Here is a 144,179-nt window from a genome sequence, read left to right as displayed (position 1 = left end):
GAGGCAGGCTTTGAACCTGTGCGATCCTCCTGCCTCTGCTGCCCAAGCATGGGGATTACAAGCGTGCACCACCACGCCTGGCACTTTTTAAATTTTTTTATTAGTGCATTGTAGTCATACATCTTAAGAAGATAGTCGAGGCATACATGCACACAATATTCATTTAGCCCTTCCCCAATTCACAGCCTATTCTCACCTTCTCTCCCTCCTTCTCATGTTTGGCTTAGTGATTGATTTTGATATGTTTGTGATTATACATCATGTGCATTAAGGAATTTCCCTCTTCATTCTTTCTATCAACCTCAGTTAGGTCATCTTAGTTGCTCAATTATGGTTTCTCCTTCTTCATCCAGATTTCCTCCTAAGATCCTTTTTCTCCCTAGCTTCCACCTATCAGAGAGAGCCTCTGATTTTTTACCTTTTACAACTGACTAGTCTCACTTAGGGAAATGTTCTTGAGTTCCATCTATTTCCCTGTAAATGACATAATTTTGTTCTCTATTAAGGCTGAGTAAAATTCCACTGTGTAGATGTACAAGGCATTTGGTAATCCATCCATCTGTTGATGGGCATCTTGACTAGTTCCATAGTTTGGCAATTGTGAATTGTGCAGCTATAAACATAGATATGCAAACATTACTTTGGTAATTTGGTTTCCATTTTGGGGGGTAAATACTCAGAAGTGGCACTGCTGGATCATATGGTATGCTCCTTCCCATTCTTCTGAGGATTCTCTATACTGTTTTCTTATGTGAGTACACTAATCTTCAATCCCACAAAGTACTAGAGTTTTCATTTCTCCACATTCTTGCCAGTATTGTTGTTGTTGTTGTTTTAATTATTGCCATTCTAATTGAAGTTACCTGAAATCTCAGAGTGGTTTTGATTTGCATCTCTGTGATTGCTAATGATGTTGATTTTTTTTTTTTTTTTTTTTGGTGGTACTGGGGATGGAACCCTTCTACCTCCGGGCTACACTTCCAGACCTATTTTATATTTTATTTGGAAACAGGGTCTCTTAAGCCAGCAAGGCTGGCTTCGAACCACCTTTTAGTTTTTGTGCCTTTGGAGTCTTATTGGGAAAATTTTTACCTGTGCCTATGTGTTGAAGTGTTAGAACTATACCCTCTTCAAGAAGCTGCAAAGTGTCTGGTCCTTTTTCAGCTGAGGCCACTATAGCCTTGTCCCAAGATTAGCACAGAGATAAATAATCCTTAAAATTTTATTTTAAATTTTATTGAAGAATTGAATAGGCTTTAGTTTGCTCCCTTAGTAGGCCATCTAATGCTTCTTCAAAAATTAAAAATAGAATGGTGATATGACCCAGTAATTCTCCTTCTGAGTATTTATCCTAAAAAATTGAAATCACAATCTCAAGGAGATATTATCTCTCTAATATCCATTACAGCACATTTCACACTGCCAAGATGCAGAATACCCCATGTTATCTCATGAGTTAATAAAAATGAGATATTTATATTTTGCTTATAAAATGTTATGTAGTAACATTTATATTTCAAAGAAAAACATCATTTTTTATTTAAAGTAGTATCTTATGGACTGAGAAGAATTATTTTTAGATATTTTGAGCCATTTTTATCACTGAGAAAATGATGCTCAAGGAAATAAGGGCTAATTTATATATTAAAGTGATTTGTATTTAGTATGCTTGGCAATCCAAGCCTAGACACAAAAATATTCACTATTATTCTGACAATATAAAATGAGTCTAGCTAAGTGTTCCACCAGGCAGAAGAGGAAAATGTTGAAAAATTTCTGGTTTAGTGGTGAAATTTATAAAAATTTTATAGGCTTTTTGGTTGTCTGTGCAAGTTACTTATGTCATGGAATTTGGAGAAGCAAAATCAGAGGACAGAAATTTTGGCTCCAACATAGAGATGGTGATTTGAGTGTGTGGCATTTTAGGGTCACAATGTGAAACATGTAACCATTAGGTTAAAGACAATATTTTTCTGGGTACTCTGACAGCTCTATGTTTTTCAATATTGTCCATCTTGCCAATGGCACATACCAGGTTTTACTTTGTTTGCCAGCCATAAGGTTGAGTGGGATACTTAATCAGTGTCAGATTTTTGCCAAGGGCCATGACAAAATCTTACCAGAAAACATAATTGCTAAGCCTCAATTCAAGAATGTGAACCAAGTTTTATGTGCACACATCAATCAGAATGATGACATGCCAAAGGCATGTCTACATACAATAGATTACAGCTGGAACCACTCATCTGATATAGATGATCAATTTTTTCTACCCAAATAAATGACAGAGTTCACATTCATGTATTCACTGTGCAAAAAAGATAAAAACACAGGTACAAAAATTATTCTCTTTCAGAATTCATGATTGTTCACTTCTTAAAGAATTCCAATATTTCTGAGAGTCAGTGGGCCTACAATTATATAAGTATCAAATTACCTAGAAAAAAAATTAAAAATTAGTGAAATTAAAAATAATCAAAATAGCCAGGCACAGTGGTGAACACCTGTAATCCCAGTACTTGGATAGTAGAGATAGGAGATTTGCATGTTCCAGGACAACATGTGGTGACATAGACTCTGCTTCAAAATAAAATGAATAAATAGAAGGGTTGTTGTCGTCGTAGCTCTGAGGTAGAACTTCCTTAAATTCAATCCCTAATAACTGTCTTAGTCAACATTCTCACTGCCATAATCCAAGACAATTTACCATACATCTTAGAAGAATAAAAAATTATTTGCTCATAGTGTTTTTGGGAACTCAGAGTTTCAGTCCATGTAGGCCATGCTATATCTGCAGAGATCAGGGCATAGTGATTGGGAAACAGAGTGTAGCAGAAAGCAAGGGCTCTCCTTTCACTCAAGGAAGTCAAAATCAAAAGAACTACCATCCAAAATAATTCAAAGACAAAAGCAGAGTATCCAAAAACCACGTTCCTAAATGTGAGAGTACTGAGATGTAGCCTCCTGCTTAAAGGGTTAATGAAGCAACTCTGGCTCCTGAGAAGCAGCTTGGAATGCCAGGCTGGGAGACAAGCATACTTCCTCTAATCAGTGAGCTACAAGTTTTGCCAATTTCCCTTGAAGGTAAGGAAGTGGCTCCAGGCCTCTTTGCATGTCCTTTCCAGTCTAGACATCTCAGAAAACTTATTGGTATGATATACAGCTTGAGATGTTATGAATGGTCAAAGGTGTTCCTTGCTTCTATTTGTAAAACAAAGAGTTTCTTTAAGTTTGAGATTATTCCTTTGGCTTTACTTACACACATCCATTGTTGCTTTAAGATAACCTTGTAATGTCTGAAATAGCCAATTCGTCAATGTAACCCATAGAAGCTTTCTCTATAAAATCTGAATGCTCTCTCAATAAAACATGCAGTTATATATGAAAATCTGCATCCCCTGTGTCCTGATTAAACGGCTTTACCCTCAGGTCTCCAGTGCACTAGACACTGACACTAAAAACCCACTTTATACAGCCACACCCTACCAACTTGGTTACCACTAAGTAAATTTATTACAATGGATTTGCCTGTTAATGAAATTACAACCCTCATGACTTAATTATATCAACCCTGAACATTAACATATAAGCTCTTCAGGGGACATTCTACAGATAACCATAACAATAATTAAAACTATAATCTTCCAGCCTGCACTGGTTTTTGAGGAAATAGTTTCAATAAGAAACATCGCTCAGCAGGGCATGGTGGCACAGGCTTGTAATCCCTGCGATTGGGAGGCTGAGACAGGACAATTGCACAGGTTTGAAGCCAGCCTCAGCTACTCAGCTACTTAGTAAGGCTCTCAGCAACTTACTGAGACCCTGTTTTCAAATAAAATATAAAATAGGTGTGGGAGTATATATAGCCTGGAGGTAGAAAGCCTCTGGGTTCCACCCCCAGTACCACGAAATCAAACAAACAAAAATGTCTCAAAGTCTCTTCTGAAACACAAACTCATAGGGATCTCTTGGTTGTGAGCTTCTGTAAAATAAAAGAAAAAGAAAAACTAGGTAAAAGCATCCAATACACTTTTGCATAGAGTAAATATTTGTCTTCCAAAGGGGAAGAATAGGACCATAGAAAAAAGAAACGGGACTAAAACAAGATTAACATTTGGGAGAGCAAACATTTATTCTTTCAGCTCTATTTCTGTCATCTGGGGCACATATTGGTGAGGTACAATCTCTAAAGGGCCTTAGTAGCCCACCACTGTAGCATGGCGGACTGCAGTTGGTTGCATACATGCTCTTCCAGATTGGCTGCACAGGTCTGCAGATTTCACTCTTTCCTCTTCATTGTTCCATGTTTCTCCCATTTCTAAATCATGAAGGGGTATTTTTTGCAGCGTTGGCTTCACTCTCACAACTCACAAACTGTCCTGTATTGATTTACTTACAGATATTCTAAACCTGTCATATACATCCTGGCTTCCTGGGCTTTCCTTTTAAATTTAAGGAAAAGACTCCATGACTTCTTTTTATGGCAAAGCCAATATAATGTGAGTTCCACAGTTGACCTCCAGGAGAAAATGTAGGCACACATTATAGCTCAGTCCTTTTCAATCACTGTTCCTTGGGCTGTTTCAATCTGGATTGCCAATGGGTTTGTCTCAACCTAGCCACCACTTGGCTTATTTTAGTCTTGGCAGGTTCCAGAGTCTTTTCAATCACACCTGAAGCAACTGTTGGACTCTTGTTTCCATGATTCTGCATTTAGACTTGAATATCCCTGAGCATATTCCTTTTGTTCCTATACAAAACAATCACCTGCCTTCAACCATTTTTCTTTCATAACACCATCTCCCTGGGCTCAAGATTTACACAGGCATTTTTGGACAAATTAAAACTATATAGTCTCTCTGCTTTGCTTTCCATTCCCAAAGCTTGCTGTAAAATTTCCTGAATACAGACACCAATATTTATGATTCAGTTTGGATGCTTTGCTGTTCTGAAATTTCCCTCACCAGTTTAATGAGTTCATCATCTTTAAACTCAGCCTCACATAAAATTTTAGGACACAGGCAACATATTAATAAATTATTTGCCAGAGTATAGCATGTGTGGCCTTTATTCTATTTTTCTATGGAATCCTTTTTGCCCTCTACAGTTTAGAGGGCATAGTCTTTATTACTCACCTTTGTAGCCACCTTATGGCCCTTCCAACTTTCATTCAGAAACCAATTTTCAAGACTCACAAAACATATGATCAGACATAGATAATAACAATGACCTCATTTTTGGTACCAATTTTTGTCTCAGTCAATATTATCACTGCTATAATCAAATACAACTGATTACACAACTTAGAGAAAGAAAAATTGTTTACTTAGAGCTTTCAAGATCTTGGAGTTCTAGTCCATGTCAGGCTAGGTTGTATTTGTGGAGCTCATGGCATGTTGGTGATAAACAGAGCTTGGTTGTAATGGCTGTTTTCACATCAAAAAGGCCAAAAACAAAGAGCTAGCAAGGAAGGGGATCAGAAAACAAAAAAACAGTCCATAAGGCCAAACCCCCAGGGGCTATCTTCCCCAGCCAGTCCACATACCTAGGTTACCACCTAGTAAATCCATTACCATGGATTTATTAATGGATATTACAACCCTCATGACTTAATTACATCAACATAAATGTTAACACCTGGGCCCTTCAAGAGATATTCTCTATCTAAACAATACACACACAGTCACATAAACACACACACACACACACACACACACACACACACACACACGTATATATATGTATTGGTTATATGGATATAACCAATAAACAGGACATTTAGAATGTGTCATTTCTAGTAAAATAATATGACCAAAAAAATATTTATCTAAAATATTAATCAATCATTAAGCAATGAAGAGAGCATATAAAGAAACAGCAATTTGTTCAATCATTAAAAAAAAAACTCACTTTACTCTAAATGTGATATTCATATTATTGTTGGAGTTTACATGACCATCACTTTTATACAACACAGACATGGAAAAAATATAATGTCTTAAATTTTCCAAAATTTAAAATTTTTTGAATGTGTGTATTTGTGTGAATTTCTGTGTTTTTGCCTGTGTGTATATGTATATTACATAAAACTTTATGTACATAAACACAAAATATAAAATTAGATATTCAATGTTAAGTAGAATATACATATGTATTTAGAATATATACGTATATGTATTCAATCAGATATATTTGGATTATGTAAGTGAGTTTTATTTGGCAATATAAAGTTAAAGATAGCATCAGCTTACTTTCTCTGAAGGTTCAGTCTTGGATGTACAGGAGTTCAGAATGAAAATGTAAAGTAAGAGGTACTTCATAATGTTTACAATAATTTTGTTGTAATTTTGTTACAAGTGCAAATGATTAGGACATTATTTTATTCAACAAATGATTAAATTTGAATTTGGCTTAAGAGTAGTTAATGTTAGATATTGGAGCACAAGAAAAAAACCATGAGAGACAAATGAGTTATGAAAATAAAAATCTAGACTACACTGTGGGAAAATATAAACAGCAAATATTAAACTTTAAAATGTATTTGAATCATCCTCTAATTTAATATTGAAAATATTTAACACCAGTAAATAGAATAAGTACCACATAGAGGTAATTTTAAAAAAATATCAAATTTATTAACATGCCTAGTAAGTAAAAGCCAGCAACAATATGGGTGTCATGTTTAGAAAAATGTGGGTTGCTCTGAAACAATAAATGAATAAAAAAATGACTTTCTTTATATGCTCTGTTGATTCATTAACGATTTATTAAAAGTTTCGGCTACATGTTGCCTTCAGTTCTTTCATTTCACTAGTAATCACATAATAGATGTTCAGATTTTTGGTTAGAACTTTATTATACAGTTATAACTTTATTATATTTGGTTAAAACTTTATTAAAGTTAAGGATGATTAATATACCTAGTATTTTTATAGTTAAAGGTATAAATTTGTCATTTGAGAGAGCATAGAATCAATGGTTTTCCAGTAGCAACAAGCATCCATGACATCAAGATCTTAGATTGAAAATGATTTACCACTAAAACAGATCCACAGGATTATGTGGAAGTAACTCATTCTATGATTGAGTTCAAGTTTAAAGATGAGATTGAATCATCTTTCAGTATCAGAAAGTAGATTGTGATGTGAGACTATAATGCACCAATGAAAGTCCTAAAAAAGGTAGAAAAGGAGGATATGTAAAAGAAATATAGAAATTAAGTTGATAGAACTCAAAATGGTTAAAGTTAGAATAATTTGAACTACATAACTAATAAAATAGTAGTATCAAATTACAATCCAAAATAAAATACCCTGCTGTCTTGCTGATGTAAATAAATATGCAAATGTATAAAAAATGGCAGAGAATAGATAGTCTTACTGCAAAATAATTTCAAAGAAATTATGTAGAACACAAATTAAATAAGGCAATTGTTTCATATGTAGTTTTTTTTATATAATAACCTTAAATTCCATGCTTCATCCTCCAATACTGTTAAGCACAATTTTAGACTCTTGTGGTCATTTAATACTCAAGAGAGGACCATTAGACATAATTCAAACTTGTCTTTATGTTATTGAAAATATTACCAAGTGGAACACAAATTTACAAATCATTTTGTTTTTTCTCAGATAGTGTTCTTTTTTTTCTATCACAGATAAACTGCAAATTAAGTGGTCCAAATGTGCTTTGTAATAGCTTTCTGCAGTTCAAATTTTCCATGATTAATAAGAATGTTTAAAATTAACTTGAAATTAGTAGAAAGGGGTCAATGAGTCATAGCAAATACATACATTTTTCACTTAAATGCTCTCTACATGGTCACTGAAACAATTCTCCAAACAGATTCATAATCATGACTAGAATTTAATTTCAATAAATGAAATTGGTTTGTTATTGTTGAGTAAATGTGCACCATAAGAGCAGAATTGAAAACACATTTAACTAATCACAATGTTTTCCAGTGTCAATGAGATAAATATATTACATTAGTATTCTCATGAATTGGAGAATTATCCTTAAAATAATATGCACCTCAAAATAAATGAGGAAAATAAAAATTATGTCCCTTGCCTAAGCAGAATGGATTCTTGATGAGACAATATAAAATTATTTTAATCACAATTTCAATTTTAATATAGTTCAATTGAGATCTCAATAAAATAATATAGTACAATTAAGGTCTCAATAAAAATACACTATTATTACTTTGAAGCAAGAAATAGATTACTATTCTGTTCTTCATATGAACCAATACCAGTTGTATGACTCTCTTGAAGTCATGTTAACACATATTCTTGATAAAATAAAGTATCAAGAAATATACTCTTTATTTAGGAATATTTGAATTTTATTTTATGAAATATCTTAAGAAATTTTTCTGCACTAAAACCTTATATTCAAAGACAAAGAATTTGCCTTTTCTCTAAAAGAAAACTCAAGAATTATACTGGTGTATGTGTATGTGTTTATGTATGTGTGTTTATGTATACTAATAAAAATTATCATGTATAAACATTAAATTATCTATATTAAATTAGGATCTGTAATCACTAGCTAAAACCAAGACATCAATCACATTATTTGTTTTTCTAAATGCTAGACAAAGCCACATGGATGATGTTTAACACATTATTCTTTTAGTGCATATATAGTAAAATAATTTACATGTTAATATGCAAGTGAATGAGGAACAGTCCACTTACCATCTGGATACCTGACTATTAAGTCATTTGAACAAATCTTAATATTTAGTTTAGTTGTATTTAGTTGTATATGCACTGCTGGTATGTCTATGTCAGTCAGCTTTCTATTACTGTGGCAATATAACTGAGACAAATATCTTAAAAGAAGAAAAGGTTAATTTTGATTCAGTTTCAGAACTTTCAGCTCATGGTTTGTTGGTTCTGTGGTTTTTAAGCCTGTGGTGAGAAAACACATCATGACAGAGAGATCATGGTAGAACAGACTAGCCACTTTATGATGACCTTGAAGAAAAATTAAAAAAAAGGAGACTGGGATCCAAATATCTCCCTTAAAGGCATGCCCTCTCTTTCTGTGCTTGACTAATTTCACTTAACATAATGTTCTCTAGTTCCTTCCATCTTCTTGCAAATGCTATTTTTGGTAATACCAGAGGGATTCCAGATGATGGAGGGGAAATCTCAGCAAAGCTTGAACGGAAGGATAGGAGAGGAAGAAAGTTGAGGTTGTTCAATGGAGGAGCTACATACGGATATGGGTAATAGTATAAATACAACATGATTAACCTGGACACTCTCTATTGGGGGGGGAGGGAAAAGGAGGGGGAAGGGCATGAAGCACAATGTAAATGTACACCACTCTCAAGTTCCACTTATAAAAAAAAAATTTAAATAAAAAAATAAAGGTATGCCCTCAAATGACCTAACTTTTTTCCAGCAAGCCTCGCCTTTTATAGGTCCCACCTCCTCCCAATAATGCCACTTGCTGGGAACCATACTTTAGTATATGTTCCAGTTAAGATTTATACCAAGCCAGGCATGGAGGTGCACATTTCTAATTTTGTACTTGGGATGCTGAGAGGGGAATTGTTGGCTCATGGATTGCTACAGTAACTTGTGAGTTCCTCCACAACTTAGTGAGACCATATTTCAAAATAAAGAATATAATAGAACTGGGGGTATAGGTGGTAGAATACTTTTGGTTCAATCCCCAGTACCACACACAATAAAGATTCATACCAAAGCAGTTTCCTTATTGATTTCAATTCTAAACTATAATTACCACCAATCTCTTTGACTTACATTTTGCATTATTATCATAGAGGTAATGCTCCTTAATATGTGTTTACCTAGATTAATAATTTTATCTGAGTTTGGTGAGATAAAATTATTTTCAATAGGGAAAACCTATATTAATATTCTATCTAAAAATATTTGAAATAATAAAATAAAAATTGAAAGTCATAGTTATTCAAATATAGGAATATAAGATGTTAAAGCAAGAGGAGCTCTTTGAAGTCAAGTAATTTAATCTATTTTCAGTGCTCATTTTTCAAATAATAAATAAAACAAAGAATGTTATCAATATGCAATTTTTACTTCTATTATTTCCCATTCTGCTGTAGAAATTAATTTTAGTGTCTCTTTCCATTGCTTTCTTTTAAAAATAATGGATTTGATACTCAGTGAAAAGCACACTTGATATGAATTTCATCTCAAATATATTTTAATTACTTAATATTATTTTTTCATAAAACCAAACAGAAGTTTATTACCTCTGGAGATTTTCCACTTTGATCTGACATTATTCATAATTAATTTGTTTTGATTACTCTTAGGGAAGAACTATGTTTTTCAGGTGGCTTATTAAAAAAGGAAATAAAAGATCACCTCAATTTTCACAAATTAATCATATTTACCTTGTGCTGACATCAGTGTATCATATTTCAAATAGATATATCAATTGCAGTATCTTCAGTTATTTTATTGGCTTTTCAAAAGACCCTGTTTCAAACAAAGAATGAAAAATAGGGCAGGGGGTATAGCTCAGAGGTGGAATACCCCTGGGTTCCATCCCCAGACATGAAAAAAAAAAAAAAACATGAGCAAGAGTGTACAAGAGTGTAAAACATCATCTTAAACCAAAAGCCTATGTCTGCGCATAGTTGTACTGAGATGAATAAGCTTCTGAGCTTTCTCTTCACAGGTTTCCTGAAAAGAATATGGAAGTAGTTGATCTCTCATAACTCTGTCTATCTCAACACCTCAGCAGGATTTTGTCAAACACCTGCTTTCTGCCTGGACTGTGACTGTCTTTGGCAGCTAAAATGGAAACATCTCCTGATCATCTCACTTATGATCCTTTTTTTAGTAATTTTCATTGAAAGCCATATGTCTTTCTCTGTGATACACACCTAAAATTTTAATATATTAAATGCAAGCTTGATAAAACTAATAAGATGTTAAATAAGAAAAAATAACATTATTCCTGACATGCTATGTCTTCAAAATAAGAAACTAAATGACAAGAGAAACTAAAAGAAAAATGATTTCTAATTTATGCCATTAAGAGTATTTTTTCCCTTGTTTGAACATAATTCGGTCTCCATAGGTTGAGCATAGTATTTATTTTCCAATGCATGCATTTATAAACATTTAAAGATATGTGAGACTCACAAACTCATTATGCATATTTTTAATTTCTAACATTATTACTTAATTCTGTCTAGAACCCTCCCTCTGTAACTTACAGTCCCAAGGTTCCATAACACTCTCCTTACTGGAAAGGCCAAATTCTCCCATTTGTTCCTGGTATTCTTTTCAGTTTTTCTATTCTAACAGCAGAGAAAACTTAGAAATCGAATACATTATTTTGTTGCTTAATTGTTCTATTAAACAACATATGTCTTCAAGTAGTGAGGCTCACACTTTCAGTGCTAGGACACTAGAATTCTTGCATCAACAAAGTTATATTTGGTAGTAAATTCTTTATATTGGTAAAACCCATATATCTCTTTTAGTAAATTTTCAATTTCTCATAAAACTATATAAAATAACATTTTTAATTCCAGAATTAATATAGTTATACCAGTAGCACTGTGTCAAAGAAAACAGAAAGATTTTTGGAGTGCTACGTCTTATTTTATTCACAATGTTATTAGGAAAGACCAGTAGTACAAATAGCATGCATTTATCTCTGAATCTGCTTGAGCTGCTCATTAATCCTTAGACCATTTCTTTGCAGCAGTATGTACGGAGTACCGTGTAATCTGACTGTGTTGTGTGATAAACATTTAGGATGAATTATAGATTTTAAACAGCAATTCATTCTATAATGGGTGAACCAAGTAATGTAAGAACGAATCCATAGTGACCATTTAAAATGGAATTCAAGAAAAAGAACACTTTATTTGCTTCATAAAAACCTGTGAGGCATTGCTATTGAATAACGTAAGCAGAATGCAGCCATATAAATCTTCTTAATTTACATCTAGGGCTTCATTATGCATATTTGATAGCACTCTGCAGAACTTTAATTTACAGACTTTTGGAACTTTACCAATCCCAAAAGAAGTGCTAAACATGCCTGTTGGAACATTTAACTGAAGTAAGTCACTGGAGACTTCCTTAATGAGTGCAGAATTATCAGTTATTTGCACTCCTTGTAGATTTAAAGCAATAGGGCCTATTAACAAGATAATGGAAAATTCATTTTGAATGCAAGTATTGCTGGAACCATTTACCAACATAAAGGACTTAGAGTATAAATTTCTAAGTATGCAGTGAATTTGAGTTACCATTTGTTTACCTCTGCTAGAAAGGTGATATGATACAAATACTAACAAACTGAAGAGGGTGTCAATAAACTTTAGAGAAACACTGAAAATTATCTGGAGACAAGACTTTCAGTGTAAACTGATCTTATTGCTTAAATTAATTGACTAGGCGATATAAGGTAAGGTGATCATCTTTATCAAATTATTTTCAGAAAACCATTTTATAATCTACAATGACAATTTATAAACATTTTTTTAAAATTTGAAGAAGCTTCTAGTTTAGGAAGTTTGGCATTAAATATGTATTCAACACTTTGATAAAAGATTAGTGTTAGCTCTTTCTTCTTTCACAACACTGACTAAATTATGATTCATAAAAGAGAGAACAGTAAGCTGATGATATAGAATTATAGAACTGACGTTCGTTGAAGAGAAACATTTATCTATGATTATACTGCGTTAGACTTGGCTTTCTTGTTAACAGCCTAAATAATCTGCCTACCCATGTGCATAGTGGGATGATTAGCTGAATCTTAGACCACACATAATTGGGTAATTGATTTCCATTATAAGCCATATCATACATTTGCAAGAGCAAAACAGTAGGAGCTAAGAACACCACTGAAATTAGGATGCATTTGATGCTTGTATGTTCTATAGAGAATTAGCCAGTTGTAGGCAATGCCAAAACAAGTTTAACTTCATCGTGTAGACATATTTTTCTTTTATTTAATAATTTGAATAACTTATGAATCTCTTAGATTTGAGGCACAGTCATGTCCTCTTTGTAGAATATTGTTCTCATGAAAAGAGTCGGACTATGATGCACAATGAAAGTATAAAAAAGTTTTAAAAATGGCAAAATAAAAACCTGTAAGCAAAGGAGAAAAAATAATTCATCCATGATTATTGAAGCACAGGTTAATTTTAATAGCATAGATATTGAGCCTCTTTTTTCAAATTTAAGGTTTATAAAAGAAGTATTTTATAAATGCTGTAAATATTGCTACATATTAAGCTCTAAGTATAAAAAGTGGTGTAATGATAGCAGTTATTTATATTTTCTCATGCTTCCATATTACTAGGTCAGAAGTAATTACTTGGGCATGACAATAACTCACACAAAAGGGTTCAATTTTCTGCATCTGTTGCAATGGATTTTTTTCAGATTTTAGAATTAGAAAATGAGTTTGAATTTTAGTTCAATAGTTTACTGATAATCACCAAGTTATGATTGTTTCTATTTAAATTTTTTAAATACCATGATACAAAAGTGAGACGTAATCAGTAGAATCAAAATTCACAATTTGCTTTCAAATTTGATTTTGAATTTGACTTTTAGCCCTAGGCTAGCAGTGTGTGCTACAATATTATCTGTGATACTAGTCAGCCATAGCTCCCAATCAGCCATTTGATCATGAGAGTAAAGAACCAATATTCTATAGTGTCCCATGCTTTTAATAGGATGCTTCATAGGTCAGACATATGATTTTTTTTACTTAAAACATTTTCATTTTATGATAGATTTATTTGAATGTAATCTTGTTGTAAGGTAAGTATTATCTATATTTCTTATCAACTTCATCTTTTGGTATTTTAAAAGACAAACCTTTTTATTCAACTATAGATATTAAAAAGAATTGTTATGATGATTAAGAAGCTACTTATAAATTTACCTAATTTTGAAATTGAGTTATTATCATCATTTTATTGAATTATTTTTACTATAACTTATAGCTTTAAAATTTTTGCTTAGTCTCTATTTCTAAATTCAAAAATTTCTACTTGGCTTCTCCAGGTGAGAAACCCTCAGTTCTTTAGTATAAATGTCTTTTAAATGGGTATAAATATAGGTGGTTGCCCTAGTAGCAAATAATGCCCTCTTCCAGTAAAGTTTTTGGAATGGGGAAAATAAAGTTGAGAGCTTAACACTACATTCTAAAATAACACATAATTAAAAAGAATAGTGATGGATAAGGACCCATTTGCACTATATATGACTACCTTGGTAGAGTGTAGAACATATAAATAGAACATAAATTTATGTAGGGAGCATAGAAGTATACACATGCATGAGCCACTATTAGTGATAATACTCAGCAAATAAAAAATAGAAGATTATCTGCAAACACTTTGCACTACTCATCTAACGACTTCCACTGAGAGAGTGATTTTCTCTCAGAATAAATGTGGAGATTGTGCAAGACAAATCCTTATTAGGGAAGGGGACTTGTTAGAATATGAGCTTAATCATTTTAAGCTCATTTATCACACAACAAAATAAATTTGCAACTATTTCCAGGCTTACAGTGAAAATATGCAATCATAATTTAGTTTCTTGAAAACTCTCTTTTGTGGGAGAGAATGATGGTGAAGCTGATCAGATTCTAAGAATTAAATATCTTATTATTAAAAATGACATTATAGCCTTTTGCATAATCTTTATTATTACAAACTAGAATTATATTAAGTAACTATGCCTTCAAAACAAAGTTAAAATTACAATTAGTTTGGTAGGCTGAGACAGAAAGATTGCAGGTTCAAAGCCTCAGCAAGTTAGAAGGATCTCAGTAACTTAGTATAACCCTATTTCAAAGTTAAAAGGTTACTGGGCTTGGTGGAATATGCTAGTAATCCCAGTACTTGGGAAGCTGAGACACAAGGATCAATTATTTGCAGCCAGCCTAAGCAATTTAGTGAGCTCCTTTGCAACTTAGTTTCAAAATAAAGAATTAAGCCAGGTGTGGTGGCACATGCTTGTAATCCCTGCGCTTGGGAGGCAGAGACAGGAGGATTGTGCAGGTTCAAAGCCAGCTGCACTGGTTTAAGAGAGCCTGTTTCCAAATAAAAATACATATAAGATAAATCTGGGAGTGTAGCCCGAAAAAGGGTTTCCAGGAACCCTAGTACCACCAAAAATAAATAAATAAATAAGTAAATAAATAATAATAAAGAATTAAAAAAATAATGCTGGGGGTATAGCTAAGAGGTAGAAAGCCCCTGGGTTCAATCCTCAGTACCACAAAAATGATAATAAATAGATAATCTAGGGTATAAGTGAGCAGTAGAATGTTCCTGATTTCAATCGCTAGAAAGAAAATAAAACTAAGAATTAAAATAAAATTACTATTTGAATTTTTAGTTTTTATAAATTTTCATTGTATATTGATTCATAGCAAAAGTCAACAAAAATCTATGCTGTTTTCACCTTCACTTCTTCCTCCCTGCAATTGATATAGTTAAGAACTCACCATCCTTCAACTGGCTTATCGCCACATTCTCTTTTTCCCTCTAACTCTGATCAATTTCTATCTTCTTTTTTAAATTTTTATTGGTGCTTTGTAGTTGTACATCTTAATGGAGTACAAGATGGTAGACATAGACATGCACACATCATTCACTTGGTCCTTTTCTAATTCCCACCCCATTTCTGCCCCTCTCCTTTCTTCTCATGTTTGGTTCAGTGATTGACTTTGGTATATTTGTGAATGTACATATTATATCAGGAAATTTTCATCTTCCCCCCCTCCCATCTCTTTTAGTTAGAAAATTCACGTCGATTAAAGCCTCCTAGTTAGGACCTCTTTCAGAAGTTTCCCAAGTTTCTCCCTGGTTTCGCCTTGGTAATGTGCCTATTATAAAAATGTTAGAGAATCATTCCATTTTGAGTTGCATTCTCTGAGAAATAACGACATGCCATTTTTTCTATAAATAACAGTTGCATGTGTTGCAATATGGGTAATAAACTCTTGTGATAGCACAGACTTATTTAGTTCAAATTTTACTCTAGTTGTTACCAGTTAGAATCTTAAAATTAATTGTTCTTTATTCCAAAATTTTAACTGTATGATGGATAATTATGGTACATTTCACATATAATTTTAAGAGAATTCATTGACTGAATATTTGTAAGACATGCATTCAAATTCTGAGGTCCACTAAAATCTTCTAAGTTTTGTTAATGTAATCATCTATCCTTAGATGATTTTTCTGCCATTATAATGCATTCTAAATCAGGTCCTGCTTCCTGCAATATATCCCCATTTCTTGGTTCAACTTTTCAAGTCACATGTAAGCAATTACTTTCCACAACTGTCAGCTGAAATAAAATATTTTTTCATCCTGAATATTTAATGATTCTACAGATATCTTTCCAAGATGTATATCTGATCATCCTCATATTTAACAGTCACTGAGTACTGCATGTACAGTGAATTCTAAACTCTGCAGTAAGGCATCCTGGGCCATCCACAATCTGTTTCTAATCTCACTCTTCAGCCTCATTTCACATTATGTCCTTCACCATCTCTCCAGTCTAATTATACTCTTCTGCTGTTTCCCAAATGAATAAACCAAGCTTTCAGGTGGGAATAATTGTTGCATTGTTGTTCAGAGACTCAATACTCAAGTCAAATTTCTTCATTTCAGTCCCCTGTGCAATCACTTATTTTATGGTGACCTTTGGTCAGTCATTTAATTTACTTATACTCTCTTTTTCTATGTTTTAACTTTTTGAGAAAATAAGACCCTCCTCATGGAATTAAATCAGAGAATGCATGGCTTTTACCTCTGTATTTTACAATTGCTTTGTGAGTGGTAAATTGTTCTTGTCTTTATTTTATGTTGCCTTTTTATCACATATTTACTATTTTTTGTAACACTTTTTCAATCACACAAGAGCTAGGTCAATTGCAAGTAATATGTTAAATATTTCTTGTATCTCCATATAAAGTATTTCTATTATATAATCTGTATATCAGGTTAATTTTAATAACATTCATAATGCAGAGCTATTTGTTGTTATTTTTATTGGCTAGATAGTGAATTTATTAAAATAATGAACCATTCTATTGTCTCCAAACAATTGTCATAAAAAAATACTGCCATGAAAGTTATGTCCTGTAAAGATTAGCGTCACTTACTTGAATCAGAGGGAGGTAGAAATACCAGTCAGTCTTCCTATATCATAATTTGGTGTACTTTCAATTTTCCATTCATCTCTGAGCTCTCTTTACATTGTTAGTAGCCCTGTAACTTAAGGAATTTATTTATGTAATCTAAGATTCTGTCTCTTCATCTATATTGTTCTCATGTAGATGTACCTATTTTGAAAGACCATCATGAAGATTAAATAACATGACTCACATGGTATAGCAATTGTTGGCTATAGTCATTACTCAGCCAAGCTTATAAATTAGTATCATTACTATTTTTAACTAAGCTATCATTTGTGATGAGAGGAAAATAAGGAAGACAACATAATTTCATATTACTATTTAGTAGAGAAATTAAAAAATGCCTATGGCTATATTACTACATTTTCAAATAAAAACAGAAAAAAAAAACTACCTGATAATTTGTCTGAGTTGGCAAAACTGTCAAATATATCAGATGCAAATGTGTTTTTCTCAAGACAAGTAAACTTAAAAAACACAACATTACTGATTATTTATATTTGGTCCTAAAATCTTTTAAAAACTAAATAAAATTTGTAACCTCAAAATCTCTGAAATAAAATAGCAGATCTAAGATATCAATACCTATATAAGATAGTACATTATTTCCTTTTCTTTCTATAGTATTGTACCTTGTGGCTTTTTATCATTTTTGAAAGAAATTCAGCTTTAGAATGATATCCTAATATTTTAGAGTTTTGATATTCTTTATAATAATTTATAATGTAGGTACTAGACAACTGATTTAAAGCCAAATGTAAGCTCTCCTTCACTAATGTTTTTGTGTCATTTGTGGAATGAATCCATTTTTCCCTATAATATAGGCCTTAATAACTCATGCCCATGTAACAGGAAAAACAATATTTTTTTAATTTTAATTTTTTTCTTAACTCATATTCTAATGTCGAATAGGGACTACTCAAGGGAGATCTAAGAGTCAAATGTGTGTTCAGTAAAAATGTACACATTTGGTTTCATACTAGACATTCTAGGCAACATTTTGGGGAGTGCATAGCTTAAAATGCAGACTTTATCAGGCTCCCTAGTTGCTTTTTATGCACATATAAAAGAACCGGTGAATTCAATTGAAGCAACTTGAAAAAATATACTTGTGGATATTTTCCAATTTTGAACAGATTGATATAAGAGAAAATAAACACTTTGTGGCAGCTATTTCCCCTATGTTTTGCTATGGTCATCACAGTTATCAGAATTTTAGTATTTTGTTGTTCCTGAGGCCCATTCTGTTATCAAGTTGGTGTTATTTCTTCTGTAAGGTATTGTTCTGTTTTATCCTGAATTCATAATGCTGCCTCAGTGGTTTGAACTACTCTACAAAGCAATTACAGATTTCCCTGTTTGCAGAGTGTCCTTTGAAAATGAAAGCATTTCACTACAATCAGAGGTTTCGGTTACAAGTGGCTTTGCAAATGCACTCAGTTCCCTTGAAGGTCTGGCCATTATCTGAAGTTGTTGGAAAGAGTCATAAGCATTGTTTCTTACTCATCTTTAACACCACAATAAATAGTCATTCATGTACTTTTCTGTTGGTTTATACTTTTTTAAGCTTTTCCTTTATTCATATTTGAGAGCTGGGATCTGACAATTTTAAGATATTCTTATAATTAACCTTAAACTATCCAAATGAGCTCTTTTTCTGATGCTCATTGGCCATTTTGTATATCTTATTTGGAGAATTATATATTTAAATCTTTACAAAATTTTTAAATTGGGCTGTTTATTTTTTGATCATTGATTTATAAGACTTTTAAATTTATTGGTGTATTGTAGTTGTACATCTTAATAGAGTGCAAGATGGCAGAGGCATACATGCACACATCCCTCATTTAGCCTTCCCCAATTCTCACCCATTGCCTCCCCTCCCTCCTTCTCATGTTTCGTTTAAAGGTTGACTTTGGTATGTTTGTGAGTGTACATCATGTATGATAGGGAATTTCCCTCTTCCCTCAACCCATCTCCCTCAGTAAGGTCATCTTACTTACTCATCTGTAGTTTCTCCTTCTTTGTCTAGAGTTTTTCCTATTATCTTTTTTCTCTCTAGCTTCAACATATTAAGGAGATTATCTCATTTCTTATTTTTTGTGATTGACTAAACTCACTTAGCATGATGTTTGTCAGTTCCATGCAGTTCTCTGTAAATGTCGTCCTTTTCTTCTTTTTATGGCTGAGAAAATTTTATTGGGTACATATCCCATACCTTTTTAATCCATTCTTCTGTTGATGGACATCTTGGCTGGTTCCATAGTGTGAATTGTGTGGCTATACAGGATTTTAAATCATTATCATATATATATAACATTCCATTTTACTTTTCCATTCTGTAAACTGTCTTATTACTTCCTTGACAATGTTCTTGGATACATACGAGTGTTTAATTTAATTTAACTTTATTTTTTGGTGTGGTACTGGGGGTGGAACCCAGAGGCTTTCTACCTCCAGGGTATACTCCCAGACCTTTTCCATATTTTATTTGGAAACAGGGTCTCACTACATTGCTGAGAGCCTCACTAAGTAGCTGAGGCTGGCTTCGAACCTGTGCGATCCTCCTGTCTCAGCCTCCCAAGTGCGGGGATTACAAGCGTGCGCCACCACGCCTAGCCGAGTGTTTAATTTTAAATAAGCCTAATGTATGTAATATTTCTTCTGTTACTCACGTTTTTGGTGCCATGCCTAAGAATCTATATGCTATTCAAAGATTAAGAAATTTATCCTATTTTTTCGGAAAGTTAAATTTTGTAGCTCTTATTATTGGGACATTGATCCATTAGGGGTTATTTTTATGTATAATGTGAGCTAAATATTCAGCTTCTTTTTTATATAAGAATCTAATTTAACCTAGAACAAAATATTTTAAAGACTATTCTTCCTCTATTGAATAGACTTGGCACTCATAAAAATTCAGTTGTCTATATATGAGTTTATTTCTGGACTTTGGTTCTAATCCATTGTTAGGTATGTCTATCCTTATATCACTTGTAGAGTTTAAAAATGGGAAAATGTGAGCTACACCCCAACAGTTATTTATTTATTCATTTATTTATTTATTTATTTATTCATTTATTTATTTATTTTTGGTGATACTGGGGTTCCTGGAAACCATTCTACCTCCAGGCTACACTCCCAGACCTACTTTATATTTTTATTTGGAAACAGGGTCTCTTAAGCCAGCGAGGCTGGCTTCAAACCTGAATGATTCTCCTGTCTCTGCCTCCCAAGCACAGGGATTACAAGCGTGCTCCACCATGCCCATTCCAACACTTATTTTTAATTCTCTATTTTGAAACGGGGTCTCAATGAGTTGCAAAGGGCCTCACTAAGTAGCTGAGTCTGTCTGCAGCCATCTTCCTGTCTCAGTTTCCGAAATGCTGGGATTACAAGCATGCGCTATCATGGCCAGCTATGAAATTCTTCATGTATTTGAGAATTTATTTTTTTCATAATTTACATTCTTACCAAAAATATTGACTATACTGCCAGATAGATGATATTAAGTCAGAGTCTTTCATATTTTAAACAAAGACTATCCTTCATGAACTTGAAACCCCAGATTTAGGGGGTAAGGAGTAAATCAGGGGATCAAGGCCTTTTCTCAAGTATTCCCAAGGCCCTTGTTTACATCCTCAGCACTGCAAAAAGAAACCAAACAAATAAAATGCCACTTTGTGTATGTGTGTTTGTGTGTCTGTGTATATGCACACATGCATGATACTGAGGATTAAACCCAGAAGCATTTTACCTCTGATCTACACTCACAGCCCTTTATTTATTTATTTGTTTAATTTTAATTAGGAACTCACTATGTTGCTGAGAGTCCAGCTAAAGTTGCTGAGACTGTCCTCCAACCTGCATTTATCCTGTCTCTGCCTCCCCGGTACTGGAATTATAGGCCTATATTACCATGTCCAGCTAGAACACATTTTTTATATTTCTATTGCAAATGTGTATTCTTATACCAATCTCAAGGTATTTAGATCTTGTTCTTCCTTAACAAAATATTATTTGAATATTCTGATGGATATGGAGAATAAAGAAGAATATGTGATACTGCTATATCACTTCCTTTGCAAATATTTAGGAGGCAATCCAACACAATATATTGAATAAATTTTTTTATCCTTCAATTTATCCTCTCTCTTGCTATTATACTTTACTAAATGTCAAGGAACAAAAGATATACAGATATACATAGATATGTATATATTCAAAGACATGATCATTGATCAATAATAAGCTGTTACTGATACTAAATTAACTTAAGAAATTTTGCAACAAAACAAGCTAGCTAACAGAAGAATAAGAAATAAACAACTGAAAAAAGAGCCTAAAAGTAATAAATATGTCTATAAAGTTAGGAAGAAAGGGTGATGGACAAGGTTTTAGCATTGAATGCTTTTTATAGATAGAACTTAAGTTATTTTAAAAAATATTTACATATATTAGTAAACAAAATAAATTTTAATATATATTAACAGATTAGTTTTACTAAATATGTTTTACTTATATGATAACTAATATGTATAATATATATAATTATAATATGTTCAACATAATTGTCATGAATTAGTCAATTTTCTATCAATGTGAAAAAAGAATGGGGAAGAACAATTTAAATGGATAAAAATTTATTTTTGCTTATGGTTTCATATGTATCAGCCCATAGTCTCTTGGATCCATTTCTTTGGGCTGGAGGCAAAGGAAACATCATAGTGATGAGGTGGTGCAAGTTCCTTACCTCATAGTGCCCAAGAATCAAAAAGAGAGAGAGTATGGAAGATAGCAGGGACAAAATGTACCTTTTTTCAGGCATACACCCATTGACCTTTTTCATGAAAACCAGGCTCTTCCCCCTATAGTTTCAACTTCTTCCGAACAGTCAATTAAATTTTAAACCTATGAATTGACATATTTTTGCAATCAATCATCATAATCCATCTTTGCCTAAAAGCTCCACCTCTGAACACTGCTGCATAGAGGACCAACAGTCAACACCTGCTGGGCTTTTGGAGGACAGCCAGACTCACACCATAACAGTAGGTTTTAACATTAAAATAATGTAGAACATTAAATATATTTGTTAGTGTATTTAACTATCTACATGCTTATTTAGTTCCCTATGACAAAGGAAAATATCAAAATTAATTCTAGAAAAAATATTAATAAAAAGTTTGGAGTCGATTAGTGTCTCTAGGTCAGGCAGAATATTTTTCTTGCTTTCAAAGTCTCGGAGATTTGGGTTTGCCTTTTGTTAGTGGAGTTTTCTTATAGTGCTTTCCTGATAGCATTACACTCTGGCATAATAAATTATATTATTCAGAAAATCAAAATTTAGGCCAATAGGAGTTAAACACCCAGATGCATATTTTAGACACTAAGCAGTATTTCAGAATGTAAAAGTAAAAGACAAATGACAGGCTAGTTTCAAAACTAGTACATTTAATGTTCATTTTTATTTTCATCATAAAAAGGTTAAAAAATGAGAAAAAAATTTCTATTTGTTCTAATTTAACCAGCAAATTTTAGTAAGGAATAGCATCCACAATTCTACTTACTTACAATTATAAGAGGTATATGCAGGCAGAGCCAATACATTAACTTTCATTCTCCTGCAATATTGTATTTAAAATCTATTGAATCTGGAAAAATAGTCTCCTTGCAATAACATATTAAATAAGTGTTTATTTGACCAAAGGAAGGAAACATCTGAACCTGGAAGGTCTTACACAAAGATAAACAACTACTGTGATACCTAAGTTACCCTGTTATGGATTCTCAGGAGATATATAATCTTTCTTTTACATCTGTAGTGATTAAAGTTTCCTAGGAAGCATAAAATATCATTGCAGTAAGATTAGAGAGCATTATCTACATGTGTTATAACTGCCCATGAAATTAACAATTTTCTTCTAAAAAATACCTACAGTGTCTGATACTTTTTTCATCATATGGAACTGGATAGAGTTAAATTTACCATTCAAATTAAATGATAAACTAAAATCTCACTTTATTTCTCAGTAGTTTTACTTCAAAAATTAACTGTTAGATGCAATTATATTTTAATTAAAATTTCGACTAAAATCTCTAGCTGAATCTTTGCTAAAATGTCATTTTTCAATGAATATGTATAAAAAATACAGAATTCATTTGTGAAAAAAATTTCTAAAACACTACGTTTCTGGAATTGAGTACTGTTGTTCATTTGAGTACATTGTCAAAGACACAATGTTTGGTGTGTTAAACTCACTGCTTTTATAGATGAATTCTGAGGGTGGATGGTTGCTATATAGAATAATTGCAATGGCAAATTTTAAGTAACAAAGGTAATTTAGTGTTTGGTTTTCAATTGTTCTTCCACTCCTCACAAATGGAATATTTTAGTGTATACATTAAAACCCTAATAACACTCTGCTTTATGTGAATCCAATTATATCACTACCACATAAAAAGAGCATGAGAAGAAATTATCTTCACTCTTACTGCCACTACTTTACTTGCAGGCATATATCTCTTGGAGAATGGACCATAACAATCACTTCCTAAACATTCTTGTCTATCTTATCTCTATCCTATCTATTCTCTGCATTCTCTCCAGAGAAGTAAAATACCTACTTTGTCATGTGGCATTAAGATTAAAATGAATCAACTAAAAATTGGTTCAGTACAGTTAAGAGATCTGGCACCTACTGTAAGCAAGTGTGAACCGAAATTGGTTCAGAAAAACTATAAATGAGGTATCCAAGGAGCTCTGTGGACTGAGGCCAAGTTACTGAGTAGAAAGCTGGGGTACTGTAGTCAGAGTGACTCATTTAAGTAATACCTCACCCTTCTTTTTCCATATAAATCTGAAGTGAATGGTTATGTCTACTATAATTCATATCACATGGCTCTTTTTATAAAAAGCTAGGGTCACCAAAATAAAACAAAAACCAAGTATTCCTGTAAGTGATATCCTCTCTCAAACCTCATATGAAAAATAAGTCATAGAATGGGTATCATTAAATCACAAGTTTCTTTACAACTATAGATTCTAATGAGATTTCTTGGTATATGCCACACTTAGATAAGACTGAGTAGTATATGTTCACCTGATATTTGGGTGCATAAAAAAATTGATATCAAATCAATTAGGATAACAGAAATCAGAGCATTTACTGGCTCTACTGTTGGTAGGAATGCAAACCTGTTCAATCATTAGAGATCAGTATGGGGATTCCTTAGAAAACTGGGAATAGATCCACCATATGATCTGGCTATACCACTACTGGGTATCTTTCCAAAGCGGTTGAAAGTAGAGAACTAAAGCAACACACACACACACACACACACACACACACACACACACACACACATATATATATATATATATATATATATATATATACCCATGTTCATAGCAGATAATTCACAATAGCCAAAATATGGAACCAACCTAGGTGTTCATCAACAGATGAATGGACGGAATGAAAAGGGAAAGTGTCGGGGAGGGCACCAGGTACTGTGTGAATATATGCCATTGTCAACATAATCCACATTATAATTTCAGACTATAGTGCACCAATAAAAATAATAAAAAAGAAAATAATTGAGATGACCAACTTAAAGGAGAAACAAACTTATTCTGCCTTATCATATCAGAAGTCTCAGTCCTTAGTCAGATGGCTCTGTTTATTGTGGGCCAATGTTAAGGTAGAGAATCATTCCATGGAGAGCACAGTGAAGAACAGCTCCTCCCATCACATTTACAAGAAACAGAGAGTGGGTGCTGTTTTATAAAAAGCCGCACCCCTCGGCCTATGAAGTTATGACTCCATCAGTGGATGAATCTGTTCATGAGCTAAAACCCTCATGATTCTATTACTATCCAAAGGTCCCTCTGGAAATTGCTGTACTGGGGACCTAGAACACATGAACTTTGGGAGCATTTTAAACCCAAAATTTAAAACACTTTTGCAGAAAATGAAGTCCATAGTTCATCATGTGCAAAACAATTTAATTTATATTAATATTAATTTTAAAGACTAGATTTTACAATGTTCTTATGTAGACAGGTCTGCTCATGGGTAAACTTTTGACCAAAAAGCTATAAGTAGAAGTGTTAATTTTGGGATTCTGAGAAAAAATGCTTTAATGATCTATGGAAGTAGAAAAAGATACTTTTTACTCTCTGGCTTTGAGATGCAGACATGCCTTGGCATTCTAGCAGCTGTCTTGAATTATATTCTTTGCAAAGACAAAATCCATTCACTAAAGTGAAGGAAAAGAAATATGGAAAAACAGGTTCTTGGTAATCTAATGGGGTGTCCATATCACTCCTGGGCTGCCTAACTTCATAGCTAAATTTTGTGAGAATAAAATTCTCTACTGCTTAATCCACATGTATTTTGGAATATTATTTATATATCACAAAACTTATCTCTAACCAGTACATAGAATTGCTGGAAGATAAACTTCAAGCAATGTAATGTATAAAGAAATAAAAAATAGAAATAATATTTCCAAAAAATAGAAGACAATCGTATTAAAATAGCAAAGGAGAATACATAAATTGCTACATCCAGTCAAGCTGTAAATGCAATATCTGAACCTGGTCTCTAATTTTATAGGCTTTCTTTTTATATTTCTTATGATTTTCATGGCGGAATCACTTCTCTGAACAAGGAATGAAACAAAAGGTGTAAAACATAATGTTTATAATTGAGTAAGAAGGATATGTGAGGTTGTAACATAGAAGAGAAAACATTGAAAGAAAATATTCTAAAAATAAATGTACAAATTAGTGTAGAATAATAACTTTTATTTAAAAGAAATATAACTTGTAGCAATAAATTTATAAATAGTTATATAGTATAGAAATAAACAATTGTACATTTGAGAAATGATGATATTTCTCTAGATAAAACAAGCACCAAATGTAAGAAACTATAATCATGATTATTGTATGTCTTCTATTTTTTCTATCAAAATTCTTAGAAAATTATAGTACTTAAATATTGAATAGTATTCCAATAAAAGCAACAAAATATATGACTTAGTTGAACATTATGGAGTTAAAGAAATCATGTACTTATTTTGTGTGGTGGTAAAGAGGTCAATGGCAGAAATGACCTGTATTATGTTTAACCATTTTAATATATGTATAGCACATATTGTATAAAAATAATCTTTTTTGTGGTACTGGAGATTGAACCCAGGGGAATTCTACCCTTGAGTTATACTCCCAGGCTGACTTTTTTTCTTTATTTTGAAACAGGGTTTCACTGAGTTGCAAAGGGCCTCACTAAGGAGCTGAGACATCTGCTAACCAGGATCCTCCTGTAGCAGCCTCTCAAATGCTAGGATCACAAGTGTGCACCACTGCACCACTGTGCCTGCCAAAAATAATATTCTTAAAGAATAAACTTTAAGTGTTGTACAATTGTACAATAGTCTTTAAAGTGTCCAGACAAAAGATCCTTGAGCAAAGCATATTTAGCTTAATTCTGAATAACTTATAATTATCCTCAGAAAATGAGTATAGAAATGACTAAAAATCATGGTAGATGTGGAAGGCCCAAGGAAAAAAGAGTGAAAAAAAAATCTGTTTTCAAGTCACTGTAGCTGGTATAATGTAAGAAAATATTCAAAAACAAAAACAAAAACAAAAGACAATGAGACATGATGAGATAAAGAAAAATGAAGATGGAAGGAAGAAGAAAACAAGGAAGGATCTGGGCGTGGTGGCGTACACTTATAATCCCAGCCTTTGGGAGGCTGAGACAGGAGGATTGTGCAGGTTCAAAGCCAGACTCACTACCTAGTGAGGCTCTCAGCAACTTAGTGAGACCCTGTTTCCAAATAAAGTATAAAATAGGTCTGAGAGTATAACCTGGAGGTAGAAAGCCCCTGGGTTCCACCCCCAGTGCCACAAAAAAAAAAAAAAAGGAAGGAAGGAAGGAAGGAAGGAAGGAAGGAAGGAAGGAAGGAAGGATGGTAGGAAAGGTATTCATATAGCAATAATAAAAAAGGCAAAGTATCATTGACTATGACAATGAAAACTATATGTAAATACATATTTATATACATTGTATCAAGTTCCTATTTACTTCTTATTTGGGACAAATACTTCCCAGAATGAAGTGTATTTTGAGTTAAGACATCTTGGCCCAGTTTACCTGAGAATGTCTCACCTCGTACATGTTGTCTCTATATTAGTGTCTCTGGCATTTTTAAAATGTGGCAGCATGAATGGTACATTAGATTACACATTACACCTACTTAGAGTCTATTGGGAAACCTTCTTTCAGTATATCATACTTGGTCAGAATGATCAGTGGATTTTCAAGGTAAATCTTACTTCCCAAAATATTATGATAGAGGTGAGCCCATGTTAAGTGAATGCACTGACTGTTCTTATATATGATAGAATGTTTGAGTTACAAAAACAACTATAGTTACAGGAGTAGATCTCAGGAGACTAAGTAACTCAACATAGGAGGGACCTACTAAATTCTTCATAGGACCTTGTGTGGCCTCTGAGAATATTCATATCCCTGAGAGTGCCATGCAGGCTGCTTTTGATTAGGCTAAGAAACATGTCAAATAAAGATGAAACAAGACTTCACTATATTTTTATCTTTTCTTTGACAATCTTAGAGTGAAAACTTGTTGACATAGACATATGGTTATAAAACAGTCAAATACAACCTAATTTTTATCTACATGATTTGGCATGGGGAAAGTGAGGAAGATAACTGGTTATTGTCACATCAACAGTGTCAACAATATAACAATTCCACTCATATACTTTTTGTATTTATTTGAAAGCTATTCTATGAGATGCAGTGACATTGGAATTGTTTTGGCATGATGACTCCAAACAACTTTACTAGCAAACATTTTTCCCTCTAGTGAAAAACTATTTTGACACATTTTAATGCAAGTCTATATGCTGTTTAAAATTTTCTTCTACTCTTATTTAACAAAGAAATAGAAAAGAAAGAATAGTTAAACTCTTACTGTTTGAGCTGTTAGAAAGACTCAAAGATTACGTCTTGGTGACCAACCACTAGAGTGAAAAAAGGCTTGTCTTTGGAATTAATGAAATGTAGCAGCACAATTCAAAATAGACAAATATAGAAACAACCTAGGGCTAAATGAGTAATGGGTGCATGTATGCCTCTACCATCTTGTACTACATTAAGATGTATGACTACAATGCACCAATAATAAAAAATAAACAGCTGAGGTGTCCATCAACAAATGAGTGAATTACAACATTCATATAATGGAATTCCATTGAACAATAAAAAAGAACTAAATTAAATCATTTGTAGAAAAATGGGTGGACCTAGAGAACATTATGCTAAGTGAGATTATCTGGTCACAGATAATGAAGGGTCATCATTTTTTTTTTAATACAAGGAAGCTAGAAAGTAATCAGGATACCAGAGATATTTCAGATAATAGAGGAGAAACTCCAGTAGAACCAGGGAAGGTCTTGGGAAAATGAGGTCGAAGAAGTAGGAGAATTAATGAAAAAAACACTGCAATTGACATTATGTACATATGTGAGAATACCAATGTCAATCTCAAGATCCTGTATGGGGAAGAGAGGAATGGGGAAAGAGCCAGGAAAAAGCCCACTAAATGCTGTGTGCATGTATGCCACTACGTTTTGAACTACATTATGATGTGAGATTAAACTGTACCAACACAAGTATAAAAATAAAATAAAATATTTACTTTTGTGTATATTTCTCAAAATAGGGAACTAATGGCATATGCATATTATTATATAAAAAGTTGACAAAGAAATGTGCAAAAATTTAAGAAATTGAGAACTTTGGCTTTTCTCAGTCAAGCAAGAATTTGAATTTGAACTGGCTACAGAAAATTAAATTTCAAAAAAATATGTGGAGAGCCGGGCGTGGTGGCGCACGCTTGTAATCCCCGCACTTGGGAGGTGGAGACAGGAGGATCACGCAGGTTCGAAGCCAGCTGCGCTGGCTTAGGAAACCCTGTTTCCAAATAAAAATAAAATAGGTATGGGAGTGTAGCCTGGAGGTAGATAGGCTTCCAGGAACCCCAGTACCACCAAAAAAAAAAAAAAAAAAAAAAAAGTGGAAATCATGATTTGGGTAATACAATGAGAATTCAGCTAGCAGTGTTTATCCCAAGTCTGGGTTAGGGAGAGTTGCCTAGTTGTATGGTTCTGGATTGAGGCTTAGGTAGCTTCTACCTTTGCAGAGAAATTCTGTGTCCCTCCTGGTACCTGAGAAGCTAGTGCTAGAGGAGATATCTAAGATACCAGCCAGAATAAACCTGCACAAAGGCCTATTCCCTAATCTGCAATGATGACAGAAGCCCAGAGTACCCAAACCTATGAGGAGAATTGCAGTAGTCAAGAGAAGCACTAGAAAATAAGTAGCTAGCCAGACGTGGTGGCTGACGCTTGTAATCCCCGCGCTTGGGAGGCAGAGACAGGAGGATCGCGCAGGTTCAAAGCCAGCCGCGCTGGTTTAGGAGACCCTGTTTCCAAAAATAAAATAGGTCTGGGAGTGTAGCCCGGAGATAGACGGGCTTCCAAAAACCCCAGTACCACCAATAAATAAATAAATAAATAAATAAATAAATAAATAAATAAATAAATAAATAAATAAAAATAATAAGTAGCTAGATCTTCAGGAAGAAAGAGCACAGAAGTACAGCACTGACACCTGAGACAGGACCCAGAGCCAGGAGATTATTAGGTGAAGAAGCACCAGAGACCAAAGTCCAGCTCTGGGCAGGAGAATCTATGCTTCAGAAGAGGCCAGTGAAGACTGATAGTAGCATCTGTGGGAGAGCAAGGGGGAAGGCTAGGTAAGCCTGCCAGGAAACTGGATTTTTCTGTGGGAAAGTATTCACTCTATCCTCTCAAAAAGTCAATCCTAATTAGAAGTGATTGGATTTCTCTTAAGCAATGATATTGATTTTTTATGTCATCAGTAATGTATTTAGTTATATAAAGAAGAATTTTTAAATATATGTGTATTTATTAAAATCATTGGAAAACAGTATAAAGAATCCTTAGAAGAATGAGAATGAGCCTACCTTATGATTCAGCAATACCATTTCTGCATATCTACCCCAAAAATAGAAACAAAATTACCAAACTAATGCAAGCATATCTATGTTCATAGGCACACAATTCACAATCGCCAAACTCTGCAACCAGCTAAGATGCTCATTAACAGATGAATGGATTACAAAACTATGAAATATGTATACAGTGGAATCTTATTTGTCCTTAAAGGAGAAAAAAAAATTACAGCATTTATAGGGAAATTGATGGAACTGGAGAACATTATGCTAAGTGAGATTAGCCAGTCACAAAAATAAGAAATTGGATGCTCTCCATAATATGCAGAAACTAGGGAGAAAAACAGTCATATAAGAAACTCCAGACAAAGAAGGAGAAACTATAGATGAGCAAATAAGGGAATTTAACTGAGGGGAATGGAAAGGCGAAAAAGAAAATTTCCTAATGCAAATGATGTCCATTCACAAACAAATCAATGACTAAGCCAAATATGAAGGGAGAAGGAATGGAGAAGAAATTGGGGAAGGAGTAAATGAGTGATGGGTACACGTATGCCTCCCTCTACCATCTTGTACTCCATTAAGAAGTATGACTACAATGCAACAATAAAATTTTTTAACAATTTTTATTGAATATAAATAGTTTACATTTAAACTATATTTGGTGCCCTCTCCCCCCCGCCCCCATTTTCCCTTCCCCCCTCCCACCAATGTTTGTCTAGGTTAACCATGTCATATTCATAATTTTACACATGTTCAGATGTAGACCCTCATTAATCAAGATCAGCCTTCCTCCTCTCCTATCTTTCCATTCAAACTTTGCTGATATTTCCCCTCCATTATCGGGAGTCCCACTGGTATCCTCTGTGTTTCCTAGTTTGGGCATATTAGAAGAAACATATGTACCTTCTCCTTCTGTGCTTGGCTGATCTCACTTAACATAATGTTCTCCAGGGCTTTCCATCTTCTTGCAAATGATAAAATTTTGTTCTTCTTTATGGCTGAATAGAATTCCATTGAGTGTATTTCCCAGAGTTTTGCTATCCATGCATCTGTTGATGGTGATCTGGGTTGGTTCCATATTTTGGCTATTACAAATTATGCTGCTATGAACATAGGTATGCATATGTTGCTGTAGTTCTCTGAATTCAACCCCTTTGGAAAGATACCCAGGAGTGGTATAGCTGGATGATATGGTGGATCTATTCCCACCTTTAAAAATCATACATTCTATAGATATTTTGTTTATGTAAATGATAGAGAAAATAAATATTTGAGTTCACTTAATATTTTCTGAGATCTTATAAATTATTCCAAATTCATCGAATTTTGTAACTGGTACTTAATATTTACGTATTTGTATAGTATGTATGTATGTATGTATGTATGTATAAAATTGAAAAATATATATGTATATATATATATATATATATATATATATATATATATATATTATTTACAATAGAATATTATCAGGTAAAATAATGACAGTTTTATTTCCTGGAAAATAATGTAGACTAAAATAATGTTAATTGACACCCATCAAAATTTCTTGGAAAAAGCTCAGAGTTAAATCATGACTCCAATTCTTAAATCCAATACAAGTTTTCTTGGTTTAAATATGTTGCCTTTTAAAAATTTATTCAACTCCAGGACTTTTGCTTCTTAAAATTTGTTGTTTCATATTTATGTTGATATAACTATCAAAATGAGAAATTTTACATTATACATGATATGCTAGTAAGGATGTAGATTGATAAATTTTGCTGGCAGAAAATAAGCTTAAATAGGCAAAAAATTTGTATGGATTTTAATATGGATTATTTTTCTTTCACTAATATAAAAAGTTTAATTAGAAGTTTAAGACACATTATAATTATTTTTCAAATAATAAAACCAAATTGTGCTCAGTATACATATATATATATATATATATATATATATATATATATATATATATATGAAGTTATACATGTGTATATACAAAAAAGAGAATGTAAAAATAGAGAAATTCAATTGAGTTTTAAATTCTCATCAAGGAGTCTTGCAAGCAAATGTTTCAAATAATGTTCTGTTCATGTATAAAGATATCACTACTAATCTCACTGATATGTAGAGTGAGGAGGAGAAATGGAGTAAAGTGCATATGAATGGAAGAAAACACACCCATGATGTGATGTGGCAATCAAAGAGATTTAAGCAGCAATAAAGAGACTACCATCAAACAAAGCCCAGGACCACATGGTTTCCTAGGTGACTTTTATAAAATCTTTATAGAAGAGCTAATCCCAATGCTCCTCAATCTATTTTGTGCAATAGAAACATGACTCTTCCAAATACATTTTATGGAACCAACATCAAATTAATACCAAAACCCAATAAAGACAGCACAAGGAAAGAAAACTACAGGCCTATATCATTGATGAACTTAGACACAAAACTGTTAAACAAAATACTGGCAACATGCATTCAAAACTTCAGCAAGAAGATCATACATCATGACCGAGTATGATTCATCTCAGGAATGCAAGCCTTGTTCAACATACAAAAATCAATCTATGTAATTTATCACATAAACAGAGCTAAATAAAAAAGTCAAATGATCATCTCAATAGACACCACAAAGAACCTAAAAAAAATTTAACATTCATTTATGCTAAAAGCACTGCAGAGAATTGCAATAGAAGAACTATACCTCAACATTATAAAAGCAATCTACAATAGATTTACAGCCAACATCATATTAAATGGGGAAAACTGTGAGAATCCCCCCTAAAATCCATTTCTTTGCAACAGAGTACTTGAGACTGTAGCCTGAGAAATAAGGCAGGAAAAGTAAATCAAATGATTTCAAAAAGAAAAAGAAGAAATAAAACTTTTGTTATTTGAAGATGGCATATATAAATCTATAACTTAAATCATAATATGTTGTGTCATTATTTATGACACACCAATTAAATCATTTTTAAAAATAAAGTCATTAGGAAAATATTTATTTGATAAAATTTTTGAAACCACTTAAAGTATATTCAGTAAAAATTTAGATAAAAATACTATATTTAAACCTGTGGAAAATAAATTAAAATGTAGTTTCTATGATTTAAAAAAGAAAAATTATACAATGATACAAGATTTTAAAAGAAAAAAAACTCTTGCCAAGTCTAAAAATAAAACATAGGCAAAATATACCTGTAATCAATGATTTAGCAAGACTCTCAGCAGCTTAGTTGTACCCTGTTTCAAAATAGAAAATAAAAAGGACTGAGGATATAGCTCTGAGGTAGAATGCCCCATCACTAGTATTAAAAAGCAACCAATAAAATAAAGATAAAAAATTATGTTTTGGTGGTACTGGGGTTCCTGGAAGCCCTTCTTCCTCTGGGCTACACTTCCAGACCTATTTTTTATATATATTTTTATTTGGAAACAGGGTCTCTTAAGCCAGCGCAGCTGGCTTTGAACCTGCACGATCCTCCTGTCTCTGCCTCCCAAGTGCAGGAATTACAAGCATGCGCCACCACACCCGGCAAGATAAAGAATTTTAAAAATAAGCAACAGGTATTTGAGAAATAGAAAATAATACAGACTATTATATAGATCCAGTAGAAAAAAATACTCATTACTGGTGGCTTCCCCTTACCACATTTTGGACAGTCAATCAAGATTTTGAGGAAGGTCAATGACCCAAGACTAGCACTGAGGACAACTTTTATGCACTAGTCATCAATTATTATATTTTAATATTTGCTCTGTGTAATTTAGCAATTTCCCAATCACCCTGTCTTAAAGGTACCATGTAAGAGCTTAAGTCAGTTGCTGCTTACATAAGGGAGTTAATTTTTTTTGTCCCATTAGACCCAATGAAGACTTCTTAGATTTTTAAAAATATAATGCACAATATAATTACACATCATACAACATAATTTACAATAAATTATATTATAATTATATACTAATACTATATATATATATATATATTACATTATAATTTCCAACCTATTTCAATGCACCTGTGTAAATTTTGTTGAAATATTCACAGAATTGTAAACTTGGGACTTACTGGGGTAAACTATCTTTTGGAGAGATTTGCAACTTGGACTGTGGGATGGTCTTTCTGTAGTGACAATAACTATTGAATAGTGTGCCATTTAAAGAGTTTTATTACTTATGAGCAGCATGCTACCAAATAAACTATTCTGTACACAGCCTGTTTATATAGTGGAGAAACTTGAGGAGAGGTCAAAGAAAGTAAAAAGAGAATCAGCCCGGTGGATAGTGAGTTTATAGAGTAAAGCTTCCAAGAGGTTGGTGACTTCACCAAGAAGAGTTCACTGGTGATAGATTAAAAAAAACAGACCTTCATTCTTCACATTGCCTTGTGGAGTTGCACGTCCTCTCTCTCGTGGTGTTTGGTCCATGGGTGGAAAGTTGGATGAGTGACACAGACCATCTCTCTTGTGCCCTCAGCTCCATGGAAGTCCCAATTCAGAGAAAAGTTTAAGAAATTTTCTGTTAGGCTGCAGTAACAGTGTTAGAAACTGCATCAGCTTGTTCAGTTTGCATATACAATTCCTCAAGAAGAAGTTGCTGTGGTGTACATGCAAGAAAATAGCTTTCTCTAGCTACTGCTAGCTTGCCGGGGCTCCAAGGGTGTGTGAGAATGTGAGTGTCCTTTAAGATAACATGCATCTGGACTTGCTATTACTATTTCCTAAACTTGGCTAGGTTTTTAAAAACAGTAAAAAGTCATTCAGGGACATGCTGTTTTACTGCCTCCCTTTCTTCTAGGGATGATACAGAGAGAGACACACAGAAACTTTTGGCACATGCTAAACCTTTATTAAGATCTTGGTTCTGCTGCTCACCCTTTCTTTAATATGTGTAAGATAATCTCAATTTCAGGATTTTTCCCCCTACTGGTATAGCAAGCAACAAAATATATTGCCCCTTAAAGGAGTTTTGTGATATTAAATTGTGGAAAGTCCATAGATATAGCAGGTACTTCAAAACTGGTGATTTCTCTGTTCTCAGCACAGTCTACATCAGGTGCTTGGCATTGTGTTGCACACTATAATATAATTTTTTTTTGTCTAGTAATAACACAGATACCTAGCAGAATAAACTTTTATGGAAGATTTTGTAGTGGTGGCTTTTAATTAAACACTTGATCATACAATTTTGCTTTCTCACATAGGTAACAGAACACAGCACAAGAGATTTTAAAGAGCTTGCACAGTGGAACTTGGCCCTTTGCTGCTCTGTAAACCCTGAAGTCACACTGTGAACTGTCCAAGGTAAGCGTGATGAACGGTAAGAAAAAGGTGGCCCATGAGCACTCATCATCTAGGCTGACAGGCATCCAGCAGCCAGACGTCGGAATGAGGTCACAGGGGACCAGATAGCCTCTGGCTAACCTGTCAACTGACTGAAGAAACTTGAATAATCCCAGCTGAGTGTGACCCAGATTAGAAGAATATCTCAGCTGAGTCCAGACCAATGCCTACCTGCAGAATATTGAAATAGCTGATGCTTTTGTAAACCACTAAATTTTGGTGATTTGTTAACACTGAAACAAATATCAGATGTATCTCTCAAAATGTTTATAAAAATATATTTATCAATTTACCAAACATAAAAATATGGAAAAGGAAATGTTAAAAAGAAGGAATGAAGGAAAGAAGAAAGAATGAGGAGGAGAAAAGATGAGTGAGAGGAAGGCAGGACTTCTTTCTTGGATCTTGACATTATTCCAAGAATGAACAGAACACTTTCTCTCATTTTCTTCTTGCTCACTGAATAAATTAGCATTGCAATATGGAAATGCCAAATACATTAATTTAGGGAACTAAGGGTAATAGCTGAGGGAGAAAAAACTCTCCAAGAACACCTTGGAAAGGCTTTTGTCTTAAATACACCACAAATATGATTTAACATTTAGGAGAATTTTAGTATCATTAATTAGCATGGGTAACTTACCCCATCTATCTAAAAACTCGTTGACAAAATGGAATGTCATGGTAATAATAGAAAGAGCAGTATGCTGATTGGTACAAAATTAATCTTTAAGAGAGCACAGAAATTTTAACATTAAAGATTAATTGTACTCTGACATTAGTGTATACATATCTTGGATTAATGTTATATATATTTCAATTTTATATGGGTAACACAGAAAGATAAAAATGAACATTTATTTCACACTATAGTATGTTGTATAAATAATTAATTATTTTGTCTCTGTACCAACAAAACTATGTTTTGTGGCTTTAAGAAGTAACTTTAGAGGCTTGGTGGCGCATGCTTGTAATCCCTGACTTGGGAGGTAGAGACAGGAGGATCACGCAGGTTCGCAGCCAGCCTCTCTGGCTTAGGAGACTCTGTTTCCAAATAAAAATATAAAAAATAGATCTGGGAGTGTAGCCAGAGGTAGAAGGGTTTCCAGAAACCCCAGTACCATCAAAAAAAAAAAAAAGTAACTCTATTCTGGATAGGGTGGTACATACCTCTAATCCCAGTATTTGGAAAGATGTGACAGAAGAATCACAGGTTCAAAATGTGCCTCAGCAATTTGGAAAGACCCTGTTTTAATATAAGAAATGAAAAAGGCATGGAATTCAGTTTAGAGTGTCCTTCTGAGTATTACACTGGTCCAATCCCCAGTAGTACACAAAAATATAATTATAAATATATATATATATACATATATATATGTATATATATATATAATCTCACAAATACATGTGTATATGTAGGTGTATTCTTTTACTAAAAAAGAAACTGAGATTGATGTGATTTTTCAGTCTAAATAATAGATCGCAAGCAACAAAAATTGTCCATTTTAATATCAGACTTTCTCTAATGATAAAGACATTCTCAATGACAATATTCCCATTTCCAGCTCTTGGCTCTTCTCCCTCATAGGCCTAGGCTCATTTTTTTTGAGGGTGCTGGGAATTTCTTCCAAGAGCATTCTAGATCCAAGCTACATCCCTCAGATTGATTTTATATTTTATTTTAAAGCAAGGTCTTTCTAAGACCCTTGTCAAGTTGCTAAGGCTGGCTTTGAATCTGTGATCCTTCTGTTTCAGTCTTTCAAGTACTGGGGTTATAGGTGTATGCTACCATGCCTATTTGTTTTAAAGTCATTAAAAAACAACCAAAATTCAAGAAAATGTGAACATATGCAAATTATGACAAAGTGCTTATCTTTTTAAAATAAATGTGGTAGAGTTCATATTATTAAATTAAAATGTTCACTTTTAAAATGGACACATCATGGGGCTATATACTCATTTTAATGATGTTGCTGTAATTTTAATACATATTACTTAGAACTGTTTTGAGAACCACAATTTCAAATTCTGTACTATTTGCCCATTAGTTAGATAAAATAAAGTTTCCTTAATGTAAATTTCTCTCAGTGAAAATGTGCTGTCTGTAATGATGATACTAATGTTCTAAGAAATGATGCATGCCACTTTTATCATACACTAAACAGGTCCTTTAGAACTAGGAATATGTGGTTTGTTTCAGAGATAGGCTCGCTGGGGTGCAGAAAATCAGAGTAACACTATATATCCATGATATCCACTCACCAATTATCCACTCTTCCCAGTAAAAAGTGCTAATAGTGGTAAATAGACCCTTTCCATTAGACATCATTTGAATTCCAGAGTTGCTACTTGGAACTTTTGATCACAACATCTCCCAATGGATATTTCTCTGTAAGACACATCCACTGAGCTTTACCAACTCAATAAAATACTATGAAGAGGTAAACATAAATCGCCTGTAACTACCATTAGAGAACAAGTAGAAGGAGCATGACCTACTTCATGATCCCATAGAATCTGAAATATTGCTATGAGGGTTAGCAACAGCGTGTCATATATACATAGAGACAATATAATGTAAATAAATTACAATTGTTAATCTTCAAAAAAGAACCCATAAACGAGAAAGAAAACATGCATTAAAATTTATAGTAAATTGCCATCCTATTGCCAGACTATGGAACCAGCCAAGATGTTCATTAACAGATGAATGGATTACAAAACCATGGGATATGTACACAATCAAATTTTATTCAGCCATAAAGAAAATCACAGTTAAGCCATTTACAGGGAAATGGACAGAACTGAAGAACATTATACTAAGTGATATTAGCCAGTTACAAAAATAAGAAATCAAATGCTCCCTAATATATGGAAGCTAGGGAGAAAATGAGTCACAGGAGGAACTCTAGATGAAGGAGATACTATAAATGAGCAAATAAGGCGACCTAAATGAGGGGAGGGAAAGTTGAGGAAAATTCTCTAAAGGACATGATGTATATTAACAAATATATCAAAGACAATCACTTAGACAAACATGAGAAGAAGGGAAGGGAATGGAATGAGGCAGAAATTGGGTAAGGGCAAATTGAGTGAGGTGTACATGTGTGCCTCCAACATCTTGTACCCCATTAAGATTTATGATTACAATACACCAATAGAAAATTTAAAATAAAAATAAATAAAATGTATAGTAAAGAAAAGAAAAAATCTATAAAACAGTGAAATGGATAAACATACATAATGAGGATAAAAAATGTACCTCTTAGACTGGCTTCAGGCAAATAGGTAAGTGCTCTGGAAAAAATGAAGAACAGGAATAAGAGGGAAAATAAGCTCTTCCTGCTACTTTCTGCCTGTTTTAATGTGGTATATGTGGCAGTAGATGTATGTATTCTAGGAATGTAGCTATATCCAAACACAAAACCTCTTTAATTTAAACTACAGGTCTTATCGCTGACATGGTGGCACATACTTGTAATCTCTGCATTGGGGAGGTGGAGACCAGAGGATCATGGTTCGTGGATGGCCTCAGCTACTTAGCAAGGCCCATCACAACTCAGTGAGAGCCTGTTTAAAAAAATAAAGACTAAAAAAAAAGTAGGGCAGGGGTGTAGCTCGGATGTACAGTGCCCCTGGGTTCCATCTTTAGTACTGAAAAAAAAAAATACAGGTCTCTGAAATCACTGGCTTTCCTGTTTTTTGCTCTTAGGTGCAGGACTACCTTTCTGCTGTTTATAAACTCTGGATGGCCTTGTTCTACTTTTGTCTCCTTTCAGTCTGTCATTTTTAGAAATCATTCTTATATTTAAGTTCCTTGCATTGGTATTGGTTATGATTTTCTAATCAGACCTTGGAAAGACAATTAAAGCACTGGTATTGGCACACATATAGATAAATGGGCAGAAAAAGACCACCTCGCTTTCCACAGTTTCTTCTATTTTCATATTGTTGTGTCAAATGAGCAAAATAAAAATTAAAAAAGGCTTGTTTCCTTCAAAGTAACCTTAACATGCTTCGTTTTCTCAGCAAATATTTTAAATTTATTAAACATATGATATACTATGCTAGATACTGTGAAGTTAAAAAGAACATGTATTTATGGAATCTGCTCTATATCTAGTAGATGCTGCTAATCGTAAAATTTTCCCTCTTTGGTGAAATTGAAAATTGAATCCAGGGTCACTCTACCTTTGAGATATAACCCCCAGGCCTTCTGTATTTTTTATTTGTCTTAAAATATGATTTCACTAAGTTTCCAACAGCCTTGCCAAGTTGCTAAAGTTATCACTGAACCTGTGATCCTTCTGTCTCAGCCTCCCAAGTACTGGGGTAGCAGGTATGTGTCATTATGCTTCTTTCTTTCAGCAATCTTGGGTCAAATGAAGTAAGTAGATTTTCTCAAATGTACAAATTCTTTTACATTCAGAAAAAATTCTTATAATTTTCATATTTGAGTCAAGTATTTATGATCTTTTATAGTAATACTGAAATGAAAAATTAGTTCCACCAACTATATTGATCATAAGTGTGCATATATTATAAATCTAATGAATAAATTAAACATCTACATTGTGTGTGTGTGCATGTGTGCGTGTGTGTGTGTGTGTGTGTGTGTGTGTGTGTGTGTGTGTGTGTAGACAGGTAGATGTATAAAAACATGGATAGTTAACTACCTATTTGCATTCATTTAATTTTGATTACTATTCTTCAAAACAGAATGATCAAATAATAATATTATAGCATAGTAATTTTGAGGTAGATGTGTAAATACAGATGATCTTCAAGTGTTGAAGTCCCTAGAAAAGAAGCTATCTAGAGACATGAGGTGAGGTTAACATTTAGAAGTAGTGTGTCAGCTTAATAGATCTTTGGTATTAAAGAATCTAATTATCTAACCATTCTATACCTTCATTTCTTCATCCATCATGTGTGGGTAATAAAATATATTCTGTATACTATAAAATTTGGAGAGATGATTTTTACCCTAACTGCAACTAAATCCTAAAACATATCCTGGAATATAAGAAGTATTGAATAGACCTCACTAAATACCTAAACATAAATCAATGGATCGGTCAATTAGTGAATGCCTCTCACATAAAATCTTTGACTTGGTTTGTGGTAATATCTTTTTGGTGTTCTATCCATACCATATGTATCTTTCATAATGAGCTCATTTTGAAAACCTTTCTTTTATAAAATGTAGCTTTTCTAGGTCTATATGATAATTAATATTAAGTTTATGAAAATGGAAAACATACCTCTCGCTCATAGAAATTTTTATGTATTTTAATATTATATCATTTATGAGTTATACTCAAGATAAGGATTAATAAAAATGAACTTGATAATGTATGAGAAGTACTGGTGGACTGAAAATACTACAAGTTGATAAATTGAGGCATGTGATGTAGAAATTCAGGGATTAGTTTTTTTTATTTGTTTTGTGTGTGTGGTGCAGGAGATCAAACCTAGAGCCTTGAGCATGTTAGTCAAGGATTCTGCTGTTGAACTACCTTTTTGGTTCACTTATTGTTTCTGTTATATAGTTTTAGTCAGTAATTCTCTGTGTAATCAACTTAAAATTATAAATTAAAAATAATACCTAACCCCAATTAGAATAGTGATCATTAAAAACACAAAATAATAAGTGCTGGTGAAGATGTAGGGAATTAGAAACTCTGATACATTATTGGTGGGATTGAAAATTAGTGCAGGCACTTTAGAGATTACTGTGGAAACTCTTCAGAAGGTATGAATCTACCATATAATACAGCTATTCCACTGTACCACTAGGTTCATATGGCACAAAACTACCATGTGACATAGCTATACCACTCTTGGGCATCTACCCAAAGGGATTAAAATCAAGCTACCATAGAAGCATATGCATATTTATGTTTATAGCAGCACAATTCATAATAGTCCAAATATGGAAGTAGCCCTTATGTCCATCAACAAATAAATGGAATTCAAAATTAGGGGTTATATACACACTGAAATTCTAGTCATCTATAAAGAAAAAATTATATGATTTGCAGGGAAATAAAACTAGAAACTATTATGCTAATTGAGATTAGTCAGTCACAAAATGTGAAAGGTCAGATATTTTCCTTGTATGTGTAAGATAGGGATGAATTAGGATATAGGAGAAACTCTAGACAAAGGAGGATAAATTCTAGTGGAATCACAGAGGGGCCTATACAAAAAAAAGGATGTAGGGAAAGTGAGACTCCATGAAGAAAACACTTCATTGGACATGATGTACATACAACAGTATATCAATGTTGATCTCAACGTCCTGTACAAAAATGGTGAGGGAGTGGCACAAAAAGGCCAGAGAAGGCACAAACTTCTGAAATCATGGGAAAGAGGAATAATACTGGAGCAATGAATGCCCACAACCCCACAACATCAGAACCCGATAAAACTGAAAATCAGAGATTTCTAGAAGATCAAATCAGGAAAATAACTGTAGAAATAATAGAGGTGCTTCGAAAAGAACTCAGAGAGAGCCAAAAAGAGATAAAAGATGCAATTAATGAAGTAAAGGCCTCAATTCAAAGCACAAACAACCGATTAGACCACATGGAGAACAGAATCTCGCTCTTAGAAGATGATCATTCTAAAAATGAACGCTTAGTTTCTAATCTAGAAAAAAATAATCCGACAGCAGGAATCTGATATTGAAGAAATATGGGCCCATTTTAAGAGAGCTAACCTAAGAATAATTGGGATAGAGGAGGGAAAAGAAAGTGAAACAAAAGGTATCAACAATCTTTTCAAGGAAGTACTAGCAGAAAATTTTCCAAACATAGAGCAAGAGGTTGATACACATATCCAGGAAACTTATAGAACTCCCTTTAGACAGGATCGGAGAAGAGGATCCCCACGCCACATAATTGTCAAAATGACCAATGTGGAAGCCAAGCAGAGAATCTTAAAGGCAACAAAAACAAAGGGCCAAGTGACATTCAGAGGCAAACCAATTAGAATCACTCCAGACTTCCCAAACCAAGTCATGAGAGCCAGAAGGGCTTGGAGTAACATATTCCAAACTCTGAAAGAAAACAACTTCCAGCCAAAAATTTCCTACCCAGCAAAACTTTCAATAAAATTAGATGGAGAAATAAGAAGCTTCCATGACAAACAGAAACTGAAGGAATTTATGTCTTCAAAACCAGCACTTGAGAAAATACTCAAAGAGATTAACTACAAAGAAGAAATAGGTAACACACACCAGAACCAGAGAAACAAGAGTTTCCATCCAACAGTCAACTAAGATTGGTTATCTGTGGAGATTCATTATTTATGTTAGTCTTTTACCTATCTCTAAATGGTATTGTTTGCCTTTATTGTTGTTAATTTTTAGGATTTCTAGTTGGAATATTAATATACCTTCAGATATAGCATTTGGAAATATTTTATCCAATTCTATTAGTAACTTTTAACTCTGTTCACATTGTCTTTGGATATACAATTTTTTTTTAGGGAGTTTGTATACTCTTCTGTTGCCTGTGCCATTGAAATCATATCCAAGAAATCACTTCCAATTTCAGTGTTGTGAGGTTTTATGACCCAGATTTTCTCCTAAAAGTTTATAGTCTTAAGATTTATATTTAGGTCTTTTATCTATTTTGAGTTAATATTTGTATATGGGATTAGGTAAGGGTCCAATTTTATTCTTTTCCATGTAATTATTATTTTTCAACAATATTTAGTTAAAAGATTATTATTTCCACCACCAAATGTTCGTGGAAACCTTGTCAAAAATAACTTGACAATATAGGGAAGAATTTAGCTCTAGGCTTTATTTAACTCCAATGGTTTTTATATCTGCCTTTAGAATACTACTAAACTGTTTCAATTATTTTAGCTTTATATGGTTTGAAATCAGAAAATATATATCTTCTAGCTTTGTTCTTTTTCAAGATCGTTTTGGGTATCTAGAGTCCATATTCCATATTAGGATAGACTTTTTTTTCTGAAAAATAAATATATAAATATATGATAGTTTCACCTAAAAAAATAGAAAAAAATATTCTCTGGTAAGAAAGAAAGCAAAAAGAAATATTGAAATGTTATCTTTAAGTCATCAAAAGCTTGGTATCATACAAATGAAATTGTTATGTGAGATTATCATTTTTAATTTTGGATAACTTGCTATAATACTAGATGTCAACCACTAAGCCAAGCATGAGAGGGAGGGATGGGGAGAGAATGGGGTGGGGATCGGGTGGGGGCTGACTGGGCAATGTGTGCATATATGTCTACAAAAGTTTGTATCCCACTATGATGTATGAATACAGTGCACCAATAAAAAATTAAAAAAAAGAAAATTTTAAAGTTGATTTCATAGACACATGGCCTGAAATATGATAATATAATTGGATATTATCAATAAAAATAATAGGGTAGATATAAATAGTGCTGCTTGAAACAGAGATAATCTGGAGGTGGTTTATGACATATAGCCCAACTTCTTTTACTTTTATTTTGGTAAAAGATCTTGCAATGTTACCATGTACTGGCCTTGAACCTGTAATCCTCCTGCCTTATGCGCCAAAGCACTGATGTTACAGGCATACTCCAGTGTCGAGATGAAAATAATTTTTATAGAATTAAATACCATGCTGTTTTTACGAATACTACTTTGTAGTATAATTTGAAATCAGGGACAATGATGCCTTCTGTATGGTTCTTATTGCTGAGGATTGCTTTGGCTATTATGGGTCTTTTTTTTCTCCACCTAAAATTCATAACTGAGTTTTCTAGGTCAATGAAGAATTTTATTGGTATTTTGAAAAGAATTGCACTGAACCTGTATATCACTTTTTAGCAGAATGGCCAATTTGATTATATTTATTCTACCTATCCATGAGCAAGGATTCCTGAGCTTTGTTTATTTTTATTTTTTTGTCAAGATGCAGCCTTCTTGGTAGTTGAAATTTATTTGTTCCAGCTACTGAGATGTGTTGTGTCCCATAGTTGCTACTTTGAATTTTCTCTATATTGCTTTTAATTTTTTGTGCCAACTTTTAAACTTTTCATGGAGCCTAGGTTCCATGGGAAAATATATGTCTTGTTTTTCTAGTGTCCAGAGTAGTTGCTGGCATATAACAAAATTTTAAAAGCTAAGAAAGAGTTTGTTGGTCAATAAGTGACTGGAAAATTTAAAAATCCACATGTAGCAGCTCTTCCTAAAAAAATTTTACATGAGTTCACAGATTAATAATTTATGCTAAGTAAGAATAGTCAGTCACCAAAAGTAACAAATCAAAATCACAACTAATATGTGGAAGTTAGGTAGAAAAAGGGTTACAGGATAAACTCTAAATGAAGAAGAAACTATAGATGAGTAAATAAGGTGACTTAATTGAAAGAAATGGGAGGACAAAGAGAAATTTTCAATATACACGATGTACAGTAACAGTCCTATCAAAGTCAATCACTAAGCCAAACATGAGAAGGAGGGAGGGGGAAGAAATTGGGGTGAGAATGGGGGAAGGGCTAAATGAGTGATGTGGGCATATATGCCTCTGCCATCTTTTAGTTCATTAAGATGTATCACTACAATGCACCAATAAAAATATTAAAAAAAGGAAAGCTTAAAAACAGTTTATATTATAAATCCAAGCAAAAACTTTTATAGAGTAAATTTCTTTAAGACATGTTTTTAGAGCTATTTTTTCAGTTTTTCAAATTAAGTTGCTTTGAAAGTATAATATTTATAAGAAAATATAGATAAGCTAAGCAACAATTACTATACTACAGTGGAAGATTCATATTCAAATATTTATCTCTTCAATAAAGACTTACTCAAATGATTATTTCTTTTTCTTCTATGAACTCCTCTAATACACTTTTTACTGTCTCCCATATTATTTCTTAATAGTTAAGATATATTCATTTAAAAATATGGAATAGCAGGTATGGTGGCACATTCCTGTTATTCTAGTATTTGGGAAGCAGAGAAAGAGTGTTAGAGGATTAAGGCCAGCTTCCTCAAACTAGGGAGACACTGTTTCAAAATGAAGTCTGAAGGTATAGCCAGAGGTATAATGTTTTTGGGTTTCATCTCAAATTACACCAACCTAAAAACTATAGACACAATTTTTTCCAACATATACATGTTGGATGGTTATTGGTATTTCCAATTGAATTCACTGAACACTGGATATTATCTCAACATCTCAGTGTTAGAAGGACCCATCCTAATTTTTATAAAGTGGATATGATGAAATTTGATTATCTTTTAGATTACACTTAGGGTTGCAAACTTAATGTGAACATTTCATTTCACCTATATTCAATATTTTAAATTCAGAAGTAATTGATTTTTCATGTACATTTAGAGGCATGAAGCATGAGAGAAAAATAGTTGTACTGCTATATAATCAAATAAGTATATGAGAACATATTTAGAAGCCTGATTAAAACTTAGATTAAAAACTCAGAAATATGAGTAACTAACTGCCTTAACTATAAAATGAATGGATTTGAATTCTGTTAACTTTTTTTTAATCTATTGATAAAGTTCTGAACATGGCTTTTTCTTTATATTTCATTTTCTTTGCCTACTTTTATATATTTGTTCATTTACCTAAGAGTTTTTAAAATGATCATTTCAAATTTTTGTATTTATTTTCATTGCAGAGATGAGAGAATTTAAAAATATATATGACATAAGCTCTCCATGCAAAAGAGCATTTCTTCTAAAGATAAAAGCAGACTCATAGCTAACAAAGAACTGCATGTGAATTCTTGAATAATTACGTTTACTTTCAAAGTTAATCCTACTAATAAATTTGGATAATTACTTAGTATTTACTCCTTACAAAGAATTAATTGAATTAATGCATTTTAAAACAGTTTTATAATTTTTATGAACTATATGTTTTACAATTAATACAAATGATAGCATGTACTTACATTAAATTTCTAGCTATGTTTTTTTTTTTTATGATACTGGGGTTTCTGGAAGCCCTTCTACCTCTGGGCTACACTCCCAGACCTATTTTTTATATTTTTCTTTGGAAACAGGGTCTCTTAAACCAGTGCAGCTGGCTTTGAACCTGCGCGATCCTCCTGTCTCTGCCTCCCAAACTCTGAGATTACAAGCGTGCACCACCACACCTGGCTCTAGCTATATTCTTATATCTGATTTCAAATGCCTCTTTTCAAAACTGTCATTGACCGATTGCTATACTTTCAACTGTATTTAGATTAGCAGACTTTTTTTGCTTTTCTCCCTATTCTGGTTGGGGTATCCTTAACCTCCTCCCTCAATGGAACCAGATTAGTGGGAGGGACTCTAGGCTATGCCTTATGGGCCACTGATGGTTTAGGCAGCAAACTTGAAAGTGCCCTCACGTCAGCTGCCAAATCACTATCGGCCCTACAGAAACAGGTTACATCCCTGGCCCAGGTAACGCTTCAAAACCTCAGGGCCCTTGATCTCTTGACAGCTGAAAAGGGTGGAACCTGCATTTTTTTACAGGAAGAATGCTGCTATTATGTTAACGAATCAGGCATAGTAGAACAAAATATACTCAGGCTCAATGAACTTAACAATAAAATTAAAGGGATCTCAAAAAACATCCCTTTCATCCTGGTTTCAGTCCCTGATACTTACTTAAATATGGCCCATCCTGGGCCCACTGTTTATTATATCTGTTGCCTACATGTTTTTGCCCTGCATAATTAAGTTTATACAAACCCAGGTAAACAAAATATCTAATCAAACTTTTAACCAGCTTCTCCTTAGAAACTACCAGCTTTTAAATTTGGGGATACCAACAGAGATGCATCCTTCACGATGGAGACTTATGATACAAGCCCTTCTGGAAGATAGCTGGATGATACCTCCTATTCACCATCCTGACGACTGGTTCATGTCCTTGTGGGATCTGCATATTCAGGGAACTTTCATCGACTTCCGCCCTGAAGAAATTTAAATTTTTATGGCCTGGTCTTGGAGGCTGCTTTCCCTACTCCTCCCGACCTCTTCCCATTCCCATTGTTGCCCCCTTTCAGCAGGAAGTAGTCAGAATGATCTGATGCCCCCTGCCCCTAAAAAACCAAAAAGGGAGGAATGTTAGGATAAGCAGCCCAGTCATAACAAAGATGGTGGCTCTCTGGCTTCTCTTCCAGATTGTGCTGGCAGCCAAAGAGGGGCCATGGGATGCCCAACAACCAGTTCTCTGATAACACACTCACTGGGGTATGAGCCACCCAATCAGTAAATGCCCCGTACCTCGTGCGATCTTCCGCTGAGAGCGGAAGCCCCCTCCTTTCGTGTAATTCCCAGGTGCCTAATATAAAAGGGAGCTGGGCTGGCTTAATAAAGTGCTTGTGCTCACTTGCGTGCATATCTCTGACAGCTGCCCTTGGGTCTTTCCTGCGTCGAACCTTCAAGTAGAAACTGTTAAGCAAAAGAAAAATGTTCTCTGGCCATTCAAATGAAATTGAATAAGTGAGGAAGTAAATGTATTTAGACACATTAGGTTGTGAAAGCACTTTTTGAAAACTTTAAGAGAAGGTATAAATAAAATATATATGTACAAAACAAAACCATAAGCTTAGTGTGATCAACTTTCATTATTATGACCAAAATATCTGACATAAACAACAATAAAGAAGAAAAGATTAATTTGGGTTTGTAGTTTCACAGGTTTCAACCCATGATTGGCGGGCTCCATTGCTTTGGGTCTACAGTGAGTCATCAGAATATTATAGCAGAAGATTGCAGTGGAGAAAATTTGCTCATGACAGAAGCTACACAGAGGAAGAAGGCAAAGATTCAGAAAGATAAAGTCCCTTGGGGCACTGCTACAATGACTTACTTCCTCTAACTTTGCTCACTTTACGTAGTAGTCTTTTCAAATTACTAATTCATCTAAAGGTTTAATCCACTGATGTGGTTAAACCCTGGTAAACCAATCATTTCTTTCTAATATCCCATAATTGATTATTCCTACATTGCCCTTAACACATGGGCTTTTAGAGATGTTCCAGTTTCAAATAATAGCATTCAGCTTGACAAGAAGAAAATATTAAGACATGCATACATGTGCATGTGTTTGTTATGTGTGGGTTTTTTTGGTGTGTGTGTGTGAAAGGCAATTTGTAACCTTCAAGTTGAAATCATTTGGTGTTAAAATGCTCTTTTAAAAGTATATAAAACCTAGATATGGACCCATTTGAAACTGATTAAATTCAGTAAAATAGAGAGTAGAAAATAAATCAAGATATCACAACAAGTACATTAGCAGATTTCCCTCATCTTTCCTCCCATCCTCCTAAGTTAATTAAATTATTCCTTAATGTGTGTATACATATACAAACATAGTCAATCACTAAACCAAACCTAAGAAGAAAAAAGAGGGGGGAGTGAGTAGTGTGGGTATTAAGGAAAAGCTAAATGAGTGATGTGTGTCTGTATGCCTCTATCATCTTGTTCTCCATTAAGATGTAAAACAACCATCAACCAATTTAAAAAAAGAAGTAAAAACTAATTCAAATTTTATGATAAGTGTCATGGAGCTGCTCATCTGTATAACAATAAAGAAGATAATGGACATTAAAAAATTAGAAAATCATTTTATAGTTGCATAACATCAACTGGTTATGAGAAGGAATTTACCCTCCCTATATTAAGGAAGAAAATATAGATAACAGAAATCTTAAACATATTTTGTTACATTCTAGATTTATAATTATATAAGTTCTAATTAGATATATTTTATAAATAAAATATTAAACAGGATGTTAAGTGGGAAAGAATAAAAATGCATTAAATTTACTATCAACTTCAACTTTGTTCTACTTTATGTAATTCAGAATTTTAGACCTTAATTTTTTTTCATAGCTTTCATGTCATCATTCAACATTTTTGTATCCAACCATGTGTGATGGAATATTCTAGAGTCAGCTAGAATATTAGAATCTATAATCCCAGAATCTTATTCTAGAAGATAATTGGCCAAGAGTAAAATATGCAAAAATTAAAAAATAGACTTAAACTGGGTGTAGTGGTGCACGCTTGTAATCCCAGCACTTGGGAAGCAGAGACAGGAGGATTGTGCGGGTTGGAAGCCAGCCATGCATGCTGGCTTAGGAGACCCTGTTTCCAAATAAAAATGTAAAAATAGGTCTGGGAGTGTAGCCCGGAGGTAGAAGGGCTTCCAGAAACCCCAGTACCACCCAAATAAATAAATAAATAAATAAACAAATAACTTAAAGAAACAATCATTTTTCCTAAGAATTCTTGATTACAAAAATATATAACCAATAGAAATAACCTGATGAAATGTAGAAAAATTTGCAATTTCTTGAATTTTTAAGAGCAGTGCCAAAAATACTGAGAATCAACATTAACTTAAAAAATGATTTTTTTAAAACTCAGGAAGACAGTAGCCACACAATTCATCATTCTTCTATGTGCTTTGATACCATGCCACAAATATGATCTTTCTGCTAAAGCTAAAAAACCAAGGTTTAAGACTTTCCTGTAGACTTCAATCACTGACAACAAAGATAGCTATGAAACATTCTTTGATAAATTTAATCCCCTTATCAGACTTTTAGTTTTCTAGATATTTGAAAATTGTGTAAAGACTATATAGAACTCAAATTAATAGAAGTTAAGATCTATCATTTATTATTTTGTTCTATTAAATTTATGTTTAATTTTCCATTGTCTTAATGTATTTGCATTACTAAAAGTTTTCTCTAGCCTAAACCAAGTTGCAAAAAGAAAATATTTTTCTAAAATAAATAAGTAAATGAATAAAATAGCAATATCTATGTCCATAGTTTCAAAGGAGACAGTTTCTTATAATTTTTAAAATTTTTAATTGGTGCATTGTAGTCATACCCTGAACAAGAGCCAATTCAAGATGGATCAAAGGCTCGGAAATTAGACCGGAGACCTTGAGGCTCCTTGAAGAGGGCCTAAGTTTAACACTGCAACACATAGGCACAGGTAAAATCTTTCACAACAAGACCCCAAAGGCACAAGAAACAAAAAAAGGTGGATCTATATGTGGGATTGCATTAAACTGAAGAGCTTCTGTACAGCAAAAGAAACTATCAAGAACCTCAACCAAGAGCCAACAGAATGGGAAAAGATTTTTGCCACCTACTACTCCTCTGATTGAGGACTAATATCTAGAATATACAGAGAATTCAAGAGACTCAGAAATAAAAAATAACTCAATCAAAAAATGGGCATGTAAACTAAATAGACACTTCACAAAAGAAGAAACTCAAATGGCCAGGAAATGCATGAAGAAAATGCTAAACATCATTAGCAATCTAAAGATGCAAATCAAAACTATTTTGAGATTTCACTCCAATAGAATGACAATCATTCATAAAACACAAACAACAACAAATGCTGGCAAGGATGTGGAGAAGTGAGAACCCCAATACAGATAATTTCTTATGATGTCAAAAAATTAAATTCTAAAATAGAATCCAGCTTTTAAGGTAATCATAGAACACTATAGTTAGATATTAAATGTTTCCTAAAAACTCATTTATTGATATTTAGGTTTCATACAGTGAAGTCTAAAAACTGTAACCTCATGTAAATTAACATGGATTATATATGTAGAGATTCAGGCAGTGTTGAGTAGGGTGTGGCTGTAGGTGGGTTCCTTAGGTTCAGCCTTAGGGATTTTATGATTATACAAAGTGTCCATCCACTGCCTATTTTCTCTCTTTTGCTTCTGGCCACCATCATGTGAACACAGTCCATATGCTCTCTCTTTGCCATACCCTGAGATCCACAGTACCCAGCTTCACATAGACTGAAGACTGAGACAACGGCATTAGAAAATAATTTTCTTTCCTCTGAGTTATATATGGTCAGGCATTTAGATTGTGGCTGGAAGAATACTAATGGATATGAAGGATTAATTAAAATTTAAAATATAGAAAACAATGTATTGGCTATGAGAGAGAGAGAGAAGGAGGAGGAGGAGGAGGAGGAGGAGGAGGAGGAGGAGAAAGAGGAAGAGGAGGAAGAGGAGGAGGAGGAGGAGGAAGAGGAGGAGAGGAGGAGGAGGAGGAGGAGGAGAAGAAGAAGAAAATAAGAAGGTTGTTATTTCTTGTTTCCCAATCAGATTACATATCAGAACTTTTAAGGGAATGTTATGAGAAACATAAATACTTAAAATTAAACTTATTTGATGTAGGTTCCAGGGAACTACATGTATCTTTAAAAAACACATTAATGGGTCAAAGGTATCAGTCAGGTTTATAAATTGTGATTGTATACAATTAAAATTGCATTATTGTTATTTAAATAATAATGTAGATTTGAATCCTGACTGTTTTTCTAAAATGTAATGAGAATATTTCTTACTTTCTCTAAACTTAAGTTTTGTCATATTAAAATAGAATTAATAACACTGACTAGTAATGGAGTAGTTTACAAAAAATAATTACTTTGTCTAACAGAGTAAATTAAATACTATTAAATTAATGATTATAAAAACCAAAATTGTTAATTATATATAAAACAATTTAAAACATTAATTAATATATAAAACAATAATATATAAACAATATATAAAACAATTTAAGCCTAAAACATAGGGTTTCACTCTACAATTTAAGTATCTTCATTATTGTACTATAATACTGACAAAAAAGTCACCTTCTCATATCTTCTAATAAAAATATTAGTTATTTTAGTGATCTTAGTATATTTTTACATTCTGATGATCAATCTCTGTGTCTTACACATACTAACCCTGTCCTCTAGTGCTCTAACCCTTTTGCTAGAAATCTTACATTTCTCTTTCTCAATGTTCATTTTGGTTTATATTGATGAAAAGTACACAAGCTTACATGTTGTAAATAAAAAACTGAAAGATCCAATAAAATAATTAGGAAAATATATTATGAAGCGATCATTTTGAAGAAGAGAAACAAATCAAGAATATTAGAAGTACTTCTTGCTTTGTTGAGGACGTACTTAGAAGAACATAAAGTTTTATATTGTATCTAGGCAACAGAACCAAAAATTTAAAAATGTTCATAATTGATATCTGAAAGGAAGTTTCTTTTACAAATCTATTCCATTTGACTATTGAAGTTTTCTTGGAAAATATGTTATTAAGATATTAAAATTGAACCAAAGTTAAATATTTAAATATAAATAAGTGAAATCCAGGCATGGTGGCACACACTGGTAATCCCAGCATTTGGGATGCTGAGACAGGAGGATCGTGGTTTGTGGATAGCCTCAGCTGTCTAGTGTGGCCCTTTGCAACTCAGTGAGACCCTATTTCAAACTAGAAAATAAAAATTAGGGCTGGGGGTATGGCTAGAAATTAAAATGCCCCTGGTACCATTGCCACTACTGCAAAATAATTGATTAATTAATTTTGTTTCATATCAAATCATATCAAATAAAATTTAGAAGTATGTCACATGATAACTAAATTTATTACCTTTATTGTAGATTGTAAAACATTCAAATAATGTTGAAACATAAATTATTTTATAGTGGCTGAGCCAGTAATATAAAGTGAAACAAGTCAGAATAACAAAAAATTAAAAATAAAACAATTTACAATTGAATTTTTATAATATGAGAGATTTGTTCCCAATTTAGGGTTTAGATACTGACAAGGCTTAAGGTAGAATTTTAAAAAGAATTATTAATATAATGACATTATAATGCTTCATAATAAAACTACTTTCTGAAAATGGAGATATGAATAAAAACAATACTATGTAAAATTTTATTTAATTATATTTTCTGATTTTAAAAATACCAATATAGAAGAAAATTTGCCTAATTTGATAAAATATATAAACAAAATAAAACATACAGAAAACAATATGTTTAATAGTGTTCTATAACTTTCTTTTTTAGGTTAGAAAATATATGACATTACATTTATTAGCACTTCTATTCAACAGTTTACTATAAGTTCTGCATTCTTATAAAAATTATGAGAAATAAAAAATAAATAAAAATTGTATTTTCAATGACACACTTAAAATAATACATCTAGAAAAACTACAAATTATTAGAATATTTATAAGTACATTTAGCAAGACTAAATATCAAGTACATGTGCAAAATTATGCATTTTATGTACTCTAAACAAACTTAAAATAAGAAAATAAAATCATGTAAAACAACATAAAATATTGTTTAAATATCAATAAATCTATCAAAAAACCATAAAATACTATAAGTTATAGTAAAAACTTAAACAATTTAAGAATGTACCATTATATGAATGGCAAAACTAAGGCTCTAAAGATAGCATTATATTCAAATAAATTAAAAAATTCAGTGCAATTCTAAACAAAATGCCAGTTTTCTATTTTACATTTGTTTTGTTTTGTTTTGTTTTGCTTTGATATTTTCAAGTGCATTCTGAAATTTGTTTGGGGATTAAGATACCCAAAACAGTATTTAAAATAAGTCAAAAATGATTTTTTAACCTTTTAGATATAAGTATTAGTTAGACTGCTGTATTCATTAAGGTACCCAGATACTAGACTCAAAGAACACATCACTGGGAAATAATAAAGTGTTTAAAAATAATAAATGAACAATTGTTTTTTTAACAAAAATAACATAGTAGAATAGAGAGAAAATCTTGTTCAACTAATAAATTTCAATAAATGTCATGTATATAAAACAAATGACATTTGATATTCCACACCATTTTCAACTCAATTCCAGGGCCAATATATATGTAAATTCAAAAACTATAATAATAAAGCTTATGGAAAGTGTCAAAGAAAATATCTTCATAAATTTTGCATAAGCATTTAGTTCTTGAACAGTGCACATGTGAGCACACACATGTACATACACCTGTAAAGAAATATGCTGCTAAAAATCTACATTAAAATACAAAAATTATTTTATAAGAAAGAAAATGTGAGTAACAGACAATAACTGAATATTTTTATATTCACCTTAAGGACTCCTGTTAATTATTATTTTAAATAAAATATATTAATAGGAGGATATATTGAGAGGTATAAATGAGCATTCTAAAAGATGCTATCAAAACACAAATATGAGCCAGGTGTGGTGGTGCATACTTGTAATCCCAGCATTCTGGAGGCTGAGACAGGAAGATCCGGGTTCGTGGACAATCTCAGCTACTTAGTGAGGCCCTTTGCAACTCAGTGAGACCCTGTTTCAAAATAAAGACTAAATAATAGGGCTGGGGGTGTAGCTCAGAGGTAGAATGCCACTGGGTTCTATCCCCAGTACTGAAAAAAATGTATCTGAAAAGGTACTAATCCTCTTCATATTTCACTAAAAACCTACAATGAGCTAAGTGTGGTGTTGCAGGTCTGTTTTCCCAGAACATGGGAGGGTGAGACAGGATTTTCACTTTGATGCCAGCCTCAGCAATTTAGTGAAACCCTCAGCAACTTATCTAGATGCTATTTCAAAATTAAAAATAAAATAGATATGGGGAGTCTAGCTCAGTAGTAGAAGGTATCCAGGTTCAATCCCTAGTACCAAACAATACCAACAACAAACAACCCAAACTCCCTACAATTACATAAAAATTCACCCATCAGGACAACTGTCACTAGAAACATTAGGAATAGTAATTTTTTTTTTTTTTTGTAGTACTGGAGATTAAACCTAGAGGTGCTCTACCTTTGACCTATATAGCTAGTCTTTTCTCTTCTTTTCTTTTCTTTTCTTTTCTTTCTTTTTTTAATTTTGAAACAGTTTCTCCCTGAGTTACTGACAGTTTCACTAAATTACTGAGACTAAACTCAAAGCCATGATTCTCCTTCTCAGTCTCCCAAATCCTGGGATTAAAAGCATGCTTTTTAAAGGCATTCAAATACTCACATAATTGGCTTAAGTATATCCTGGGAAAATACTTTGTAATGTAATCTTTTCTTCTACTAGAGTGGAAGTTAGTCCAAAAGAATAGAAATTGAATGAATAAATGCATGTCAGTTCACATTTCATGACTGAAGTGACTAATGATTTAAAAGCATCGTCATCGCTTGTCACTTAATGGCCATGTGGTTTTAATTCCTGTAGTCACATAATCTAAAATAGGTACAATTGAAACACAAACCCAAAATGAAAACGGTGGGAATGAGAGTGAGACATATAACATTAATACTTAAGATTCATGTCTTTTAGTTGGCCTCTGTAAATTGTTTTTTGTTTTTTTTTCATTTTTTCACACAGCATGAGATTTGATTTTAATACACAGCAGTACAGTACATATACCATAAACAAAATAAACCTAGATTTATCTTTAAAAACAGTGAGGGAAGGAAGAAGAGTGGCAAGAATTATATAAAAAGTGATTTGGAATATTTTTAGACTAGAAAAAAACTGAAGAAATGTCTAACTGCTTTTATAAAAAAAAAGTAAAGATTTTATCTGGCTGTTCTAATTTTCACAATATTTATGGCCTGTGTGTAAACTTCATGCACACATCAAATCTCGATGATTCTCTAAAGTCAATGGCGAGTCACTCAAAAGAAGAGAGAGAAATCATTGGACCAGTTGCTTTCTTTTTTCTTTTTTTTTTTGGTGGTGGTACTGGGGGTGGAACACAGAGGCTTTCTACCTCCGGGCTATACTCCCAGACCTATTTTATATTTTATTTGGAAACAGGGTCTCACTAAGTTGCTGAGAGCCTCACTAAGTAGCTGAGGCTGGCTTCGAACCTGTGATCCTCCTGTCTCAGCCTCCCAAGCACTGGGATTACAAGCTTTCACCACCACGCCCGGCTGGACCAGTTGCTTTCTGCAAAAAAGTTAGTCTTCTAGTTAGTCTTCTCACAAGTTGGACAGGGCAAATTTGTAAACCTTATTTTATTATTTATTTATTTATTTATTTATTTATATATTTTATTTATTTATTTATTATTTTGGTGGTACTGAGAATGGAACCCAGGGGCCTTCTACCTCTGGGCTACACTCTCAGATCTATTTTATATTTTATTTGGAGACAGGGTCTCTTAAGCCAGCTGAGGCTGGCTTCAAACCTGCACGATCCTCCTGTCTCAACCTCCCAAGCGCGGGGATTACAAGCGTGCGCCACCACACCCGGATTTAAACCTTATTTTTATAAATACACAGTCTATATCTTTTGCCAAAGCTCAAACTGAAAATGAATGCCACAGCCAATACCTGTACTCAGCTTATATGATTCCACTGAAAGCAATTTCTGCTCTGCTAGACAATCAGTTACACACATAGAAATTAAGTGTTCATTTTCTTGTACACTGTGTCAAGTGTAAAAGAAACAGAAAACAAAGAACTTTTATATAATTTAATCTTAATATTAATGTAATCTCTATAATCTATAGAATAATTGGAATGGTCTTGAAAGAAACGTTAATTCTAAACTTGCTTTAAAAAACATTATTGAGACTTATTCTCTAGGGCATTCATTATCCTATATTATGCACTCAATATTTAATATAATTTTATAGCATAATTAATAATATGTTTCAATTAAGCAAAGTTAGCCTTACAGAAAAATGTATTGCTTAGTTTTTAGTGGGTCTCTAGAAAAATTAAGTTTATTTTAAAGTTGTTCATTAAACTTTAACAAAAAAGTGTTCTAAAGGCAAATTTGAAAGACAAGAGATTTTAATTGGATCAATTTGAGTTTAAACAGAAAAATACCTTGTTAGATGCTAGATAATTATATTCTTCATGTTTACAGTTGCAGGGAAGCATTTCTTTGCTTAAGCAAAATGTGTAAATTTCTATATTCCAATCATAACTTGAATGTTGTCAAAACAAAATCCACACTTAAAGGAGATTTTATTAAGAAGAATAATTGCAATATGAGGAAAGAAACTACTGAAATACAGAGATAGACCACATCATAAAAAGATAGACAAATGTTTCTAATTTTAGGCTCAATGAGATTTTATATTATTGGGAAGAAAGCAAAACAAAACAACAACCAAAGACAAAAAAGAGGACGAATGGTTGTGTGGAAAGGAGGTAGTATAATCTAAAAATAGTAAATTAGGGAATGTTGTAGCTCTTTGTTGTGTCTTTTTTTTAAAGTAAATAAGTGGAAGAGATAGCCTAGAGTTTAAAGCTCTTTAGCATCTGTAAGAAAGAAAAGATGGTCATTATTGAATTTCGTAAAGTATTTAAACAAACAAACTTAGATGTATTACCTTAAACATATGCACACACTTTAGAGAAACATTGCATCCAGAAATATATTTAACTAAACATTACTCTTCTGAATCATTTTGAGAGATGTATTCTCAGAATTGCTTTATCTTTTTTCTTTATTTTTTATTTTTATTTTTATTTTTTTTTGCAGGTCTGAGGATGGAACCCAGGAACATTTGAACTCCGAGCTACACCTCCCGCCCTATTTTTTATTCTTTATTTTGAAACTGGGTCTCACTGAGTTGGAGAGGGCCTCACTAAGTAGCTGAGGCTCTGTGAACTGCGATCCTCAGGTCTCAGCCTCCCAAATGCTGGGATTACAAGCATGCACCACCATGCCCAGATCTTCTTCTTCTTTTTCTTCTTTTTTTGTTTTTGTTTGTTTGTTTGTTTGTTTAAGATTTTAGTAACAATTTTATCAAAGAATTTCAAATTGCAAACCTGATGTGTAAAAATTTTCATTGAGCACATGAAATAATGTTTGCCATTCAGAACTCTAAAGCAAATGGATATTGAAATGTCATGTGATGTATAGTTCCAAGATTGTATATATGAGGCAACTATAGAAGATTTTGAATTAAAAAAAAAAACTTTAACTAATATATCTTATCATTTAATTGAAAAAAAATAAACTCACACCTAAAATTTTAAAGTACCAAACTCAGTTCTTCAGATTTCCATTTCAATATATTTGCCAACACATCATATTTCTTGTGTGAAATCAAATTTAACACCAACTTGTAACACACAAAATAAGTGTCAAATGTCAATAATTGATGGTGATCAATCATACTTACAGTTTTATCCCAATTATTTGAGATAATTAAAATAAATTGCTATTGGTTTATTGCTCTTCAAAACAGTAATAATGTACCCTGAAAATTATCTATACTATATCTATATCTATCTATGTATCTATCCAAAATAAATATAAAAAATGACTGAATTGGAATAAAATTAATATATAAAAATAATTATATATCATATTTTATTTTACATTTGAGTATTGGTTTAGGTCCAAGTATTAAATTTTGTAAAAATAAATTATCTTTGGGAAAAGTAAAAGTACATTTAATCATTATGATAAAAAGAATTTAACATAAATCTAAAATATTTTAACCTAAAATAAGCTAGATTATCTTATTTTATTTCTTTCTATACAAGATGTTGGTCAAGAGGTAATGTAAAGTTATTTTAAGAGCAAATAAAGTGTAAAGAACTCCATTTTATTTCCAGAAGCAAGAAATAAAAGTATAGGAAAAAGACTGGAGAGACATAAGGCAAAATGTCTGAGATGAAATTCTAGAGGCTACATGAGACAAATGGGAAATCATTCACCCAGAACGGAAGGACAAAGAATGGATCGACTTGAATGAGTTAACTAACCTGGATTATTTTCTAAATATTCTGGTTTATTAAATGCCATTTATTAAACCATTCCCCTCAGTATTGCAAGTATATATTTTAAAATTATTGACTTAATTTTTATTTGTAATTCATATTCTAACTATACAATACATAAATTTGGACCATGCACTTCAGTAGCATATTATATAACCTCTGTGCATGTTGACTTTGGATTTACTAATTTCAAGGTATAAAAAAAAAATTAGATCTGGGTATTGAGAAAACTCTAGTTCCCATTAAGTGAAACATGGGGTAGGAATCAGATTTCAAATCTAAATAAGTTAGCCAAAAAACATATATCTAACTCTTTAAAATTGTTTTATTATTTTATTGCAATTATACATTATAGTGAGGATCACTGAATGTATGCCATTGTCAACATGTTCCACATTATAATGTGAGGCTTTAATAAACCAATAAAAAATATATGCACATATCTCTGTATTTTCTTCTACATCTAACCCTGCTCACTCTTCTTTCATTTATACAAGGGTTAGTGGGATTACTAGTAATACCTTTACTCAAAAAAGCCACAAATTTGAGAAGAAAGTTGAGTCTAGAGAATAAATATAAAACAAGATCATTCAAATAAATCAGAAGACCATGTAGGAAAAAAGAGAAGATACATCATGTGTATGTGTTGAAAGAGGGAGAGTTAAAAAAGGAGAAACTGAAATGATTTAGATTCATAATTAATAACAAAGAAAGAAAAGAGCTGTAGAGGGGTCTAGATATATTGAAATTGGGATTTTTAAAATTTTTTATTGGTGCATTATATTCATACATCATATTGGGTTAAAAAAAAAAAAAAAAAACTTGTGTGGACATACATGTAAACTGTCAGGATCCAGCCTGACAGTGGCGGGACTAGATAGGATGATGAGTACTGATGGCCCGATCACCACACGGAGCCGGAGGTATGTCAAGAAAGGTCTTGTTTATTCCTCTCCAAGCAATCATATATAGCACAAAATCACGAGGGGAATTCCCATGGGAAATGGCCTAGCCTATCGGAATAAAGATTACTAGCATATAGTTCACAGACAATCCCAGGCCAGTACATGAGCCATTCAGGTGTGTGGAAGTGCCTTTAAAGGTAAAAAAGGGAAAAACTGCTCAGTCTCCCCACCCATAAGGAATGGGGAAACCACGCCTTCGTAGCTTCCTCCAGGCTTTTCTGCTGAATCATTTCACTGCAGAAGTTCTTAAACTTTACCTAAAGCTTTGCCTTAGGCTGCAGGCCGCTCAGGCCGAGGAAGGCTGCATCTCTTTAGGCGCTATATGGACACACCCCATCATATCCCCCTTTTTCTTTTATTTTATCAGGACTGGGCCTGTCTTAGGTTGTCCCCATCAAGTACCAGGGATTACCCATCATTGGATAGCACAGATCTATGCTGTACTTCCTGTCTTAGGTTTCCCTGGCCCATGGGGATCTTACCCATCATTGGTCACCAGCCCTTTAACATGTTGCGATTTCCCCCATCTGGGGAACTTGTAAGGTGAGAGAGGGGCGGTCATATTCAGAGTGCCAATCATAAGATTCATTTTCTTTGCTGGCAAGTCTTTGGTAATACACTTCTATTTGGTTGATTTTAACAGAAACTGAACTAAGCTATTAAAATCACAGGGGTCTATGATGCACAAAACTACGATAAACAGCAAGGGGCTCAACAAAGGAAGAAAATAGGGCAAAAGTCCATGAAAGCCGGTCCAGAACGGATTCTCCTGAAGATCTCCTCGCCGCGTCTCCAGATCATGTTGGAGCTGCTTAATCTTATCTTGTTCCTGCAAAAATAAGCAGATGCCTCCCTTTTCGGCTGTTAATAAATCCAATATCCATCTCTTTTGTGATACCACATAGGCTAGGGAATCTAATTGGGCTTGTAAGTCTTGGACAGTTTCTGAGATGGCCTTAATACCATCAATCATTTGGAGAGAGAGTTTCCTATATAACTCAAAGGCCATCTCAAGGCCAGCTGCACCCATAGCAGTTCTGGCAGTAATCTCCAGGCTGATTAAGAGAGGGATGGCTTGTACTGCTCTCCTTTTTTGCCCTCCCCAATCAAAAGTGGGGGATAGGCATTGGTTTCTCCCCAAGGATAATATTTATATCAGGCAGCAGGTAGGCAAGGGTGCAAAGGCCTGTCCATGATGGGGCCAAAGACCCATATGTAATGCTCTTGCCACAAACAAAAACCAACCTGAGAGGGGGACAAAGATTTCAGGCGGGAGATTCATCACTAATATTTATAGAGCAAAAACTTGAACCATCAACATTGGGTATGATCCTTCCGCAGGTATTATTTATTGATATTTTAAACAGCTGAACGGATAATGGGAAGTACATAGTGCAATTGGGATGGTCTAGTTTTGGGGATCCTCTTGATTAATTAGGGCCAAGGGCTGAGGTGGTCCAGCTCGAAGATAAAGCCAACATTCTCTAGCTACTTTGATGGAGGAAAAGGGAATCTCTGTGGTCCAATGCCTTTGAAAAGGGGACAGGTTGGAGTCTTTTAAAAAATTTAAAATATTTAGGGTTAATAATGCTTTTCTTAATTGATCATGTGGGGGTAGCAACTCCCCCTTTTGTTTTTGTAATTGAACCTTTAGGGTATGATTATATTTTTTTATTAAAGCTTGTCCTTTTGGGTTATATGGAATTCCCATAGTGTGAATAATTTTCCATAATTGTAGAAAGGAGGCGAAATGTTGACTAATAAAACAAGGGCCATTATCAGTTTTGATTTGTTCAGGAATACCAAGAATAGCAAAACAATGAAGAAAATAACTTATAGAATGTTTTGTCTTTTCACTCAATCAGCTGAGGCCCAATCAGCCCTGGAATAGTTACCTATGGAAACAAAAATATACTTAAGTTTTCCAAATGGTTGAAAATGAGTTATATCCACTTGCCATAATCCATTGGGGCGTAGGCCTCTCGGATTAACTCCAGACGATTGAAGGGGGCATATTTGCAAGAAGGGTTGACATGATTTACAAGCGCAAATAATTCTTTTTAAATCCTTAGTAGGGATTTGAGGATATTTGTGTTTTAATCCTCTTCAATTTACATGGGTTAATCGATGAAAATCCATGGCCTCTTTTACAGATAGTGCTTGAACTTTTGTGCAGGCCATTGCCCGTCTCTTTGGAACGGCACTAGCCTGTCTCTTTAGGACCTATTGTCTCATGTTTAACTGCTGTTGTTTCAACATGCCAGAGGCTGTTTACCTTGGAGACCTGCTGCGGATATGGATACGCCCGGCGCGAGATTTACGCCCTCTCCCCCGGATTTTCAAGGGCCAGCGAGAGCTCACTGGACGTCGTTGGAAACATGACACTTTCCAAGGCACGGGCTCCTCTCTTGGGGCGAGCCCATTCCAGGGCACCCTGCCCTGTACAAAGAAAAGAGAACTCTCCCCAGGCTCCTGCTGGCTTCTCCAGGATCGGTCACGTTACCACCCTGGACTCCTTGAGGTGACCATCTCTGCCACTTCGGATTTTGGGATCTGAACTCGGTTCCCTTTTGATCAGCTCTAGTATCAATTAAATATTTAGAATTTTTATCTCCAATTGTGATGACCATCTTGGGTCTTAACCCGGTCACCAGAGGTCCTGTCCAATGGGTCTCAGTGGAACCGTTCCCCTTTTTTAACGGGGCTGGGGGAAGCCCCCTTGGAAGGTTAACGGCTCCTCTTTCAAAGTTAAATTTGGACCGGCAGTCCCGGGCCCAATGAAAGCCCTTATGGCATTTGGGGCAGGGCGTCTGGAGGGTTTCCCCTTTCTTCTCTCCTCCCATAGGAGGCATGGCCTGGGACACTCTTGGCAGAAATGGCCCAACTTTTTGCATTTGAAACACGTTGGGGGGGGGGCAACCCTTGACTGTTGCATTGCCTGTATCAGAGTCTGTAGGCCCTCCCGTTGCCCTTCCTTTATCACAGCTGCATGGCTTGAAGTTGATGGCTCATAGAGCCAACATCCCGAGAGGCCACGATCCATCTCTCTAAAGTATGCCCCTTCAACCCTGCGCAGGCCAGTTTATGGTCGGCTGTCAACCCATCCCACACTAGCATTCTGACAAACTTGTCTCTTAATGGACTGGCCAGAATCTTCCTCTTAAGGCTGTTATATACTCTCTCTATAAATGTAGGTAGATCCTCACCGGGCTTTTGAGTGATTGCCGCTATAGGGGCCTCAGTGGGCCCATCGTCTAATTTTCTCCATGCTGCCAGTGCAGCTGCCCTAACCTGATCCTGGTATGGGGGTGTGGGGGGGCAAGGCCGCCTGTTGTAGGCCAGTGGTATGCGGCTCGGCCATCCCCGTAAGCATGCCATAGGTTAAAGGGATGGCGGGATTGGAATTTTTATTTCTTTCCCCCAAGATTCAGCATTCCTCCTGATAATAGGCCATCCATTTCATAAAGAGCAGCCCAGGGGGAACTGCCTTGGTTAGGTCTCTCCAGTCCCGGGGGACTAAAGCCTGATGGGCCAGTCCTTCCACTAGGGTATCTGCCCAGGGAGAATTGGGACCATCCTCCACCACCACCTTTCAGAGCTCTTTGAGATCCTGCGGTTCCCAGGGGTACCAGGCGGCTGGACGGTTTCCTCCCGGGTTTATGTTGCCATGGGAAAGAGGCCCACAGTTCCTCTGGCTCCCCTTATGTTGGCATAGAGCGGCGGAGCAGAGGATATGGAGAAGGAATTGGCTGGGGAAAGGGGCTGTGGGGAGTCCTTAGCATCCACAAAGGGATCTAGGGAGGGATCGGGAGGTTTCTTAGGGGCTTTGGGACCGGAGGAGGCTCTATGCTCGGCGGTCCCCTTTTCTGCTGGCTTGGGGCCACAGTCATTGAGTTTCTTTGGGGGTCGCGGGGGAAAACAACTTTTAAGTGCAGAGATGGTAGGGAGAACTGCAAGGGGGGGGATCTCCCCTTGCTCTGTCTGGGCTCTCCTAACCAGCCCCTCAACTTGATCCCAGGTATCCCAATCATAACGATTACTATCAGAGAGCCATGGGGCAGTTTTTAAAAGGTAGCCCCAGGCCTGGGTGGCTTGATTATCAGCGAGATTAAGTCCTTGGCTCTTGAGAAAGAGTCGAAGGGATTCTAGGGCAGGTTCAGGTTTAGAACTGGACTTCCCCATACTAAACTATGGGGGGATACTCACCTGCAAATCAATTGACTCACCAGCGATTTCTTTCATTAGGGGATGGAGAGGGGTCCTCACACAGGGCACCAGACTGTGAAGATCCGCCCCGACAGGGGCGGGGCTTGGCGAGATGATGAATACCACCCGATCACCACATGGAGCTGGGAGATATGTCAAGCAAGGTCTCGTTTATTCCTCTCCAAGCAATCATATATAGCACAAAACCATGAGGGGAATTCCCATGGGAAATGGCCTAGCCTATCGGAATATCAATTGACTCACCAGCGATTTCTTTCATTAGGGGATGGAGAGGGGTCCTCACACAGGGCACCAGACTGTGAAGATCCGCCCCGACAGGGGCGGGGCTTGGCGAGATGATGAATACCACCCGATCACCACATGGAGCTGGGAGATATGTCAAGCAAGGTCTCGTTTATTCCTCTCCAAGCAATCATATATAGCACAAAACCATGAGGGGAATTCCCATGGGAAATGGCCTAGCCTATCGGAATAAAGATTACTAGCACATAGTTCACAGCCAATCCCAGGCCAGTACATGAACCATTCATGTGTGTGGAAGCATCTTTAAAGGTAAAAAAGGGAAAAACTGCTCAGTCTCCCCACCCATAATGAATGGGGAAACCACGCCTTCGTAGCTTCCTCCAGGTTCCATCTTAGCCCCTTTGCTGCTGACTCATTTCACTGTGGAAGTTCTTAAACTTTACCTAAAGCTTTGCCGTAAGCTGCAGGCCGCTCAGGCCCAGGGAGGCTGCATCTCTTTAGGTGCCATATGGACACACCCCATCAGTACACATCACCCATTTAGCCCCTACCCAATTCTCACCCCATTTCCTCACCATCACTCTTTCCCTTGCTTGGCTTAGTGGTTGACTTCGATATATTTAAGTACATTGTGTGTTTTAGAGAATTTTCTTCTTCTCCTGTCCCATCCCCTCATTTAGATTGCCTTGTTTGCTCCTTTATAGGATTTCCTTTTTCATCTTGAGTTCCTCCTATGGCCCATTTCTCTTTAGCCTTCCCTTATTAGGGAAAGCATCTGATTTCTTATTTTTTGTGACTGACTAATCTTGCTTAGCATAATGTCTTCCAGTTCCATCCATTTCCCTGAAAATGATGTAATTGAGTGTTTTTAATGGCTGAGTATGAGATTGGGATTTTTAAGAAGAAAATGGCAACAGGAAGATGGTCAAAACAAGAAGTAAAATCTCTGTGTAGCTCAGTTAGAATATAAATTTTCCTTCATGCTTCATTATATCATTCCAATTACAAATACCTAGGAGACATTTGTCATTGCTTTATTTAATGTTTTATTGTTGAATATTGTTGAATATTTACTTGGGTTGTTGAGCAAAATTATATTTACTTCAATTATTTGTCTACATAATTGTCTCAATCAACATTATCACTGATATATCCACAATTGTATTTTCTTATAAACTGATCTGTTGATAGACAGCTTAATAATATATTTTAGCTATTGTGGAAGTTATTTAATTATAAACAATTTTTATGTATTAAGAAAAATTATTTCATCTCTAGTTTTCTTCAGACTGCCTCAGAGTCATTATTTCTTACTATCTGAATTCTATGTAAAGAAATACATAGTGACTGGGATGTGAAAGGTAATCAATAAATATCCGCTGGTTTGTTTGGACAGCAAATGAAAAATAAACTCCATTTTGGAAAAAAACACTGACTATCCTTGTTGATAGTTCTCGAGATATGAATAAAAAAGACCAACTTCTTAATATATATATGATAAAGAAAAAACTGTTATATATATATATATATATATATATATATATATATATATAGCTATTTGTGGATATATACTTTCCTAGATATAAGCAATAATTTCATCACCAAGGGTTAGATTTCATTCTGAAAATTTATAGAATTATAATTTTCAAGTCAGGCTCATTATTATTCTCCTTCAATTGAATGAGTCAGTTAGAAGGTTTAACTTTGCAGAAAGCCAAACTCTTTGCAAAGCTCCATTTTAACTTCACTGAGTGCCCTTGAAACAAGTTTTCTAATAACATAGAAATGGTGTCTCATTCACGGGAATTATAGCAGTGAATGATTTTTAATAGGAAATAACAAAGTAAACAGTAGAAGGTAAGAAAAGTCTTTATTCCACATTCTGTAACATGTCCACTGGGGTGAATTAGAAATTCTTTTATAGCAAGATTTCTGCTTAGAACATAGAACAAAACTGAATGTTTATGTTTCAAAAGATTTCATAGAATCTCCCAAGTCAGTTCTTAAAAGCCCCCTTCAGAAACTCAAGGAGAATTTTAAAGTTTGGGAATTTACATTTATATATTTATTTTAAGGCTTTGATATTACCTCTGCATAATGAAAATTCCACCACTAGAGCATTTTCATAGTCTGAAAATAAAAATGAACCTGATGTCTAAAAAATACAATATCATTAAAATGGTATCTATATAGATTAAAAATATGTCTCCTTAAAGTTGTCATAGCATTCTATGAGTAAATTATATGCTAATTTATATTGTGTCATTATATCTTATATTTAGAATAAGTTATTTTAGTATTTTAGCTATTTATTTCTATATTTAAGTAATGATATTTTTATATATGTACACATACACACAAAGTATACATATATTCATTATATGCATCTATCTATTTTAGAAAATGATAAAAAGGATATATAATTTAGTATTAAAATTAATGCTTTATATTTCCCATATATAAAGGTAGATTTAAAATTAAAGTTACACAAACACACACACACACACACACACACACACACACACACACCCAATCCAAGGTAGCTATTTATTTCTTTTACATTTAAAAGTCCAAGTAATTTGTTCAGGCTGATTTACTAGAGACACAACTTCTTTTCAATGTCATTTCTCCCTGGTGTGTAATATCCTCCTTCCAATGATTTTCAATGGCTTCTCCATCTTCAGTTAATAAAATTTCTATTGATGATGACCTGGCAAGACAGAAGACAGGCCTTACATTGTCTTCAAACTTATACCTACAATTATGTTCTGTAAAAGAGGGTAGAAAATACTATTTATTCAGAGTGACCATATATACAGGTAAGAATGCTATTGCTATGAAAAATAGAAGTATTGTTATTGAAGAATACATAATTATTGGAAATATTTTCTAGTCTATGTTACCATGTAGTGTCAACAATGGTGATGTGAATGAGTATGTCTTATATTCCATATATGAAAACATTTATATAGAAAGAAACATTTATATACCATGCATATATAATATATTTTTTGACTCCGTTTAGGATGGTTGAATGCATATAGAAATTTGTCAGTTTTTTTAGGCTTTTTATTTTGTTGGAGTATAGTTTTCAAAATAGTTTCTGGAAATCCTCTGGATTTTCATACCTTTGGTGGTAATATCCCCTTTATTATCCCTTACTTTATTAATTTGGCTTGATTTTCTCTCTCTTTTATTTTATTTTATTTATTTATTTATTTTTTTTGCTTAGGTTGTCAAGTGGCTTATATATCTTGTTTATTTTTTTCAAGAAACCAGGTTTTGGGTTGTTAATTTTCTGTATTGTTTTTTAATCTCTACTTGATTCTGTTCTGATTTCAATATTTTTTCTTTTACTAGATTTGGAGGTAGACTTCCTGCTTTTCAAGGGCTTGAGGTGTGTCATTAGGTTTATTTATTTATTTATTTATTTATTTATTTATTTTTGGTGATTTTCTGTTCTTATGTAGAAACTCAGTGCTATAAATTTTCCTCATAATAATGTATTCAAGGTTTCTTATAGCTTTTTATATGCTGTATCTTTTTTGATTTGTTTCTAAAAATGTTTTGATTTTATCTTTTACTTCTATGACACATATTTTATTCAGCTGTGTGATGTTCAGTCTCCACATGTTTATCTGGATTTTCTGGGTCTTCTTATAGTTGATTTCTAGTTTCTTTCCATCATGGTCTAAAAAGACACAGGGAAGTATGTTATTTTTTTTTTTTTAATTTGCTAGTGTTCACTTTATGGCCCAGGATGTGATCAATTTTGAAAAAGGTTCTGTGAGCAGCTGAGAAAAATGTGAACTCCACTATACTTGGGTGAAATATTCTATATATGTCTAATAGATCCATTTGGTGGATGGTATTCTTTAGGTCTGGGTCATCTTTATTGACATTTTGACTAGAAGATCATTCGAATGGTGTGAGAGGAGTGTTGAAGTCTCCCAGTAATATTGTATTGGGATTTATGTGTGACTTAACATCAGAAATAGTAGCTGCACCTATGTTTGGGGCATAAATGTTGACTATCATTATTTCTTCTTGCTTAATTGTTCCTTTTACCAGTAAAAAAAAAAAAATCACCTGCATTGTCTCTTCTGATAAGCATTGGCTTGAAGTCCAAATTGTCTGATATCATAGTTCCCATTCCAGCTTGTCTCCAAGTTCCAGTGGCATGGATTACCTTGCTCCAGCACTTCACCTTTAGTTTGTGACTATCCTTACTGTTAATGTATGTTTCTTGCAGTCAGCATATTTATAGATTCTGAGTTTTAATCCATTTTTCACCTTATGTCTTTTTATTGGGGAGTTTAAGCCAGATATGTTTTTTAATCCTAACATTTTTAGTTTCAACTTCTGCTTGAGGTAGTATATGTTCTTTTTTGCTTAGTTGTTTAATGAAATTCTTGCTTCTATGGTTTTGGTATTTCTTACTCTTTTCTTCTTTCCAGTTAATATCTTCTATTGTTTTCTCTAGTGTTGGTTTGGAAGACATAAATTCTTTCAGCTTCAGTTTTTCATATAAGATTTTTATTTCCCTCTTTGGACTTGAGAGATAATTTTGCTGGGTAGAAATTTTTTGGCTTCATGTTCTATTCTTTCAGAATTTGAAGTATGCCTCTCTAGGCCTTTTTTGGCTTTTATGACTTGATTTAGGAAGTCTGGAGCAATTCAAACTGGTTGGCCTACAAATTTCACTTGGTCTTTTGCATTTGTTTGGCCTTAAAGATTCTCTTTTTGGCTTCTATGTCAGTTTGACTATTATGTGGCATGGTAAATCTTTGTGTATTGAGCTATTTTCTATGTTTGAAATTTTTATAATATTACTTCTTTAAAAATATTGTTGATCTTTTTTATTTTACTTTCTATTACTTCTTCTATGCTTATTATTCTATATTAGCTCTTTTAAGATGGGTCCATTTCTCTTCTATGTCTAATTTATGCTGTCAAATTGTTTTGTTTTTCTAAATTATATATACATTTACTTTTGGATTGATCATATTCTAAGAGTGAGATTCTATTTTTCATTTGGTCTAATCTATTGTTTATAGTTTGTATTATTGCCTTCAATTCAATGATTACATCCTTCACTTCATTCAAAGCTTCCTGTTAATTCCTATTCAGGGTGTCAGCTTCTTTATTTGTTATTTTATTTCTTTCAGGCTCTCTCTAAAATTTTTTTTAGAAAATCCTGCATGATTTCTACTGTTAAATTTTTAACTTGCCCTTCTGGCAGTATCTGCAATTTTGTGTTGTTGTGTTTTGTTATTATGGAGTTGTGAGAGCTCACTGCTTCCTTGCTCATTGTCCATTTATGATTTTAGGTTTATTAAGTTTGTATCATTGATATTTTGATAGCTTTTTCTCACTCTGTAGGTATCAGGTGGTATATACAAGGGTAAGTTGTGTTGTATTCAGTGGTAAAGGTTGAGTGAGGAAAAAGGTAATGAAAAGGTCATTGAAAAATAGGGTAAAGTAGCATGTAGGATAGAATATAATGAGATTTTGAGTTTTGTAAGGTGATATATAGTAGAAATTAGAAATAGTGAATAAGTAGTAGGATTTAGTAACAAGTGTAGAGTATCCAGTGTAGCAATATGAAGTAGATTTAATATAATAAAAAGGAGATAAGAAAGAGATATGAAACAGGAAATAAATTTGTAAATGATTTGGGAAAGAAAGCAAACAAACAAATGTACACACACACTCACACAAGAAATAAATAAGAGTAGCTGAGGCTGTGCTAGAACCACAATCCTCCTGTTTCAGTATCCTAAATGCTGTGATTACAAATGTGTACTATCACACCCAGCTCAATAATGATTTAAATAGTATATATACTGATTTTAAGGCAAAAGTAAGCCACAGTGTTATTTAACTCTGAGCTAATGTGAGCTAATCACTATACAAGTAACTTGATCCATGTTAAATATGCAAAAGGGTGTAGGCTTATAAATTTATAAATAATTGAGGTTTATCCCTATATTTATAGATCATATGCTAAAAGATGCTTTTATGTAAATTTAAATTTATATTTCAATCATTAGCTTTTATTTATTTATTTATTTATTTATTTATTTATTTATTTATTTATTGGTGGTACTGGGGTACCTGGAACCCCTTCTACCTCTGGTCTACACTCCCAGACCTATTTTATACTTTTTTATTTTTGGAAACAGAGTCTCTTAAGCGAGCGTGGCTGGCATCAAACCTGCACGATCCTGTTGTCTCAGCCTCCCAAGCACGGGGATTAAAAGTGTGTGCCACCACGCCCAGCAACCATTAGTTTTTATAACATAGAATATATCAAACATATCTACAAATATTAAATCTAATCATTCAATTAAGAGTAAATTTCATTACATTTCATAGTGCATTTGCATAAAATGCTTTTGCAACTGAGTAAACTTAAAAATTTTAGAAGTGTTGATTTAAGATAAATAATGTTTTATTTCTAAATGTAATGACATTAGGAAAGACTAAAACAGCTTCAGACAGAATAGACTTAGAAATAAAATTAGAACTTTGTTGCTTGCATGCATTTAACATGCCCAGCAATGAGAAGCTAGTAGGGACAAAATAATAATGAGTAAGGTCTGAAATTGTAAATGGTTGTCAAGCTGGTACTAGAATCCAGGTCTCTTCACTCCTGGTTAAAAAAAAAAATATATATATATATATGTGTGTATAGATAGAGACAAATATAGGAATAGAGAGAGGTATAGATATAGAGGAGGAGAAAGGTAGAGATAGAGAGAGGCATGGATTTTAACTCTTCCATAGAGAGATAAATTTGCAGAATATGCTTTCTGGGAAAACATAAAATAAAACCAACAAACAAATATAAAAAGTGCTCTGGAAAATTTAAGACTAGGCATTGGCTTTTGATAGTATAAAATACATGTAATTCCTAACATATATAAAGCTAAAATAATCAGAAAGACTTTGGAATATACTGATATGATTACAGTAAGAATATAGAGAATTTTTTGAAAGCTAAGTGGAATAGGTAAAATTCAGATTTTGAAAAAAACATTCTGAAGTTTTAACATGTCTACATTTAAAATCCAGAACAGTCTAGACAGAAAGTTGTGATGAAAACTATGAATGAGAAATATATTCATGGGAATACGCTTTTCTTATTTTGAAGATATAGATTATCTGAGAATAATGCATTTTATTGAACACTTAATATAATTGTATGTCACACTTTATCCACAAATATGTCAACCTTAATAACAGTTTTAAGGTTTTTATAATGTCTGTAAATAAATAAATAACAAATTTCTCAAAATATATTTTTTGGATCAGTAACATCAAAATTTTGTCCATAGCAACACTTTTTGGCCCAACTCCAGATGTAGATTGAGAGTTTGTGGGGGTAGAATACAGAATCAACTTTTATTTTCAATAGTAGTCACAATCTCTTAAAATTAGATACAAATGCTAGACATAAATTGTCACTGTCAAGCAATGGCTAAAATTATCAAGGACATTACTATCATAAAATATGAGGTGAAAAATAAAAAAAATTCAAATTGAACTTTAAGTTTTTATACACAAATGCTATCATTTATGTCACTATTCATAATATTTTTAGTTATGTAAAAATGAAACAGGAGCAATGTCAATATTATTGATTAGTATATGTCTCAAGAAAATATTAATTTAAACTTCAACCAATTTTTCTTTTTTTGGTGGTACTGGGGTTCCTGGAAACCCTTGCTCCGGGTTACACTCCCAGAAACCTATTTTTTATATTTTTATTTGGAAACAGGGTCTTTTAAGCCAGGGAGGGTGGCTTCAAACCTGTGTGATCCTTTTGTTTCTGCCTCCCAAGCGTGGGGATTACAAGCGTGCAGCCACCATGCCAGGCTACAGGGTCTCTTAAACCAGTGAGGCTGGTTTCCAGCCTGGGCAATCCTCCTGTCTTGCCTCCCAAGTGCGGGGATTACAAGCGTGCGCCAACACGCCCAGCCCAGTTTTTTAAAAAAATAAAAACTATTTTTAAATGAAGTTTTAGCTTATTTTCTTTTATAAAAAGAAACATGATATTGTACACTAAGAAAATTAACTTATTTTGTCAACAATTAGATACAAAGAACTTCTAAAATATGACAATAAAGAGTGACAGTGGACCTATTTTATGAATTTGTACAGTGCACATGATTATCCCCAGTGATATAGATTATGATCCCTAGGGTCATGGAATAATTCATTATTTTTTTACTTTTATATTAAATTTTAAATTTTTTGACTTTATAGCTATACTTTTGATTTTTAAGGGTTTAAATGGACATACCAAATAAACTCATCTTAACAAAAATACAGGGCATTCTTCTCTACAATTCAATATTGCTAATATCTTGGACTATCACAGTTAAGCATAAATGGTCATATAGAGATAAAATTAAATAGAGAGAAAGAGAAATAGACAGACAGACAAATTTATCATTGGTTTAGAATTTTTAAGAATGTAAAGAAAACTTGCATTTGCTTCTCAGGTACCTTCAGAAGTTAATGCAGTGATTTTAAATATGTCAACTAAAATTTGACTTAAAATATCATTTCAATACACTAATTTTATTACATTTTCTTGAATAAAACTAAAGAACATGAGTTCTGGAGGTGAGCAAAAAATCATCAATATGATATGTGTTCTAGTTTAAGTGCAGTTTATGCATTTTAGTACAATTTCTTCTTTACAAAAGGCATTTTAGGAAGTGAACTTTGGGATATGTTGCTTCAAAGGTACTTTGTTTAGCTGATAGTTCATAAATTCTTTGTTGGAGATATTATGGTCTGCAGTGGATTTTAGTTAATTGGCATACATAGTGGAAATTGAAATATGCCAATTAGACAATGATTGTCTCATTTAAATACATAATTGCTCTTATGAACTGTCAGATACATATAAAATTAGAATGAATTTTTAAAATGCAAAACACTGACCAAATTGTATATGTACATAATTAAGACTAATTAGAAATGCAGATGTTGGAAATGATAAAAGAGATTATTATCAAGACATATTCCCATTTTTTTGCATGGAGCAGTTTAATGATGAGTATAATCCATCTGGTCATCTCAAACCTAAAGTATAACTAATAACATCCATCAAAAAACAAAATCAAACCTGAATTAACTTTCTACCCTAATATTGTTTCAGAAATCTACCACAGCCAAAACTTTACAGAGGTGCTACTTTCTTTTATTCAAATATTCTTAGTTAAGGAACCTATCTAAAATAAATAATTTCTCTTGACAAGGGCAACGTATGATTTTTTAAAAGTTCCAAGCAATTTTACACATGTAAGAAAAAATAAACATGATGTGTTTTCATAATATTAATCTTATTTACATGAACAAATGTGTTTTATGCCGATTACTACTTGCTACAAAAAATATTTTAAATTTAAGGATATTAATGAAGAAAAAAAATCTATTGGGAGCTTCCCCTGTTAAAAAAAAGCATTGATAGTGACTTACCAAAAGTTTTGCCTTTAATTCACCCAAAACTTAATATTCATGAATGTGGTATACATTCATTGAGTGCATATATTATTACAATTGATAGAAACTAATATTCTTCTTGCTTTCAAATAAAATAATGTTTTTTTACATAGAATACTTTTATAGGTACATTGGAGTCTTAAATAATAATGTAGTTCAGAGTGATAGGGGCATACATGCACACAGCACTTGGTGAGTTGCTGAAGCCAGCCGGCAAGAGTACGGGTTCTGAACTGAGGCATGAGGATGGAGAATTTTAAATTCTAACGTGGGGGAGCAGCCAGCTTACTTTCTCTACTGGTCGACCCCTGTTCATGGGTCAATATTTCCTACGGGTTGACGACTATGCCTGGGTCAGTATTCTCTATTGAGCCGGCACTCCTGGCCAATGCAACTTCTGGGTCATTCTCATCTTTATTGTGCTGATGCCGACCCTGTTTTTCCAGAGGTATTTATACACAGCTACAGGTCAATCAACATTCTCATGCTACCACCATCAGAATACAATAAATACCAATACAAAACACATATTACAGATAGGTCAATCAGTACCCTCCTGTCATCACCACCTGATCTTCTCTCAGACCTTTTTGAACTTTCCATAACCCCAAACCTTGTTGACTCTGGGTGAAGGACAATCAGCTGAGTCAGAGACACCGATCTAGGGGAAAACCTTAATGGCTCTCAACAGTGAGCTTTCCCCCAGCTTTCACTGCAAGCCCTCCTCTTCCTCATTCATGATGTTGATTGAGATCAAAATGAATAATTTTACATTTTTATATTGGTCCATTCTGCTTATACATCTTAAAGGAGTACAGGATATTAGAGGCATATATTTAGGCATCACTTTAGCCCTTACCCAGTTTCCACCCCATTCCCTTTCTCCTCCTTCCTCATGTTTGGCTTAGTGATTGACTTTGATATGTTTGTGAATGTACATCATGTATATTAGGGAGTTTCCTTTCACCCTCCATAACACCTAGTTAGGCCTCCTTATTTGATCATTTAGAGTTTCTTCTCTTTTTTGTAGTATTTCTCCTATGATCCATTTTCTCCCTAGCTTCCACATATTAGGGAGAACATCTGATTTCTTACATTTTTGTGACTGACTAATCTCATTTAGCACAGTTTCATCCATTTCCCTGTAAACGATGTAATTTTGTTTTTCTTTATAGCTGAGAAAAATTTCATCAAATTTCACATATTTTTATGGTATCAATGGCTCCCCTGATTTGGTTATGCTACATGGCAAATGGTGATAAAAAATTCACCCCTGTGAATACATTGTGCTACAGAATACTCTTTTCTAAGTGACTGAAGATGAGGAAGTCAGAGAGAAGTTCTCTTGAGCAGGCATAAATAAAAACCAAATGGTAATGTGAACTGTCTCATGGAATGAAAATAGTTATCAACTGACAGAAAATGACAGCAAGGTCTACAGTCCTACAACTGCAAAAACCTAAACTATACATGAGTAATATAAGCCAATGGACTCTTAGATTTTAGCTTTGTGAGACCCTAAGGTCAGAACCCCACGAAACAGAGCCTAAGGTACTTAGAATAATTAAAATAATTGAAATTGTGTTACTTTATGCTACTAATTTTGAGATAATACTTTATACAACAATGGGAACAATATAATTAAATTTTAAATTTGTGTCAAATAAATAACATCATTTGGGTTTAATTATCACTTCAAATTCTTATGAACTTAAAACTTCATCTTTGGGAGATTGAAAATTATTTTTTAATTTGCTTTTATCATAACTTTTATAATTTACAGTTTTATGGGGAGTATTGTTTTAAAATATTTTATGCTTTATAAGTAATAAATGTATTTCTTCAGTCCATTTTAATTGTTTCCCTTTTAAATTTGTTTATGGAGAGTTTTACATATGATTTTTGTTTTTAATTGTAAGGTTTCATGTTCTGGTATAATTTGTTTGTTTTGATTCTTAGAAACCCTTCTTTATTTGAATTTATATTTGCACTGGTTTGATATTAGAATATTGGCACTTTCTTATTAAAAGTTAAAAACTGGGGCAGGGAGGAGAGGGCACAAAGTATAATTTAAATGTATACCACTTATGTTCAATAAAGAAAAAACTAAATAATAAAATAAAAAATAAATAAAAGTTAAACTACATAGCTGAACCTGAGAGATCCAAGTGCTGATTTCTCAGCCAAGACATTTCAAGGTTCAAAACACAGATTCTTTCATCACATATCAACTTGGGAAGTGCCACCCTCTGTCTTATGCTTTTCCTTCTAACCTCAATCACTGCTCTTTCAAATAATTCCTTCATGGTTTGAAAATTACCACAGATTTCACCTCTTTGACATTTTGCCTTTTTGAAATCTGGTGTCTTTTAATGACACAGAACCTGAAACTACCTTCTTGAAATAAATGTTGATGATTGGCTCACATCTCAATAAGAGTACAAACTAAGTCACTTTTTCTCTCCACATGACAGCTTCCAAGGTTGTACTTGGTCACTTTCATAGAAATATCCTGCTTTTTTGAGTCTTATGCCAATCTTCTTCATTTTCATTACTACTTCTGTTTACCTTTTGTTATCTTGTCTAATTTTTTGAAGAGCCTTAACATTTGGTCCTAATTTTTTCTTCCCACAAATTCGTTACTCTTCAAGGTTTTTGAATATCCATGTAGATGGTTCATACAAATAATCTAGGTATTTAATTTAATTTAATTTACATCATATCTAATAATGCATTTTTCAATAACCGTAGACACTAATTTATATCAGAAAATTCATATGTGATTCTCTGACCTGAAGAAGGTGGAGCATAACTCTATATTCAAGATTGGAATGCCAACAGACACTTTCTACCACAGTACAGTATAAAAGAGGGGTGATGGAAGAGTAACTTTTCAGTGAAGAAAATTAGCAAATATTATCCCAATCATATGATACAGTTCAACATCAAAAGCAATAAGTTGATGATATGTCTGTAGAATAGTATGTCATGATGAAAAATGTTACTTAAATTCCACGATCTTTCTTTTTTAAACTTATAAATCCAGATTTTTGTTTTATTCAGAAACTCAGCATATTTGATAATGCTTACCTACACTGATGAAGGCAACTTACTTACTCAACATACCAAGTAAGATGCCAATTTCTTTCTCAATTAACCTCAGAGACACATACAGAAGTAAAAATTTACTAGCTCTTGTTTCATCAATCAGAAGGAGCTACAGGCTAAAACAACTGGCTTATTATATTAATAATACATACTTTCATATGTTAATCAAGTTGTGAAAGATACGTATTTGAATCATCCTCAGTTCCTCTGTGTTTCTCAATCACAATACTCAAGCACAATACTGTCATTGTTGGATCTATTCAAAACTTATCAGAAATACAATTATTTCTTTCCATATCTTCCACCATCATCCTGCCAGAATGCTCAGTCATGTAGATTAGCAGATGGTATACCTGCTTCCAAACTTGACATTCATGACCTATCTACAGCACAACAACCTGTATAATCCTGTTAACGCTTAAGTTTAAATGGACTTTCTCTTGGCACCAATGATATTCTAACTCCCTCAGGATCAGAGTCAACATTTCCTACTATGTCTAAAATATCCAATGTGATCTTCACTTGTTTCATGTCTTGGCCTAAACTTTCCATGAATGCTACTCTTCCTCATTCATCTCCAAAGTCAATCTTTTTGGCTGTTTAATCTCAAGACTTTTCTAGATATTTTGTTTTCCAGAACAGATATGCACAGCATTCTCCTTGACCATATTTATATCATGACTATCATGACTTTCACATAACCTTATTCACAAAGACTTATATTCTGAAATTTAAATCTCTTCCTTTAAAATTCTAGCAGTCCCATTCCTCTTTGATCTATTTTTCTGACCAAGGTACTTATTATCTGAAGTATTACATGTTTAAATTATTTATTAACTCTCTTTGCTACTAGAATATCTTCATTATGCTGGTTTTCCAAGCACATACAATAGTAACTATCATATAATATTTATATTTTTGATGTTTTAATAAGAATAGGCAAACAAATATGCTTATCATTTTTATTTATAAGTTAATTGTAAGAGCACAGACAATTTAAAATTATAAACAAATCTTAGGCTGCACCTTTTTTACATTACCTGAAGTTTCTCATTAAATTCACATAAATAATGCAAATTTTAGTTCAGGGTACCTTAGCAATAACTATGCTTTTAAAATCCATGTAAAAGAGGAGAATAAAGTTGAAGAAAAAAGTTAGAGCTAAGTAATTATTCCAGTCAATTAATTGGTATATATCAAATGCATGAATTATCTGCTAATGAAATTCTCTTCATTATGCTCATCATTAGACTTTTCTTTAATCCTAAAGGGTGCTATCCCAATATTCTCTAGTCTATGCATTCTTTTACACAATTTCCCCATGTCATGCCTAGAAGGTCACCAAGTTAATTGGCTGCTGAGTACTTAAAGTAGTTAATTCCATCTTATAAGTTATCTGATTTTCAATTTTAAAGTTCTTTGGTCAAGGTTACAAGATTAGCATAACCTCAAATCAAGAATATGTATCTGGGCAAGGCAATATTTCACTTGATATGATGTAATTGCATGAGAGTCCAACTGAGATTAACCAAACCGAAGAGCACAAAATATGCTTTTTCATATTATTTACATGTTAAACTTATAACACTTTCAAGGTATTGTTACTGGGAAGTGAGGAATCAAGGGGTGGTGACTATATATCATATATCTAGTATCTGTTATGAGAAGTTTAAATTTTTAGTGCTTAATTTAAATTAGTAAGCTGGGTGTGGGGCACACGATTGTAATCCCCGCGTTTGGGAGGCAGAGACAGGAGGATGGCGCAGGTTTGAAGCCAGCCTCTCTGGCTTAAGAGACCCTGTTTCCAAATATATATATATATATATATATATATATATATATATATATATATACACATACATACATGTCTGGGAATGTAGCCCAGAGGTAGAAAGGCTTCCAGTAACCCCAGTACCACCAAAAATAAATTTACATTAGTAAATATGCATGTTTAGCTAGTAATATTTGATTTGCTATTGATGTGAGCCTCTACACCTTCACTTTCAATATACAATTTGTTCATAACATATTCACTTGTTTACTTATCACACAACTGTACAAAACATATTTTTATCATCATCATTCAGATCAAGTTTCCAAGATTATTGACTTACCCAATATTTTGAGAATTATATCATTGTTAGAAATCAGAAATCAAATATATCTGACTCATTTCTTTACTATTTTACATGGGCTTCAAATTTATACAGGTAACAGGAAATCAGTGAATTATAGTGGGTATATAAAAATAAAAGATAAAGACATTGACAGAATAAGATTGCATGGCTTTAGAATTACTTTTTCAGAACATTTTAATTATTTATATTGTTTCATTATTTTATATTTTTTCAAAATTAACATATATGTATGGAATGAACACATATTTGTAAACTTTCAATTATGCTGAACATGAAATGTTCAGTGTTTTAAATTTTTATATTATACATAAGTAAAAATATTTTAAAATATAAAAATTAACAAGTATATGTACAATCCATAAGGGCAACTAAAATTAAAATTCAGCTCATTATCGCATGAATATATTGTGAACCCAGAATTGCAGGAGAACCCATTTTAAGCAAGATCACAATTTTTATTTTTTTAGTTTTAGCACTTGGGATTGAATCTATGGGCATTATACCTCTGAGCTCTGAGCTAAACATCCAGTCTATATTTTATTTTATGCAGGGTCAGGCTAAGTTTCTCTAGCTGGCCTTGAAACTCCAATGCTTCTATCTGAGCCTCTCCAAGTACTAGGATTACAGGTATTTTCCAGCTTGCCTGGTTGAGAGCACAGATTTTTATTTTTTATTTTATTTTATTTATTTATTTATTTATTTATTTATTTATTAATTTTATTGGTGCACTGTATTCATACATCATAGTGGGATACAAACTTTTGTAGACATACATGCACACATTGCCCAGTCAGCCCCCACCCGATCCCCACCCCATTTCCTCCCCATCCCTCCTTCCCATGCTTGGCTTAGTGGTTGACATCTAGTATTATAGCAATTTATCCAAAATTAAAAATGATAATCTCACATAACCATTTCATTTGTCTGATACCAAGCTTTTGATGACTTAAAGATAACATTTCAATGTTTATTTTTGCTTTCTTTCTTACCAGAGAATATTTTTTTTCTATTTTTAGGTGAAACTATCATATATTTATATATTTATTTTTCAAAAAAAAATCTATCCTAATATGGAATATGGATTCTAGATACACAAAACGATCTTGAAAAAGAACAAAGCTAGAAGATATATATTTTCTGTTTTCAAACCATATAAAGCTAAAATAATTGAAACAGTCTAGTACTGTTCTAAAGGCAGATATATAAACCATTGGAGTTAAATACAAGCCTAGAGCTAAATGCTTCCCTATATTATCAAGTTATTTTTGACAAGGTTTCCATGAACATTTGGTGGTGGAAATAATAATCTTTTAACTAAATATTGTTGAAAAATAATAATGACATGGAAAAGACTAAAATTGGGCCCTTACCTAATCCCATATACAAGTATTAACTCAAAATAGATAAAAGACTTAAATATAAATCTTAAGACTATAAACTTTTAGAAGAAAATCTGGGTCATAAAACCTCACAACATTGAAATTGGCAGTGATTTCTTGGATATAATTTCAATGGCACAGGCAACAGAAGAGTATACAAACTCCCTAAAAAATTTAAAAAAAATATTGTATATCCAAAGACAATGTGAACAGAGTTAAAAGTTACTAATAGAATTGGATAAAATATTTCCAAATGCTATATCTGAAGGTATATTAATATTCCAACTAGAAATCCTAAAAATTAACAACAATAAAGGCAAACAATACCAATTAGAGATAGGTAAAAGACTAACATAAATAATGAATCTCCACATATAACCAATCTTAGTTGTTTGTTGGATGGAAAATCTTGTTTCTCTGGTTCTGGTTCTGGTGTGTGTTACCTATTTCTTCTTTGTAGTTAATCTCTTTGAGTATTTTCTCTAGCGCTGGTTTTGAAGACATAAATTTCTTCAGTTGCTGTTTGTCATGGGAGCTTCTTATTTTTCCATCTAATTTGATAGAAAGTTTTGCTGGGTAGAAAAATTTTGGCTGGAAATTGTTTTCTTTCAGAGTTTGGAATATGTTACTCCAAGCCCTTCTGGCTCTCATGACTTGGTTTGGGAAGTCTGGAGTGATTCTAATTGGTTTGCCTCTGAATGTCACTTGGCCCTTTGTTTTTGTTGCCTTTAAGATTCTCTGCTTGGCTTCCACAGTGGTCATTTTGACAATTATGTGGCGTGGGGATCCTCTTCTCTGATCCTGTCTAAAGGGAGTTCTATAAGTTTACTGGATATGTGTATCAACCTCTTGCTCTATGTTTGGAAAATTTTCTGCTAGTACTTCCTTGAAGAGATTGTTGATCCCTTTGGTATCACTTTCTTTTTCTCATCTATTCCAATTATTCTTAGGTTAGCTCTCTTAAAATGGGCCCATATTTCTTCCTTGTCAGATTTCTGCTGTTGGATATTTTTTTCTAGATTAGAAACTATGCATTCATTTTTGGAATGATCATCTTCTAAGAGCGAGATTCTGTTCTCCATGTGGTCTAATCGGTTGTTTGTGCTTTGAATTGAGCCCTTTACTTCATTAATTGCATCCTTTATCTCATTTTGGCTCTCTCTGAGTTCTTTTCGAAGCACCTCTATTATTTCTACAGTTATTTTCCTGATTTGATCTTCTAGAAATCTCTGGTTTTCTGTTTTATCGGGTTCTGATGTTGTGGGGTTGTGGGCATTCATGGCTCCAGTGTTATTCCTCTTTACCATGATTTCAGAAGTTTGTGCCTTCTCTGGGTTCTTCCCTTGGGTCACTATGACTTCACTTAAGGTGCTCTGGATCTCGAGTCTGTAGTATCTCAGACCCCACTACTCCTTTACTGGGTTGTATCACAGAGTCTCCAACCCAGGGAGTCGATAGAGGCTGCTTTAAACTATGGGGGGTGCCAGGTTGCACGTTCTCCTATGGTGTGATATCTCTGCCACCGCCACTCCCCCACTGGGTCAAGTCCCAGGAAGTACAGTACTGGGATTTCTCCTCTGTGGCCCTCAATTTGACTCACTCTTCTTTAGTTCGCAGATGTAGCTGTATTGAACTCGTTGAATTCACTGCTGCTGCCGGTGGCAATATGGCGCTGCTGGCATGCCCTCGGCCGTGAGGCTGGCTTATTTCTTCTTGGTTTTGAATTCCACTCTGAGTTCTTGCAGCGTGTGCTGAGCTCAGCCACTGGGAGCTTTAGATATTCCCTGCGCTGAAAAATCCCGCCTGGCTGTTCCGCAGCGGCTCACCTCGACTTGCTGTAGCCGTCCAGTGAATTCGCCGCTGCTGCTGGCAGTATGGCGCTGCTGCCGTGTCCTCGGGCGTGAGGCCGGTGTATCTCTTCTGTGGCTCTGAGCTCTGTTCTCAGACTGCTTTCTCTCTGGAGCCTGGTGATTTTTTTGTTTCTCTGGTGATGGTGTTTTCTGGCTATGAAAGGCTCTGATTTTGTGGTAATGGAGATTGGTTGTTAGTGGGGCTCTTAAGCCCCGCTTTTCTCCGTCGCCATCTTCCCAGAAGTCCTCAGATTTTTAAAAACATATCATTTATAAGTGTTATAATTAATTTTGATCATATACAGACTTTTGCACTATATCATATCTGTTCCATAAATTTAAGTGCGTATCTGATAATTCTGTTCTTCAAACTTGTCAGTTTTCAAATAATGATTATTATCTCAAGCAGTTAATTTCTATCTTCTCCGGATCCTCCAAATAAGTGGATTCCACAATAAGTATCACTCTGCTCTTGTTCCACAGAAATAGTTGATGAGTCTCCTCTGCAGGGAAGGAAAAGAAGATTGAGTGAGTAGTCAGGGCTCTTAACTTCCTAGTTTTAATTCAATCAGTACAGAGTCTCTTTTGTTTGTTTTGAGAAATTTTGACTCCAAAATATTCTGCTGATAAGAATTCAGTATAATGAGAAAAGTTACTGTTTAATGATGTGATTCTAAGAACTCTTTAATTACCAAGAAAGCACAAATTCTAGATAAAATAAAATTATAAAAGGCAATAAATTTCAGAAGATTGTTTTTTTTTTACTTCAATAATTGTATGTTACCACAGTATGTTGCATAACAAGGCTGAAAGTATCTCTTTAGTCACTTTTCCTACCAGACATTTTAATGGAGTTGGAAATTCTCACATGTAGAGCCTTCTGGATTCTGTTTTATTCAGTTGATTACCCTCTTGTGAGGCAGGAGTTGAGTTTTCCCCTGGAAGAATAACCTGTTCATGCATATATAATTTTGTTATTTGTTAAGCTCACTTCAGAATGAATCATTTGACCATATTGTAAGTTTAATTATTTTCATAATAATCAGATTTTTAGTATAAACAATCTGTGTATTTTTGGTGCCCCATCTTACAGTTTACTTTTTAGAGCCAGAGATGTTTTTTTTTTTTTTCCTTTCTTATATAGTAATACAAAAAACTCTTTGCCTGTCTATTTTTTATGGATGGAAACTGTACTTTGCCTTATTGTAGTTTTTCATTGTAGTTTTTCATTTTACCCCATTTATGCATTTACTATTTTCCAAAGATTTATTTGTAATTTAAATTATACACAAAAATATGTCATTCTCACATTTAAATATTAAAGATTCATAATCTATACATGCTCTGTGATTTTCTACAGAGGAAGTTCAGTCAGATATAAAAATAATGTAAAATTATATTAATATATTAATTGAAATAGTATTAGCTTCACATGACAATATCAAGAAATTTAAACAGTAGCAGCATAAAAATGACTCTAAAATATTTTCAGAAATGAAGAAAACAATGAAAGATTATTTTCTTTTCTAATCTTAAAAACATATATTACAAGTGTTTTTGTTCAGTTTCTGTATTCTTCAAGACAAAAAATTACCCCTTTTTACAGTACCATTCACCTAAAACCAGCATAAGAATAGACAGGAATGGCATATCCTAAATAGTCCTTCTGTTTCCTGTATTTAGCTTATTTGTCATTGATAGTAGAATTAATCTTTTTTGTTGTTAAATATTACCTTCTTCTAATAATCCCCTCCAAAGAGGTGTGTGTGTGTGTGTGTGTGTGTGTGTGTGTATAGTAAAAAAGACATATTTGTACTGAAAGCTGAATGTATGCTGTTCTGCCTCCAAGCAACATCCCAGCTCTTTTTTTTACTTTAAAAGAGAATCTCATTAACTTGCTGAAGCTGGCCTCAAACCTGTGATCCTCCTTTCTCAGCCTCATAAGTACTGGGATTACAGGCATGTACCACTGTTCCTAGCCAAATATTTTTGTGTATTTTAATGATGATTACACATTTGTGCTGCATGCCTTTCTTTATCTGAAATAAAATTTTATCCTTATCTAAGATTTATAAAACTAATATATTATACAATTTATTGAATAAATTTATTTATTAAATTATATAAACTAATTCAATAAATAAATTTTTTCAATAAAGGGCACAAGAAATATCTCATCTATGTCAGTTCAAACATTCCAATTGAAGGATAGGTTTGGGTAAATTATTGAAAATTTATTAGTATTTTACTTCATAAAAGTCCTAAAAACTCTTTATTAACTGGATCTAGAAATAGACTAGAATAAATATTCTGCTTCCTTAGGGTTAGCATCAAGGTTGGAAGCCAATTGTGTTAATACGTTTTCTGTTGCTCTGACAAAATAAACTCAACTTTAAAAAAAAGGCTTACTTTGGTTCATGAACAGTCTCCATTTTTTTTAGATCTGTGGTAAGGCAGTACTCACATAAGAAAAACAGAAAATCATCAAATAAATAACCTAATAATACACCTCAAAGCCCTTAGAAAACAGAAACAATTTAACCCCAAAGCCATTAGAAGACAGGAAATTATTAAAATCAGAGAAGAAATTAACAAAGTATAGAATAAAAAGCAATACAGAAAATCAAGAAAACCAAAAGCTGGTTTCTCAAAAAAAAATTAATAAAATAGATAAACCAGTAGCCAACCTCACTAAAAAAAAGAGACAATCGACCCAAATTATGAAGATAAGAGGTGAAAATGAGATATTACTACTAACAATGTAGAAATCCAGAGGATTATCAGAAACTGCTTTGAAAAACTATACTCCAACAAAATGGAAAATCTGGAAGAAAATGAGAACTTCTAGATAAATACAACCTTCCTAAACTGAATCAAGAAGATATAGAAAATTTAAACCAACCTATAACCATCAAAGAGATTGAAGCAGCAATAAAGAGCTTACCATCAAAGAAAAGCCCAGGACCAGATGGTTTCCCAAGTGAATTCTATAAAACCTTTATAGAAGAGCTAACTCCAATACTCCTCAAAGTATTTTGTAAAATAGAGAAAAACAGAACTCTCCCAAATACATTATATGAAGCCAGCATCACATTAATACCAAAACCAAATTATGACATTTCAAGGAAGGAGAACTACAGGCCTAAATCTTTAATGAATTTGGATGAAACACTGCTAAATAAAATACTAGCAATACGCATGAAAAAAACACATAAAGAAAATCATATACCATGACCAGGTAGGGTTAATCCCAGGGATGCAAGCCTGTGTCAACATACAAATATCAATTCATGTAATTCATCATATAAACAAAACCAGAGACAAAAATCACATGATCATTTCAGTAGACACTGAAAAAGCATTTGATAACATCAAACATCCATTTATGATAAAAAAAAACACTGCAGAGAATTTAAATAGAAGAAACATATCTCAACATCATAAAGGCAATCTACAATAAGCCCCCAGCCAATATCATATTAAATGGTTGTATATCCTCTTGTATTCCAATGTGATGTATGATTACAATGCACCAATAAAAATAAATTAAAAAAATAAAAGTAAAAAAAAAATAAAAAAAGAGAAAACCAGAAACAAGTCCACACACTTTCAGCCAATTGATTTTTGACAAAGGGGCCAAAAACATACACTAGAAAAAAGATATCCTGTTCAAAAAATGGTGCTGGCAAAACTGGTTAACCATATGCAGAAAATTGGAAATTAATCCCACTCACCCTGCACAAGAGTCAATTCAAAATGAAACAAAGACTTGGAAATTTGACCAGAGAACTTGAGGCTCCTTGAAGAGGGCATAGGTCCAACACTGCAACATATAGGCACAGATAAAATCTTTCTCAACAAGACCCCAAAGGCACAAAAAACTAAAAGGCAAATCAATACATGGTATTTCATGAAACTGAAGCACTTCTGTACAGCAAAGGAAACTGTCAGGAACCTCAATCAAGAGCCAACAAAATGGGAGATTTTTGCCACCTACTCCTCTGATAGAGCACTAATATCTAGAATATATGGAAAACTCAAGAAACTCATAAAAATACATAAAAAATAATACAACATAAAAATATACAATTAAAAAATGGGAAAGTGAACTAAATAGACACTTCAGGAAATAAGAAATTCAAATAGCCAACAAATGCATGAAAAAATGCTCAATACCATTGGCAATCAGAGAGATGCAAATAAAAACTACCCTGAGATTTCACTTTACTCCAACTAGAACGGCAATCATTCAAAAAACAAACAACAACAAATGATGATGAGGATGTGGAGAAGTGGGAAGTCTAAAACATTTTTGGTGGGATTGCGAATTAGTGCAACCACTTTGGAACACAGTATGGAGAATTCTCAGAAGAACGAGAAGAAATGTACCATTCGATCCAGCAATACAACTTGTGGGTATCTACCCAAAAGAAAGAAAACAAACTACCAAACTAATGAATGTGTATCTATGTTCATAGGTGCATAATTCACCATTGACAAACTATGGAACCAACCAAGATCTATCAACAAATGAATGGATTACCAAACTATGGGATATATACAAAACGGAATTTCACTCAGCCATAAAAAACACAATTGCATCATTTGCAGGGAAATGAATGGAACTGGAGGATATTCTTCTAAGTGAGATTAGTCAATCACAAAAAATAAGAAATTGGATGCTTTCCCTAATATGCAAAAGCTAGGGAGAAATGGGCCATAGGAGGAACTCTAGATGAAAAAGAAAATCCTATGGAGGAGCAAATAAGACACCTGAGTGGATGGGAGGAGAGAAGAAGAAAACTCTCTAAAGCATAGGATATACTTGTTCACATCGTAGTCAACCACTAAGAGAAGCATGGGTAGAAGGGATGGGGAGGGGTGGGGACTGGGAAGGGGCTAACTGGGTGATATGTTCATGTATGTCTAGACAAGTTTTTTTTTTAACCCCACTATGATGTATGAATACAATGCACCAATAAAAATATAAAAAAGAAATTCAGCTTGAGCAACATCAAAGCTATAAAAAAAGAAACTAAAAGACTCCCAATGAAGAAACTAATTCAGCACTCTTTTGAATACAAATTAGTCACCACTTCCCCAAAATCAAATAATATAAAATTAAAATAAACAAAAGCATGATATGGTAGTGCCTTCTAGGATCTCAGCTGCTGAGGTGGCTAATGTGAGAAGATCACAAGTTAAAGGCTAGTGAGAGGCTAGATTTCCCAAGTTATCCTTGGAAACCTAAAAATACTTTGTTTTGCCAGGCGTGGTGGCGCAAGCTTGTAATCCCCGTGCTTGGGAGGCTGAGACAGGAGGATCGCACAGGTTTGAAGCCAGTCTCAGCTACTTAGTGAGGCTCTCAGCAACTTAGTGAGACCCTGTTTCCAAATAAAATATAAAATAGGTCTGAGGGTATAGCCCGGAGGTAGAAAGCCTCTGGGTTCTACCCCCAGTACCACCAAAAGAAAGAAAGAAAGAAAGAAAGAAAGAAAGAAAGAAAGAAAGAAAGAAAGAAAGAAAGAGAGAGAAAGAAAGAAACTTTGTTTCTCAATTATATTAAAAATATACTGCTGATATAGCTTAGTGGTAGAGTGGGTACCTATCATGCTGGAGGCCCTGTGTTCAATTCCTAGTATCAAATATATAAAAATAAATAAAATTTAAAAAGTCAATATACAGAAATTTATTTAGTTTGGGATGAACTTTGAAATCTTGAATACTCCTTGAGATAAAAATAAACAATATGTGTCTCAATGTTTGAGCCATGAAAAATTTGTAATTAGACTATTATTTGTATTTTTAGGTCAATAAAAGGTGCTTGACCTCTGTGACAAGGCAATAGTAGTTGAAACACTTCTTTCTAGTAAATCTACATACGAAAACTGATTCTGGATCTTTGCTATCTTTATATTAGCATCAGCCACAACATTTTATTAATTCATGATCTTGTTAATATCTGTCATGATTGTAATTCATTATATCTTCACCACCTACATCATTTCTTCTTCCAATACAAAGAGCAGCAAATTTTATAGGATCCTCGGATATAGGACATTCAGTGACCCTTTGGCTATTTAAGAACTGTCTTCGCTGCATAAGTCACTTATTTGTTAAGAACCAGAACCCATGATTCAATGGCTGTTTAAGATAAAACGCACTTATTTCACAAAAGCTCAGCACTCAATTTCTATTGTGCATCTGTACTCAGAAAACAGAAACAGCAGAAGCAAAGGAGGTATATATAGCTTATGAAAGAAAGAATTTTTTTCCTTTCACAAGGAATTTTGTAGTAGAGACAATAAAATGGAACCATTGAACAGATGTCTTTTTACTCAAGTAGAATATCAAAGAAAATCAAGAGATCACTATACTTAAAAATGTACAACTTTTAAGGCTACAAATAAAAACAGAAGATATCATATGTACAAAATATGACAAAAGGTAGCTTGTTAATAAGATCTATAATGAGTCAATAAGAGAACATCATATACATGTATTTCACCAACTTATTCACTAGAGCTAGACATTCTCTGAACCTAATGTAATATTTTCAATTTCTTAAAATGTGTTTCATTGGGTCTTTTGATGCCACTGTATATTGAATACTATGCCCAACTCCTGACATACATGTGTATAAGACAAGATAGGCTCTAGAGTATTATATTCAATCATAAACAGGGTGTCTTATAATAACAAGATGAATTTTTAATCATTCTGACTCCACTCAGGATTTCCATCAGAATATGGCCTGATTAATAATGTAAGCAGAGCGTGGAGGCCCACACTTGTAATCCCAGCACAGCCTCATCTACTTAGTGAGACCATTTGCAACTCAGTGAGACCCTGTATCAATATAAAGAATTAAAAAAAAAATTGAGCTGAGGGTATAGCTTGGAGATAGAATGCCCCTGGGTTCTACAGCTAGTACTGTAAAAAAAAAATGTACCAATAGTTTTTTGGTTTACCTCATCAAATTTATCTCATTTTCTGGAATAAGTTTTCTTTGCCCAAAAAATATTTTATCACAGTCATTTTAGGTTGTCATGATATTGAAAAATACTATTCCGAACTCTCTCTTAGCTTCCTGTCCATTAACCATCACTCACAGTCCAATTGCTATATAAAAATATCAAGTGGACCTTGGGAAAATGTCTGCACTATTACAACTCCATTAGAATGAAATTGAAAACTAGCTACTCCACACCTTGTCAGGCCATCACAACACTTCCCCATGGCAATCCATTGCATCTACTTCTACCCATAAAATACCACTCCTTAATGAATATACTTTCTACCCTGACACTTCTCTGCAACAAGATTTCTACAAAACATCATCATTCAATCAGTATCCTGAAGATAATGAGTGAGAGGAGGACACACAAAGAGCACAATAGAACACCTGACAATATGTCAAGAGTTTCCTATTATATGCTGATAGAAATTGAATTCTCACAGATAAAATGTGATTTCTAAATGCCACGTGGATTTCTATCTGACACATTCATACCACCTACTTCTGATTAAAATAAAAAAATTCCTTGGTAAGTCTGGTTAAAAATTATCGAGTCAGTCAAATCCACTGTCTCCTACTTTCAAATGCCTTAAAAATACAAATCCTTTCCATGTTCCCTGACTCAGCAATACACCTTATTTCCTTAGACCTTGTGCTGAATTCTACATTCTTATCAAAGATCTCATAAAGACACAATATTTAACACTAGACATTCGGTCATCAAAATGTACCAAGACGGAAGTCATTTCTCAAGATTGCTCACCCGTTGCCTTCATTCTAAGTTGTTTGCTATCTTCTATATTTTTTAGCGAGCTTTAAGGTTGTTTCAATCTCAGACTATAGGGTGAATATCACATTTAGTTATTTGGATGTTTATATTAGATTTTACTGATATCCAGGTTTTTATTTGGCTGCAAAGATTCTAAAATTTCTTATGGATCTATTTAGGTTGAAGAGAGCAGAATATGTTCCTGCTTTTTTCTGAAGCTTATTTCGGAGAAACAAGAAAGGTGACATTATGACTGAGATGTTCATGGGCTTTACAGAGAATAAATACGATGCTTACCACTAGGCCTTGGGAAGACTATCTTCGAAAATATTATGTACCTTCAGCAATGTATATGAATTATGGAGAAATATAAGTTTTTATTCTTAGTGCCTCAGAGAATGTGATTTTTAAAGTTCATGTTCTGAATTATTTTTACTAATTTCTATATTTTAACTTCCACAACTACCTGTCAGTTATTTACAGGAATACTTGAGAAGAAAAGAGAGACTTTGTAAGCATGCTAGCCATGGCAATTTTCCATGATTATGGGCAAGTTTGGAAGAGCTTCCTTAAATATATTATATAAAAGAATCCATTAGCCCAATGGGACTTGACATTGAATAAAAAATTAATTGGAATGTAATAAATTTTAATGGCTTAAAAATAAGTAAATATGTTTGTGCTCCAGAAACATGTAACAATTATAGTCTGTAGGAGAACTAATATATGTATTTGATACTATAAAAATGTAAGTATACTCAGTCTTTCCCTCTCTATCTACCTTTAACTTTTCTAGGAATTCCTAAAGCAACTTTCCATACGTACAAATTCATAAAAAACAAATAAAAACTAATTTGATTCTTAATCCCTCCTAGGTGTGAAAATACCTTTATCCTATGTTTTAGACACTGACTTAAGTGAATAGTTCTCAAAAAGTAGCTTTTCCTACATAATTGATTCAATGTTTTTCAAAGTTTATATCTTCAGGTTAGTGACTGCCCTTGAAGCTTAGAGATACCTATGTCTTATTTTGTAGATAAATGTTTAGAGCAGAAATCCATTAAGACTAATCAAACCTGAGGCATTGTTGTAGCATGTTAATTTACCTGAGACTATTAATTCTTGTCTGTTTCAAGCCATATTTTACTCAATGATGTGTATGGAAATTAAGATAAAGCCATTGAAAAATGTATATAAAATGGCAAATATCATATTTAAGTGTGTAATTATGTATGTGTGTATACATATGTATATATAAGTAAAACACAAATATTGTGAAGTAATTCAAAATACTATAGACTTAACCTGAAAATGATTGTTAGAATTTTTTTTGGTATAATCTCAGGAATGAATAGCATTTCTTACAATCTGTTAAATGTACATTTGTTCTGAACATATAATGAGAATTTAGCCAATTGTTTCATAAGGTAATAATGTTAGTACTATATAAAGACAAAGTATTTTACATAAGATCTGACAATTCTTTGTGGCATCTTTTGCATACTAAGTATTCAATCTAAAAGCTAAAAATGTTTGGATATTTTATGAACATGGATAGGACTAAAAATGATGTAGGCATTTTAAACTACTTTCAAATGCAAAAAAATGACATACTATTAAGGTTTGTTGGATCCAATTTTAGTTATTCATTAACATTTAGGCATGTTTACTATTTGAGTTTAATATTTTTATATTATATTCTTTTATAGAGGTTTTGTGGAACAAGGAAGGTGGTCCAGAGGAGAGTAGTGAGGGAAGGAAGAATTAATGAAACACTTTCATTGATGTTATGTATATATGTAAAATTACCAATGTCAATCAAAATTTTGTGTATAGGGAAGGGAAGAGATGGAAAGGACACCTGAGGGAAGCTCATCAAGTGCTGTGTGTATATATGCCACTATCACTCTAAGCTATATTATGATGTGAAAGTAAAATGCACCAATAAATGAATATGTGTGTATATGTGTGTGTATATATATATATATATATATATATATATATGCATACAACACATTTTTAAATAAATTATGAAGCTCATTATGTATTGCAATTTTTATGGTATTACTTATATAGTTTTATAAATTGAAACAAATTATAAAATTTTAGTGATATTAATTTTTCTTGTACTGAAACACTTGGTATTTCTTTATTACTTAGCTATTGTTTCTATTCTAAAAAATTTAAAAATAAGGAAAAGACAAAAATTATAAAAATGTATAGAAGACAATGTAATATTGATATAAATTATCACTGTTCATTAACCTTTACTTCCCTAATTTTGTCTTCTCAATTTTTGTATCAGATTTAAAGAGGTATTTTTAAAATGGAATTCTGGAGACATTACCTTTTCTATTTTTTAAATTTTGACTTACTTTATTTGTTTTATTGGTGCATTGTAGTCATACATCTTAGTGCTATACAAAATGGTGGAGATATAAATGCACACATCACCCAATTAGCCCTTCCCTAATTCCCACCCATTCTCTCCCCCTCCCTTCTTATGCTTGGATTAGTGATTGACTTTGATATATTTTTCTAAAGTACAACATGTGCATTAGATAATTTCCCTCTTCCCCCTCTTTTCCCCCCCATCCCATCAATTAGGTCATCTTACTTGTTCATCTATAGAATCTCCTTATTTTGATATTGTTTTTTTAGATTCTGTTAAGCAAATGCAAGAATTCAAAATTCTCATTCTCAGAATGACCAAAAAATTAAAACTGACATAAATGATGTGTTATTGTTATTACTCAAACTGAAGGGTGAGTGAAAAGGCACATGTATATGGGCTGCAGCCAATGATGACAGCGAGATTGACCATTTAAGTATCACCTCAAGGTATGAGTCTTCTTGTGATACTATGTTCATTTTTTTAAATTTTTTATTAGTGCATTATATTCATATATCATATTGGGGTAAAAAATTTGTGTGTACATACATGCACATATCACCAATTTAACCCCTACCCAATTCCCACCCCATTCCCTCCCCATCCCTCCTTCCCTTGCTTGGCTTAGTAGTTGACTTTGATATATTTAAGTATGAATAAAAAACAATACATTTCTAAGAAAAAAGTCCCATCTAGTCAATCATTAAATATGAAAATACCATTCTGTTTACAAAGTGAATGTGTAACACCTCATTGTGTTAAAAGAAAGTGTTAGCAAATTTATGCTTTAGGATGTCCAATATTTTTTACATCATTTATAAGAAGACTAAGCCTAAAAGTAAGTGTGCATACACAAATGATGAGAATTTATGAACAAAAGAGGTTTCTAAAAGGCTATAGATGAGCAAATAATGTGACCTGTGAGTGATGAGAGGAAAATGAAAATTTTTCTAATGCACATGAAGTATATTCACAAACATATCAAAGTAAATCACTAAGCCAAGTGAGCAGGAGAGAGGTGGGAGGGAATGAGATGGGAACTGGGGAAGGGCTAAATGATGTGTGCATGTATTTTTTCCCATCTTGCACTCCATTAAAGTGTAGGATTACAATGCCCCCAATAAAAAATGCGCTTTTATAACATTATTTTTCTATTAAGGTCAGTTAAGCCTCTTTAGGGGTTACTCTTAGAGACTTTGTGTAAGACTTATCCTCTACCAGTTGTACCATCTGCTAGGATGAATCAAAGTCTTGCCAATCATTTGGCTTTCCTTGAAACTGAGAGGAAACTTCTCTGCTCAATGACCCTACTTTTGCAGAATATTTGCTGGTGGCTTTAAATCTCTGGGTCCTATGTGATCCCCTTGATAAGAAAGTCATATGACTTCCCAGAGTCGCCAGGCCCTTAGAAGAGTTCTTTCATTCCCTGGGTCCTATTTGACTGTTAAAAGCAAGGGCCAAAATATTAGCTGTTCTTTATTAGCCCTTTTATTTTCTGATTTTTCTCTAAGTCTTAGTAGTTGAACACCCAGAATGTCAGTATTGCCAATCCTTTTGAAGTTGTCTTTCAGATGATGGCTATTATATCAGAACACTGACTGTTGTATGGTTTCAATATGTACTTTTATAAAATGTTAATAGACAAGCTATAAGTTTTATAAAAAAAACAAAAAGCAAAATTATCAGAAAAAACATTTCATTTGTACAAAAGTTCAAAAATATTAGATGATATAAATTTTCATTTAAATTTGACTTACACATATATTTATATATTTTCATATATAAAAGTTTATATATAAAGATTTTAATGCTAATTATTTTAGTAATCATATTGGCATGGTTTTGGATGTCAACTGATGTTTGGGCACACTTAATTACCCTGCTTAAAGAAGTTGTTCCCTCTGGCAAGTTCTTATAAGATGCTATAAAGTTAAACCTGTTATTCTTAGGACAACCAGATATTACAAAAAGTGGAGATTCCTATTTCTATAAACTACTGAAGGATATGAATCCTGTTCAAAATCCTAAAGATAAAAATACCATTTAAGGTAAATTAAAGACAACATGTTTGATTTATACATGTCTCTACCAGCAAGGTGTGGTGGCGCACGCTTGTAATCCCAGCACTTGGGAGGCTGAGACAGGAGGATCACGCAGGTTCGAAGCCAGCCTCAGCTACTTATTAAGGTTCTCAACAACTTAGTGAGACCCTGTTTCCAAATAAAATATAAAATAGGTCTGGGAGTATAGCCCAGAGGTAGAAAGCCCCTGGGTTTCACCCCCAGTACCACCAAAAAAAGAAAAAAATATAAATGTCTCTACCAAATATGTAAAAACAGAAACAGAAAGATGAGCAGTCTTATAATAAAAAACTGCATGTTCTTCTTCAAATTTTTGCCACAAGAACCGTTCATAATAATATATATATAAATCTACATATATATGTAGTCTTTTTTTTTTCTCTGTTATAAATAGGTTGGCTATCTGGATTCTAGTTTTAAAGCATTAATCACTGGGTGGTCCGGAGTGAAGGGTTGTGGGGAAAAGCATTGTGGCAATATATCTGGGTTATTGCACAATGTAATTAATGTGTCAGTTTTTCACATAAATGTCATCTGCAACTGTTTTGTTGACCAACAAACCAAGAGAGCCAGGCTTGTGAACATCAACTCAACAACTTGATGATACATTTGAACAGTGGACATAGCAAAAATGCAGGCATGTAGAAGAAAAAAGCCATCTACAGATCTTTATGCTTCTGAGGCTGTGTCCTTTAGTGATGTTAAATTGTATTACTCAGAATTATTTTAGGCCAACTTTTCCTCTGTTTCTTTAGGTCAGTTAGAATGAGACTTCTGATCTCTGGCTAGACAGGACTAACACCCCTTGCCAGCTCAAAAAAGTTATGGAAGATGGACTTTCTCCTTTAACCAACTTTTAAGATTAAAGAATCTAAGTCTCAGAAGGTGAAAATAAGGTAAACTACAAAAAAGCAAAAGAAATAGAAAAAAACAGAGAAAAATGAAGAATACACATATTTTTAAATCTAAAAATTCAGTGATCATCCTTATCTTTACCCTACAAGAATCTGTTTTATTTTAGGTAAATATTCTTAAAGGGCTCACCTTTAATTCTAAAGTCCTATTTTCCCATTAAAAGTTTCTAGAATGTTTGATAAACAAAGGATCCATAAAAAATACATGATAGTCAAGCCAAGGTGTCACTCAGCCACCTTAGAATTCTGGGGAAAACCAGATTTTCATTCCTACTGTAAACCCCTACTTACTCTCCTGCACAGGGTTCTATAAAAACTGTAAAGATCACAAAATCCTTTTTCACTCTTGAGATGACCCATGTTCTCTCTTGAATATGTATCCTCCCACTTTTCTAACTAAACCTCTGTCATTGTTTCTGAAAAAAAAAAAAAAAGAATAATTAAGGAATTGTAATGATGCTTCATATTGTTATATCACCGGAAAACACTAAAAATATGACATTTTCTGGTATGCAAATCTGATTGTGATATTTTCTCATACAATACTTCAGTGTTTTTTCTTGCACTGGGATAGCCTCGGCTTAACTTGTTAAAATAATCTTCAACTATTTTCAACTCTTCTGACTCAGCTTTAGTCAAACTAAGGGGCATAAATTTTAGAATATGCCATGATCAACTTCTTGTTCTTACATATGCAAATCATATTTTATTAAATATTCTTTCCTACCTTCATATCTATCCAGATGTGAGGTCCCAATTTAACTTTTTTTTAACACATCTTTTTATTGAAAATAAATGGTATACATTTAAACTGTACTTGGGGTTCTCTTCTCCCCACCCCCATTTTCCCTTCCCCCATCCCACAAATGATTGTCCAGGGTAACCATGCCATATTTATGCTTTTAAACATATTCGGATGTGGACCCTCATTAATCAAGTTTAGCCATCCCACTCACCTATCTTTCCAATCAAACTTTGCTGAGATTTCCTTTCCATTATCTGGAGTCCCTCTGGTATCCCCCATGCTCCCTAGTTTGGGCATATTAGAGGAAACATATGTCCTTTCTCTTTCTGTGCTTGGCTGATCTCACTTAACATAATGCTGTTCAGGACTTTCCCTCTTCTTGCAAATGACATGATTTTGTTCTCCTTTATAGCTGAATAGAATTCCATTGATTGTATTTCCCATAATTTTGCAATCCATTCATTTGTTGATGGAGACCAGGGTTGGTTCCATATTTTGACTATTATGAATTGTGCTGCTGTGAACATAGGTATGCATATGTTGCTGTAGTTCTCTGATTTCAACCCTTTTGGAACAATATCCAGGAATGGTAGAGCTGGATCATATGGTAGATCTATTCCCAGTGTTCTAAGGAATCTCCACACAGATCTCCATAGTGGCTGACCTAATTTGCACTCCCACCAACAGTGTGAAAGACTTCCTCTTACCCAAAATCCTCACCAGCATTTGTTGTTATTTGATTTCTTTATGCTTGCCACTCTGACTGGGGTTAGATGGAATCTCATTGTAGTTTTGATTTGCATATCCCTAATGGCTAATGATGTAGAACATCTTTTCATGTATCTATTGGCCCTTTGTATCTCTTCTTTTGTGAAGTGTCTATTCAGTTCAATTGCCCATTTCTTGATTGTGTTGTTTGTTTTGCTAGTGTAGAGTCTTTTGAGCTCTTTGTATATTCTAGATATTAACCCCCTACCACAGTGGTGGCTGGTAAAGATCTTTTCCCATTCTGTCGGCTTCCTCTTTAGGTTATTGATAGTTTCCTTTGATGAGAAGAAATTTTTTAGTTTCATGCCATCCCACTTGTTAATTCTTGCTTTCATTTCCTGCATTTTGGAGGTTTTGTTGAGAAAGTTACTTCCTGTGCCTATATGTTGTAGTGTTGAGCCTATGCTCTCCTCTAATAACTTCACAGTCTCTGGACTAATTCCTATGTATTTGATCCATCTCATGTTGATTCCTGTGCATGGTGAGAGGTAAGGATTTAGTTCCATCTTTCTACAAATGGATAGCCAGTTCTCCCAGCACCATTTGTTGAAAAGGCTATCTTTTCTCCAGCTTTTGAGTTTGGCCACTTTGTCAAAGATTAATTGACTATAGGTGTGTGGACTTGTTTCTGTATCTTCTATTCTGTTCCACTGGTCAGTATACCTGTTATTGTACCAGTACCATGCTGCTTTTACTACTATTACTCTATAAAATAATTTGAAGTCTGGAATAGTGATGCCTCTTGCGTGATTCTTATTGCAGAGAATTGCTTTGGCTATTCTGGGTCTTTTCTTTCTCTATATAAAGCTCATGATTGAGTTTTCTAGGTCTAAGAACAATGTCCTTGGTATTTCAATGGGAATTGCACTGAATCTATAGATCAGTTTTGGCAGAATGGCCATTTTGATGATATTTGTCTGCCTATCCATGAGCACAGGAGATCTTTCCATCTTCCAAGGTCTTCTTCAATTTTTTTCTTTAATGTTTTATACTTTTTGTTGTAGAGGTCTTTCACATCTTTGGTTAGGTTGATTTTTTTTTTTTTTTTTTTTTTGTGGTACTAGGGTTTCTGGAAGCCCTTCTTCCTCCGGGCTACACTCCCAGACCTATTTTTACATTTTTTAAAATTTGAAAACAGGGTCTCCTAAGGCAGCGCGTGCGGCTGGCTTCAAACCTGCACGATCCTCCTGTCTCTGCCTCCCAAGCGCAGAAATTACAAGCATGCGCCACCACGCCCGGCTTTTAGGTTGATTTTTTTATCCTGCAACTTTGCTGAATTTGTCTATCAGCTCCAAAAGTCTTTTGGTTGAGTGCTTTGGATCTTCCAGATATAGGATTATGTCATCTGCAAATAAGGATAATACTAATTCCTCTCTTCCTCTGTAAATTCATTTGATTTTCTTCTCTTCTCTTATTGCTGTGGCAAGAGTCTCAAGGTCTATATTGAAAACGAGTGGTGATAGTGAGCATCCTTGTCTTGTTCCTGATTTTAAAGCAAATTTTTGCAGGGTTTCTCCATACAATATAATGTTGGTTTTGGGTTTATAGTATATCGACTTAATGATGTTGAAGTTTGTTCCTTCCATTCCCATTTACTGAAGTGTTTTTAACATAAATGAGTGTTGGATTTTGTCGAATGCTTTTTCAGCATCTATTGCTGTGATGATGTGGGGATTTTTCTTGGTTCTATTTATGTGATGAATAACATGTATTGATTTGTGTATGTTGAACCACCCTTGGTTTTCTGGGATGAAACCAACTTGGTCATGGTGTATTATTCTCTTGATATGGTTTTGAAAGCGTATGGCTAGGATTTTGATTAGAATTTTTGTATCTATTCTCATTAAGGATATTGGTCTGTAGTTTTCCTTTCTTGAGGTATCTTTATTTATTTTGGGGATTAATGTGATACTGGCCTCATAGAAGGAATTTGAGAGAGTTCCATCTCTTCCAATTTCCTGGAACAAGTTATGAAGTATTGGTATTAGTTCTTCACTGATGATTTTGTAGAATTCAGCTAGAAACACATCTGGGCCTGGGATTATCTTTGATGGAAGAATTTGTATCGCCATTTCTATTTCTTTTGTTGCTATTGGTTGATTTAGGCTTGCTATGTCCTCTTGGTTCAGTTTAAGGTTAACTGTGCTTAGAAATCTATCTTTTTCTTCCATGTTTTCTTGTCTATCGGAGTATAAATTATTAAAGTAGTTTCTGATAATACTTTTAATTTCTCCACTATCTTTGGTGATGTCTCCTTTTTCATTTCTAATTTTAGTAATTTGAGTTGATTCTCTTTTTCTTTTGGTTGTATTCGCCAGTGGTCTATCAATTCTATTAATCTTTTCAAAGAACCAGCTTTTTGGGTTTTTTTGATTCTTTGAATTGTTTTTTTGTTCTTTCATTTATTTCTGCTTTGATTTTAATGATTGCCTGCCTTCTGCTGGCTTTGGGATTAGACTGTTGCATTCTTTCTAGGTCCTTGAGTTTTGTCATTAGATTCTTTACTTGGTGATTCTCTGCCCTTATTTGGACACTCAATGCAATAAGCTTTCCTCCTAATACTGCCTTCTTAGTGTCCCATAGATTTTGGCAAGTTGTGATATTTTCATTTGCTTCCATAGATTTCTTTATTTCTTCCCTAATTTCTGCTCTTACCCATTCTTCATTCAATAGTGTATCATTCAATCTCCAAGTATTTGAATAGTTTCCTTTGATTTTCCTATTGTTGATTTCTATTTTTATTCCATTGTGGTCTGAAAAGATGCAAGGAATTATATTACATCTTTTGAATTTGCTGGTGTTTTCTTTGTGTCCCAGGATGTGATCTATTTTGGAGAAGGTTCCATGGCTGCTGATAAGAATGTGTATTCTGTAGTTCCTGGCTGAAATATTCTGTAAATTTCTATTAGGTCCATTTGATTTATAGTTTTCTTTAGTTCTAAAGAGTCTTTATTCATCTTTTGCCTTGAAGATCGATCCAGTGGTATGATAGGCATTTTAAAGTCTCCCAGAATTATTGTATTTGGGTCTATTTGAGATCTAATGCCCAGAAGGGTTTGTTTTACAAATGTGGTTGCATCCACATTTGAGGCATAAATATTTACTATCACTATATCTTCTTGGTGTATTGTTCCTTTTAATAAAAGGAAGTGCCCTGATTTGTCTCTTCTGATGTGTTTTAGTTTATAGTCTGTCTTGTTGGATATAAGTGTTGCTACCCCTGATTTTTTTTCATCTCCAATAACATGATATATCTTTTTCATCCTTTTACTTTCAGTCTGTGAATGACTTTGGTTGTAATGTAAGTTTCTTGCAGACAGCATATATTTGGATTATGTTTTTTAACCCACATTGCTAGTCTATGTATTTTCATTGGTGAGTTAAGTCCTTTGACATTAAGAGATATTATTGAAATATAATTTTTGTTTCCTGTCATTTTGTGTTCTGTCTTCTGTTTGGTAGTTTGGTCTTTCTTCTCTACTTATATAGCCCAATTATCAACTTCCTCTCTTCTTTTGTTCTGAAGTCTTTTTCTTTTTTCTTCTTTGTGGTTTATTTCTTTAAGAATTTCCTCTAGTGTTGGCTTTGAATTTGTGTTTTTTGAGATTCTGTTTATCTTGAGATTCTGTTTATCAATTTGGAATAGAATAGTAATTTTCTGGATATAGTAGATTTGGTTGGAAGTTATTTTCTTCCAGGTCTGAATCACATTGTACCAGTATCTCCTAGCATTCATGACCTGGGTTGTATCATCTGGGGTGCTTCTTATTGTTTTGCCTCTATATGTCACCTGTCCTTTTGTTCTCACTGCTTTTAAGATTCCTTCCTCGGGCACTATGTTGGTCATTTTGACCATTATGTGGTGTGGGGAAGTACTTTTTTGATCTTGCCTTAATAGTGTTCTGTATGTCTCCTGGAATTGAAGATCCAAGTCTCTTTCTATGTTTGGAAAAATCTCTGAAAGTATTTCTTTGAAGAGATTACAGATACCCTTGGTCACCATGAGATATTTTTTTAGGACTCTAGTGTAACACTCATAACAACTACTATAATTAATGTTTCATCTGTTTTTCTCTGAGGCAGAACAGAAGACGTGGGAACAGTAAGATGAGAGAATGGTTGGGACCAGAAAATCACCACCAACCCACAAAATAAGAATTTAAATTAAAGATCAAAATTGTTCAAAAGTCATTTGGTTTTCCCAAACCTTATTCTTACCAATCATAAAAGGTCAGATAAAAAACCTCAGTAAGGTATAAAAGCCCAATTTCCAATAGCTTAGGAGGTTAGTCTTTTTCTAGGACACCCCCTTGTGTGCGCATAGGGGAAGATTTGTCTTTGTCTTCTTTCTTTCCCTAACTTAAACTTTCATGTTTTTCAAACCCTTTGCTAGTCCTTGTACTTTACTCATCAAAATTCACTGGGCAATAACCCTGAAAGTGGAAACAGCTCCGTTTTACCTCTGCTTCATGACTGGATTTCTAGAGGGCAGATATTCATTTTAATCATTATTGTAGATTTCTGTATGAACTTTGACACATATTTGCTTTCAGGAAAAATGATTAATGACTAAAAATAAAAATAATTACACAATGTTGATGTTTCATTTAGAAATACATCTTGTAATGAAATTTGCTTTGCTCAAAGAATTAGCCATGTTTGTAAAAATTAGAAATCTTAATGATAAAAATATGTTGATGATACAATTTCATTTGATTCAATGTACTTAATTTACATCCTTATATTTCTTTATTACTTTTAATATGTGTCTGTGTTTTTTCTCTTTCTCAAACTTTAAAAGCATGTGAATCCCACCAAAGCTCTGTACATGTATGTTTCTTATACTCTGAACCTCATTATGTTGTACAATCTTGATGAACCCCTAAAAGTATATTGAGAAAAAAAATGGGTCAAACTGGATACTAGCTATCTTTTAGACACATTGTTTATTAAAATTTGGTTTATCAAAAGTGTAATATTATCACTTCTTAGTTTAGTTACTAGTAGATAATAAGTATAAAAGAAAAGAGGTAAAGGATTTTTTCCTTTTATCATCTTCTTTGGCTTTGTTTCAAAGCTTTAGTGAATTAATTACTTCAAGGTCAATTTTTGCAGTCATTACCCCTCTGGGCAAAACTTCCAACTGAAGTCAATTAATGGATCTGCTCAGAAAGCAAAATTCTTATTAATTTTTAGAGTGTTTAATCAGAATAAAATCTGCTTTAATCTTATTGCATTTTGTAAGTTATCAGAATCCAAATTAATATAACAATTAATGGTTAGTTTCTGAGTCAAATGACTATTAAAATAAAATAAGTACATGAGAAAAAGAATGTTAACTGAAAAATAAACAAAATTGCTTTTGTAAGCTGGGTGTGGTGGTGCACACTTGTAATCCCAACATTCATTCAGGAGTCTGAACACAGAGGATCAATGTTTTGTGAACAGCCTCAGCTACTAAGTGAGGCCCTCTGTAACTTAGACCCTTTCTCAAAGAATAAAAATAGTACAAGGGGTGTAGCTCAGAGATAAAATGCCCCTGGGTTCCATCCCCAGGCCCACAAAAAATTGCTTTAGTAGTAGTAGGTTTTATAATTAAGATAAAATATTATACCTAAAGTCTGTTGAAGGCAGGAAAGTATCCTTTAAATTAATATTATGTAATAGTCTCTAGAGACTTCATAATGTTTCACTTTAAATTCTCAACTCTCAAAATGTAAAGAGTTAAAATATCAACCAATGATTTATATTGGATATAATGGTTGACAATTGGGCTGGGTTCATCTAGATGCTACTGGCTGATATTATCTATTCTTTTCATATGTCTATAGTCAGTTGCAAGAGAAATAAGTTGTGCTGCTTCTAGTTGGTCAGCTGATAGAATCTGGATATGAGAAGTTGAGAGAGAGAGAGAGAGAGAGAGAGAGAGAGAGAGAGAGAGAGAGAGAGAGAGAGAGAGAGATACAGTGTATTTTAAGCTCAGACTCAGTATCAGTACAATATTGGGTAGCCTAAGAAATTCCCAAGATTAGACCAGACTTAAAAAGAAGAAACAAAACGTGCTACCAAATTATATGTATAAAATAAAGGCATGCATACAAGGAGGAATGAAGGCTTTCTTTATTTTATGCTAATGTATTAAGGCCTGTACTAAGTGAATGAGGCTCATCCACATCATGGAGGTTAATTTGCTTTGCTCAAGGTATACTAATGGGAATGTTAATCTCACATCAAGATCCAGACTATTTGACCCAATATCAGTATTGTGACCTTACCGTCAAAGCATAAAATTAATTATCAAATGCAATATCTCTGATTTTCTACAGATATTTCCCCAGTGTTAACAAATACACTATAAATATTATTTCTTACAAACAGTATTTAAAGCCAGAAATGGTGGCATACTCTTGGAATCTTAGTACTTGGGAGACTAAGACAGGAGATTTCCAGGTTTGAAGTCAGCACATGGTAACTTAGATTCTGTTTCAAAATATCAAATAAGTCTAGGCTGTGGTTCAAAGGGAGAACTCCCATGGGTTCAATCCTTAGTGCCAAAAAACAAGTAATAAACAAAGAAGTAAATACATAAATAAGCAAATATCATCCAAATAAATAAGGCAAGTAGTGAGTGAATATGAAAAGTAAGTCAGAGTAACTTTCGATTCTGAGGAGGCAGAGATAAGAAGACACTCTCCCATTCCTCTCTTGTATGTTACCCTCACATAATTTGATAAGAAATGACAACTTACCATCTTCAATAATAAAATGAACATAGTTTGGGAAGAAGAATTGCTACATGAGGCAATGGTCAAGTGAGTTTGGAAAAATGCCTACAGAGGACATGTTTCTTGCAGTTCTCAATCAGTGTAGTAGAATTCATTTCTCCAATATGGAAGCCATAATAAGTAGAAGAGAAAAAAAAAGCAATAATCTTTAAATATGCAAATATATGTAAAGCATTCCCAAACTGGCACCAGGACTCTCTTGAATTCTGTATGTACTGAATAGAAGTGGGAGATATGTGAAAATTAAAGATATGTTTGCAAAATCAATCCATATATGAGGAATATAAGGTAAGATTGAGAATAGGAGAATACAAAAGTAAGAGACAGAAAGAGGTAATATTTTAGTAACCTGCAATATTTCAACACTGTTTTTTGAAGCATACACACACACACACACACACACACAAACACACAAACCTTACTTTATATATTTAGAAACTTAAATGAGAATAAGCAAAGTTTTCAGAATGAACACCCTTCTGTCTTCTTCATTCACCTAATACATTCTTCAAATGGCATTCCCCCCAAAATTACTTTATTCAAGGTAAAGAGTAAGAATGAAATGTCACAACAGAAGATATGTCTACCAGCACCACATACAATAAAAGAAAAAAATTAAAAAAAAACACCAGTGGCTATTGCTGCTATTGAGCAAATGAAAATTATTTGTGACATATTGCCATAAAGACATGATGATAATATAAGATTATCAAATGATATAAAATGATTTAATATCACACAGTAAAAAAAGTGAGAGATAAAAATAATCTCATAGGGAGGAACAATAATATAAGTAATATACAGAGAATTACAAGTTGCTGATATGAAAATCTATGAAGTATCAGGATGAGAAAATTAAATAAAAGGATGGTACCAAATATGTAGTTCAATGTTAAAATGAGTGATAAACTAATTCATTCTTTGACAAATAAATAAAATTCAATTTAACATAGTATCTCAAAATATGGCAAAGAATAAAATTAAAAGAGGAATCTATATAATTAAAATGCCCTTTGTGTCATAATGCAAAATAATACAGAAAAATCATGGGGTTTACTAGAAATTATTATAAATTAAAAAAAGAATGCCTTCAGGATAGAAGTAGAAAAAATCAATTATCTTATACATAACGTAATAATAAAGTAAATTGTTCAAGTCATATAATTTTGAGCACAAAAGAGAATACTGTTGACAATTTTTGGGGAGTAAAGGCAGTACCAAAACTACAATAAGCAAAGTGGGGCATCATTCCATCTTAATATCTGCAGACCTTAGGTTGTCCTTGGGATTCACCCAAGAAGAACTGAATGCAGCATGACAACATCCCTTAACTTCCTGAGGGTAAAATTGTGTGGTTTAAAATCAATAATTTTTAAAAGATGAAGGAAAGATACAAATGTATGAATTTTGAAGAACATGAGGAATATATTTCAAGAAATCTTTTTGAATCATATTTCTAGAAAATAAACTTCCACCAAAATTACTCAATAGAAATACTATAGTAATAGGAATACTATTATGTATTGATTTGGTTATATTGTGTGACTAATACTAAAGCAACTGTTGAAAATGAAGTTACTAAATAAAATACAAATTATATAAGTTGAAGATGACAACTAACAGAGCAATTCTGAAAGTTAAGTGAAGGAGATGAAAAGAGGAAATGTAACTACAGAAATTTCTCATGTTTTATGTTGGGTATTAAGATATAAAGTAAAAATTAAAATAAGAAATATAACACATTTATATGTAAATGCATGATTTTAACTTAGTTATAATTTAATTGTGTATTAGATCTTTAAAGGTAGTTAATAAATTTGTAAAGTGTTTAAATTAAAATGATTGGTAATTTAATTAACAATGATTTCTAGGGCTGTATTATACATAATTTACAAATGAAATACTCTAAAATAATGCAACACAGTAAAGTTGAGAGATGGAGAAAAAGGAGAAATTATACAAAGTCCAATCCCATTTTGGAAGTATTGTACATTAATATATAAGGCCTACAAATCAATATCAACTCAAAGAAACTTTCTCAGACTAATATATCTAATTAAAAAAAATGTATATTTGTTGGGGTCTGCTCAACCGCCTGACAAAACTTCCGATGAATCTGCTACATGTAGCGTGGAGCGTGCTGGGGTCTCCACAACTGCCTGACAGAACTTCTGATGAATCTGCAACAGGTAGCGCCCAGCGGATATGGAGGGCGTAACTACTCCCCTTACCCCCACTAGCCCATTTTGGTAATGTTGAACCTTATTGGCTCATATAATGCTTCCGTGCTTGTGAACCCCTCGTGCATTGGATATTGATTGGCTGCAAGTTATGTGCTTTCCACATGCAAGAGTGACCTTTAGTTTAATAGGTTAGAATAGTTTCCTCTTAGAAATTCCCCTGGCATTTTTTTTTTTTTTTTGCTTTAAATTGTGTTGCCTATTGTGCTCTGCTTAACCCCCCCCCACCCGGGGCCCAGAGTCCTGCGACCCAGGCCCCGGCTGTTTTGGGGTCCCGTGTGCCCCGCTCGACCCCTGCCCGGGACCCAGGGTCTGATGACCGGGCCCGGTTTCTCATTTTACATTTCACATATAAGTGAGATTAGGTGATATTTATCTTTTTATGCTTGGCTTATTTCATTTAATATGATGTCTTAGTTTATTACAAAGGACACGCATTTCTACAAAAGCCTACAATGATGGTATTTGCTAAAGAGATATAAGAAACACTCAAAATACCTCTCAGTGGCTCACAATGAAACAATTTAAACAGAAAAATAAATGAAGTCGCATTGTATAGTAACTAAAAGTATAAAATAAAAACCTGTGTTCAAACATATAAGTAAATCATAGAATAAATAAACATATGAGAGAAAAAATAAAGACACAGTGATTTTATTTCCTGAACTTTCTATGATCCCTTTCATGACAGACTCATTCGTATATGCCCTGCACTTATTTTATTCACAAATTCTAGCCAATAACCTGGAATTCAGTACACAGGCAACTAATATTATGTGAATAAAGACCCGTTTTAATAGATCAGTTAAATAATGTACACATAAAATGAAAATATAAATATTATTCTAAATTCCACAAAGGAGATGTAATAAACAACATTTTCTTATAAATATACTATTACAAAGGATGTCTAATACCTGAAAAGGTGAACACGTAAGAATTCACTTTATTCTAGGAATCATCTGTTTAGTTTTCAGTTGCATAAGTTGAAATACTTTTGCTTTTATCCAAATACATTTAATATACTATCATGCACTACATAGAACTGTTTCAGTCAATGACAAAGCACATATATGGCAGAGGTACTAAAATGGATCATAATGGAGGTGAAATATTTATATGACCTCGTAATACCATAACACCAGAGCACAAAGCATTATTCTTGTGTTTGGGTGCTACTAGCATAAACAAACATATTACACTGCTAGTCATATAAAATTATAGTATTTGTAAAAAATTAAATGCACAGTATTCATATTGATAATAAAAATTATGTAAAACACATTTACTATATCACTATTTTACATTATATTTTGCTTTGTTTTTTATGTAACACCACACTTGTTTATAATGCCTAATGATACTTGTTAAAATTGTGGTATTATAAGTGGAATTATGTTATAACTATGGCTTCTGATTATTTTTATTCAAGAGTTGCTATTGTTTGTGAAATAAATTTATGCTTCTTCATCTGGATATATATCCCCTGCTCTATTTATTTATTTACTATTTTTGGTCTGCCTTGCTAGAAGACAGGTGTGTGGGGTATAACTTAGCTGTAAGCAAATAACTGATCCAAGTTTTACTCATACACTTTAGACCAGTGAGACTTCAGTCCTATGGGTTGGATAGAAGGCACATTTAATATTCAAAAGCATTCAAGTCTTTCCTGAGTTTAGGGTCCATGAGATCATTTTGCAATTTTTCTCTCCATTTGTGTAGTGTTTCACTTGGAAAGAGACGTGCTGTTAGCTTGGGACTTCTGTTTCTCCTGAAGATGTGAGAAGGAACTTGAGTGTAGAAAGCTTTTATGTCAATCTTATCCACCTAATCTTCCTGATAATTTTCTAACTAGTTTGATAATACATTGGTTTGCTCAAATAGGAGTGCAACTTCTAGTTACAAGAGCTGCTGAACCTTTGTGTTCACATAGTGCTGATTTTTACTACTAAAAATGTCACTTGAGTTTTTGCCTTCTTCTCAAAATAAGTAAGCTACTCTGTCCTTACCTGAAGTTCAGTGATCTTTTGCAATTATTTGGCTAAAATTGAGAGTTAAAAATGGTTATTTGCAAACATTTATGAAGGATGACATTTATTTTAGGGAAAGATTTGTTGATGTTAGCATCTGCCATACTGGAAACCTTTATTCAATAAAGTTTGAAAATGATTAATTTTTTATAAATGTTCTAGAAATGTGAAAAATTTAATTTCTAGAAAAAAATACAGATATGTAATTCAGTACTTCATTCTCAATTTACATTTTGTTCAGTTAAATCATTCTACAGTGAATATTAGATTACATACCATATTTCAAAACATGCATATTATACATATACACATGTATACATATATATAATGTATACATAATATACATTATCAATTCAGAAATGCTTAATGAGCTTGTAAGCCTGGCAAGTCCTGTATTTAGGCTTGTCTCTTTCATCCTGAATGAGATAAATATGGCTCCTGACCTCACAGAGTTGATTGATTAGATACTAAGCAAGTAAATAAACACCTAAACCATGTGCACTATAAAACGTCCTACAAAATTAAAGAACATAAAAATAGTATGTGAGAATGTCTAAATAAAGGGATATTTTTTGTAGGGCATTTGTTTATGGAAACTTGTATGCTAGGAAATAAAATTTGAACTCAATTTCCAAATAGGTAACGGAAGTCTGATTTAGTTTGTATGTTTAAAGTAAAGAAGATCCAATTCCATTATCTTTATTCTGAATAAAAAATTTATAGACTTTTTATAGAATTCTTATTGGCTTCAGTACTGCCCTCAAAAAATAAAATAGTTAAAATAGATCTATGTATAAAAATATCCTATATTAAGCCATGATCAGTCATGACTAGAGTAACATGATTTTCCATAAACCTTACTTCCCCACAAATTTAATTTGTTGATAAATATTGCTAGTAAAATCCGGTGAAAGATTTTAAAATGCTTACAACAAAGGTAATTGAATATGCTTTGTATTCAATACAATTTAATTTTGATATTGGTCATTTCATTTTCTAGGATTTAATATATGATTGCTATCCTGAATATACCATGCCATAGGGTAAACTGATCATTTTATTTAGTTTTCTCTTTCCCCAGAAAGCCTTGCACAGTTACAATTTTGTAGCCTTAACTCTTTAATACATTTCACATTTTAAATACTATCATTTGGTTGGTATTCTGTTCAAAGCCTATGTCTCTCCCCTAAGACTTCTGGTACATTATATATTATTAACTAGAAGTATTATAGCAATGACATTGTGACTATACATTTTATGTGTAGCTATTAATTTGTATTAGTTTCAAATATGTAAAATGACATGAGAATTATGACTTACAATAAAATGTTTTATAAGTATATGTATTATTATAGCTGTTATTATGTTTCCTTGGTAGGATGTATCATAGTTTAGTCAACAGATACACAATTTGGCATTACTTTAATTCTTCCTATCCTACAATTAAAAATAATTTAATAATATCTTAACACTATAAATTTACATCAATATCCAGAGAAATTTATATTTGGTTAATTTGACCATTTATTGTTTGGTTTATTTATTTTCTTGGTAAATCTTTGAGTTTTTTATATATTCTGGATATTGATCATCTGTACATGGAAGATTTTCTTTTATTCAGGGGGTCTCTTTTAATACTATTGTTCTTTACTCTTCAAAAGCTTTATAATTTGGTGTGATCCCATTTACTAATTCTTGGTAAAATTTCACAAGCTTTAAAAGTGAGGAAGAGGTTGGCTGTGTGTACGTGTATGCTGCATCGTTGATTTTACACTGTCATCTAGTATTTGCGATTTCTACTCTAATTCTTATGTCTGATATCCATATTTAGTCCATGTTTACTTCTTTTTAAGATGAGAAATAGGAATATAGCTTCATTCTTCTATATATGAACATGAACATCCAGTTTTCTCAGTAACATTTTTTTAGTTTTTAAAAAATATTCTATTGATGCATTGTAGTCATACATTGTGTGTGTGTGTGTGTGTGTGTGTGTGTGTGTGTGTGTGTTATGCTGGGGTTCCTGGAAACCCTTCTACCTCTGGGCTACTCTCCCAGACCTGTTTTATACTTTTTTCTAACTTGGAAACAGGGTCTTTTACGCCAGCATGGCTGGCTTCGAAACTGCAAGATCCTCCTGTCTGCCTCCCAAGCGCGGGGATTTACAAGCATGTGCCACCATGCCAGGCTGTAGTCATACATCTTAATGGGGTACAAGATACTGGAGACTTACATGCATACTTTACCCAATTAGCCCTTACGCAATTCCCGCCTCAATTCTCCCCCTCCCTCCTTCTCATGCTTGGATTAGTGATTGACTTTGATATGTTTGCTAATGTATATCATGTACATTAAGGAATTTTTCTCTTCCCCCCTCCCATCCCTTCGGTTAGGTTGCCTTATTTGCAACTATATAGTATCTCCTTCTTTGTCTAGATTTCCTCCTATGACCCATTTTCTCCCTAGCTTCTGCATATTAGGAAAAACATCCAATTTTTTATTTCTTGTGACTGAATAATCTCACATAAAATGTTTTCCAGTTCCATCCATTTCCTTGTAAACCTTAATTGTCTTTTTCTTTATGGCTGAGTGAAATTTCATTGTGTACATATCCCATAGTTTTGTAATGCATTCATCTGTTGATGGATATCTTTCCTGGTTCCATAGTTTGCCAATTTTGAGTTGTGCAGCTATGAACATATATATGTATGCATTATTTTGGTAGTTTGATTTCCATTCTTTTGGATAGATACCCAGAAGTGATATTGCTGGATCGTATGGTAAGTTAGTTCCCATTCTTCTGAGAATCCTTCATACTGTTCTCCAAAGTGATTGCATTAATTTGAAATCCCACCAACATTGAATTAGAGTTCCTACTTTACATTCTTTCCCACGTTTGTTGTTTGTGTTTTGTATGATTGCCATTCTAATTGGAGTTACGTGAAATCTCAGGGTAGTTTTGATTTGCATCTCCCTGATTGCTAATGATGTTGAGCATTTTTACATGCATTTATTGGTCTTTTGAATTTCCTCTTTCATAAAGCATCTATTTAGTTCATTTGTTTATTTTTGGATTGGGTTATTTGTTTTCTTATTGCTGAGTTTCTGGAGTTCTTTGTATATTCTAGATATTAGTCTTCTATCAGAGGTTCAGTACCATTTGTTAACAGACTGTTATTTTTTAGTGTATTTTTTCGCATTTGTCAAAGATTAAATAATAATACTTGTGTGGATTTGTCTTTGGGACTTCTATTCTATTGGTCTATATGTCTGTTTTATGTTGGTATCATGCAGTTTTATCTACTATAATTACATAACTTGTGTATTATGATGAAGTTGTGTATTATGACACCTTCAGCATTCCTCATATTGCTCAAAATTTCCTGGACTATTATGGGTCTTTTATTCTGCCATATAATTTTTAGGACTGCATTATCTAATTCTCTTAAGAATGTCATTAATGCCAGGCATGGTGGCGCATGCTTGTAATCCCCGCACTTGGGAGGCTGAGACAGGAGGATCAGGATCGCGCAGGTTCGAAGCCAGCCTCAGCTACTTAATGAGGCTTTCAGCAACTTAGCGAGACCCTGTTTCCAAATAAAATATAAAATAGATCTGGGAGTAAAGCCTGGAGGTAGAAAGCCTCTGGGTTCCACCCCCAGTACCACAAAAAAAAATTAAATTAAATTAAATTAAATTAAACACTCGTATGTATCCAAGAACATTGTCAAGGAAGTAATAAGACAGTTTACAGAATGGAAAAGTTCCACCCCTAGTACCACCAAAAAAATAAATAAATAAATAAAAGAATGCCATTAGTATTTTAATAAGGATTGCATTCATATGTATATTGCTTTCTGTAATATGCCATTTTAGCAATGTTAATTCTTCCTCTCCAAGAACATCAGAAATCTTCCATTTTATAATGTCTTCTTCAATAATTTTCTTCAGTGTTCAGTAATTTTTGTTATATTGATATCTCATTGACCTGGTTAGGTTTTTTTGGTTACTGTTGTTTTGCATTATTTTGTTTGTTATTGTTGGTGGTGGTGATTTTGAGGTGTTTGCGAATAAAATAGTTTTCCTTTTTTTTTTTAACAGGGGACTCATTGCTATTGTATAAAAATGGTATTAATTTTTGTATATTGTTTTAATAAATTTGTAATTTATTTATAAACTTTAGTAGATTTCTGGTGGAGTTTTTTTAATCTTCTAAGTGTAGGATTACATAATCAGCAAACAGGAATAATTTAACTTTTTTCTTTTACATTTATATAGTTTTTCTTTCACTTGTCAATTGTTTTGGCTAAAATTCCTAGTCCTATATTGAACAGGAGTTGTGAGAGTTAACATTCCTACCTTTTCCCTCCTTTTGGAGAAAACATTTTCCATTTTATTCAATTAAATAAAATGTTGATTTCGAATTTGTTGTATTTAGGCGTTATGCTCCTGAGGCAAATTCTTTCTATCCTTTGCTTATTTAGTGTTTTATCATTAATAGGTGGTTAATATTGTCAAAGGATTTCCTGCATTTGTTGAGAATATTATGTTATTTCTGCCCTTTGTTCTGTTTACTGGTATATTACATTTATTGATTTGCATACGATGAACCATCCTTGCATTATAACATAGACATGTTGTAAAATCTTCTTAATATACTTTTAATGCAAATTAGTAATATTTTATTAAATATTCTGCATCAATATTTATCATGTATATAGGCCTGTAGTTCTTTCCTTATTATGTTCTTTTCTGGTTTTGTTATCAGTGTGATACGGGTTTCATGACTAAGAAGTTTCCCCCCACCCCTTTTCTATTTCTCATAATAGTTTAAGGTGCTTCAGCATTAGTCCTTCTTTAAAAGTCTGGTAGAATTCAGCTGAAAATTCATCTGATTCTTAATTTTTCTTCATTGGAAGATTTTATTACTGCTTGAATTTCTTTCCTTGTTATTTGTTTAGTTTTTTTTCTGATTCTTTTAATTTTGGTAGATTGAGTGTTTCTAGAACTTTGCCATTTCACCCATAATTTTCAAGTTTTACAATAATTTTTTTCAAAATATTCCCAAAGAATTATCTTGATGTGAGTAATATCTCTGGTGGCTTATTCTTTTTTTACGTCTTCATTTATATCTCCTCTCTTATGGTTAGTTTGGCTAAGCATTCTTGTCAATCTTACTCATCTTCTCAAAAGACCAAATTTTAGTTACTTCAGTGCTTTGTATTATTTTTCAATTCTCTATTTTTTAAATTCCGCTCTAGTCTGAATTTAATTTTGTTTTCTAATATTTAATAAATATAGTTCTCTAGTGAGAACTATACCTCACTCTTGAAGTTTACAAAAATAGTTAAAAGATTAATCAGCACTGGAAAGTTTGGGTATAAATTTAGTAGGAATAAGAAAACTGAAACATACAACTTGCTGAGATTTCAGTGCAGTGCTGTGATTATCCATAGTTATGAGACTTATGAAAAATAATAGTAATGTGGATTTGAAAGGTTAGGACTTTTTTTCTAAATTTCTGCATTCTATAATTTTATAACTATAATTCTTAAAAAAATTAGTCTTTTTAAGATGTCAAAACAAAATAGCATAGTATGAGTGTATTATAAAAAGTAGATTTAATTTCTCATGGTTCTAGCAATTGTACAGTCCAAGATGAAGAAATCAACAAGTTCAATATCTAGTGAATGTGTGTTTCCTGGTTCATAAATGGTGCATTTCCTTGTGTTCTCAGAGTAAGCACTCAGTAAATATTGCACTGTGATAAAATATTTAATTTAAAAAAGATGTATATTACTCAAAATGTTAATGTTAATATTTATTCAAAATTAGACTAAAACATCCTTGTTAATTCATTGTAACATTTATATAATGAAAAATTATTTTCATTAATTGTGTGGGAAAATAAATTTTAAATAAATTATTAATTAAAATGGATACTTCTGGGCTCAGAGGGAGAGTAATAACCATCTACTTTAAAGGCAACACTAGCCAGATAAAGATCAATGTAAAACACTATAAAGTAGTTACGAGTCTCATTTAATTTAATTTTAGGCTTAAGATGAGAATTTATTACTATACCAGTTCCTATTTTTATAGAAATGCTATAGTACTGATGCTTGGCTTTCAGTGGATCATAATGCTTTTTAATAAAAAAACAAAACATATAAAAATTAAGTTATAAAAATAGATAATCTATTATGCTTAAATTAGAATAAAGTGGTATTTTTCAAGAAATGCTATTTACTTAAAATATTTTGAATATTTAAATATGATAAATATGTATTATTGAGTATGGAGATTGATTGGAAGTTACAAGTTTAGCAAAATTAATATATTTCTGTTATGATAGATATTCTTGGAGCCGTCTATTGTATTTTCCCTGCTTTCATAATGAGATTACCTGATTTAACAGTTATCTTTGGGGAGAAATATTATATAATATTTGGTAACTAATTCATAATCCATACTTTTTAAATACTATGATAGCAACATCAAAGGCTACTAGGGTTACATTGATGTAACAACCACACTTGTTCCAATGGTAGACTTGAAAGAGCTACTTTGAACTGGGCAGAGAAATGTTTGTACATTTGCCAACAAGAGATATGTTGTTATCAATAGGCAGGTGTTGAAGGCCCTATTAATCATTTATTCAAATATGCTATTAGGATCTTCTTATGGTTTAAGAATGCAATCATATGCTGAAAAATATATTTTTTGTATTGTTGAGAAGTTGGATGATATATAACATAATGAGATATTTTTATTTGTGATTACATATTCTAGTACTAAAGAAAATTTTAGTAAACACTAAAATAAATGGGCATAAGTTAAAAGTCAGAAAACTAGGAGGTTTGTTTGTTTTCCCCCAGTAATGTAAAGATCCACAATTGTAGCCTGTATAATGTATACTACTTGATATTTTGAATCTCTTACATTGGTGAGCATTGTAAACAGTGTGTGTATGTGTGTGTGTGTGTGTGTGTGTGTGTGTGTGTGTGTGTGTGCACGCGCGTGTGCAGTATTGGGGATAGAACCCAGGGGCATTTTGCCTCCTAGCTACACCTGCATCCCTATTTGTTATTCTTTATTTTGAAACTAGGTCTCACTAAATTTTGAAGGGCCTCACTAATTAACTGAGGCTGGACTCAAACTGTGATCCTCCTGTCTCAGCATCCCAAGTAACATTTTGTGATTTTTAACAGGTATAGATTTGAGAACATCACTAGCAGGCATTCCTTGTCACTAGTCTTTGGTATCAAACTTGCTTAAAAGCTGAATAGGAATTTGATGCTAACTAGCTGGAGATTTATATGCAAATTATGTCACTAGTAAATAGAAAGTACCAGAAATAAGCATTGTGGATTTTAAAATGTCCTTGGAAAAGAATCCAGTACCAAAACAAAAAATATTTATCTCTGGAAACAAGTTTACTATGGCGTGTTATTGCTCGAAATGGGTTTTAGTTAGAAAACTATCATCTATGAATTGAGAAGCATGTTAAAAATGCAAGATTTCAAGAGTCTCATCTGTCTTAATGAATTCAAATCTACATTTTGATAAGACACCCAGGTGATACATATGTTCCTGGAAACCCTTCAACCTCCGAGCTACACTCCCAGATCTATTTTTGTTCATATATATATATATATATATATATATATATATCTTGTTGTTGTTGTTGTTGTTGTTGTTTGTTTGTTTGTTTGTTTGGTGGTATTGGGGTTCCTGGAAACCCTTCTACCTCCGGGCTACACTTCCAGACCTACTTTATACTTTTTTATTTGGAAATAGGGTCTCTTAAGCCAGCGAAAGCGCGGGGATTACAAGTGTGCGCCAACATGCCCGGCTTCAGGTGAAATATTAATATTTAGAAAACAACAACAACAAAAAAAAACTTCAGAAGAGCCACATCTACACTATCCATTCATTTTTCTTCTAGTCTAGAACATATGTTGAAGTTATGTAAATTTACATAGAGAAATAATTTCTATTATTATATGTGTGTCTTGTTTGTTCTTTTGGTTTTACTAGCAATCTATTTTATTCCTTATTTTTTTAACATTTATTAATATAAATAGAAAATATTTCATTGTTTAAAATTTATCTTCAGGTAAAAATATGTCTTTCAATAACATTCTACCAACATGTGTAACACGTTAGGAAAAAAACACCTAAACTACTAGTCCCTTTACATTAACTTTTCCATGCACAACTTAGTACGTTCACTAAGTGGTAAATGTTTATTGACTTTGAATCTATCAAATTTCAGCTAGAACTCATGTAGCATGTATATCTAAATCAGAAAGGTGATAGACTGAGAATCATCAGGAAAAAACAGCCGCAAATAGTAACTGATTGTTCTTTTGGATTGTTTTAGGCTATCAGCCACTTATGCGAACAGAAAGATTAACATCCTAAAAAATTCTATCTTGTGACAAAATTCCATTAACTCATGATAGTCAAAAACACATTAACTAACAACCATTTATGTTGCTTTGACAGATCCAAAAATTTGTATGCAGTTTTAATGATGAAAAACCCCACTCATCATAATTTTTGAGTGTTGAATTGATCCTAGGATGAGAGGCTGATAATTTGATTGTTCTGTAATGTGCTAGTGCATAATTTCAGAAAGAGAAATCATTTTATATAGAAACTAATTGCATGTGAATAAGTCTCAAGAAGTTGTTAATAAACTTAGAAATACTTTTCAAAACTGAAAAACAATATAAAGTGCCTTGAAGAGGTAGAATATTAAAGAATACTGTACAGATGTTGCTCTGGGAAAGAGTATGAAGAAATCCATGTCAAGGAGATTAAATGTGTATTTTCAATCTCTACTGTATTAAGACAATCATCTGGTGATTCATTCAACCTTCTAAAACCAAATTTATAATATTAATTATAAAAATTCCAAATTATTTTGGAGTTAAAGTGCTTTTCATGGGAAACATATTGTGTCTTTCCAAATATACCCACACATTATACTTTACATACAAGAAATCAGTGAAACAGATACATATACACCTTAAAATGAATGTATTTAAAAATATAAAAATATCAATATATTTAGGTTTTTTTTTTTTTTTTTTGGTGGTACCGGGGTTCCTGGAAGCCCTTCTACCTCCAGGATACACTCCCACGGGCTACACTCCCAGACCTATTTTTTAACATTTTTATGTGGAAACAGACTCTCTTAAGCCAGCGCGGCTGGCTTCGAACCTACACGATCCTCCTGTCTCCGCCTCCCAAGCGCGGGGATTACAAGCGTGCGCCACCATGCCCGGCCTTAGGTATTTTTTTAAATAAATAAGTTTTACACTCAATTTAACTATAGTGAATCAATAATTAATCTAATTAACATTTCTTTTTATTGATGCATTGTAATCATATATCTTAATGGGGTACAATTTGGTAGAGGCTTCTTTTCCCCTACATATTGTCCTTTTTTCTTTCTCCTTTTAACTTACTGAAGATTTTATTTTAAATAAAAAATTTTTAATGGACTGGAACCAATTCATGTTTACAATCTTCTAAATTATATAGTCCTAACATGTCAGATATTAGAAAATGTAATATAAGTGTTCAATAAGTGGTGATAAAGTAAACCAAATTAAAAAAAATAAGTCTGAAAATCATTCAACAATAGAAGTATACATTATATATACATATATACATGTATGTACATGATGGGGTGTGTCCATACAGCGCCTAAGGAGATGCAGCCTTCCTCGGCCTGAGTGGCCTACAGCCTATGGCGAAACTTTAAGTAAAGTGATTCAGCAGAAAATGGGCTAAAGATGGCGCCTGGAGGAAGCTATGAAGTCGTGGTTTCCCCATTCATTATGGGTGGGGAGACTGAGTGGTTTTTCCCTTTTTACCTTTAAAGGAGCTTTCCGCACACATGAATGGCTCATGTACTGGCCACGTGCTAGTGATCTTTATCCCGGATAGGCTAGGCTATTTCTCATGGGAATTCCCCTTGTGGCTTGGTGCTATATATTTGACTGCTTGGAGAGAAATAAATGAGATCTTGCTTGACTTGACTCCTGGCTCCTGGGTTTGTGTTCGAGTCGTCGGTACGCATCATCTCGCCAAGCTCTGCCAGCTGTCAGGCTGGATTCCCGACATGTACATAATTTATACAAAATATATGCAATATATATTTAGCTTTTTATGAGCAAGTAGCATTCTTTCATATAAGCTACCATAATTTTCTTCTCAATAACTTTCTATATTTTGTTCTTATTTACTTTCAAAGTCCCTATCCCTGTCTGACATTTCGTACTCTTATTTTGAACATTTTGCTTTTTTCCTTTTTAAAATTTTTATAAATGTATTAATTTATCAAAAATATTATAAAAATTCTAAAATGGCTAGCTCATAGAAAATGTTAAATATACAAATATATAATCATATATGTCCATACATAAGTATACATTGATATATTAAATCACTCTATATAATAAATATTACAAACATAATATTTTAATTAATTAAGCTTATTTTAAACCCTTCTTTTCTCTGTTTTTACTTTTTATGCAGATTTAAGCATCCCTGTTTTTTCTCTTTTAGAACTAATTTCTTGCCAACTACAAATAAACATATACATACACACACATAACACAGCTATGACTTTGGTAAAAGCCTTTGAGAAGTGGGTATTGCTCTTTGAATCTATAATATTAATATATGTGTTTTATAATAGTTTTAATAATTCTTCTATAAAATATAAAAATATAGATAGGATTTAGCCTAGTACTAGGCCATCTGAATTTTTTTTTTTTTTTTTTTTTTTTTTTTGGTGGTACTGGAGTTGGAACCCTTCTACCTCCAGGCTACACTCCCAGACCTATTTTATATTTCATTTGAAAACAGGGTCTCTTAAGCCGAAGAGGCTGGCTTCGAACCTGCATGATCCTCCTGTTTCTGCCTCTCAACCACAGGGATTACAAGCTTGTGCCACCACGACCGGTGTTGAAAAAAACTTAATCAGAAAACTGAAAGCACTAAATATTTACTAGTAAGTATAGTAAGAAACATCCCCAAAATGAATTAATTAGGTATACATTTAACAAAATACAATCACTATCTTCATGAAGAAAACTACAGAACTCAGTTAAAAGACAACAAAAGACAATGAAATAAATAAAAAGATACTTCGTGTTTATAAATAGGAAGACAGATGATTTAATTGTTTAGTACATTTTCTTCTTCATCAGTCTGTCAGATATTCTATTTTTTGCATATTATCTGACTCATCTTTATATTTACAGTGACTAGTCTAGTAAAATACACTGACAGTACTAATGTCTGTAAAAAAGATCATTTCATAAGTGGAATCTGAGAAAACTAGGAAAGTTTTAAAATCAAACATTTTGAGATGTATTGCAAAAACAAAGGGGATGAATCTCTTTGAAGGTCCACATCTTTGTGGAGATTGAGGTAGCATGCAATGGCCACTTCCAATCTATCAGTTGAATTGAGATTCAGGTGTGGATTACCAGGAGATATAACAAGAACCACTTGCTCATCTGAACTCTCACTCCGAGGCCATGCTATAGATTTGTATTATATTCAGCATAAAATTTCTCAAGCTATTACTAGACATAAATAGAAAAATTAGATCTGAAAAAAAATTATACTGTATTCAAGGTATGATATTCTATTAAAAACATTTCCAACAAAAATTATTTAATTATCCTCTCAGTAAACAAATGTGGCGAGCAGTGATCTGCATATATGAGCTTAAATACAGTTTCTAGGTTTTGTTTACTTTTTGATTAAAAAAACTAACTTCCTGGCTAAGCATCCTATTTAGATTTGCTTCTACAGCTAACTACCACTATGTCTAACTTCCAGAATGGAAAATTATACACGATCATTTAACTACTTCAATTTTAGTCTTATCCTATTTGTTGTATTCCTGATAATTAATCTGTGAGCAGTTACATTGTCCAATATCTAATGCACAGCACAAGAAAATGAACATTTGTACATTGTGGTTTCATAGACTAAATTAAAGAGAATTTTTATTAATAGCTGTACTTTTTATAAATTTTATGAGTTAATAGGGTTCAATTAATATTGTCAAGTGGTATCCTTCATACATATGTCTCTGGGGCACTGGGAAGTTGGAAAATGTGTAAGGAGTGGTTGAGCAGTTATATTGGTACCCTAGTAATTAGAGAATGGGTAATTAAAGTGCATCTGTGTTAGGCTCCTGGGTACTGTCAATGATCCTGTAGTGTGAATAAAAGAGAAATTACCAGTTTGGCAAGGGAATATGGCTTTTCTCTTTTTCTTAAATTTTAGATCTACATCTGTGTTTAATTAGAAGAAGAAATGAATTCCCATTAACACCATTAGGCAACATGCTATGATTGGTTAAAGCCTACATGGACTGTGAAACTGATATAGAAAGCTCATAAGGTCATGATACATTTTATTTTTAATTTCAGAATGACTTAAGAAAAATAAAACACAAATACTGAATAGTCTCTACCTAATAGTTTGTAAAATATCTTCCTTTACTTTGGGCCACTTTCTAACTCTGTGTCATTTAAACAAAAACCTACTCAGTAAAAATGACTTAACAAACTTGTGATTGAATTTTTTCCTAGAGATACGGGTGAGATGCAGTCCCATAAGCTTTGTAATAGGCTCAGCATACAAAAATGTCACATATATTAATGACAGTATAAAGCAGTTTACTAAAAGATAGTAGTCACGGATGTTACAGATGACTGGCTGTGCTGATGCTCTAGTTTCCAGAGAGATCCAAATTAAATTGCTTTTATCTCCTGAAGCAGAATAACATTTCATATTCCTCATGATAATAAAATATATCCTTGGGGAAAGTAGTATGTCTGTACTTTTAAAATGAGACAGTCATGATTTAATTAGTATGCAAGAACATAGGCCTGAGTTTTAAGTGAAAGATGACTCTCTTGAGTGCTTTTGTTCAGTGGCCCTCCAAAATTCTGAATTTTTACAGAGAGTTACTGAGTGGATGTATTTGTAATTAAACATTGCCTTTATTTAAAGTTTAAAAATATTCTGCCACTTATTCCCCAGAGATATTAACTTAAAATGAAAATATTCCCCCTTTTGTATATAATTATACTACAAAGTACTAGTCTGTAAAGTTGGAATTTAGGGAAAAACACTAATATTAGACAACAATAAACAAATTGTAAAAGCAGGTTAATGGTGGGTAATTTTATCCACAGGAGAGTAAGATACTTGAATTTAGATGTCAGCTTTTAAATAGACACAAAATTACTTGCTGTTTCTTATATTAAGATTCATACTTTTGAGGCATATTGTTTTCATTTTCTTTGGCTCTATACACCATAATAAAATTGCTGGATGAAACAGTAGTTCTATTCTTAGATTTTTAAGTGATATGCATAGTGATCTCTGTAATTGCTGGATTACTTTACATCCCGAAGAGTGCACAAAAGTTCTTCCTTCTCCACATCCTCGCCAGTATTTGTTATTTTTTGTTGTTTAGATTATGGTCATTCTCACTGGCCAGAAGTGGTACCTCAATGGAGATTTAATTTGCATTTCTATAATGATTAAGATATTGAGTGCTTTTCACATATCTGTTGTCAATTTGTGTATTTTCTTTTGAGAAGAATGTCTACTAAGATCGTTAGTCCATTTCTGAGTTAATATTATTATAATTTTGTTAATATTTGAGCTAATATCATTAATATCATTATTATCATTTGTTATTGCTGCTTTGTTGATTATTTGCTGTACAGAAACTTTTTCATTTGCTGTTCATTGCAGCACTACTTATAATCACTAATGTATGGAATAAACAAATGTTAATCAACAGATGAGTGGATAAAGAAAATGCAATATAAAATAATAATGAATTACTATTCAGCCATATAATAATATAGCATCCTGTCACTTGTGACAACATTTATGAAAACTTTGAACTCCTAATAAGTGAAATAATTTAGGTACAGAAAGAAAAGCACCATAGAATCTCACTCATAAGTGAAATCTCAAAAGTTGATCTCAGAGACATTGAGAGCAGAGCAGAGGCTATCAGGTACTGGGGGAAATGAAGTAGGGCAGGGGTTGGAAACAATGGATCAGCAAGTACAGTGCTGTTGTTTGATAGGAAAAAATAAGTTATGATGTTCTTTGGCACCTAATGATGAATATATTAAGAGTAAAGCATTATATATCTTAAAATAGAAGAGAGGATTGTTGATGTACTCATTATAATGGAATGAAAAAGTTTAAGATGCTGCTATGCTAATTACTCTAATTTAATCCGTACTCAATGTATACATGAATTAAAATATCACATTCTACCTCATAAATATGTATAAGTATTATGTGTCAGCTAAAGAACATTTCTAAATAATATAAAGGCGTATGCTGTCATTTTATTTTAATAAACATCTTTAGAAAATTTGAGTCATTTCTCCAAAATATTATTAATATAAAATAATATCAAATGCAGAGTAAAATTTATTAAGATTTTTTAAAATATATGGTCTCCTCCTTTTTCTTCTTCCATAATTGACTTAGTTAAAAAATAAACATTGAAATATTGAAAGCATAAGTTATATTTTTTCTTCTTTAAAGATTATATTTTCAAAATTCTGAAATTAATAGTTTCAAGATTAAAATTTTTATGTGCACTACCAATTGTTCAAACCACTTAACTTTTATGCCTTGCCTTCAATAACCAGAACAAGTAAAAACAATTTATATATGCCAAGGATCATTAGAATGTGAAATGTGAATAAATTTGCATTATGATGACGATGATAACTAGCATTAGTAAACATAATTACTTGGAAGGTTTATTATAAGTGAAATAAGAGCTGGATGTGGTGATGCACACTTGTAATCACAGTATTTGGGAGGCTGAGACTGAAGGATCATGGTTCAAGGCCAGCCTCAGCTACTTAGTGAGGCCCTTTGTAACTCAGTGAAACCCTGTTTCAAAGTAAAGAATAAAAAATAGGGATGCAGGTGTAGTAGCTCAGAGGTAGAATGCCCCTGGGTTCCATCTTCAATACATCAAAAAATAAATAAAAAATAAGTGAAGTAGATTCGACATAGTCTTATTCTTTAATGCCCCTATTATTGAGAAATATAGTCTAATTCACATTAGATTGCATGTGAGATTGCCTTTGTAGCTTGTCTAATCAATGAAGTGCAGGATGGTAAAGCTCTGGGACTGTGGGTCCTGGCTTAGAAGAAGACTGGCAGCTTCCAACAAAGCTGTTTCTAGAACTTCACTTCAAAGATCTTCCAGAATCTTCTCATTCATATGCACAACATATGGAGAAGTTGCATATGATCTCTGCCTAGAAGCCTACAGTGTGAAGTCATCATGGAAACACAAGCCATGTCAAAACTTCAGATGACTACAATGTTATCTGACATTAAGCTACATGGTTTTGAATGACCCCACATAATAACCATTTGTTGAGTCTATTTAATAAGTAGCATAGCAAGAGATAGTGATGGATATTTTTAAGGTTTATGCAACAACAGTTAATTGGAACAAAATACCTTAGGTAAACATTTATCATATTTTGTTATTAAAAAATAGTAAATTAACCTTAACTCTGGCTAAAAATAAAAAGAAGGACTGGAAGTATAGCATAGTGTCAGAGCACTCACTTGACACATGCAAGTCCCAGGTTTCCATCTTTGACACCACAAAAAATAAAATGTATATAAGTAGAAAGAAGGTAGCAATAATAATGACTCCTTTGTTTCAGGCACAGTTCCCTCTACTTTGCACATCTTATTCCATTCAATGACCATATAATTACTTGTATTATAATTATTATTTGCTTAATTTTTAGACTGGGAAATTGAGATGCTGAACAGTTATATGACTTGTTGAAGAAACACTGGAGCTGAAATATTAATGCAGACAAACGGGGGTGAGATGCTTCTATTACCACTATAGGATTACCTCTCAACTGATTGAGCTTAGAATTAACCCCAGGTGTAATTGATTTTGAAGCCTAAAAAATTCCATGATTGATATACAAAGTTCAAAATTTCTGATGGCTTAGTTCATGATATTTCAACTTTATAGTGCTGCAAAAACATATGCATTCTGTAGAATGTCCTTCATATTTTGTTCATCTCCTGAGCTAGCAATATGTGGCCTGATACTCTCTCACGATGACTAAGTAGGACAGTAGACAACTTATATTCTGAGTACTGTGTTGCTAGGTTCCAATATCTGGTAGGTAGGCATAGTAAATGTACTTTTGACATATGATGTTTTTAATTTTTAATAGGAAATTTGGGAAATGACCCTGGAGTAAATTGAAGAATATCTGTATCTTGTTTTTCTCATCTTTCAAACACTATCTAGTACTGCACTCCAAATCAACTAATTGTGCTGAATCTGGTATATTTCTGACTTAATGGCACTGTATACAGAATTCTACAACCTAAACCACTGCCTGGGTTATATATTGTATACATTTGTGTTTTCTCATTTTACATTAAGATCCACAGAACAAAGATTCTCTTCTGTTTGCTCACTTTAGGACTTCCAGTGCCTAAAATATTGCCTAACACAGCGGATTTGATAAAGATTTTTGAAATGAAGTATCACAGGGAACTCTTAGCTACCTAGGAAGATGTTGAACTGAATTTTGAACAGTCAACCCTATCATTAAAACAACTTTTCTGGTGATTTATCTGGTTTCCTTAACATACCTTTCTCTCTAATTCCTCTACCAGTCCTTTTGGTCAGGGAACTAGTATGCATGGACCTCAATATTAAAATTTAGTATTAAATAGAAAGGCTCAGAGAAAATATAAAGACATTATTATCACCCTAATAAAGTAACCAATTTTAATGACAGTAATTTATTCATATTTTACTTAAAAAGATAATTTTGTATGGCTACCAAAGGTAGTTGAATTATTTTTGGATACTGATAAAATATATAGTAAACCTAAATTGCTACACAAATGTCTTTCTGAGATATGGCATCCTCCATTCATTTAAAATAATCATTAAGAAAAAAATGGTTACATTAATTTTATATTGAAAGAAAGAAGTTAGGCTTTAATACTACCAAATAACAATCAATCCTTTTATGTTTCTTATTTTTTATATAATTTATCAAAAACTAACTAAACTGAAAGAAGTTATATTATGAAATTATCACCTCTAAACAAAACACAGAATATAAGCAAAGTTGTAGAGGAGTATGAATGTTTTGAGTCACTGAAGTTAAAGTTTCACCAAACAATTACAGCCAACTCTTTGTTATTCTCTCTTGTGTCAGTAGAAACAAGTTATATTCTTGTTCTGCATTTTTATTTTTAAATTATTATATAAATTTGAAAAATTACCAAATTATGATCAACTAGTTTCTCACACTTACTTTTTATCATAGGAAGTGAAAGATAAAGGTAAAATTACTTTTTCACTTGGCACCCTAATAATTATTTTGAAACTTGTAATAATAAAGACCAGCATTACTATAAAATTTCATATTTTAATTTTTCATAATATTTTCAGATAAGAAAACAAGTTTCAAGTACTGATTGCTTTGTTATTCCTATAGTTAAATTTTTAACCTCTGAAAAACCCATTTATTTTGTGTGATGAATCAGGAGTGTATAAAGTGAATATTTCTAAAATGATTTAATTTTACATAAAAGCATTTTTTATTATGGCTTTTAAAGTGATGCTCAGACTAATACAAAAGCAAATGTAATTTATGAGGCTTACCTTTACAAAAATTTCTGTAATAAATAGATATGTACTTTTGTTAATATGCTATTACATTCTCATTTTAGAATAACTCACTTATCATATTTGAATTATTTGTTTGAAAATAATTGTTTTACTATGTAAGAGGTTTTAATTTATTTTTTATTTTATTTATTTTTTATTTTTTTAATTTATTTTTTAACAGACAATATGCACATAGTTTATTTCTCACAGTTCTCCTGACAAATGAACATTATTCAAGAACATACTGTATACACAGATAAGAAGAAACATACAAAACGTTTTAAATTATGCACAACAAAATCCACCAGTATAAAAGAATGCATGTGAACTCTTGCTCACTGCGCAGACTAAATTTAATCACTTATTTAAATAGTAATAAAAATACAATCTTTTATGGATCTTGTGCAGACTACAAAAGAGGGAAATTATTACCATATATATGATTTTTATATTAGGCTGTTTCTTTGATGAGTTGCATCAACAACTCCCAAATACAGAGGCAGAGGCTGTGTATTTAAAGGAATTAATGTTGTGAATTAGACTTTACACAGTTACTACCACTGGCACTTTTCACCATAGTTTGTACACATCACATGATCATCTTATATAACATTACATTTAAAAAATATATCTGAGTGACAATTTTATAACATTCACACACCATGAGCTGGTTAAGAAAGCAATGCCACAGTTGCCTCCTGTAGTGCTTCGCGGTTGGTAATAAGGACAGTTCATTGCTCTTTGTTATATTTGGAACAAACGGACACTGAGAAGAAATGCTACTATTGGAAACCATTATCAGAGATTGCTCCAGACGATTGCTGTACTCGAGGCTCAGCGTTCTCAAGCAGTCCAGGACCTTGAAAGTTTAGGCAAACACCAGAGAGAAGCACTGAAAAATCCCATTGGATTTGTGGAAAAACTCCAGAAGAAGGCCGATATAGGGCTTCCATATCCACAGAGAGTTGTTCAGTTGCCCGAGATTATATGGGACCAATATACCAATAGCCTTGGGAACTTTGAAAGAGAATTTAAAAATCGTAAAAGACATACTAGGAGAGTTAAGTTAGTTTTTGATAAAGTAGGTTTACCTGCTAGACCAAAAAGTCCTTTGGATCCTAAGAAGGATGGAGAATCCCTCTCATACTCTATGTTACCACTGAGTGATGGTCCAGAAGGCTCAAGCAGTCGTCCTCAGATGATAAGAGGCCGCCTGTGTGATGATACCAAACCTGAAACATTTAACCAGCTGTGGACTGTCGAAGAACAGAAAAAGCTTGAACAGCTACTTCTCAAGTACCCTCCTGAAGAAGTCGAGTCTCGACGCTGGCAGAAGACTGCAGATGAACTGGGCAACAGGACAGCAAAACAGGTTGCCAGTAGAGTACAGAAGTATTTCATAAAGCTAACTAAAGCTGGTATTCCAGTCCCAGGCAGAACACCAAACTTGTATATATACTCCAAAAAGTCTTCAACAAGCAGACGACAGCACCCCCTTAATAAGCATCTCTTTAAACCTTCCACTTTCATGACTTCTCATGAACCACCAGTGTACATGGATGAAGATGATGACCGGTCCTGTTTTCATAGCCACATGAGCACTGCTATGGAAGAAGCATTGGATGAAGAAAGTATTCCTATGATGTATAGGAATTTACCTGAATATAAAGAACTATTACAGTTTAAAAAGTTAAAGAAGCAGAAACTTCAGCAAATGAAAGCTGAGAGTGGATTTGTGCAGCATGTGGACTTCGAGTGTGACAACTGTGGCACAGAACCCATCCAGGGTGTGCGGTGGCACTGCCAGGACTGTCCTCCAGAAATGTCTTTGGATTTCTGCGATTCTTGTTCAGACTGCTTACATGAAACAGATATTCACAAGGAAGATCACCAATTAGAGCCTATTTATAGGTCAGAGACATTCTTAGACAGAGACTACTGTGTGTCCCAGGGCACCAGTTATAATTACCTTGACCCAAACTACTCTCCAGCAAACAGATGACATGGAAGAGAACATCATTTACTAGTCCTTTTCAGCACATAGCAATGGTATCATTGTTAATTATGGGCGCAGTTTGGAAAGATCCTTGGCTTTCCCTGAAACGACACTCACAGCTCGAGAGCTTCCTGAGTGTTCTTGTCAAGTCCAGCTCTGCACCGTGTGGCTTGAGATCACTGCTCAGCAGCTGAGCATTCCTGGTGAGTAAGGGGTTTCCCTGGTGACTCGTTCACCACGACCTTAAAGCCTTTTAGGTGGTTATCTTACGTGGGTGAGGTGGAAACGAGGGCACACATTAAAGCGAGAGTAAATCCCAAAGGTTTCAAAGAACTTGGTCATAAATATGATAACGAGAAAACAAAGTATTTATATTAAAACAGTTTAGTAGCTTTCAGTTTTGTGAAAATAGTTTTCAGCACAGAAACTGACTTCTTTAGACAAAGTTTTAACCAATGATGGTGTTTGCTTCTAGGATCTATACTCTAAAAGAACTCACTGTCCCAGTGGTGGCCGTTGGTGGCCAGTAGTCAATCGGAGCTGCTTAACCATATTGTTATTTAATTTATTTTTTAATACAAGAGGATTTTTAATTTCAATTGTTACTAAATAACACATTAAAACCAAGTTTTAAAAAGATGAGATAGACCAACATAAAATCATAAGAGAACTTTCATGCTAGTTATTAAAGTTTAATTTAGTACTTGAATATTTAGCCAGAAATAATGCAGAGAAGTGGCACAGACATATCTCATAGAGTCAGTTAAGGCTAAGAAATGCTATTGATTGAATTGTTTCAGATTTTCTAGGTAGAGCAAGTATCTGTGAATAACTTAGTAAAGAAAAATATCAAATATACCAGAAGGACTGAGATGGTGGTGTTCATATAATCTACCATGACTCCCTGGTATTCAAAATTTTCTGACACATAATCTGCTTCAAACAATTTGGATTTATTCTTTCTTTTTCACTTCATACCATTCCAGTTACCTCCAACTTAGACATTTCTTATAGCACTAGTATTCTTAATATGAAAAAATAAATATGGGAAAGTTCTTGTAAAATATAAAGATGAAAAAACTTTACAAAAATTTTTCCATGTTTATTTTTTATATTAAGAATGCAATTTTGATTTATTCTTTCCTTTTCATTATAAAGCTACTGATCATTTCTTCTTCCAATAATCCTTTGCCTATTAAAAATAGAGGAAATAAATTATGAGTATTTATACATAAGTCTTTCTCCTGTAACTTGATTAATCCCTGACAATTAGTCTATTACATGCATTTTTATGTAGCTTTTCTTGGGTTTTAAAAAGAATAAACAAAATCAACTTCATAAGTGATAAAGCAAACACAATAAACATATAACAACATACTTTTTTAAGCCAGGCCTGGTAGCAGAAGCCTGTAATCCCAGTACTTGGGAGGCTGAGACAGGAGGAACACAAATTTGAGGACAGTCTCAGCAAGTAATGAAACTCTCATCAACATAACAAGAGCCTGTTTCATAATGAAAGTAAAATAGGGCTGAGGGTGGAGCTTGGAGGTAGAATGTCTCTGGGTTCTATCCTTAGTACTATACACACATAAAAATAATTGAAAATTTTCCAGTGTTTATATTTTATCCATAAATTAACTCAATATGAGGACTTTGCAAATGTTTTATTAGCTGTTAATTAACATAATTTCAAAAAAACTGTTCATATGTACCCTTTACATAATTATCAATAACTAAAAAAATTCAGTGAATCAAGACATTATTTTTTTTTATTTGAAGGTTAAAAACTTGGCTGGGTAGAATTTTTAGTAATTTTCTAAGAATTTTAGGTAGCAAATTTTAGGAAACACACATATGAGAATATATCTCTTCTGTCACTTTCAGAATGTTTAAAAGTAAGAACATAATCCCTCTTTCCAGTATATTAAAATTCTATTATATATATATATATATATATATATATATATATGATGTTAAAAAACAACAGATGTTATTTATTTAATACATGTTATATTTTTAAAATAGTGTTAGTTGTTTTAAAAATATTCACAGTTTGAGCTAAGAACTTCATATTTATTTCAGAGGGGAAATTAAATTCTAAAAGGTTAAGTCAAATTTTCACGATTACAAGTCTCCTAAGAGTAGAAAGTAAGATAAACATTTGGATATATACTTTCCTGTAAATCATACATTTTTTAAATTACAGAGCCAAAAGGTTTAAACGTTTATTGGAAGTTCTAAACATTTTATAGTTACAAGAAAATACAGCCATGAAAGGATAAAATTGTTGAGGCAATTCTTATTAATATCTATAGATGTAAGCCATTCAGCTTAATCATTAACTGCCTAATTCAACAAGCTCTTATCAAAGCTACTCCATGTAATCATTTGAGGAAATGCTAGTGGTATAAGGAATGTTCCTACTTTTATAGATAAGATATTCTACTGAAGAGAATGGGACGATTAATCAAATTATATTTATTTATTTATTTACTTTTGGTGGTACTGGGGTTCCTGGAAACCCTTCTACTTCTGGGCTACACTCCCAGACCTATTTTATACTTTTTTATTTTTGGAAACAGGGTCTCTTAAGCCAGCGTTGCTGGCTTCGAACCTGCGCGATCCTCCTGTCTCTGTTTCCCAAGCGCGGGGATTACAAGCATACACCACCATTCCTGGCTGATTAATCAAATTATAAACCAGTGATTTTTATTAAGGAATCATAGAACAGAGTAAGGAACTAGAGAGTGATAATGTAGGTATTATAGTTTAGATTGAATCTTGTAATTCAGCAACCTTGCAGTTTATGTCCCTTAGTTTATCACTTTCTTATATTTAAAATGAATGTTCAGATTTAATATCAGAAAAGTCTTTAGTGGGTATATGATATTTGAGCAGAAACTTGGAAAATGTAAATAGGTCAGAAGTTATCAAAGGAAGATTAGATCCAGCAGAAACAAATGGCAAGGCCATCAAGAAAGAGCACACCTTACTTTCTCGAGGTTGTCAAGAGTGCCGTTTTAGTGTGAGATTGGTGAAGAAAGGTCCAAGGGAGCATTTCAAGTTAAAGTAGTAGCCTGGAGATAGATAAGGCTGAGGCAGATTTGGTGGGTCCTTGTGCTCTCCATTAAAACAATCAGACAGAGAAGTGACTGCACTGGGAACAAGATACTTTATTGGACTTCCCCCTATAAAGAAGGGAGGCCCAGCATTGACTAAGAGAAGGTCAGGCTGGCTCTCAGTATAATGGAAAGAGTTTTTGTTTTGTTTTGTTTTGTTTTGTTTTTTTATGTGAAAGGGCTAGAATTCAGCAATGTTTGAAAGGGTGTGCTTTACTATTTTTTCATTAATTTTCTTTTTTATTTCTTTCTATTTTTATCTTGTGTGAGCATTTTGACTTTTGTTGTAGGCAAGGTCTGCCTGGAGCCAAATGTATATTGTTTTTTTGAAATCTAGATGCCAGGCCAGCATATTTGTACAAAAGTCTTTGCTTAGTGACAAAGATGAGCTACTGAATCTGTTAAGAAAATGCATAGGTGGAGAAAGTAGACAAAAGCACAAATCATTGAGATTAATAAGTTAAGAGTCTTGGAAATTTGCTGTTTCACTAAGGTTAAGATACAGGATGGCATTAGACCTTCGTCCCTGTCTCATCTACTGCTCCCTACCCCAGACTTTATTCTGGTTCTTAATGGGAAAGGTAAAAGAGATCTCTTATTGTATATAACATTTTTTGTGTGTCTGTGACTCTGGGGATTGAATCCAGAATTATACCTCCAGCCATTTTTATAATTATTTTTATTTGGAAAAAGGGTTTTACTAAGTTACCGAGAGTCCCAATAACTTTCTGTAGCTGACTTTAAAACTGCAGTCTTCCTGTTTCAGTCTCTCAAGTAGCGGGGTTACAGGGCTGCACCACCATACTCAACTTTTACAACTCCTTCTGCTGTGATTCTCTAATCACAGCTATACAGAATCTCTGCATCTCTTTTAATGAGGGCTGGCTAGATCCTCATCCCATTCTTTGTCCTGTTAATGTCTAATATAGCATGGGCTGGTCCAGTATGGTCAGGAAAAGATTTTATTCTAAGTGAAATGAGAGTTGCTACTTCCGAAAGTGAACTTTAGTCTGAGTAATACATGACCAAACTTATATTCAAACAAAATCACTTAGGTTGCTCTGTTAGGAAACGACTGGAAAGTGTAGGGTAGAGAGGGAAGAAGGAAGCAGAATATAATATCTGAAGTATGACGTTATGGTACCTGAGATGAGAGGGCCAGTAATATAGATGGCAAGAAGGTTAAATTCTAAAGTCACAAAAAGTAGCTGAAAGGATTTCAGTGGGAATTAGAGAAGTCAAACATGATTCCAAGTATTGCAAATTAATCAAATATGAGAAAGTAAGCTCAATTCTCAGTACAGATAAAATAAAAAAGTAATAAATGAAACATTCTTGGAAGTAAGAAAAACTATAAATCCTGAGCCCTGAATTTAGTCCTGAGTCTGTTAATTTGAAGGAGAAGTTAACAAAGACCAGAGAAATAAGAGTAAGCATCATAAGCAATTAGAGAAGAATAAAACCAAAGGAAAGGAAAGTCTTGTGACTGTAAATAGAAGAATAAATGGGGTAACATAAAAATAAAAAGAGAGATAGGATACAAAAAGGAATTTGTATCGAGAAGGACAAGTTAATTGCTTCTGACAGGTTAAATCAGAAAAGATTTGCTACTTTAACAGAGATAGCATAGTGGAAATTATTTGTAAGCAGTTTCTACAGATGGAAGGTGATGAAAACTTTCTTAAAAATGGGTTCCTACCCTAAAAGAAAAGAAAAAGAGAAGACTGTATCTATGTTACTTAGGAAACTATTGCAAGAAAAGTTTGAGAGTCAAGGAGGAAGCTTAAGATCAGTATTCTAATATACCTGTATTCTATTTAGTATATACTGATAGAGATGAGTTGATCACTGGGAGAGAAGAACAGCTACAGGAGAATTTCTCAAGTAGGAAACAGTGATGAGATTAGAGGTTTAACTTTGATTAGCAACACTGGAACAGGAGAATAAGCAAAATGTAAGGATATATATGTGATAGTTCGAAAGTTTATTTGGTGATGGAAATGTATTGGTAACCATATTTTTGTAAATTTGGTCATTAATTGCAGTTAAATAATGAGTTAATTCTCAACTAAACATGCAAAAAGAGAAAGCGGTATTTACATTTTGAGAAGAGAAAGAGGGAGATGATCCTTCCAATTTCCCAAATGTGAATTGAGCAAGAAAAGACAGTAGAAATGAAGGGCAGTTTTCTTTGCTGCTCTCAGCAGGACTGAACATTTCCATTTGAGTAATATCCATGCTTTCATGAACATACTTGATTTTTTATTAAGGTTATTTACCTCCCTGTCTCAGGTGTTAGACTGCGAACTCTTGAAAAATAGTCATTTTATACCTTCCTAATATGAATGTTTTCATAGAAATCACATTAAAAAATGCTAACTAAGTGGATACAAATGGTCCAGAGTTAAGTGGTAGCAGCAGGGGCAAGCAAAGACTTGTCCTAAACTATGAATTTTAGGATCTCTTAGTCATAAATGTGCTGAGAGGTGCCAAAACAGAGCTCATGAACAGATATTTGCCTATACAGAGACAGACTCCAATAATCCAAAAATGGGAAAATGCAATATATTTAGAGAAAAACAGTTCTAAAGGAGTTGAAATCAGTCTTAGAGCATAAAGCAATATCAAAGGTATTTTTGTACTGTTTGCTGTCTTGTAGAGGACTTTCACCTCAGTTTTTGCTTAAGAGTTGTTTCCAAAGTATGAGTTGTCCTAACCTAGAGGCACATGAGGTCATCTGCTTAAAATGACTCTTATATATTATGTTTGTCATGTGGAATTGATCACCCTTAAATAACTATTTATTTGTGATCTAAAGCAAAATAACAGAGCGTCCCAAGGAATACTGGAAGATACATTGCAATTAATATAGGTACTTGAATATAAATGTAATAAAAATAATGAAACTGTAGCCAACCTAAATCTAATGGTGAGAAATTAAGAGGATAAAAGGAAGTTTTAGTTGATTAGGATATGCTGGATTCTGGTTAGGTGTCTTCCTGGATGGAGCTCTATAAACTTCATCACCAGTACAAAGAAATGGCCTTATTGAACGGGCACTGTCTCCTTGTTCTCTGAGGCAATTGACGCTTTTCCTTCATGGCACTTATGGAAAGATCCAGTCATTACTTGGAATGTGCATCCTTTTTCTCTGAAGCTGGAGACTGAAGTACCTTCTCTTTGTATAGATTTAAGCAAACTCATTCCTCTTCTGTTCCCCGACTGAGTATACAAGGGCTGGAAGACAAAGAAGGCTTGTGTGTTACTGACATAAGCTTCAGAGAGTGTCACTTCTATCTTGGTTCTTGTTTCTCCGGCAATTATCAGAAATGAGCAAACTGCCTAGAAGTACTCAGGATGACACTCTGTGTGCTAAACAGGCCACTAGGAGATGGAAGCAGATAGATAATTATTTTTTCTTACTGCTGTGAAAATATTATTCTATGCAACAGTAGATTCTACTAGAAGACATCCTGGAAAACAGAACAATGAGCTGCATTGTTAAGATCTATCTCAGATCAGTGGTGTGTTCTGATCTTTGCCTCTCTTTTATCTTTTTTCTCATCAAGACTGCTCTCCACCATAAAATATCAGTCAATAAATTCTGCTTAAACACTGTTTTTTTTCTGGAACCCAATCTAGGAGAATGATGTTTCTTTGTACATGCATTTAAATTATTCTTAGGATTAGATCTAGCCATTAAAATCTACCCTGGTTGTATAAGAAGTAAAGTCAAATGTTGTTGAAGTTTTTCTTTGTCTATCATAAATTGCTTTTGATCGTGAGGACTGTTCTTACAAGAAAAATGTAAGAAACACATCATGGGAAAAATAGATTGACTTTAAAAAAGTAGTGTCATTCTGATGAGCAAAACTCCGGAGCAGTACCAAGATAAGTAAGTAAACAATAAAAGCTTGTTACCTAATCACACCATGAGACAAAATATTTCAATTTAACTCAGGCATTCTAACCTTACTGCTCCCACAAGATTCACATGCTTACTCATTCATTAATGTATTCGTTGAATAGACAAATATTTTTTAATGACAAAGGACTATATCATATAAATACAAGATAGTATTGACCAAAAAGGAAAGGCATCTGATTTGGGGAGATAGCATTCACTTAGAGTGTGTTATGCAATAAATAAAATTAATAAGCAAATTTGAATGTATGTTACAAAGCTATGCATTTAGGAATGGATAAAAAAAAGAAGGAGGTAGAACCTGAGTACCACAGTACTGGGAGTAAGTTACCCCATAGAATAGAGTGGTCACTATCTTTACATAAAAGTTTATTTCTTATTTTTGGAGAATTTACTGGGGATTGAACCAAGGGACATTCTACCTATAAGCTACACCCTCTCTATGGTACTGGGGATGTAACCTAGGGCCCAGGGGCATTCTACCTCTGAGTTACTATATATATTTCTTCATTTTGAAACAGGGTCTCATTGAGTTGCAGAGGGCCTCACTAAGTAGCTGAGGCTGTCCACAAACCAATGATCCTCTGGTCTCAGCCTCTGGAATGCTGGGATTACAAGTATGTGCCACCATTCCCATCTTATTCTTTATTTTGAAGCAGAGTCTCACTAAGTCGCAGAGGGCCTCACTAAGTAGCTGAGGCTGGCCACAAACCTTCAATCCTCCTGTCTCATCCTCCCAAGTATTGGGATTTCAAGGGTGTGCCATTATGCCTGGCTGAAAGTTAAAATTTGAAGATAGCTTTGAAGGAGGTGAGAGAATTATATATTGGGTTCATATGAGGATGGGAAATACAAATATAATAAAGTACATATAAGAAGAATTTTGAAGAATTCATATAATAACAGGGAATATATAAATGGTTTATAAGGAAGTAAAGAAAATATAACAAGAAAAATTTTCAAAGGTGAGCAGTGTATAGATGTGGTTTGTGACTCATGGCTAAACAAATCAAAGGGTGCTCACAAATAAATCTGATGTTTGTATCTATGGCCTGTCTTATCCTTTCCTGTGTCTGTGGGCAAGGGTTTGCCAGTTATCTTTACCTAATAGAATGCAGAAAAAATGATGGAACATCACTTTTATGATGACATGGCATAAGATATTAACTTCTGTTTTGCTATCAAACTTTGATGATTCTCTTTCTTGAGATTCTGAATGACATATGCCATCATAAAAGACCATGTGGTAAAAATAAAAGTGGCCTTGGACAGCCAGCCAGCAAAGATCTGTGTTCATCCTCTTCCTCAGATCTTTTAACTGAATGTTGCCAACAACTATGGGTGTTTGATAGTCCATCCCTCCCCAGTGAAAACCTCAGGTGACACCTCAGCAATTGCTCACACAGCTTGAGGCCTTGTGAGAGCTATCAAGGACCTAAGTATCACCAGATCTCCAACCTATTGTGAAATAGTATATGTTTGTTACTTTACATAATGAAGTTTATAGTAATTTGCTAATTTGTAATACAACAATAGAATATTCACAAAGGTTTTGGAAAATTTTCTTTTGATTTCTTTCATTGCTTAGTAAACGGAAGGAATGCCATTGGCTAAAAGTAAGCATGGGAATGAGATGTTTAATATTAGAAGAAAAGTACGAGATAGTCACCTAGAGAACTGAAGAGAGAATGAATTAAGAATGTATACTATGAGTGTGTGTTTACTGTGAAGGGTTCACTCAAGGTAAAGCACTGAATCTGAGAATATTTACTTTGTCTCTTTTTCTGCGGTCTCATTTTTCAGCCATGCTGTGACTTAGTGGTCACATAGGGAATATTCTCAGCTGATTAGGTAGTGATCGGAGAGTGGAATGCTTGAAATTGCAACTGATGTCATAGTCATAAATAATACTAATATAAGATATCATATTTATTAACTAAAATTTTGAGGAAAAATAGAAGATGGAGTAACAGCATTAGGAGGAACTCTCTATTTCAAATAATTGGGATTAGTTACCAAATAAAATACAAGAAAAGAAAAACATGAGAAATAGAGGAAGAAGCTATATATTAAATACCCTATATAATTCATTTGACAGCAATAGAAACACAATAATATGCTAAAACTAAATGAAATTTTATACTGATATTTTATCATTACTTCCTTTCTTATTGTTTTATTTTTATTTTTTATTGGGACATTTTAGTTCGAATTGTTAGACTATTGTGCTTTATATTTGAGTTTTTAGTTTTAATAATATAATCTGAGATATTATGAATAAAAGAAAATGACTGAAGGCAATAGAGGTGGCAGATATAAATGAATCTTTATTGATCATGCCTTGATAATAACTAAAACTGAGTGATAAGTACATTGGAATTATACTATTCAGTCTGCTTTATTATATGCTTGATATTTTTATCCTCAAAATAAATAAAAACAATATTCTATGTAATTATGTATAAACACATCAATAATGAAAACACAGAGGGTACGAAATCAGAGAAGGCTGCTTTTACAAAACAGTAAGTTCATAATATACTTTTTATATCAATTACATGATTTATAATGGCCTGATGAGTATCATTATTTTATTTGACTTGTCTGTATTACCAAGTTTAGTCTAAAATGTCTCCATTTCTAATTAATTTATAAGTGCATATTAACACTAATCATATAATTACTCCTCAGTAGAAGCTTACAAACATTTTAATGTCAATATAAAATATTTCAAAGAAAGCAATCTGAGATCAGAAGTCATTTATTAAGCATCTGCTTCACTTAAGGGAAAATTATTATGGATTATTCATCTTCTGCCCTCATTCATTAGCATACTTGTTCACTTAACCTGTATTTTTACAGAGACTGAGTCACTGTGCATAGGATGACTGGCTTACTGGATGAATGCAAATGTAATAGAAGAATGCATTACCTAAATTAATACAAAGTGGAAGATAAGCAATTACATATAGTAAAAGGAAAACTAAATCAATATTAAGGTATATCAAAATCATTTCCATTTTCTCCACCCCAAATATAGGTTAATAGAAATACTATCATAGACTATGTGTATACACACAAAAATGTACCATTTCAAATTGGGTACTCTGAATTGGGAGGAAGGGAACTGGGGAGGGGGAGCACCAAAAGCGTGTGCATGTATGACATTGTCAACACGATTTTTATGTAAGACTATAACGCACTAATAAAAAAACAAAAAAAAGAATTATATTTGAATAGTATTTTAAATACTGTGTTAACTGTGGAAAACAATATGGCATCTTCTTATATGTTATTTAAAGAAATTCTATGGGCCTGTTCTCAATTCTAAAATAGAAACCTTCAAATACACTTAAGAAATCTTAGATTCTGATTTTACATGTTTTAGATGACATATAGAAGCTTCTTATATGAGATTAATAGGATATAGTCACTTCAACACAAGAAGATTTCTACCAATAAATGTCCTGCTTCTAAACTAGCATGTTATCATGTGTTAAATTACTTAAAATAATTGTTGTCAAAAGTGCTATGCAGATGTTTATGCATATTCATTGTGAGCCTGACAAACTAGATTTAGCACATCTCTATGGTGTATATTTGAAATTATTACAAAGGAAATCTTGAATCATGTATTTACTAATTCAAGAGATTACTTCATTTGCCTAAACTTGGATTTGAACATACATTACCCTGGAAAATAAGGGACCAAAAAAATCATAGTATGAATAGTAGAAAACATCAAAATAAATTTTTGTCCAAATGTCAATAGGGATATTAATGCTTGAAACTTCAAATATGAGTTTATATTGAAGTACAATTAGAACATTGTGATTTTCAATACTGACATCTCCCAGACCTCTTAATTTATTGCACAAAATTGAGGTTAATTAATTAATACCGGACTCTTAATAGCTTGGACAATTTTCATTCTTTCTCTCTCTCTCTCTCTCTCACACACACACACACACACACACACACACAAACACACACAAACACACTTTTGTTTTGTTCATTGTATTTTAAAGCAGGAATTAATGTATAATTTATATACTATTCAACTTATCTATTCAAAGAGTATAATTCATTGGGTGCTCTCCTTAATATGTGGAAGCTAGGGAGAAAATGAGTTAAAGAGGAACTCTAGATAAAGAAGAAGAAATTAGAGCTAATAAGGCAACCTAACTAACAGGGAAGGCAGAGGGGGAAGATGGAAATTCTCTTATGTACACAATGTACATTAACAAACATATCAAGTTCAATCAGTAAGCCAAATGTGAGAAGGAGGGAAGGGGGAGAAAATGGGGTGGGAAATGGGGAAAGATTAAATGAGTGATGTGTGCACGTCTGCCTCTACCATCTTGCACTCCATTAACATGTATGATTACAATATACCAATACAAATGTAAAAAAAATAAAAAATGAAAAAATAAATAAAAATAAAGTAAAATAAAATAGCATAAGCCAATGTTTTAGTACATTTACATTTAGTACATTTAGTACATTTACAGTACATGTACATTTAGTACATTGGCAATTTGTGCCAACCATGCCAATCAATTTAAAACATTTTTATCTCTTAGAAATAAGTCTCATACTCTGTGGCACTCACTAAAACAGTTTCCTTCTCCCCTTAGCCCTAAAAAACCTCTAGCACATTTTCTACAAGTTTGTTTCTATTTGGTATTTAATTTAAATGAAATTATAAAAAAAATTTAGTCTTTTGTGACTGGCTTGTCTCAGTATAATGTTTTTGTTATACTAAGGTGAAATGAACGAAGGTTCATTCAAGGTTCATTCATTTTGCAGCATATATGTATATGACACATAGTTATGTGATTTTAGGTTGATCAATATTTTGACTTTTTATATTGTACTAAGAATACTAATGACATAAATAGCAATGTACAAATAATAATATCTAAAATCGGAACTTTGAACTGCAGTCTGTTGTACTCTACTCTCTTGCTTTTTAACTTTTCTCTTGTCAACATTTTTTCTTTTTTTCTTTTTTTGGTGGTACTGGGGTTCCTGGAAGCCCTTCTACCTCCGGGCTACACTCCCAGACCTATTTAATACTTTTTTTTTTTTTTTTTTGGTGGTACTGGGGTTCCTGGAAGCCCTTCTACCTCCGGGCTACACTCCAAGACCTATTTTTACATTTTTATTTGGAAACAGGGTCTCCTAAGCCAGCGCGTGCTGCTGGCTTCGAACCTGCGTGATCCTCCTGTCTCTGCCTCCCAAGCGCGGGGATTACAAGCGTGCGTCACCACGCCCGGCAACATTTTTTCTAGTTATCATGAAATCTAGTACTTTGCCATTTTATTTTTTGCCTGCTACTTCACTATCATCTTCTTATGTAGCTAAGATTACATTTTGCATCTTTGTAATACACCTACTATGCAACCACTATCTATGCCCTCCTACTCATTTAAAACTACCATTGTTAAAACCTCTTACAATATCACTTATCAAGATTGGAGTAAAACATGTTTTTTACTCACTGTACACTAACAATAGTAAAGAATCACATTATAATTCTCAGTTACATATGTTAACTCTCACTCTATGAGGAAAAATTTCAGATCTTTCCTAAAATGTCTCCCTCTATCTCCTCTTTGTCCTCTTATTATTGATTATTGTTTCATTCAGAAAATAGAAACAAAAAAGACCTATATCTTCTATTCATTATATGGCATATTATCACTCCTATCATGGAAAATCAAATACATACATGCAAGTGTTCATGCATACACAATATATCATTAGAACACCTTACTTATACCTAGTTAACACATTATTCTTTTCTTCTTCATAGAAAAGACACAAAGTAAAACTATTTTTTTATCATTTGCTTTCTCAACTTTCCTTTCAAGTCATCTCTATAATCCATTTGAATTAGATATATGTCCCCTACACTACAATTAACAAAATCTTTAGAATTAACTTTGGGGATTACTATCGACTTTTACTTTATCTCATCTTGTTAAAATGTCTTTGTTCATTTCAGTCTTTCAGAAGCATTATTGAAGTTCTTTCTTCCCTTGGTTTCTGTATTATACATTTGCTCAATTTTCATCCCACCTATACTTTCTACTTCAGATAATACTCTTTATTGGTTTCTCTTTCCCCTCTAGACCTGTAATTATTGGTGTGCCCTAGGACACAGATCTCAGATCCTTTCTCCTTTAATCCCCTTTATCTAAGTCAGTAGTTTCCAACATGGGCTACATAATCACAAGACACAAAGACGTTTAAAAAATGCAAAATATCTGGTCCCGTTCTCATAGATTAAATTTAGTTGGTGTTGTAGAAATTAGTCAAAAATATTCTTTAAAATTTTTGAAGTTAATCTAGTAGACATTCATTGTTGAAAATTGATAATTCAGTATCAGCTAGTCCCATGGTTTTAATATTGGCTGATGGCACAAATTGACCTTAGATTCAAACCAAGCATCTATCCTGAGCTCCAGATTTATATACATAATTGCCTCTGAGGTATTCCTAAATAAATCCTAAATACACAGATAAAGATTTTTCACATTTCTTTTCTCCAATTAGTCCACTGTGTATGCTGACTCTCTGAACTAAAACATACTATTTACCCCACTGAGATACAAAATGAGTGTTAACATGCATAGAATATGCTGCTTTAAAAATATGCTCTCAATCTAAATAATTCCCATTTCCTAGGCTACTATTTACCTTTACCATTACCTTATATGTGATTATAATGGAAATTTCTCAACTAGATTTCTTTATGCCACTGCTGCTATTTATCAATTATTTTTAAATAACTTGTTAATTTTAAAATGTATCACTGTGTAACTTTAATACTATTTAGTGCAGATTAACATATTTTATGTAAAACAAATATTTTTCCATTTTTTTTACAAAGTTGTTGTAAGCAAACCTATAAGAAAGTTCCAAACCTACAAGAAAGCCAAAACACTAGAACTAGAACATTAAACATCACGTGCCCTTAACTAGAATCAGTAATTTATTTACATTATATCTTCATATATATATATATATATATATATATATATATATATATATTATATGTATATATGTATACATATATATTTGTGTAATTTTACCAAATTATAATTTTAAATGGTAGATATTGCGATATCCCCCATTAGATATTTTACTGAGGATACGTTCTAAGGACCATATTTCTATTGCTCCAAATTACCAATATCATACCCAAAAAGTTTGAAATTGATAAAATAGTATGAGATATAATATCCACATTTTTCTCAATTTCTCCCTGAAATCCAAGGATTGTGTAAATCATGGTGACAAATTCATGTTTATAACTTTAGTACTAATTTTTTTTCAAATGTTTGGTCAATCCACATGCTATTCAAAATGAATTACTTAAGAACTGAAACAATCAAAATCATTTCTTTCCACATTGGCTGATTGGCAAACATTGAGATACATTCAAGGAAGACTTTTAATTTAAAAAATTATACAAAAAGGACTTGTTTTTTATTGTTAACTTTCTATTACTAATTAGATGGAATGCATAGATTAGGCAAATGGTTTCAAATAATATGAAATATATCTATTTGTTAAAATAGGTATGGTTTTAGACAATTAAGAGATTTTCTTACTTAAATATCTTGAAAAACACAAGCATATATACAGATTATGATGCACAGAATAAAATTATATATAAATTTTTAAAAGTGGCTTTTATATTCAAGTCCTGTTATTTGAGAGTTCTGAATATTGCATTGACTAAAAACTATGAAGATCCTGTTCTCATAAGGCTTACAATTACATGATAGACAACAAAAAAAGGAAACTTTCTATTTATGCTTATAAATAATGACAATTACCATTGGGAAAATATTACAGAGAGAGAAGAGTATAATGTGTGGACAGGGAGGAAGGATGCTATATTTGTCAACTAATAAATGAAGATCTAACTCAATTATGTGACATTTGGACAAAAATCTGAATGAAAAGATAAAAGTATCCTTAGAGTTATATCAGAGTAACACTTCAAACAGAGAGAAATGCAAAAGCCAAGGCACTAAAATAAAAAAAGCCTAGGCATGCACAGTAGTAGGAAGGTGTCAGGATGGCCAAGGTAGAACAGGAAAGCAAAAGACTCTTAGGGGATCAGATGGGGAAGCAGCCAAGGAACCAGAATTCAGCCTTCATAGGCCATTCTGAGAGATGAAAACTCATTGGAGGATTTGTCATAAGTGTAACCTGATCTGACTTTAAAGTAACTACACTGATTAATGCAGGGAGAATAAACCAAAGAGGGTGGAGAGAAAAAAATAGAAACTAGTTTAAATTTTATTATGAGCAAGCAGGATAAGGATTGATAATTGAAACAAGAATGGTATTGGATTACTTGGTCAGAAATATTTGTGATACAAAAAAATTATTTTAAATATAGATCCAAGATTTGCTGATAGTTCAGCTGTAGTATATGGAACAGGAGATGAGGCTAGTAAGATTATTTTAGAATAATTGTTTTGAATAATCTGAAGAATTGAATTGCCATTTATTAAACTATATGAGTAAAGTATGGAATATTGGTGGATATCAAACATATAGTTTAGAATCAGTTTTAATCAGACATTATCTCAATTGCATATATATGCATATATATGTATATCTTATTTAATTGATTTTATTTAATAAATTAAATTTTATATAATTACATTTTTTTTTAATTTTTAATTTTTTTTGCATTACTAGGATGAAATCCAGGGGGTATTCTACCTTCGAGCTACACCAGCAGCCCTATTTTTTTTATTATTTTGAAACAGGGTCTCACTAAGTTACAGAGGGCCTCACTAAGTAGCTGAGGCTGTTCATGAACCTGTGATCCTCCTGGCCACCCAAGTACTGGGATTAGAAGTGTGCACCACTGTGGCCCACGCTTGTAATCCCTGCACTTGGGAGGCGGAGACAGGAGGATCACGCAGGTTCGAAGTCAGCCACACTGGCTAAAGAGACCCTGTT

The 144,179-nt window shown here is 33.1% G+C and overlaps 1 protein-coding gene across 1 annotated transcript; it reads left to right on the top strand.

Annotated features, from left to right (window-relative positions):
• Positions 1 to 64,417: 64,417 nt before the first annotated feature.
• LOC308264139 (ZZ-type zinc finger-containing protein 3-like) lies at positions 64,418 to 128,147 on the top strand (the record flags this gene model as incomplete). The annotated part of the gene is made up of 4 exons (XM_080697263.1): positions 64,418 to 64,534; positions 64,659 to 64,783; positions 70,022 to 70,043; positions 126,948 to 128,147. 4 exons carry the CDS (start codon positions 64,418 to 64,420, stop codon positions 128,145 to 128,147), a joined length of 1,464 nt encoding a protein of 487 aa, XP_080553389.1.
• Positions 128,148 to 144,179: the final 16,032 nt, after the last annotated feature.

The sequence above is a fragment of the Muscardinus avellanarius genome (genome assembly GCF_963383645.1).
Source record: "Muscardinus avellanarius genome assembly, chromosome: 6".
Lineage (NCBI taxonomy): Eukaryota > Metazoa > Chordata > Mammalia > Rodentia > Gliridae > Muscardinus > Muscardinus avellanarius.
This window is presented reverse-complemented; position numbering and strand designations above follow the sequence as displayed.